The following is a 123,268-nucleotide window of genomic DNA, read 5'->3' as shown; positions in this document are numbered from 1 at the left end:
TGTCTTGTCTTTTCCAAATAAGGTAATTTCACAGGCTTTGGCTATTAAGAACATTGAACTTATCTTTCTTAGAGACTACCTTTCCGTTTGTTATAGTCAATTAAAGAATATGAAGTTTGAACCAGAGAGATGGCTCAGCAGTTAAGAGCATTCACTGCTCTTGGGGATGGAGTAGTTTCGGTTCCCAGCACCCATGCAGCAGCTAACTCTCGTGCACAGCCTAATTTCAGAGGATTTAACGATTTCTTTGCTGTGGAATAACCCTTCCATACACTGTGTGAACATATGCCACTATGGTTGGTTTAATAAACAAGCTGATTGGCCAACATCTGAACAGGATAAAGTTAGGTGGGGAAAGCCAAACTGAGAATGATGGGATGAGCAAGGGCGGAGCCAGAGAAGAGATGCCAGCTAGCTGCCAAGGAAGCAGGGCATGTAGAAAATGAGGTAACAAGACATGAGTCATGTGGCAAAGCATAGATAAGAAATATGGGTTAATGTAAATGTAGGAGTTAGGTAGTAATAAGCCTGAGCTTTCTCCTGAACACATATGAAAATAAATGAGTCTTTTAAAATACGGAGTTCTCCTTTGTTTTTTTATTAGAAGCTTTCTCACACTCTTGTTTTTTTCTTCCAGGTTAAAAGATTTCCTTTTAGAAGTTGTGTGTGTGTGTGTGTGTGTGAGAGAGAGAGAGAGAGAGAGAGAGAGAGAGAGAGGGAGGGAGGGAGGGAGAGAGAGAGAGAGAGAGAGAGAGAGAGAGAGAGAGAGAGAGAGAGAGAGAATTCAGGGTCTATATAGAACTAAAGTTACCTAAGGTAGAGATGTTCATGTAACCACAGCAATCATTTATTGTGGGATAATCTTTTTGCACACTGCGAAGATGTGTTTCTGTCATGGCATCTGATTCATTTAATATATAGCTGAATGGCCAATAGCTAGGCAGGAGAAAACAGGCAGGATTTCTGGGCAGAAATAAGCACTCTGGGAAGAATCTGACAGGAGGAGAATTCATCAGTGAGACATGGGGTGGGGGTTGGGGAGGTGGTCAGACATACGACACGGAGGAGAGGTAATGAGCCACGTGACAGAATGTAGATTAATATAAATGGGTTAGTTTAAGTTTTAAGAGCTAGTTGGGAACAAACTTAAGCTAATACCGAGCTTTCATACTTAATAAGAAGTCTCTATGCCATTATTTGGGAACTGATGGTCCAAAGAAAGTCTGACTATATTTATTAATATGATCCAAGGCCATGATTAGTTTAACATTTATTATGTAATTGCAATGACAAACTAGGTTAATTTTCAGAATAATTATTTTCTGTTGACCGTACATCAAATTGGCAAATGTAATCAATGCTAACACTGGAAAATTGGGAAATTTTTCCCACTTAGACCTTTTCCCATACAAATCATATATAGCTCTGTTGCACAACAAGGTTAAATGAGTAGTTGTTGGGTCAATGACTAGAAGAAATTTGATTCAGCATAAGTGTCATGATATTTTGTTTGTATTCTAACATAAATAAACAAAGCTTATCTGAAGATCAGAGTGCAGAACTAAGCCACTAGGTGCCAGGCAATGGTGGCACACACCTTTAATCTTAAGACTCAAGAGATGGAGACACACAGACCTCTGTTAGTTCAAGGCTACCCTGAGTTACATGAAATTGATTCAGTTTCAAAGAGAAACAGAACCAGGCAGTTTTGGCCCACACCTTTAATCCCAGTACATAGGAGTCAGATGCCTTTAATCCCAGCACTAAGGAAGACAAAAAGAGTTATGGGTGGGTAGAGAGAGAAATATAAAGCAGGGAGAGACAAGAGCTCAAGGGTAGTCTGGGGACAGGATTATCCTTTTGTTTTGAGAATTTGATAGAGGTAAAAGGTCTCTCTAGTGACTGGCTGCCCTGCTTCTCTGATCTCTAAGATTTCACCCCTTAATATCTGACTCTAGATTTTTATTAAGAACAATTAGAGGGGCTGGAGAGATGGCTCAGAGGTTAAGGGCACTGATTGTTCTTCCAGAAGTCCTGAGTTCAATTCCCAGCAGCCACATGGTGGCTAACAACCATCTGTAATGAGATCTGGTGCCCTCTTCTGGCCTGCAGGCATACATATAGACACAACATTGTAAACAAAACAAATAAATAAATAAAACTTAAAAAAAGAGAACAATTAGAATTCATGCTATACATAGGACCATAGGGAAAGAGCCAGAGTGTTCACATGTCATAGTTGCAAAAGGTGGGCAATCATTTGAGAGTACCAAAACAGAAATACTGATCTCCAATTCACATACCACTCGAAACTCAATTCTAGAGTGATCACGGATAGCAACAAAATGGATAAAATACCATTAGCAGGATAAAATGGAGGGGTTATAGTCATTACACTTGCAGTAGGCAGAGATTTCTTATATAGGAACAAAAACATTAATGATAAAAGAGTTGGATAAATTGGGATTAATTGAAATGAAGAGTTTATGTTTATAAAATACATTGAAGCTTGCCAAGTTATGAACCATCAGCCAAATTGAGCCTGCCGCATTCTATCCAGCAGCTTGGGAAGTAAGAATAGTTTTTTCTATTTTTATATAGATGAAAGAATTCACAAGATAAAATTTTGTAATATGTGAGATATATATGAAATTCAAATTTTAGTATCCATAAAAAAATTTGATTGAAACATAGCCAAGTTCACTCATCAGCCTTACTCACTGGTAGATTCTGTAGTTGCTGTAGTAGTACAATGGCAGGGTTGGTTAGTTGCCATGGAGACCACACACCCTGCAAAGCCTAAAGTAGCTACTTCTAAAATGTAGACTCAAGAAAGTATAAAGATAAGTTACAGATATGGGAAATATATTCTCTATAGAGAAGACAGATAATCCCGTAAAGACATTTAAGGATGGGACAAGCACCCTGAATATGTACCCCACTTAGTAAACACTGCAGGTGGAGTTTTCCTGTCCTGGGAACAGCTCCCAAATAACTGACATGGAGACTTAATACTAATTAGAAATGATTGGCCAGTTGCTCAGGCTTGTCACTAGCTAACTCCTACATTTAAGTAAACGCATATTTCTTATCTATGCTTTGTCACGTTCCTTGGTATCTTTTCTCAGTATGGCATGCCCATCTTGCTTCTCCCTGCTTCTGCTGACAACTCTTCTGACTCTTCTCTTCTTCCTCACAGTATTCTCTCTGTGTCAGGCTGTCTTGTCCAATCTCCTCCTGTCTGGCTATCGGCCAATCAGAGTAATACATATTTACAGCGTACAAAAATTGGTCAATAGCCATATACAAATGCCCAGTGAACACATTACACATTGCCCATTAAAGAAATGCTGATTAAATCCACAATGAAATACCCATGTATAACCACCAGAATGGCTAAACCCCAAAGGCTTGACAATATCAAGTGTTGAAGGCATGGCCAGTTAGAATGTAGCCTGGTGCGGCTATCCTGGAACACTCTTGAACAGTATTTACTACATGGAAACATAACCACTCTGGGAGGTATGCCTAACAAAATGAGAATATCCCACTGCAAGACCTGAGCAAGGAGCAGGCTCCCTAGCTTTATCCATAGCAGATCACAAACAGAAACAGCACAATTTAGAACAACTAAGTTATGACGTATCAGGAGGTGGCGTGACATAGGGTAAGTGAGAAAGAATGACATATAGCTACACAAAAGAACTTGGATGGACCCTTTCAGACATCATATTGACCGAGGAAACATATAGATGCTGGGGACTTAACCCAAGGCCCCATGCATGCTGGATACTGGTTGTATGAAGTTCAACGATGATTTGGATGTAGTTCATGGGCAAACACACATTTATATAAAAGTTAATAGTGTAAGGTTAACAAGTGAACCTGAAGGTTCACAGCTATTACTTGTGTAATATAGTGCACGTGCATTAGTCTGCAGCCAAAACCTTAAAAGCGGGAAAAGATGAGCAAGGATGTTTGTGAGGCAGAGACTGATGCCTTTGCTTCTGGGCACTTAAGTTGCCACACATTGTTTTAGCTGTGTTTACAGCCATGCCTTGTATGCTTGTAGGCCTTTCTCTGGGGCCCCTGGGGTGAATCAGAAATCTCTTCTAGTCATGGCTGCTGCTTGAAACCTTGTCCTGTAACATGGGAAGCACGCACTTGGATTGGTGTCTGAGATTATAGTCTTTCTGAAGAAAGCAACTAACGCTGCTGAAGGAAGTGATCCCAAGCTCTAATTTGGTCATCCCCCAGTCGTGGTGGGAATTCTAGCACGGCATGTGTGCTCAGAAAAACCAGGTGAGTGATTCAATGTCAAATAAATACATGTATGCATATAGCGAGTAATTTTGCACATGGAAATGAAGTGAATGAGTATACAGGACATGTATATTTATCAATTCATTGAACATATAGGCGTGTGCGCGCACACACACACACCCCGTCCATCGCTTCCTCTCAGACAAACACAATTAACCAGCTACTTCAGAAACACTTATCTTTTTCCTCATGTTAGACAGAGGGCAAAGTTTATTCATTGCTGATTAATGATTAAAGTCTTGATGTCTCCTTTCTTCCTGGGTTCAAGTCTGGAACTCAGCCCTTATCAGCCAGTCACCTTCAACCAGTTTCTTCACCTCCCTGTGCTTAGGAACCTCATCTTTAACATGGAAAAGACTGACTCCCGTGGTTGTTTAGAATTTAAGATGAGCTCATGGTTATAATAACTTAAAGACGCTTAAAGGCTTCTGGAGGAGAGGAGTTAGCTTGTTCGTTTGCTTGTTTAGTCTGTTTGTTTCTAGAAGTGTTAGGTGCATACATAGTAGACACTCACTAAAGAGTGGCCAGATAAATGACCGGTATCTTGATCTTCAAAAATCTACCTACTCTGCCTATTGTTTTATGCATCACTTAAGAGTTCCAGCCATTCCTGAGCCTCCAATGACTCCCTCCGATAGTCGGAGCATTTCTCTGCAGTGTCACACGGTGGCAGCATGAGTCTCCTTTTGAATGAGTGGAGGGCTGGTTTCCCTTGTCTAGAGTAGGCCCTGCAGCAGCTTCTCAAGCCCGCCCATCCCCGGGGCTTTTGGGTTTTGCCCCATCGACATTAACTGCACTCTTCGCAGCTCTACCATTGAGCTAAAGAGAAGAGTTCTGCTTAGAGAGAGGTAACAATGCTGGGTGACTGCGAGGTTGCCTCCCAGCAGCCCTGTTTAGGATTCCCGAAGCTCTCTTTCTCTAACAAGGCAATCTCTTGTCTCAGGGACATGATGTCAAAGGACATTGTCATCTTTCCATCCTGTAAGAAACAACAAACCAATTAAAACCTGGTCTCCTAAGAAAAAACAAAGCAAGGCCAGTTCTGTAAGGGAGCGGGCAAGACCTTCTGGGGGAACCGTGCAAGGCCTTTTGGGGAGCCACTGGGAGGACATGGATGTCTTTTGAGTATCTTCCAGAACAAGGCCTTGTGGGATGAAGACAGTCTTGATTTAGAAATGAACAAATCTGGCTTCTAGCAGGGCTTTGGGAATTTCCTTCCCTCCAACCTAAGCCAAGCCGTCGCCTTGGTTTGGGCCTTTATGAAGCGAGCATAACAATATATTTCCTGCGTACTGGGGGAAGGGGAGAATTGTTCTGGAAATTACACAGCAGGACAGACTTTGCAGGTGGGAGCCATCGTGAGAATCCCCTTCACCTTCTCTGTAAGAAACCTGTTCCATCCAGTTGAAGAGGCTTGCCTAGCCGGTCTCCTTGGTGAAATGGGACTAAGGAATACTAAAGCTGCCTGTGTTGTAGGAACAGTATTCATTAATGCATTCTTTCTTTTAATCTTTGCAGTTCTGGGGACCAAATTCAAGGCTTCTTAACATTCACCTGTCTATTGTGTCCCAGGTGATTCCAGGTGAACTTTCATTTTTCAAACCTTTTGAGTCATCCACAGAAGAAAATGCCGGCCTCATTCTACAGTTTTGAGGAGAGTGAAGGTCGGGCTGATTCCTCAGTTTGCCTCAGGCCAAACAGCAGAGAGCAGAGCTTCTGACCTAAATCCCTGCTTTGACAAAGGAGGATACCTGTGGCGTTACTCAAACTATCCCATTCAATGTCCACAGTAGCAAGCCAGCCAGCTTTGTGAAGTATGGACCAGAGGTGGAGTGTACCAGCTTTGAAGAACCTGGGCACTTTCTACCTAATTAGACGTCTTCTGAATTTTCACAACTTTTCACAACATGGGGCTCTGACTTTTTGTGTACGCAAGCTTATATAGAGGGACTCTGCCACATTTTTCCCTCAAATGCATACATGTTTTTCATAAATAAATAAATAAATAAATATGATTAATTAGCTATCCAGGGTTAAAAATGGTTAAGTAGATACTAGGGGTTAAAAGAGAAAGATAGACAGAAAGAAAGTTATGAGGTAAGGAGAGGTCCTAGAAATGAGGGCTATTAAACCTCTTGGGAGGGAGGTTATTTAAGAATGACGCTGTTGTTGCCACGCGTAGTAAGAAACTCTTAAAAAGGCATTCAGCCCTGCTGATGTGATAGCTTTTACACAGCCATGCTAGTGAACTGGCTGTCATTTTAATGCGTGAGTTTGGGCAAGCTATGTTTACCAGGAATTTTAATTACTTAATGACTTTGAAATGACACCACTGTAAGCTATCATCAAGTTGGTTTCACTGCATTTTATTTGGTGGCGAGATGGTTCAGCTGTCAGGTTTAAAGCTGCGGAGACAGAGGACAAGTGGGGGAAGGACGAAATAGAATGAGAAAAAAGTGAAGTCAAGAGGCCTTCAGATTTATATATCTGGCTAGGCATATTCGTATCGAATTACCTAAAGAATTAGATTGACACTATATTTTATGACTTGTTCAAGTCAATTTTAATGAGTGTTTCAAAGATTCTGTTCCCCCGAGAGCTATCCAAATATAAGCTTGTTTGCATAGAACTGCACGCATCAATTAGCACCACGATCTTTTCGTTAGGAAAAGTAATGGCCCACAAAGCCCTGTAAATGGAAGTAGAGAGCTTTTACTTAAACACCCACGTATCATCTTTTTAATCTGCTTTTGGGATAACAGATTTTTTATCTTTCTTAATAAGTCATTGAGCTTAAACCAGAGAACCTTACCATAAAATAGGTTCCTTGAACCGAAGCTGGTGTGGACTGAAGTTATCAGTCTGAGTAACTTGTAGAAATAGCAATGCTGTTCTAGCAATTATTCCACCGGACAATGAGAGAAGTTTGGCTTTGAAAAAGCATTTGTTCTCAATGCGACTTATCTTCCAGGTGGAGGAGCAGGTCGGGGGTATAAAGGAGGATAACCTGACTTCACTGAGCTCTTAGGAGCCGTGGCTGTCAACACTGCTTCTTCAGCTCTTCAAGACAGGCCTCGGGGTCCAGGCCGTGGAGAAGCAAACTGTGCCCCCCTCGTGAAATGTAAAATAAGATAAGACTGTGTCCTTTGGGGGCCCAGGTCCTTTGGGGGCCCAGGTCCTTTGGGGGCCCACGCAGGTGGGAAAGGTTAGAGAAGGCTGCAGAAGGTTTGCAGAAGAGGCCTTTCTTCTCAGACTGGAATTCCCAGGTGTGGTGACTTTGGGTTTCAAGGAGGGCTACGGCTGTGAGGAGGTTTGAGCGGGCAGGGAAAAGACGCTGGCGCCCCGGATTCCTTTTAGAAAGCTATAAATTATGAGAACGTCGTTGCCGCTGTTTTAGCAGGTTAGAGACTATGCTGCTCCTTCTGAAAGGGGAGTTAAAAGAACTTTTCTTCGCTGCCAGGGGCTTTTGCCTGCTCTCCTTTGAATGGGGATATGGCCTCTGATTGGCAGCAGACATGTCAGCTCCCAAGGTTCCTTGGTGCAGCTTGCTCTTGCCAGTCTCACTGTTAACCAGTTCCAATCTGAGGTTCATTCAGCATGCCTCAAACCTTGGCCGCTAAAAAGAGTCAGCGAGGATAATACCGTATGTAAAAGACTAGTTTTTGGTAACAGATGCCAAATGATACTGAGGGGAGTATCACAAGGTGACCTAAACAAAAGATTGATGGTGAAATTAATTCTGCGCAAGAATCAAGCCAGGGCACAGAGAGGAGGTGAAAGGTCAGGGTGCACAGCAGAGGGACAGTTTGTTCGTTAGGGGAAGGTCTGCAGTGTAGGCAGAGGCGTAGAACAGCAGGGCGGTGCATGGAAAGAAATATTCAAGATGGTTGGAGATGGTATATAGATAGGCTTATGGAATGATTCAGTAAGGTGGTCAACCAACAATTCATACCGTGTATCCAAAAGCTCGAACCCAGAGCTGGAGAGATGGTTCAGTGATTAAGAGTAATGAGTGTTCTTTTATTTATTTATTTATTTATTTATTTATTTATTTATTTATTTATTTATTTATTATGTATACAATATTCTTTCTGTGTGTATGCCTGCAGGCCAGAAGAGGGCACCAGATCTCATCACAGATGGTTGTGGAGCCACCATGTGGTTGCTGGGAATTGAACTCAGGAGCTTTGGAAGAGCAGGCAATGCTCTTAACCTCTGAGCCACATCTCCAGCCCATGAGTGTTCTTGTTGAGGACCCCAGTTGGGTTCCCAGCATCCACAGTGCTTCACATTCACCTGTAGCTCCAGTTCTAGAGGATCCGACACCTCTGATGCCATCTGTAGGTGCTGCGTGCACATGGTGCACACATGTGCATGCAGGGAAAACACTAATGCATACAGAATAAATAAACCTTCTTTAAAAGCTAGAACCAACTGCATATAGGTGCCTTTAATCCCAGCTCTCGGGAGGAAGATGCAGTTGAGTTCAAATGACTGGTTCCAGGATATGTGGGGAGACCCTATTTAAAAAAAAAAAAAAGCTAGAACCATTTCTATGTGTGTATTATAAAGGCCCCTGGAAGGAATGTACATTTGCACACTGTGTGCTATGGAAGATGTAAGGGAAGGCGAAACAACGCATAATCAACATTATGAGAGCATCCAAGGGAAAACATTAGATTCCTTGAAAGTCAAGGCCAAGAACACGCTTACTGCTCTGGAGTTCCCCAGGATGGGACAGGTACACTGAAGGCTAGCTGGACTAGCAAAGGGGTGCACCGATGGACCTGGATTTGCTATTCCCACATTCAGGGTTAAAAGTATCGGCTCAATTTATGGAGCTCTTCTGAGGTACAAGTGCTATTCTAGAAGCGTATGTGGATTAGTCAATTATATCCCCACCGTGGCTGCTTGGGGAGAGACACTTAGTGTCCGCAATTTACTCCTGGGGAAACTGAGGCACAGAGACAAAGCAGGGGTTCTAGAACAGGGGGTCTGACTCCGGAGTCTTTTACATCATATTATCTTATGAACCTAGCACAACTATCCAGTGCTGAGCGTTAAAACCAAAACAACAAACCCAGCTTTCCTTGAAAATTGTATTTTTGGGATAATCCCATTCAAGGCTGAAACTCGTAAATAAATAAAAATGCATTTTGGTATTACAGACCTCCCACTGCGCCCCCTACCTAATCCAAGGCCAGCAAGAAAATATTTCTTTTTATTTATATATATTTTCCTTTTGTGACACTTTGGAGTTTCTGAACGCTAGGGGCTCCCGGATTCTCTGGTTTGAGAGCAACTTTTTCTTTTGGTTTTTTTTTTTTTTTTTGGGAAGGGGGTGGGGGAAATGTGGCCTTAATTATCCTACGTTTTAGGCAGCTTAAGGAAGGGGCTGTGCTTTCAGAATCCTGTCGAAGCCAAGTAAGGAGGTCCTTCTCCTCCCCCCTCGCTTTTTAAAGGAGCTCGTGAAATATAAGCTCCGAAAACAAACCGAGCGATCACAGCGGCAGCCCGGGCGGCGGCGGCAGCAGCAGGAGGAGGAGCAGGAGGAGGAGGCAGAGTTGGAGTTGGGCAGACGCTGCCGAGAGCTGCAGGACGCGGCGAAGTTGCAGGACTCCGCGCCGTTCCATTCATTAAGTAGCTGCGGAGGACGGTGGCGGGACGCCGACGCTGCCCACTCGCAAACTTCAGCACGCAGACGCACGCCAGCCGTGCGCGTCCCGGGCAGCGCAGCGCTGCAAAAGTTCCTGTTCGGGATTTGGCTCTCTTCCCCTTGGACTAGCGAACAGTTTGGGCTTGAGAGGAAAGCAGAGGCGCCCAGAGGGGAAACCTATCCACGCCTGCAGTTGGAACTACTCGGCCGCGCGTCCCGAGCCCGCAGTTCCGCTCCTGTGCAGCGGCGGCCCGCAGCGTCCCGGGAGGCTCTCCGCTGCCAGCGCCATGCAAAACTACAAGTACGACAAGGCGATCGTCCCTGAGAGTAAGAACGGCGGCAGCCCCGCGCTCAACAACAACCCGAGGAAGGGCGGCAGCAAGCGGGTGTTGCTCATCTGCCTCGACCTCTTCTGCCTTTTCATGGGTGAGCGCAGCCCCACTAGTAGTCACCCCCATCCTGGCCCCGGGCCCCGCCGCGCTGTCAGCCCCTGAGGCCCCGCAGCCATCCTCCGGGCGCCGTGCTAGCCGCGAGCTACCCGCCCTCCCGGACCCCCAATCCCAGACCTGTGAATACAAGTTGGGGCGTGCTTGTGCATTCGCGGCAGCTGGAAAGTGCTCCTTAGAGGGTAATCTCCAGTTGGGAGCCGGACACAGTCCCTCGGAAGGTGTGAGCTCGAGCTCCACGATCTGGAGGCAGCCTGTGGCTCTCCTCCCTACATCCGAGTCTGTGCGAGACCTATGTAGGTCTCTGGGCGAGCCGGGCTCTTATGGTAGCTGGTCCCGGCTGCATGTAAACATCCACCCCTTCCGTCGCTCTGCCTTGCAGGGCCAGTCGCGCAAGCTGGCCGTGTCACTCGCTGCTCGCTAGACTGAAAGCCCCAGGGGAGGGAGGGCGACCGGACTGGGCTCTTTCCAGCCGGGTCTTGGACACCGAGGAGCGCATCACTTGTTGAGCGCCTACTGTATGCCAGGTGGTAGATAGCTTCGCGGGCATCAGTTTTAAACCAGCTCACTCCCTGATTTGTGCAAGCAGGGGCTAGGAGTCGGGTTCACCCAGGAGGCCACTGAGGGAAAGCTAGCCATGGTCTTGCTTGGGGATTAAAGTTGAACTGCACTCCCTCAAGTTGAGGCGCTAGCGCACGTCTGTTTCTGCAGAACAGATGTAAGCTCCAGCTGGAAGGGTGGTGGGATTCAAAGGAGGTGGGAGGGGGGGCAATTTATTGAACCTGGCTTGGGGAGAGAGAAACGACGCAAATCCACCGTAGTTCCAAGGTTGAAGTAAAAATAGGGCTTTTTTTCTTTTAAGCGAATTTTGATGTAAACCAAAGTGTGCAAAACTTGTCATCAAAGCCTTGCCCCTCTGCCTCCAGATGGATGTGCCACCTCAGTGCCCCCTTGGCCTCAGTTTCCTCCTCAGTTGAATGAGTGGGTTCAAGTAGATGGTCTGTGAGGCCCCTTCCCGCATTAAGAACTCGGATGCCGTCCAGGAGCTGTTCTGCCAACACTGCTAACTGAAGAAACATCTGTGTTCCCCGTCCAGTTCCCCACAAATAGAGCTCCTGCCCGGAGACTCCAGTCCCCTTGGAAGGGGTCATTCCGCAGATTGTGCCACCCTGGCTTTGCTGCCTTGTCTGGGACTCTTAGGCAGTGACCTCTTGCTCTTGCCCAACTACCCTCCGAGAATTTTCTGAGCCGGTGGCTTTCTTAGAATTTAAAATTAAGTATGGCCCTCTTCAGACTGAGGCGGTTGAAAGTAAGATTGCAGTCCGTGAAAGGGAAGGGAGTTTGTAGTTCCTGCGGATCCCATTCCCGTCTCAGTGATGCTAAGTAGAGCTGCCGTCACGGGGGGCGGGCCTACCTTCCTGGTGGCAGCAGGCTTATTAGCATGCAGAGAGAGAGAGAGAGAGAGAGAGAGAGAGAGAGAGAGAGAGAGAGAGAGAGAGAGAGAGATAGAGAGAGAGAGAGAGAGAGAGAGAGAGGAGAGAGAGAGAGAGAGAGAGAGAGAGAGAGAGAGAGAGAGAGAGAGAGAGAGAGAGAGAGAGAGAGAGAGTTGTTGATTTTTTTAAGGACCCTTCCAGGTGGGGGGGGTGCGGGAGAGAGGGGATAATACGGCCGAAGTACTAAAAAGGTTGAAGCTGTCTATGTGCAACAAACTTGTCTGAGTTCTCCCGGGGTTTGAGTGCATCCTTGGTAGGTGGGATTAGCGCTTTCTCTGTTGCAGGGGGAGGAAAGCCCCCTGTCTCCTGCTTTAGCATTAGGAAAGCTAGATCCCCTCCCCCCATGTGTTCCTTGCTCTAGCGTCTACACAGTCTTCTGGTTGGTGGGGAGGTGCGTGCTCTCAGAGATGTTGCATTCTTAGAAAAAGCACTGTTGGGCAATGTGCAGAGAGCAATACCTGTCAACTATAGTGTCAGCAGGGGCAATGACACCCCGATATGTTTTCCTGTGTATTCAGGGTGGAATGAAAGGGTGTGGTGTAGGTGCATATCTCTCCAGAGAGAAAAATCCCAAACCAGTTGTCCAATTTAGGCATACGCACCAACTGTATTACAGCATCACCGGTTAAATAGCTCCTAACACCTTTCATTGAAAAAACTATCTGAAGGATTACCATGTATCTTGAGGTGGTTATGCAACATAACTCTGGCTTCCAAAAGAAGACTTAATAATACGACATGTGATTTTAATATTCTACACACTGCAATCCTAAAAAAAAATGTTTCTACTTGGTTCAGTTTTTGCCCAGGACTGTCAGTATGATTTAATTTTTCTACAGTTTATTGATCATATGGTCTGCATTACAGGGTACTAATATATTAGGTAGAAAGACAGTTTTCTGTTTATTCTCTCATAGGAATATAGACCAAGCTTCATCTCCTAGTATCTGGAAAAACTAAAAGCTGATGTGCTCTATGCCTGTTGTACAAGTGGAAATATGCAAGGCGTTTAACTTGCTTCAGATACCTTTTCAGAATGTTAAATTCTGGGTGAAAACCAAAAGGTTCGCTCTTGTTTGAAGGTCAAAAGAATGTGATGGCAGAGAACCCCTGCAGGGAGCTTACGCCCATCAACAGTTACCTTTGTCCATTGATTGCTTTTAAATACAATCGCAAATCTTTGCATGGTAGATTTTCTGAAGTCCTTTTTGTTTTTGTTTCAATTAAGCACCCCCTTATCACCTTTTTTTTTTCTCCTTCACATTAGTTCTGGTGTATGGAGTTCCATGAGAACCACAGAGAAGATTTCCTATTGTCTAAGTTCTGTTAGTCTCTTTTAAAAACATAAATCATTTAATGTTTTTCACTGTACCACCTAGAAAACCATCTCCGTGGTATAGACCAGAAAAGGTTTCTATCACGGTAGGAAGAGCAGATTATCAAAGATTAGATTGTCCCCGATTCTCAGTTGGCGAAAGTGGAATCCTTTATCTCATTTGGAGATTGCTGAAATTCAGGCCCCATGAAAATCTTCTAGCTCGGTTGCAGAACAGCCTGCCTCTTATCCTCTTCGCGTTCCCCAGGTATCCTTTTGGACCAAAGCAGGAGGATAAATGATGTCTAACTCTTTGGTCAGCAATACAGAACGGGGTGGTCAACAACCACACCATTCAATCTGGCTATTCTAAAATGTTGACACTTTTGATTTGCAATAGCTGGGATAAGAACCTTAGAGCTGGTTCTGTACGTGGTATACATAGTGTCATTGTTACTGTTCGCATAGTATTCATGATTACTGTCACATTTTCCCCACCTGCAAAATGACTCATTAAGTGGGATTGTGTCTAAATTCCCAGGCCACCATTGAATACTCTGGGATCCAAATCTCACAGAGAGTAAGAACTCATTTATGCTTTTTTTTTTTTTTTGGTTTTTTGAGACAGGGTTTCTCTGTAGTTTTGGAGCCTGTCCTGGAACTATATGCTTTTTTTTTTTTGGTTTTTGAGACAGGGTTTCTCTGTAGTTTTGGAGCCTGTCCTGGAACTATCTCTTGTAGACCAGGCTGGCCTTGAACTCGCAGAGATCCTCCTGCCTCTGCCTCCTAAGTGCTGGGATTAAAGGCGTGCGCCACCACCGCCCAGCCCTCATTTCTGCTTTTTTGTTGTTGTTTGTTTTTTCGAGACAGGGTTTCTCTGTGTCGCTTTGTTGCTTGCCCTGGAACTAGCTCTTGTAGACTAGGCTGGCCTCAAACTCACAAAGGTCCTCCTGCCTTTGCCTCCCAAATGCTGGGATTAAAGGCATGTGCCGCCGCTGCCACCACCACCTGGCTTCACATTTCTGCATTTTCTAGGGACTGTTGCAATAATAATAATAATAATGAGTCTAGAGGTCTGAGTTCCAATCTTGTATTAACTTGTCACTGTGTGATTTGGGCAAATTCACTTGAACTTTCTGGGCATGGATTTCTTTATATGGCAGCAAAGGAGAGAGGCTAGGTCATCTTAAACTCTAATTCTTCACAGTTTTGTGAATATGCTGACAGATAGGCTGGGAGACCCTCAGATCTGACCGAAGAAATAATGAAGAAAATTAGCCTAACTTGGTGTTGACTGGAAAGTTCCCCACCTCTTGGCTGGATGGATCCTTTGACCTGCTTTCTGGAATTCATGGTCATCAAAAGCACACAAGTAAACAAGCCCAGCCCAGGCCTCTCGTGTTCTTGTGGCTCTGTTATTGTGTTTACTGCGTTTGAAATAACTCCATGAAGCAGTCAGTCTTGGTTTTGATAACTTAATGTACCATGGAGCCACAGAATATAGGAACAAATTTTCACGAATCCGCTGTTGAACCACCCAGCCAACTATCCTGCATGCATTGTAACAAACATGAGGGTAGCCTGAGCTTCGTTGGTGTCCAGACACTGCTGGCTTTTCCAGGCCGGTGGAAAACCTATGTCCTTATTGTCCAAAATTCCCGCCCCACTTATACTACCCATTTTCTTTTCCTTAAAGTTTTCTTAAGAGACACCTTGGAGGTAGCTGCCTGGGTGGGAGATCTCCAAAATGGGAGTTGGTGGCCCTTCTATTTATAGCCCTTTGCATGCCTGTCAGTTTGAGATTTGTTGTCCCTTCCTCTGCAGTTGTCTTGGTTGGCAAAGCCCAGTTGGTCACAGCGTGATGCTGCTGACACCGTAGTCAAAGGCTTCCTTTCTGTGTAGGTAGTAATATTTTGGGAGAGGCCCCACCTCTCTAGTCAGTTTGGTTCTGTACAGTATCAGAGGAATCTTTAATGTGGGTAGTGTCTATTACGTCCATTTTTAATGAGCTCACCTGATGCGTGTGAGATACAAATTCTACATTTCCCCAGGGGCGTTGGGCAGGCCCTGGGATCCTGTATTTTTATAAAAATCCTTGACTGATTTTTATCAGGCCACTTTTAGAATCACTGTGTTGTGTAGCAACTCGATGTCTTAAGGGCAATTGAATTATGCAGTGGGCTTTTTTTTTTTGTCCCTGCACTGAATGTTCTAGCACTTTCTGCATTGTTAGGCTGTGTTTTGGGTTTGTTGTTGACCATGCCACTGTCTCTTCCGAGATGTGGAGTCGGTGTGTGAGGGAAAGGTGAAACGGGCGTCCATGAGATTGCTAAGTAGAGGCTTAAGCAGAGCCAAGTTAATTTGAAAGTTTTGGGAAAACAGTGCAGGTTGCAGGGTCACTGGGATTTTGACTGCCAGGGGGCATAAAGCTCACACCCATAGGTGTGATTTGGACAAATGTCACTTGACCTCTGGGCTTCAGCTTCCTCCTGTGTAAAGTCGGCAAAGGGGGGGGGGGGGGGAGGGACAGGCCTGTGTCCTGAAGCTGAGGTGAGAGACGAGTGTGCAAAATTAGAAAGTGTGTTCTTAACGTCAGGGTCCCTGCTGGATGGTCCATGTTAGTAATGACAGCATTTTCAACTCCTCCTCTTTCCTTATCCCTCCAGGGTTCTGTGGCAAAGCACCCCCCCTTTTTTTCTTGTTTTTTGCAAAGTTTCCTGAAACTTATTAAAGGGAAAAGGTCTGAGGAAGAGAAGTTGGCAGAATGGACATGAATGGTTTCCATTAGCTGAAGAAACAGTGGCAGGTTTCTGACCTGTCTAGAAAGGTCAAAGGGCAGGTGCCCTGGTCACCTTTGGTGGCTGATGTTCTCTTCCTTTGTAAAAGAGATGGTCCTAACATCTGAGGGAAAAAAAAAAAAAAACAACTGTCTTAGGAAGGGTGGAGCGGGTGTGAGCAGATGACCCATTTGGGGTCTTTTACTTCTTTTTGTCTTGTGGCAGTGCAGGGGAAGCTGACTGGAAGTTCCAAGAACTCCAGTCTTTGGAAATGAATAAAATGCTTGCTCCCTGGGGTGCTCTTTGTTAAGGAAAGAGGTACCAGGCCACTTATCTGGGCCAGTCATGTGGTTAGATAGTGATGCTAAGCTGGGGAAGCCGCAGGCCAGAGCAGTGCTGCCGGTCACCATACCGTCTTGGGGCTTTGTGTCCTTCCTCACTGCCCACGTTTCAGGACAGCCCAAGGAAGATGTGCTCCAAAGTCCAAATATGTGTGGCCTGTTCTACAGGGCTCCGAACAGGCCGCAGGAACCTTAAAGACCACACTTGACAGTAGAGTTGGCACTCGTACCTAACCGACTGTGTATCCGTTTAAGGTGGACTCAGCCTCTCTATGGCCATGATAATAAACCATTGGGACAGTTCTCCATTTCCTAGATTCACGGAATCTTTAGAATTTTGTTGTCTTGTCAACAATACCAAGATTATTAGTATAGTTTTAATCTCAATCATGAAAACACAGGTCTTTCTGGAGGGATAAGTGAATGAATGGTGGAGAGCCTGAGAAGAGAAACCCAAGCTTTACAGTCAGAGCCCAGGTCTCTCTCTCTCTCTCTCTCTCTCTCTCTCTCTCTCTCTCTCTCTCTCTCTCTCTCTCTCTCTCTCTCTCAATGAGAGCTCCGTTATACTATGATCTAACCCCACTGAGGCCTCTTTGCTCATGGCAGCACAATGCCCTGCTCACCTGAGGCCTGGACTGGCTAGTAATTGCCATGGGGTTGTGAAGGAGTAGGAGGAGAAACAAGGTCTTGCCTTTCTGATACTCCGGTGTTTGAAATTGGATACCTTTCATGTGGCTCAGCTCTGAGAGTCTCCCATTATTTCCCTTGCTGTGTGTCAGTCAAAAGAGGAACGGGACAAACAGGTTTCACTTTTAGTCCACTTCGCTGTGTGAGGCCGGAGGCTCCTGGGGTGAGTTTGGAGGACTAGGCGTTTTTTAATATATTCCTTTTTTTCCCCAACTGGTACTTGTTCTAGAAGGTGCCTCAGCTCGCTGTTCACTGATTGGAGCCTGAACAGGCACTGCCTTTTACAATGTATCTCAGGAGAAAAGAAAAGAAACTCAATGTTTCCAAAGATTGGGCTTTTTAAAATACTCTTGAACAATTCTTGCGGTAGAACTTATTCTCATCTTCTCAAGGATGAAACGGAGTCTGGAACTAAACAATTTGTTGAAGATCATATGTTGACTGAACATGCTAACGTTCAAAGGCAAGGGCGGTCTTATCTTTGAATGCCTTCTTAGTACTCTTCTTTGCTTAGGTTCAGGTAAATTTTTAAGTTATGATCAGCATTAAAATCTCCAAGCATCCAACCTACCAAACAATGAGGGCAAGAGCCGTGCCCACGGCAAGCCTTTGTAAGATCCAGTTGATTTCTGTGTGCTTTCAAAGTCCATATTGTAATCAAGGTATTGATGGTTGTGTTTTTGAGGTTTGTCACAAATTAACAAAATTATATGCCTGGAGAGTTTTGCAGAGAAATGCAAATCAGGATAAGTGCCTCGTCATAATAAGCACTGTGTGCTGGTTCCTGTGTGTGTATCCCTGAAGTACATAATACACAATTACACTGACATGAAGGAGGCCATGCTTCTTGATGTCGCCTTTATACCTTCCCCCCACCTCCAATTAGTTTGCGGAGTCAATCTCTATAATTTCTAGAGAGGGATTTGACCAAGTCTGTGTTTGCACCTGCCTTTCAAGTCTTATCTTCTACGGATGTTCCCGGAGTACCTACTGTGGGCAAGGGGTCCTAGGTTACCCCAAAGGAATTTCCAAGCTCCGGGAGGGAAAACAGCCTTTGGTTGATAATGACAGGGAGCCTTAAAGGAGGGCCTGCGGAAACACAGTGGGGGATGATGGCGTTGATGGCACCAAACTGGGTGCTGGAGGAGAGGGGAGGGAGAAGCTGGGGATGTAATGTGGTCCATTTGCATAGGAGGACCAGGGAGAGAGTGGGCCAGTGGTGTGGCTAGAAAAGAGGTTAATGACAGACTGAAAAAGGGGGCTGGAAATGACCATCAGCTGGGGACATTATTTGAGAGGACCACTAGAATAACGGGAGCTTTATCTTTGCCATTTGTTTTTATTATGGGAATGTTCATACAGTTACCAATGGTAATCTTGCAGCTCTGCTATAGTAGCTCCACATTTGGGGGAGGAATTTCCACGCTGTTTTGAGGTGGCTACAGTGTTCCACAAATCTAAGGCTCCTTTACAGTGGGAGAGGAAGTTAGAACAGTTTTACAGAGGTCTTTGGAATTAGTATAATTGTGAAAAGTTCTGAAAAGAGGATTAACCTATTATAATCTAACTCAGGTTGGGGAGACAGATCTCTGGCTTGGAGAGTTGGGGGAACTTGAGTCAAGTGAGAGCTGAGCCTAGGGACGTGGTGACATAGGGAGAAGGACATGGCAAAGACAGCACAGGTACCCCCCCGGGGCTTCTGGTTGGGAGCCTGGGAACTGAGGTGAGGTCAGCCTATGGCACCTACAGAAGAAAGCCTTGTGATATGACTAGTGGATGTTTCTCTGTGTGTCACCCCACAGCAAAACTAAGACTGCAAGTCACCTACTTGTTCCGTCCTGGACATCAGATTTTCTCAAATGCCCCTTGACAGGAACAAACCGGAAACCCTCCTGGTTTTGTGTAAGGGTTTTTCTCATGTTATAATGATATTTAAGAAACAGTTTTGTTGAGATGTTATTCACAACATCACGTGATGCAGCCATTTAAAACTTAAGGCACACAATCCATTGGGTTTTATTGTCACCGAATTAGACAGTTATTACCATAACCAACTGCAGAGTTTATCTCTGTAGAAAGAGATTGATTGATCTTTACTAATCCTTCCCCATTCCTGTGCACCTCTCCCAGGTCTTAACAACCACTCATCACTTTTTTTTTTCTCCCATAGATTTGTTTATTCTGGATAGCTCACATAAATCAACAGTATGCTATGAGGTCTTCTGTAATTGGCTTCTTTCACTTACTGTTTTAAAGTCCCATCCAAGCCGGGCAGTGGTGGCGCACGCCTTTAATCCCAGCACTCGGGAGGCAGAGGCAGGCGGATCTCTGAGTTTGAGGCCAGCCTGGTCTACAAGAGCTAGTTCCAGGACAGGCTCTAGAAACTACAGGGAAACCCTGTCTCGAAGAACAAACAAAAAAATAAATAAATAAATAAAGTCCCATCCATGCCATAGCATGTATCAGTAAGTACTTCGTTTGCTTTTATTGCCAGATAATAACCCATTTATGGATATATCATGGTTCGTTTATATACTTCCCATTTGGGGTTTTTTATGAATAAAAGGAGCAGCCTGATGTTTTCAGTTCTCATAGGTCTATAGGTTGAAGAGTGGGATTGCTTGATCATATTATCAGATGTTTAACTGTTTGAGGAACTGCCAAATTACTTCCATCATGTCCGCACTCTTGTTCTTAAAGACTTAGTAGCTGGGCAGCTGCGCGGAGCTGCGCCGAGACTCGCGGAACACGTGTGACCAGGGCGGCAGGTGAACTGACGGTGCGGCGGTGGGTTAACAGCGCAGACACAAAAATAGGCATAAAGCTTTATTAAAGGAGAGGGAGGGGGAGAGAGGGGGGGGGAGCAGAGAAGTGGGGAGAGAGGGAGGCAGAAGCAAAGCTGCCTCTCCGAGAGGAAGATGGAAAAGAGAGCTAGCTCAGGCCGGAAGCTGAAGATCAGCCTGCTTCAGCGGATGGGGGAGGGAGTGGGCGTGGCTTGTCTCTTAAAGGGACAGGGACCAAAACCATAACACGCACCACTTTCGATTAATTAACATTTGTAAAAAAAGAAAAAAAAAAGAGTTTTACTAGAGATCTTGGGGATTAGGATAGTTGCGAAATCACACCTCAGCTTCGTTTTTGTTCTTAAGGGCATTTTCCCACGAAGAAACAGACTTCTTAATCCTTTAAGCCTTGCTGGGTTTAAGGCCAGTGAGCAGAGAACGGTATCCTGACTGAGATGTAGAGGATGGGTGGTCCGACCCACCCTCCTGCTGAGTAACACCTCGGAGTTCAGTGTAGGGACTGAACTTTCCAAGTGAAACACAAAACAAAGCAATAACAACAACGACAGAAGGACCCACTCCAGAGTTTCTTGAAAACTGTGTGGAAGTTCAAATATTAAAACTTTTCTATTCCTAGAACGCGGTTGATACAGTCTTCAGGCCACACAGTACAAATCCGTCTGTTTGGCCTAGTTCCTCCCCTCCTCCACTGGATAGACCTGTAATCACCATCTCAGAACTGGGTGGCTTCCTATCACTGACGCTCACGTGCTGGATATCAGGCGATATTGAAGAAGATAAGGGTAATCACAAGACCTCAGGAATCCGATGACATCACGTCACGGTAAAAAGTGCCTTAAGCATCAAGTGTTAATGTGTGGCACGTGAAAGAGCAGATATTTAAAGAGGGCGAAGGAGAGATAATCTTCGTGACTGTTAGCTGCTTCCCATGATGGCTCCGTGTTTCCAGAATCAGAATGAACCAAATGCTGACCATTGGCTCTTCCTCCCAGAGAGGGCAAGGGACTTGCTCAGGCTCACTCGGCTTGTGTTTACGGGGACTTGAACTGAAGTCTGACTAAATTATAACAGTTGCTTACATGTATTGGGTATTAGCTGTGGGCTTCTTACCAGGTCAAGTGTTGTGCGTACATCCTGATTTAGTTCTCCAAGGAGCCTATAAACTGCCGATCACATTTAGCTTCCTTTTATAGAAGTTCAGAGAGGTTGAACTAACTCCCCTCTGATGGTGCAGTCCGAGTGTTTCAGGACCAGGCTGATAAGTCTGACTGGCGAGGCTGTTTCTCACCACTAGGCTCTCCTGCTTATGTTTTCAGTGTGTGTGAAGCCCTGGCTTCCCACTTCTACCCGCAACCTGCTTTTCTATCAGTCGGTGGAGGCCAAATTGTCCAAAAGTGAGTTAGATTTGTGATTCTCACCCTGAGGTTTTTGGACCCATGAAGGTCAAGTTAAGGCAACCATGGGACATCCTGTGACTGGAATACCTCAGAATAGCTAATGTATACTGTATTTTACTAACAACCAACTTGCAAAGACTGACTTGGAGAGAGAGTGCTTTGCTTAAGAGCACTGGCAGCTCTTGCAGAGAACCTAGGTTCAATGTCTAGCACCCACATAATGGCTCGCTGACCTCTAGTCTTGGGCAGTGGCAGCAGGGGTGGTGGTGGGGTGTTCCAATGCCCTCTTCTGGCCTCTGTGGGCACTTCACACACGTGGTACACAGATATAAGATAAAATAATATAAAGTAAGTGTTTTTTAAAGGCCCTAGCAGCTGCCTAGACTAGTCCATGCATCAGCGTTCTAAACGTGATTTGAGTGAGACCTGCCAGTTTACTATGGGTCTGCTCCTTATTTTGGTCCATCAGGAGATGCAGTTGGTTCCCTTAACAAAAGTGGAGAATGATTGACAATATTTCTAGACGGAATGGGGGAGAGTGCAAGAAGAAACTTCCAGGGATCTTCAACTGCAGGAAATGCTGGTACCTTGAAAGAAGTAAAAGCTCTGAACTAAGAAGGAGAGAGTACTGGCTCCTGGAGCCCTATGGGAAGGCTTTCTGAGGGGTGGGAGGGCCTTGAACTAGAGCCTCTTTGGAGCTCACAGCAGGCAGCAGTGATGGGTCACTCTACTAGTGACCCTTTTTGTGCTGCGGGTTCAGTCGTGGTAAGTTTTGAGCTTCTCTGGTTAGTGTCTGCGGATGCAGCTCGCTCATTAAACGGAGTAAATAGAACTTCTCCTCTTGGCCTCTTCCCCACAAATGACCCACATTGTTATAAAGTTAGCAACCACCAACAGGAAGTGGCAGAAATGTTTCTCAGCCGCACAGCCCATTTCATTAGACAGTTGCCCAAAGGGGCTGTTTTGGTCAATTTGGCCTCCGTAGGCTTCTAGGGAGGAACAGCCTAACACATCGTTCCTCATCTTCCCATTTTGCTGACATCCTGCCCTCTGAGGCGGTTTTGATTAAACGCCTAGTGCTTTGTTCTGCAGCAACTGTATAGTCTGTGCTCATGAGGGGGAACTTCTAGAAAGCTGAGATTTTAACAATGTTTCCCGAGGTGTTACCAACTTACCAGAGAGTCTTTTGTTCAGGGGCTTCTCATTGAAATCTATTCAGAGAGCAGTTCCACTGGCCTGGCAGGAGGGCTAGTGGGCTCCTCACTCCTTTGTGACGGATTGCTTGGAAAGGCCTGAACTTGAGGCATTGTCTGAGTGCAGAGCTCCTCCGGACTGACTGAGAAAATAAAATATACATCTTGGGTCAAAGCATTCACAGTCCACGGCTTTCCACCCCTGGGGGAAATGCGCTGTCATGAATATTAGATGTAATTTTCCCAAGTCCGTGGCTGGCGTTGAGTAACTCCGCTGTGAGTTTGCCTTAAGCTGATCGTTCGCAGTTGTGCTTGCCCCCACTGTGAAACTGAGGATTTATTATCAATTAATAATCTCTCGCTGAAGAATTCTTCCAAATGACGGGCTATACGTCTGAGAGTTTGTTTGGGTTTAGGTATTCTGTCTTGCTTCAATTAGTTTTTCTCACTGTAGATCCCTCTAGCTCCCCACCACCACCCCCCAGAGCTAACAAACACACACACTCCTCCCCCATCCCCGTCATGACACATGACACCTGGGGTAGCATTGTCTTCAGTCAGCTGGAAAAGGCCGGGAAGTGGATGTTTGAACACTTCCCTGTAGTCAGGCGCCTCATCCTCTCATCAGCTCTCACAGCCCTGAAGGACCCACAGTGCTCTAATTGATGCTATGGATAAGACTGAGTGACAGGTCTCGGGACAGAAAATGGCGGCACTCTCGGCCCTGAACCAGCCAACCAATACCTACATTCTTTTCTCCAGCAGTAAAGAGTGGCATTTGGACTGGCGTTGTCACTAACAAGCATGTGACTAAAACGAACGAGTCAGAATGTCTTGAAAGGCCCTGTAACGTATCTAAGTTTGACTAGGGGTTTAAAGCCCTCTGTCCACGTTAGTATTTCCTGTTCCTGTGTAGATTCTCAAGAGAATAGAGGCGAGACTCTGAACTTCAGGCTGGAAGGGCACGGGCTTCACTGAGTCCTCATTATGTGGCAAGCTGTGCACCAAGGCACTTCATGCATTATTAACTGACTTGAACTTCACAACAGCCCTGTGCTGGAGGAGACCAGCATTCGTTTCAGTTCTTTCTCTTTTTCTTTTCTTTTTTTTTTTCCCAGAAAGCTAGTCAACAGGGTGGGTCTCAGCTCATATTGGTGTCTGGTGACACACTGCATTAATAATTCAACTAGTTAATCTCTCGCAGAGGTGATTTACTGAGATTCCCAGGAAAGTGCAGTTTTCAGACCTCCCTTGAGCTGGTCACTGAACCCTATGTCCACTTCCGTTACACGTATACTGAAGAGAACTGGAGCTTCTGATAGATCTGTTTAGAAGAAATGGTGAGAGAGCCCCACAAGTTTTGTGCAGAAGTGGGGTGACTTTCCTGCCGAGGAATAACAGTTTCTGATTCCAGTGTTGATGCCCTTCTTATCCATCTTCTCCAAAGGAGTTAAAAAGCCAGGGAGTGAAATGCTTTGACTGAAGCAGCCTGCGCTTTGGAAAAGACCACCGAGTGTTTCCCAGGCTATTGTGGGGCTCCTATTCAGCGGGGATTTCAATGGTGCTCTGATTAGCATGAGACCAAGTATATAAAGTAGGCCTTTTTACCCTCCTAAAAGAAGTTCTGTGGTATTTCTTTCCGAGGGGGTTGGCAGAGAGCTTTGACAAACACAGACCCATGGAGAAGCTAAATAGGGCCGAGAGCAGTCCCATTTTGCACACATCCCTCACACTTAGAATGCAGAGCAGAATCACTACGGATGCGCATCTTAGGAACCATAGCGAGGCTCTTCCTGCCCTGCTCATGGATGAACAGGAAATACCCATAAGGCACCTGAGAAAGGGGATCCCTGGCTGTCTCTGTGTCCGAAAGCCACCGTAGAGAACATTCCTGAGTATGGCTGGCTAGCTTCTCTTTTCCCTTTGTTTAGTATGCAGTGCCTTGGGGGAAGATGCAGAGAAATCCACTAAGGGTGGAGCCCCCTCTGAAGGAGCAAGGGAGAAGACGAGAAGACAGTTACACAACAGTTGGTGAACCTAGCCAGGTGTTTGGATCTGATACTTTAATGAAATGATAAAAAAAAAAAAAAGGCCTATGCAGCAGCCCGTTGCTGCCCAGGCTCGATATTTGAGGTCTTCGCTGGGGATCTCGGGCAAATTGCTGCCATTTGGTGAGCGGTAAAATGAGGAGGAGCTGTTGAGACAGATAGTGTGCCATGGGAACAGGAAGTGCTTTGAAACTCTAAATTCATATTGGTGACGTGAATGCAGTTCTATCTGAAACACACTCTCTTCTCTCTGTTGTCCCCGTTCCTGAAAAATGTCCTTGCAGATTGTATTTCTCGGTGGCAATCCACAGTCATCCATGGACGGCCATTCTGAACACCCAGGCACCTTTCCTCAGAACAGAGTTCCGTGGCTGGAAAGTGCATCTGTCAGTACGCTTGAGAACCTTCAGAACTGGTCTCCACCTTGCCCTCTGTCTGCCACCACTCCTGCTCCTCCCTTCCTTCTTATCTCTGCCCTCCTTCACTGGGCGCTTGTGCTTCAGGTGTGTGCACTGGATGGCTTTCCCAGCCTTCCCCGTATCTCCTCATTCTTCGTCCCTATGAGGAATGTACTACCCAGTTCTTGGTAGTTAAGTTCACAACTGTTTCCTTTGGGCAAACTTCACCTTATTGTGGGTCTTATGCCACTTTGTGTTGATCTTTCTTTTCTTTTTTTTTGTGTGTGTGTTGATCTTTCTAATGTAAAAAAAAATTTAAAGAATGGGTTTGCCTTGTACTTTGGTGCCGTCTTTCTAAATTTGAAGTTTCTTTTACTAAACAGCTCTCAAATTTTATTGAAAAAATAGATAACGAAAAATGGCATTCTAGACAGTAAGGACATAAAGCCAGAGAGGACAATACACTTTTTGTTTTTGTATAATTTACAATCTCAAGGTAGCCACTGACACAATACCTGTTTTTTTTCCTATAAAGAGCTACACTATTAAGTGCAATTATAAAGCTAAGTACTGCTTAATACCTGCTTCCTGTAAGTCATCCTGATGAAGTGGAAAGAAACGTCACTGGCTGGAGCTGGTGACAGCCTATACTAGCCTAAGGAACTTGAGAGACTGCGAGTGTGCACCTAACTTAAGAGGACTTAGGCTTTTAAATTTAGCTTTTATATTATGATGATATATATTATGTATGATGTGGTAAACTCGGTCAGCTAAAATGAATTTGTGCTAGCCATGATGGCTTTTTTTTTTTTTTAAGAAAAAGAAAGTTTAACCTACTTCCCTCTAGCCTTACCTTGTAGCAGGTTTTGAACAGGAAAAAAAAAAATGAGAGAGAATGAATGAATGAGTGAGTGATTGACTTTATTGCGCTGACGGGAATGGAACCCAGGTCCTCGAACATAATGGGCCAGCCCTCTACCCTTGAGTTACATTACCGGTTGCCAAAACCACTACGAGAGAAATGATGCCCAAGCTGGAAGAACAAAAATTTTCTCCACTTATGTCCTAACTTTGGCTAACACACTGACTGGGCTGCACTCGCCCAATAACTTGCCCTTGCTGTGTGGTGACCCCTTGTTCTGTTACGTCAATCAGTGTCTACTTCCTTGCTTTGTTACCTACTGGAAAGCCATTAAAATGACGGAGAGTGAGCTACACACTGAGAGACCCTGGATCAAAGAACAGAGGCCCCACCACTGGCCCCACAGTGACCCTGGAGGGTGGATCTTCGTCACTTTTGCCTTTTAGCTACTTATCTGCGTCAGTCTTGTGTCTCATGGTTCTGAGGGGACCGAGATCAAAGAAAGAAGAAGGGCCGGCACTGTCGAGCCCACATTGCCTTCCAGGGTTTGTCTCTTTCATTCGGGTACGTGGTATCCACGTGGAAATAGCGTGTCACTCCAGCTTTACAGATGCTAAGACCGAGGGAAAGATGGCACAAGAGGTCAGGTGTTAGGAATTAACCTCGGCTCTGTGTTTCTTATTTCAAAGGTATTATTCGGTTAGTCCTCCCTCTCCTCGGTCACCAGGTACACAACCCGTCCAGTGAATTCCCCCGTTAATCTCAAACTTTCTGTTCAAAAGATCGTGTTAATATAAAATCAGTCTTCTTATCGTTTTAACCCAGTACTGTTTGGTACACTGTAGGCAAGTAATGGTTACCGTAATAGTTATCATAGTATCAATTTGTTTATAATTTTAAGAATCTGTGTGAATTGTGGTGACTATTCAGGGAGTATGCCTGGACCTACACTAGCTTTGCAGATTTAACGATCTAATGAAGAACGAGATGTGGTCCCTGCCCTGGGTAGGTTTGGTGGCATGAATGTGCCATCTACTCCGTGCAGAAGTAGCAGGCTCAAGGGGTTATTAACCATATGCTGGGAAGGGGGTTGAAGGAAGAATGCTGAAGGCAGTAAGTAATAGTGCCACTGTTTGTCGAGGAAGGGGCGCACCGACGAAGCCAGCTTGGCAGAGTGCTGCCTCTCATAGCAGTATCAATGGCCGCTCTTTAGCGTAACCTTCGAATGCCTGACAGAGGACACAAGCATCAAGAAGTCTCCCATTCCACCCTTATTTTATAGGTGGGAAAACGATACTTGGAGAAGTTAGATGTCCCAGAAAATGGGTAGACTCCAGAGGGAAGAAGGTCAAATCCATAGAGGAGACATGTTTAAGCATCTCTGTAACTGCTAGATTTGGTTATTCTGTTAAATTAGCTGTTAATCTCAGGTGTCAGTGGTCTACAAAGCCCTGGAAACCTTAATGGCGTCCCAAAGCACAGTAATATTGTTGAAGAGAGGAGTGACCCTCATTCACCTTCTCTGCCTGTCATCGGCACCACCGCCCCACCCCCACCAGACACGGCTACATCAAGAGTCTGCCTCTTGTGACTCCAGGTTGCCGTCTACCTGCGCTGTCAGTCTTAGCTTTTCTAGAGAAACGACACGCACGTCTCTACCTCTAGCTTCTGTCCACACGCTTCTTCCTCCCCAGCGGGCTGCAGGAGAACCCATTCTGAAAGCCGGTTGTTAACCACACCTGTTACCCCATCACTACGCAACCTGAGCACTTAAACATCATAACATCAAAGCCACGGCAGCCCTGGTGCCAGTTAGTGCCCTTAAACCAATCATCCGCAATCGTGTCTAGATTTCTCGGCCCAATGGCATCTAGTATCTTCAGAAGTCCTCAGGAATAGATTAAAAGGCGTGTGTCCACAAGACAATGTCTGTTCACTGGAGCTTTCGATAGTTAAATCGCTAGATGTTGTCACTGAGCGGACAGATGACACAATTTCCCATCATAATTCCCATAGTCAGGAAGTTCTAAACTTTAAGACGCAGTATGCTACAATAGCGTCAGGCTTGTCTGAGTTCAAATTTTGGGTCATTTGCTAGCTTTTTTTTTTTTGGTTTTTCAAGACGGGTTCTCGGTAGCTTTGGAGCCTATCACAGAACTCTCTCTGTAGACCAGGCTGGCTTTGAACTCACAGTGATCTGCCTGCCTCTGCCTCTCGAGTGCTGGGATTTGATAACTGAGCTCTCTGAACTTCTGTTTCTGTCTGTGAAGTGGGGATGGGAATTCCTACTTTGCAGGCTGTCAGGAGATTGGGAGGTGCCTAGATATTATTGTGCCCTGGCCCTGGAAGTGTTTGGGAACAGCTAGGTCTCCTAGATGATTGGCAAGCTTTAGAAGGAGGGTGCCCACTGAATTTGCAGCCGGTGCGCTCAAAGTGTGCTTTGGACCCGGCATATCTGACCTTTGAAAAGTGCCCTGGAGCCTCCCCGGGAGTGAACTGGGTCTGTGCAGATGGCGCTCTCCCCCAGCTGCTCTCCTGAAGGTGTGTTCCAGGTGGGGAGGCCATGCGTCTCTGATGCATTCCAGTGTTCTGATGCAAAACCTGCCTGAGAGATTGAGCAGAGCATATTAACCAATATCATTTGAAGTTGATTAAAACTATCTCCTTAATTAACTATGGGAGAACAAGAAGTTCTCAGTCCTCTGGTAGCAATTAAAGACTGAAGCGTCGATTTGAAGTTGTTTTTGCAGCCCTTAAAATAATACCCCCTCCTCTCCCTCCCCTGAAAAGCGTTTCTTAGCTAGAGACATTCCCTCACATTGAGGTTTGTGAAAGCTGTTAAGGACCACAAACCTGCTGGCAAGTTCTCTACCGCCAAGGCTTCGGAGTTCTCAAAAGCTAGGGGTTCAAGCTCAGGATACGCTGATTGGGAAAGAGAGCCTAAACAAAGGGCCCTTTGAGGCAGGAAGCTGAGCTTTGGCTTCAGCACAGAGCACTGTGGGATTGGAATGGTGCCCCGGGACTTGCCGAGAAGAGGGATTCGGGCGATCGAAGGAGGAAGTATAAAGTTTCCCCATACAGAGAGGGGTTCTGCTGGAACCCTGGAAAGTTGGTCTCAGAGGCTACCTGTCATCTGCCAGCCCAGTTGGCACACTCTATAAAACCTGGACTTGACAGCACTCTCTGTCTTTGCCCAGAAAGGGGAGCCATCCGTAAAGGTCCGTGGATATTGGCTTTTTAGTAAGGGTATCTCACCAGGAGATCAGAGGTTTCCTTACAAGGCCCAAAGCCATCGCTGCAATGATGCATTCGTCCCGCCACGCCACTGGATCACTCAGTATTTATTGACTGCCCGCTTTATACTAAATAGGCTGCCGTGGCTGCAAAACTTACAAGACACAATTCCTACTCAGGGGCTCAGGATCTCTGTGACTGGGAGGTGAGGACCGGAAGGAATAGAGACAGATTTCTTGAAAAACAGTTCCTACTGCACGTATTCCCAGCCACCCACCAGGCTCCAGCCTCCTAGCTGGGTTTTGTATTGGATCTTCCTGCAAAGAAGACTTGCAATGCTCATCACTGCACACATCCCAAAGGACAACAAGCCAACTATCAGAGAATAACAGGAACATTGATATAAGGGCCGTTGACATGGGAGATGATCCGCCCCCTGCCCACCGTGTGTGTGTGTGTGTGTGTGTGTGTGTGTGTGTGTGAACTTTACTTATGCAGCAGAATCTTCCTTGACCAGAAAGGATCCACTTCCTGTCAACTCTGGTAAGATGTTGGTGAAGGGAGCAAACAATAGGAATAACTAAGGAAACGGATGGGTTTGTCAGAAGCATTGGCAGCAGGATGAGCGTACTCTGGGAGGGCCTGGGTCAGCGACACCAGTGCCCCCAAGAGGAGCAGTGGCTGTCTTCATGTACACATTTGAGAACTGATTCTGCCGAACAGATCAAGTTCAATCAGGCAAGATGGTACAAACTTTTGTAAATTAGGAATATCTATCGTGTGTTTCCTCCATCCCCCAAAACATGTATCCTTGATCTGAGCAAATGTGTATCAGTGATCCGAGAATGGAAACCTGAGTCTGGAGGTACAGGTGCCTAGAATCTGCAAACAGATGCCCAACATAATCTAGAAGTCGCTGTGGGACGCGGGAGTGGATTGGTCCCCAGTGTGGATTGACACCCCGTGGAGCCTTTTGATAGCTGGATCTGGCTAGAGCTACCGCAGCCTTCTGGTTAACTGAAGGATGTTTAGCGGAGAATTTTCGGCTGTTGTGTTTAGAGGTTATGCACAGAACTTGACTACAATGTTTGTGTGTCAGTAAAACTGAGAGAAAATGCTATATTTCTATGTATGAGTGGAGAGGCATTCATGAGAAGCCAGGTGTCTGTAGAATCTCGGCAGGAAACTCTGAGGGAGGCAGCCCGTCTACTTACTAAGTCCCTAATACAGTACTTTAGTTGCTCAATAAAAATTGAACAAAATAGAAACTGTCCATTTTTTTTTCCTGGCACTAACATGTACTTTTAGCCTTTCGTCTAAAGTTAATTTCCATTATTGATGCTTTAAGTTATATCAACCAAAATTTGGAAAAGAAAAAAATCACACATAATCTGCCATTTAGTCCATTACTGGGAAGTCTATTCCATGGTCTTGTCAATAGCCATTTCCGTTTCGCTGGACCCCTTCTTATATGCCCTGTAATCTTGTTCCGGTGTGCCGAGTTCTCATTTCTAAGGACGCCAATTTGACTGGATTAGGACTCACTGCAGTGATCGTCTAGATTGTCTAGAGAGGCTGTCTGAGTTAGTTCGCACTAAGGACTTCCACGGGAATTCTGGGTGGGGGTATGCTTCAACCCGGAACCTCCCCTCGTATGCATGGAAGGAAGCTGGGGCCCGAGATGTAGCGTGCAATTTGACTTTAGACAATGGTATGTTTTCATCCTATCCTGTCTCCCACTCAGGGGTTGGAAAGGCCACGAACAGGGGAAAACTGTCTCTTTTGATTCTACTTTGATTGGCAGGAGACGGCGTTTGATGGTCATTAGCTTTACATGCAACTGATTTGGACCTGCGCTGTGATGCTGCTTAAAAACCAGGTTAAATACAGCATGCCAGGCGTAGCCGAGACTTAAATTACAGTTGTGCACTTGTGAAGCCTGTTGGCGAGCTAGGCCAAGTCCTTTGAAAAAGCCAACGAACACAGTGACCGGTAGACTCCTTGGCATCCTAATAAATTCCCTGGTGATTGGACCACATTCCAAGGAAAAACCGGTATTAGATATTGGTCCTTGTTTTTCCACCCTTCTTCCCCTCCTCTTCCCCCTCCTCTCCTTCCTGTCCTCAATCTCCTCCCCCTTTCTGCATCCCCTCCCCCCCCCGCCCAGATTTTGGTTTCTTTCTCTTGCATAAATGACTTCAATAGACCATATATCTACATACTGTGTGTACACACAGATATGCTTCAGGAGTCTGAGGGAAGGCTAGGAAACAAGATGGCAACAAGCAATGACTGTTCCCAGCCACCCCTGGTCTTCAGGGTGTCGGGTTCACAGGGAGGTGGAAACTCCTGCCAGAGCTGTTGGGCAGAAAGCTGCTGATGGTGCCTTCTCAGTCAGCGCCCTCCTGGGGGAGCCGGCAACCACACCTATCTTAGCTTCAGCCCGACTAAAAAGACTTTTTCCATCGACAGCTCTCCCGCAAATGAACTAAGATTCCTGTGATTTCCCCCTCTGTGCTTTGTTCATTGCAAATGCTTGATATTTATTAGAAATAAGCCCAGGAAGAGAGAATGAACAAATTATGGGACAGAGATGGGGCTGGCAGTGTGGAGTAATCTGGGGAACTTCCAAGGACATTCCATTCAAAACTGCATGGAGCAAGTGTTAGAAAACATCCCCTCTTCTTAGCATTGAGATGAGCATTGGAAACCTGTCTCTTTTGTTTTATAGGAATTTGTTTATATGATATTGCATATGCTATCGCTTGCTTTAAAGGGACACAGGACCCCCTTGGTCGTCCTCGTCCTCTTTAATGTATTACGAAGTCAAAACCGTGAGAAACAAAACAGCTGTTGCCATGGATCAGTGCTGTTCACGTTCACGTACACACACACCTTACTTCCCAGGAATCCATGCTAGCCTTGGGCAACTTTTGAGGATTACTCATCCTGGCCCCATTTTACAGATGGTCTAGAAGTTTGTGTAGCTCCCTTAATGGCAGATCAGAACACCAAACTCAAATTGATTTTGCCCCCAAACCTGTACTCTGTTTGGATATTTGCCGACACTCAAATTTCATAAAAACAGGAAAAATGGCCAAAATGCTGCGTGTTTCATGTTTAGTTTCTACATGTGTCACAATGGACCCCCTTTTACAAACGCTTGTTTGTCTCCTTTTATGGAGGACTCCCCGCGTTCTCAGATTTACATAACAGTTCCTGAGCCATCTGTATACTGGGGGTTCTCAGAGCATCCCCACATTCTCTCTTCTCCCGTGTCACTGGGAGGCCAAGGGACCTGTTAAAGGTGAAGGCCAGACCCCAGGTGCATGACCCCAGAATCCACTTGTTCATGTGGGGGACACTACCAGTGTTCTCTTCTCTGGATCCCTTGCCGACAAATAGGTTTGTCTGTTGACTCTTCAGTTCTAATCTAGACCCAGGTGGACTGTGGAGGGATTTATCCTTTGTGCTAAGGTCACCTGAAGGTGTCTGTGTAAGAGGACATGAGCTGTCTGCTTAGAGAGGTGTGTGGGGCTAAGATGGAGCCAGCTCCCTATGCTCTTGGAGAGTAGGTGGTGTTTATTTGAGTTGTGCTGTCTAGGCTCTGGAGTGGCCTTAGCTCAGCTCATTCCCGGTGGAAGGGGATGGGTGTGGAATGCTCATGCTACCCATGGAAGGTGATTAGTCACACAGCTTGGTTGCCTGGAGCCAGCTGACTCTACCTCCCTTGCTACATACCATTGCCCATACAGCCACCAGAGTGGCCTTTCTCAACCCTGCCTGCTGAGTATCCAGCATCGGAGAGGGGACGCATATTGAACACTGGGCCTGCAGGTGAAAAGCTCAGTCTTGTTTGAAAAACTGCAATGGATCAATCCGCTTAGAATGATTAGAGATGACCGTGGCCAGCATTTCTTAGAGAACCTTCAACTAGTCCCATATCCTTGTGGGTTGTATAATGTAACCGTGAACTTTACTGAAGGCTCTGGGTGGCATGCTCCTGTTGAACTCGAGTGGGAATGACCCACAAGTTCATCCTTTCTCTCCACTCTATAAAGAGGCTCAAAGAGGAAAGGGACTTTTTTTTAAATCACCAAAGACCTTGGGCCGCCAAGCCCTGGCTCTGGCCCTTTTTGCCACAGAGACCTTCTGCTTCATTCCTGGCCCTCTGTCTGGAGACCAGGCCATCAGAAGTCATGAACTTTCTCAAACTTTCCCTCCTAAAAAGACTCTGGTGTCTGGCTTCCAGAATCATCCTTTGTCTTTCTGGATGATATTTTGGCAAAGTGTTTGAAAATTTCGCTCCTACCCAGGCAAAAGAGAGAGGGTAGGGAGACGGTGGGTTTGAGTCCTCACGGGGCCTTGGCAGGTGATCTACTGGGGAAGGTTAGCTCTTGGAGGCTACAGCCCTGTTTTAAGTCCTCTCAGTATTTCCCAGCTCCAGTAGCCAACAGCGGCTCAGGAAATATTTGCTATTCTTTGCAGTTTAAAATTGTGTCTAGCGTATGTATTGGTGAATCACATTATATGTAAATACATATCCATACATATTTTTTATAGTTTTCTAGCTCAGGGTGGCATTTTTGAAACAGCTGCTAAATCACCTTGGTACAATCAATCACCTTAAAAATAACAATTCTTGGTCTGGGAATGTAGTTCAGTGGTAGAGCACTTGATTACCTCTTTTTATTCCCAAACACTAAGAGAGCTGACGGAAGAGGAGAGGGAGGCTATTCATTCACTCCCATCTCCTTGTTGCTATTTTGATTGAGTGCTTGAGGAGATCTAGGCAGAGCTCAGATTCTCACCATTCTTTTTTTTTTTTTTTAAATGAGTGCCCCTGGTAGTGATTGTCTGACTTTGAGAATCACTGCCCAGTTAGAGCCCTGTTCAGTCCCACCTTTGCCGTCTAGTGCAGACAGGAGCGTGAGCACTAGTTTTCAGGTCTGGCCTCGTAACAGAAACAGAGCCGGGTGTGCACAGGGCTATAGCAAGGTTCTATCTAGAACAATGGCCTAGTATACCTTGTGTCAGATTGAGAGAGGCAATGGAGAGAAACGACTTGCAAGCCTAATTAGGCCCACTCCCCAGTTCTCAAACCTACAACTCTAAGCCCCCTGCTAATTGGCAGTCCCTTAATAGATTAGGGCTTGGCAACAGGCTTGCGTGTTATTATAAAACCACACACAGAAAAACCCAGTGGCTGAGGAACTCCTGCCAAGGCCAGCCCTGGGTTTTTGTGAGGCTTTTGAAGTGTACTGGACTTTCAGTATTTTGTATAGTCAGTGTACTGAAAGGAATCAAACCGTTCCTTTGGACGGGATTTGTGAAGGGCGAGCTGGGTGAATAATTAATTCCCGGAGACCCATTCTGTCATTTTGATGGACAAGCCGCAGCCCACATATGCAGCCTGTTCTCAGCACCAGCAGCCCCAGGCTTATTTCTCACCAACCTGCCCCTTTCCTAGCAATAGCTCCCCTCCCCTCTGTGCTTCCAAAGGAGGAGAAGGAAGATGTCTCAGCAATGCACCTGCTCCAGGACTGGCTGCTCAGTGCCATCAGGAAATCCCCTCTATAGCCTTTCAAGACTGCAGGACCTGTTACGTTGCCTTGACTTGGCCAAGGTGCGAAGGATTATACCTAAGCCTTCTAGTTCCACCAGCACAGAAATAAATCAACACCCCCGCTCCAGATCATTTATTTATTTTTATTTATTTATTTGTGACTTCTTGTGGCTCCCAGATGCACAATCCCATACCCCCCATCCCTCCCTGATCCTATAACCTCGCGCTTTTCTCTTGTCTTACCAATTAGATTCTGCTTGGGGATCCTTCCCTTTCTTTTCAGGTCCATTTCCACAAAGGGAGGAGCAGTAGTGGAGGATGATGTGATCGTCACAAATCCTCCCGTGTCTCTGGCAAACATACCAGGCGTCTCTCGTGGCAATGCTATGGTGAGGGGGAATAATGTTGTTTGGCATTTTGCCCTCCAAAAAGAAGTGTATGTGTGTGTTTGGGGAAGGGGGTTTGGTGGGAGGGGAAAGATAGGCAGAAAGAACAGTGGGGACTTTGTAACTTACTTCAGCCCAGGGTCAGGTGGGTAGGGTCATAAGGAAGGAGGGGGTTAGAGAGGCCTGGAACCTCCCCTCCCCTCCCCTGGGCTTCACTGTCCCCTTCCCTCTCTGCTTGAGAGAAGTTGTAAAGGAAAAAAATAAGGGAGTTTTTCTGTTTGGATTTGTAAGAAGGATTCTAGACATTGTGTTCCTCCGAGGGATTCTGGCTCCATGCTGCTTTGCAAGGATTAAGGACCTGGCTTCCAGAACCACTGAAGAAACACCCCAAGAAGAACCCTTTCTCTCCACAGCTGAAAAATGCATCCCAGGGCTTTGGCTTCCTGGAGAGTCTTGGCTAGAGATGCTTGCCTGGAACAATGGGGTTCCTATAGCAAGCCACCTAGGAGTTAGTGACTACAGCCAGCTCTCTCCAGGGTATGGAAATGCCTGCATTTTGTTGTCCCCATACTGGAGGGGGTAGGGAGACACCCCCACCCCCCCGACTAAGGGCAGCCCCAGAGCACCTGGATTTCTATTTATGTGAGAGGCACCCCTCACAGCTCCCTAAGACAGACAAGCTTGACAGCTAGCTGCCCAGTTCTGCAGAAAGTCAGGTGACCCCTGCTGTCCCCTGTTGTGCTGCTTGGGGACCTTGCCTCTGAGCTTCGTTTCCAGCCCTTGTGAGAATTATTTGAAGAGAGAAAGGGGCCCAGCCAAAAAGTACTCCCATCTGGCTGCATAAGTAAGTACCCTTGCCTCCTGAAACCTGCCTGTCTTCTACCTTCACACACTGGAGAGCAGCAGGAATGCCAGTTTCCTCAGCTGAGGTTAGTCGTTGGGGAAGCCCGTGTGTCATGTCAAGAGACCCCGGATGCAAAGCTTTCTCATTTGGAGAATACTCCATATTCTTTGGGCAAAGCCCTTAATCCCTAAATTTAGAGAAGTGCTGAGACCCTTCAGGCAACCCCCCCACCCCCTCAGGCTGCACTTGAGGAAAGGGATGGGAGTGAAAGCGAGGTCCAGTGGCCGCACCCTCAAGTTCCCTGAAGAGCCAAGACTGAGAAACACAGGTGTCAACGACTGTTGTCCACTGGGGATTTCCAAAAATCGTATTGGCAACAGAAGCTTAGCTAATCCTTCCAAATTCACTTGCAGCATCTTGTGAATTCCAGGTGTTTCTGAACCAAACATGAGTAGTGAAATATTTTGCCCTCTAGGTTGGCTGATCTGATTGGTTCGGACTCCCAAAGCAGGCAAAACACTAATTTGCTAGATCAGCTGCAGAGCCGAATGAATGTCTTAAATGGTTCTATTGGATTTCAGTTTATTTCACTGGGTGTTAATCCCAGGGATGATTCAGCTAGAAACCTTTCCCCCAAATAGGATAATTCTCCTGGGGTTAAGACATTTTAAGTGGCTGGTTGATCCCCTTACCAGAAGCATCTTTCAGCACCCAGGTTTTAGGAATAGCTAGGCTCCCCCTTGAACTTCTTTTCTCGTGTTTTCTTTGGACGAAAGTTGGGAAGGGGCGGGGTGTGCAAAGGCAGTCCGGATTTAGTCTTTTGTGTTTTGTTTTTGTTTTAATGCAGCCTTGAATACATTGTGGGTATTTAAATGACAGCAAGGAGTCTTTGATGTACTTTTCGAGGTGCTAGTTGGTAAACAGGAATTGCATGTCCCCCTTCTGCAGGCATGGGCTGGCAGGTGTCCTCATCCCTCCATTTCAGCAATGCCACCATTAATGTTGCTGTCCCTGGTTACAAATGCATTTGTACAGGGCAGGGACCACATCTTACTAATTTCTGTGACCCATAATTTTCTCTTTAAGAGTTTTCTTTTTCAAAATAGGACCCCCCCCACCCCCCAGTTTTCTGTCTTCCTAGTGTCATTCTGCAGACTGAAGCATGGGCCAAGCCTTAGATGCCCGGGAAAGAAGCTGGGGTTGTATTTTAATCAGGTGTTTTGTGATGCACTTGACCTCCCCCACCCCATGCTTCTAAGGTGACTGTGTACCTGTAAAGACAGCACCCAGAGAGGAAATCAACTGCAAATTAAAACGCGATTAGTGAGTGTCTAGGCAGAAGGTCAGAGTCATTATTTTGGACTTCAAACTTTTCACTTTTCGGGCCCTGTATTCGGTTACAAAATTACATCCCTGAATTATTTGTGCAGGTGGCAGCTGCCAGAGTCGAAGGTTTCTGTGTTTTACAAAAGGAACATTGACAGGCCTGGGAATGGGGAGTGTGCTCCTGGGGAGAGAGGTGTCTTTTCCACAGCACCCTGGAACCTCTCCAGTCTTGCTCAGTGCACATGGTAGTCCAAGAAGGGGGTGACAGAACCCCTGTCCAGATTTGCACAGCTAACTTAGGACACCATTCAATCTAGTTGAGTGGCATCTGTGAACAGGGCTGGGGTAATTGGGGAGAGCTAATATTTAATGCCTACTATACTGCCTTTCCTCCTCGGGGCTCTTGAGACTGCTATTGGCATCCTCCTTTTATTGGGGAAGCTGGGAGAAGTTAAGCAACTTGCTAGATATCACATAGATTGTTAACTGGCAAAACTAGTTTCAAGCCCAGGTCTGAGCTGCCCTTCTGGGGATCCGTGAGCTTCCTCTCACTTGATTCTCCAAGAGGATCTTAGGGGTACGCTGAAATTGATCCCTCAGCTCTGAGGATAGCAGCAGTGGGATGGGGGGCATAATAGCACAATCGGTGGGACTCCTCAGCCTTCCCATAAGAGCTCAAAATGTATTTACAGCAATTTCACTTTGTGGAAAAGCCCGAGGAACCAAAGATCAAGGAGGCTTAGAACGCAGCTGCCTTTAACCACTCATACGATTCAAGTTCACCAAGGAAGTAGGGGACCCCCAAGTCAGAGAATGTATTTCCTGAGGAGTTGGTGCTCCCAAATTTTGGTTAGCTTCCATTAAATGCTGGGGATTGTTCTCTGTTCCAAGGGAGACGGAAATGGGTTGTTTTCTGAAGCGATCCTTGGCTAGTACAGGAGAGGAGTTACAATGTTGGCATGGTGAGCCTTAGTCTTCCCACCTGGTAAATGGAATAATGCTACGTAAGGTCTCTGTGGTGTGAGAATGCTATTGTGTTACTGGTATGTGCCTAACCCCATTTTGAGCATGATCGGTGATACCACCATATCTGGTAGGCTTTTATTTTCTAAGTCTCTTCTCGTCTGGCATTTACTCTTTAGGATTGGTGAGCTTGTAGCATACGAAGGTTGTTTTTGTTTTTATTTCGGATAACTACTGCCTTTAAAAATAGAACTCTATGATGACACCATTTAGGATCACCTAGATAGGGTAGGTTGGCTCGTATCTTCTGCTTCATAGCCATGTAATTTATTATGACACACCTTGTTTACCTGCCTAATAAGAGAGGTACTCCTACATGCTACACCACCAGACTTATGGGGGAGACTTGCTGGTGGCTTCAGAGTTCAAGAAGGGTGGCCTTTCACTGGTACTCCACTTTCCTGCGTCAAAAATCCACAACTACCTGCCGTGTGCTGGGCTCACATGAAAACGTAGGGGGCTCACCTTGTTTCAATTAAGATTGGGGCGTATACCTATGTAACAGACAGTACACACCTTCGCATGGCTGCTGTGGCCAGTGCTTACTCTGGAAGACGTTGTGGAGCCAGAGCGGTTTCTGTTTGTGTGGGTTCAAGATTATAGGAACACCTTCATTCTGTAATGCAGAGATAGGAGAGCCAGGCAGGTAACTTAAATCACTAAAGAGAGCAGGTAAGCATAAGGAAATCAGCAGCTCAGCTGGGGTGAGTTACGGCAGTGGATTCACGGCCTGGTCTTAGTGTTAGGGACATGGGGTGGACCAGTGTTCCCCTGGAGGGTTCGTTCACACAGGCTTCATCTGAAGAGATACAGACTATACGCCGTGCCACGTGCTGCAGCACTGGCTTGAGAAGCTGGGAGTCTGGATGTTACGCGAGACTGCCTGTTACTAACCTTGAACACTAATTTCAAAATATTTTAACCACAGGGTGGGCCAAATAGAACATCCCTGCCAGGTAGCTTTGGTGTGGGCTGCCCAAGTGTGGCCTTGACCTTAACCTTAGACCTTCTCCCTTGAAGTGCCTGGGAGTCCACCGATGCCTTGAATTGCCAACCAGCACAGCCTTGCTCCTACAGGTATCCAGGGGTGCTTTGACCCTAACCTCCTATCGCCACATTCGCTTGCGGGCTTGCCTTTGGACTATCGAGCTGCCTCCCAGGTGTGTCTGATGTCCTGCCAGTCCATGCTGTTTATTTTGCGCCACGTGAACGTGGTGTTCTTGTACACCTGGACAGCGGTGCTTGAATGCACGCGCACATGCTGACCAGTGCATATTTCGCCACCGGATAAACGGGAAAGCGTGTTATCTCTTCACTTTATTTTGGACTTGCTGCCCTTGAGCCTTGAGGGATCTTCTGAGAAGGTTTGACGTTGCTCCAGCAGTGGCATTTCTTGCTGGCATCAGGGGAGCAGGTCCTGCTAACGGCTGTCAAAGACTGTTTGTCCACTTTTGAGAAGTCCCTAGAATTTTAGGGTGTTACAGACACGTCTTTCTTTTTCTTGGGGTCAGATGGCTGAATGAGCTCATGGCTGCTTCAGTAGAATCTGGACAGAACTCTGATCACATCTTATCCTCCTTAGATGGGTTCCCGACACTAAGGCTTTCTATTGGTTGGCTCCCTGGCACACACAGGACTAAGAACTAATATTCCCCGAGCTGGGCAATTATACTTTGTATGAGGTGCGTCCTAGCCCTTGCAGTTCTGTATATTGAGAACCGTTGTACACAGTCCTGTTGTATGATGTTTAACATGGAGAGAGGTAGAGTGACCTAGCCAGGGTCATACACAGTCCTGACAGGTGCTGAGGGATGGAATCCCATGTGCCAGAGTTCCTGAAGCTTCCTTCTGGAGAGATGGCTCAGCTGTTAAGAGTACTGGCTACTCTTCCCAAGGACTGGAGCTCTATCCCCAGTGCCCACATGCTGCCTCCAAACAGACTGCAACTACAGTTCCAGGGAATCGTGTGCCCTCTTCTGACCTCTATAGGCACCAGGGCCACATGTACATAGACATACCGGCTGGCAAAACACATAAGTACAAGAAATGACTCCCACAAATAAAAACAAACACATTTATGAATTGACTGGAAAAAGAAAAGAACTAACTGATCTCCAATGGGGCTTTAATACAGGAGCTTAAAACATGGCTCCTCTGTGGCCAGAGAGATAAGGTGTGGTTGCCAGAGTTCTAAACCACAGTACCTTAGCTCCAGTAGCCAAACCACTGATCCTACTGGAGGCTTAGCCAGAGAGGCTGGGTCTGTGTAGTGCTGGGAGGGGTCCTGGTTTCTGACCTTGGTCAGGTCAAGTGTACTGTCAACAGTTTTGTAACTGTAGTTGACTTTGGAGTGCATGAATGCCTACCTAGACCTTGCTCGTGTATTTAGCAAGAGAGTCTATGTGGCCCCATCTTCAGTGAACTTTGGGTTGGATGATTCTATTATGTGTCCTGGTTATTCCTCTCCTCGGCCAGTGGACACAGACAAATTATAGCCTCTCTGAGCCTTGACTATGGCTATATACTAACGATCAAAAGGATTGTTTTGAAACACAAATCTGTTAATATATGTGAAGCTCCTGGCACATCATAGACACCCAGTGAATGCAGGTTTATTGTCACCCATATTTAAAAGAGGGCCTAAAAGAGAAGAAAGAAGTCTTCAAGTGACTCTGTTTCACCTAAGGCGAGCAGATGCTAAGACCTGTAGGCTCTGTTGCCTGCATTTTACTGGAGAGAAAGATCCGTTTGTGGACTGTGTAAAGTTGGCAGAAGAGCTCCTGTTCTCAGTGAAAGGTGCAAACTGTGACCTGCTGGTTTGTTTTATTTCTAAGTGAATGTGGCAACTGTTTCTGAAGGGTCTGGTGAAATGGCTCCCTGGGTCACATCACTTGGCCTCGTAAGCCTGATGACTTGAGTTCTTTCTGTCCGCAGAACCTTCAGTGAAAGGAGAGAACGGACTCATGAAATTTGTCGCATGTGCTGTGGCACAGGGATACCTGCTTATGCAACAGACACATTAAATAATAATAATAATAATAATAATAATAATAATAAATTTTGCAAATAGAAAGGCCAAAACAACCAGAGTTGAAGACTGATATTAATTATTCTATGGTGCTAGGCTTATAGCTTAGTAGTGAGTACTTGCTTAGCTTGTCCAAGGCCTTGAATTCCATCTGGAGTACTAAAAACTAGTAATGTCTTCGCTGACAGCACTTCCAAGTAAGGGCACCCAGAGGTCTTTATAATACCCAGGATTAGGCCACAGACAGGTTTCTCTTTGCCATGGAACCCCCAGACTTCCTGAGGCTGAGAAGCCGAAACACAGCAAGCCCTTACTCACCGCTGAGGCCCCGGCACCTAACAGTGCCCAATTCTCGGGGAACTGTCCGTCCTTGTTTGCTTACCTACGCAAGAGACCTCGGCCTTGGGCTCAGGAAACGCAAGCAGCAGGACTCTCTCTACGCTGAGTTTCTCCATTTAGGCCTGAACTTTCTAGCCCTGAAAACTGAGCTTTTGTCAAGGAAAGCCTCAGTCCGAATACTGCCCGTTCCCGCCCGCCAACGGCAAGTTGTTTTCCGTGGAGACTGTTTCAAAGCTGAAGAAACGCCTTCATAGTAAACTTAGATCCTGCTCCTCTGGATTCTGTCCAGTCTAAAAATCTGGACAAATATTATAAACTAAAGAAAGTTTGCACACGTCTAAGACCAGTGGCAATTAATTACTTTAAATAGAAATACTGTCACTTACTGGCAACATAAATATTTGTATTTTGAACCTCTAAGTAGTTGTTGGGTTGACCATTCTGACCTTAAGTGATTTGACTTAGTCATATTTTAACAGGGAATGCATTTATAAAGAAGGGTCAGGTCAGGGAGGAAGAAAATATGAACCAAAAGAAAGACAGCCGGGTTCTAGTCCCAGTGACCTGTGGATGCACTTGGAGACCTTGAAGAATAGAAAACTTTTGTTGTCAATGACCTGTTGAGTACAATGAAAATAACAACACACACACACACATTTTCATAGTTATTGTAGACACTAAATAAACTGCAAAACAGACTTCAAACCCTTCAGAGGGAACTCAGTGCCTTCCAGCTGCGGTTCTGATATCTCGTGCAAATGAGTGTCTTTTGCTTTGCACTTGGGTGAGCTTGTTTGACTTTTCTGATCCTCGGTGTTTTTGTTTGTAAACATTTTGAACAGCACTCACTCATAACTCTGTCCTATCGATAAGGCTCACAAAGCTCCTGCCAAGTGAGTTCCGGTAACTGCCTGGCCTCAGCAGCTAGGCTGTGCCTGTGCCTATTCGGGTATTGCGTGTCCTGTGTCATTTTGCCGGTAAGCATGTAGGCGCTCTGCGGATGTCGCTTTAATTATTACTCTCACAGATCTTAGATGCTGTTTATTTGAAGATACCTCCAACAGCTTCTCACCCAGTTTGACTGAGATCAAGTGAAGATAAGAACAGATGTTTCAAGTGGAAAATTGGGCGAGTCTCGGGAGAGGCATCGTGAGGATTTGGTTTACAGGACAGAGGAGAAGTGCCCTCTCCGACAGTCTGGGTTTTGGCCATGCAGAGAAGTGCAGGCACTTCTGGTTTACCCTCCTGCTCCGCTCACCCTACCTCATCAAGGGCTTCTAAAAGGCACTTTGAGAGAAGAGGCTGTGTTTAATTTTGTGCAGATATGAAGCCATGGCTGCGGGGAGTTGGCTTTGGGGCTAGGTCACTCTGGTAACACTTCCCACATGACTTGATCAATGGGTGGGCCATGAAAACTTATCCTGTGTTTTTTTTACACCCCACCCCCAAACCACCCAACCTGCCCAAGTGTTAGTTTTTCAAAGCCAGCAAAGTTTCAAAGGCCTGAACCCAACACAGCGGCCTTTCTTCGTGCTTTGATTTTCTGCCCATTAAGTGTTTGTCACTGCGTTCAAATTTCGCCTCCTCTGCAGCCTACATATCCCACGAAGCCCCTAGAGGTATAGGAAGTTAATTGATCCTTGATTAAAAGGAGGAGAGAGGCTTGAGCCAGAGTCTAGACACTTTAGATTATTCTCTCTCTTCTGGCTCTGCTCATAATACACATTTTATTATCAATAAATCTAAATTCTATGATACTGGCTTTCATTAGACACGTGTGTATCTAATTAGTATGTGTGTGGCATGTAGTAGATTTTCAGTGAACTTTAGTTAGGAGGGCTGTCTTGACTGTTCAAAAGCCCCCCCCCCCAACCCCTCTGCAGAGGCATGAGTGTTACTGGGGGACCTTCAGCGCGTTTATCCATACTCATGGGTGCTTCTGTTTCAAGTGACTCACTCTAGAAAGCACCCAAGATTTAGTCAGGTCATTTGAACGCCGTCCAGCTTCACCATTAGCTGACAGAGTGACTTTGCTAAATTGCCTTAATCTCTTTGAAACATGGGGTGGCTTCCCATGCTAGCTCTCTGTGATTGGCCTTTGGACCCCTTGGAGATTGGGGCTTAGCCTCTTTTCATCTCCATAGCTCAATCAGTAAGTAACTAGGCTGTTGGACCACAGGAGTGTGTGTGGGATCCTCAAGTGCGGGCACATCATGCTTGCTCAGGAAATGTTCACCACCATTGTTAGTCTTTGTGCTGTGTTTCTCTTTCTTCTGTTCACTATTTAGTTGTGTGCCCTTCCTGACTGCAGCAAAGTTTGAAACTGTATTCTGTAACGGTTGTCCTTTTGTGATTGCCAGGACTAGAATCTTGATTTGCATTGCATCTTCCTTGGGTGCACATTACATGGTCCCTGGGGCCCAGAAATTTCTTCTACTCATTCAAGCAAGGGTCAGCTCAAGTCTCCATCCCCTGTAAGCTCCCTATAGTGTCCCGGTAGAGGAGTTTTGTTCTCTCAGTGCCTTTCTATGCACGCATCGGTCCTTGCATTGGCAGTGCTTGACACTCTGGGGTTAGTGCTTTGTTGTTGTTTTTTGAGACACATTGTCTCTGTGTAGCTCTGGCTGTCCTGGAACTCCATCTGTAGACCAGGCTGGCCTCAAACTCAGAGATCCACCTGCCTCTGCCTCCTGTTTGCTGGGATTAAAGATATGTGTCACCGCTGCCAGGCCCTTGGTTTGTGACTTCTTAACAAGCACATGAACTACTCTAGGGCCGAAGCTATGTCAAGCATCTCACCCTAGGATGCTGTGAAGTTTGTTTGTTTGAAGCCAAATAAAGACAATAGAAGACAATAAAAGTGCCGGCAGTGATGATGGGAACAGACACCCTGCTTTGGAAAGGACCCCTCCTTCCCTTCCTCTGTTGCTCTCCTGAAGCAAAGCCTGCTCTTCTGTCTCGAGAACTAGCTGTCCAGTTGGGGGAGTGTTCATTCAGTTTCCATCAACTCTTTCTGGAGGAAAGTCAAGATTTGACTGGCATCACCCTCAGTAAATACCACAAGTTTGTAAAGGAGATAGAAAAGTCCATTGGGTTTTCTAAATGATATCTCCACGCCTTTCAAGAAAATAAACAGAAACTTTTGAGATCCAACCTCTTGTCTGTTTGTAGTCATCATCCGTATAATCAGAAGCGGAAGCCCTCCCCAAGCCACAGGCAAAGAAAGCATCTGTGTTGTTCCCAGCCAGAGAGGGCAAAGGAACAAACCAGATGGTTTTCCTTTCCGAGCCTTCTTCTTGGGTCCCTCTTGCCTCCTGTTGACATTGATCAAGTGTCCTCAGTGTGTCTTAGACCCTGTGTTATTACTGTCCGTGTCTTGTTTTGGATTTCTTTCAGCCAAGGCTTCCTAGAAAGATGTGCACTCCCCCGCCCCCCACCTCGTGTGTTCCCTGACTGGACTGGAAACTCCCTGAGGGCAGTGTCTGGGTAGATTTGTATTTCCGCACAGAACAAACATAGTTAAAAAGTCAGTACAAACCTGCTGAGTGAACAGCTGAACGCACCAGTTTATCCTGTCATCCCAGGAAAACTGAACTTAGGTTTTAATCTTTTCATTTAGCAGATGGAGAAAGGGAATTGTTGAAGACGTGAAATGACCTGCTCAAGTAGAACAGCAACCCTGAGATCGTTAGCCTAGCTCTGTCCTAACTCCAGAGTTCTTTTATGCATGCTTTATTGTCCTCAGAAACATGGTTTGCAGGCTGATCATGTGAAACTATTGTATATAGACGCTGGAGGTCTAAGTGTGAGCCTTGAACGGCAGGCACCGGCAGTCTGTTCCTATCCTGAGGCTTTTCTCTTAGCTCCTAAGCACCTCAGAGGCCGCAGCTCAGCTAAGCCTCTATCACTGCAATGCGCAGAGCTCTGAAAGTATGCTGTAATATCAGTTTCTGCCTTCCCAGTCCCTCTTCAGAGCCAACTTGGTCCCATTTCAAAATCTCTAGGCCATGGAGTAAAGAAGGGCTGAGCCCGTGTGCTATCCCTTCCAGGCCCCCAACCCCAGACCATCAGCCGACTTCTGTTACGGCGACACCAACATATTTATCCACTGCCTCCCCACCCCCCTACTGCAGGGCAGAGAGAGTTTCTAAAGTTAATGGTTATTGCTTTTCAGGGCCCCTCTGTGTTTACTTTGAGAAGGTCAGGCCCGATACTGCGGTGTGTTGCTTGTGCTCCTTTTCAAAGCGCCAGTATGAATTTGATAAAGTAAATTGTTGTTCTAGCAGGAAGCAGTTAGGGGGTCACAAAATAAATAGCCGTAGAATTCAAATAAATCCAAAGAATAAAACCAAATAAATCCATGTGTGTATGCACTGCGATACATAAATACACTCTTTGGAAAGCCGGTGTTTTTATCGCTGCTGGTCTGGACCAGAGTAATTGAAAAATTGTGGAGTTCGTGGTACTCTTTTTCAGAGGCAGTCTGGGACTTTGAGTAACGTGACATGAATTGAATTTTTAAGAAAAAATGAAAAGGGAACTTTATCTTTTAAACAATTGCTTATCTTGGGATTTTTCTCCCCACTAATGAATTTCACATTTGAATGAAAGCAATTTGCTGAGTTAACTTAGGGATTTAGGCACTTGGAGGGGTAGGCTTCAAGCCCTACGTGAGCTAAAGATTCTGAGTCTCTTGTTTTCCCCCTAGAAGGCAAGAGTAGTGCTGAAATGACACCCTAAGGTGACCTCTGGGTCCCTCTGCTGTTCAGTGCATTAACGTGATAAAGTCCTTGACAGTTGTTAGCCATGGGAACAATGAGAGCCAGACCCTGTGCCTGTTTCCTTGGTGTCCAGAGGAGGACTGGAAGACTGGAGGCTGAAGGAGGGAGGTTCTTTCCTTGGATGGGGTTAAAGATTTTGTGTTACTCATGCCATGGCAAACCATGGCGCTTTAGCAAGGCACTAACACGTTCATGGTGAGAGCCTTCCAAGTCTTTCAGCCAGCCAGGAGTAATGGCACTCACCTTTAATCTCAGCACTTAGGAGGCAGAGGCAGGTGGATCTCTGAGTTCCAGGCCAACCAGAGCTACATAATGATACCCTGTCTCAAAACAACAACCACAACAAAGAGAAGTGAATGTGTGCAGGAGGCCTTGTGGGCCAGGCACCCTGGTAGGAGGTGACTGTAGTACTCGTGTGAGACTTAATAGGTGAACTTAAAAGCTTTATGCTTCTGGGCTTTGAGGAACTTCTGGGCCGGTGGTAAAATCTATGCATCGTGACTTTTGAGAGACTGGAACTCCGTGGCCACCGAGAACCAGTCACCTTTAAGAATGACCTGGTACTCCCTGTGCCCTGGGGGTGGGGGACTGCTATCTGGGATATCAGTGGAAGGGTTGAACTCAACTCTAGTGTACCTCTCTGAACAGTGAGGGAAAAGACTTGAAACCAGTGACTGCTAAGCCAGACCCTTTGCCAGAGGCTTTATGTACAGGAAAGGACTGCTCAGGATGCACGTTTACTGGGAGGTAACTGAGCTGTGGAAGACGGACTGAGGTCAGGAGCCACGTGGCTAGGAAATGGTGAATCTAGGATTCAGCTCCAAGTTCTCTGACTCTGGTGCCTGCAAAACTGTGTGGAACGTGGTTGGCCTTCAGATGAGCTTCTCAGGGTAGAGGTGGGTAGGGCCCAGGAGACGTCGCCCTGAACACCTAACCAAACACAACAGTCTTGGGTTGCATTGCTCCTTCTTAAAAACCTGGCTTTAACTTTTTAGCAGGATGCGGAAGACTCCTTTCCCAACTCCTCCACTACCACAGGGAACAAAAAAAAAAAAGGAGAAGGAAGCCATTTTCCCTGGGGTGATGAATGGGGAGACAGGTCACGAAAGTCACGAAAGCTTCTCAGAGGCCGCAGAATCCCACAGATGTAGGAATTGCTGCAGCATTTCTGTCTGACATTCAGGGTAGTCTCTGCCGTAGGATGTTCCCCTTCGACTCCTTGCACTGATCTTCTCTCTTTTCTCTCCCCTTCCCCTCGTGTGTGTTCCCCCAGCGGCTCTGCCCTTCCTCATCATCGAGACAAGCACCATTAAGCCTTACCGCCGAGGGTTTTACTGCCACGATGAGAGCATCAAGTACCCCCTGAAAGTCAGTGAGACCATAAACGACGCTGTGCTCTGTGCCGTGGGGATCGTCATCGCCATCCTGGCGGTAAGTGTCCTGCCTCCTGCGTCACACTGCAGCCTATCTGAGCCCTTGGAGGCTGCGACCAGCCAAAAGAGACTTCCACCAAAGAAAACTTCATCCAGTGTTGTTTTGCCTCGGGCAGCTAATACTGTTTCTAAATACGAACGTTTGCGGGGAGATAAACATGTAAACATTTAGAAACACCTTCTGAAAAAGTATATAACGTTCTCTAGCCTCATGATGATCTCATGGAGTTTAAATATTGGTTTTTCTTCTCTAATGTCCATAGAGTAAGACTCAGTTGAGATCGGGTCTGAGACATCTCTTCCACTCTGAGCCACTGTGTTAAGAGGCTGAGTCCCACCCTTGTCAGCTAGCCAAGGTGTTTTCTGTGCTCTTGCCTCCCCCTTTGCTGAGCTGTGGTGGTGGTGGTGGTGCAGTTTGTCAGCCTACTGATTAGTTTTCTTGCCCTGTGGCTATGGTGGTAAAATAAATAAAGCCTTGGAATTCAGAGCACTTGATCCAGACCCCACCCTCGACTAGGAAGCCTGAGGAGGAGGCGGCGTCACAATAACCGAGAGTGTCTTAGAACTTTTACCGCTGTGGCGACCCCATGGCCAGAAGCAACTTGGGGGCGTAAAGGGTGTATTTCCGTTTAGCTTTCCAGGTAGCAGTCCAACACTGCGGGAAGTCAGGGCAGGAACTGGAGACGGAAACTGAAGCAGGGGCCATGGAGGAGTGCTGCTTGTTGACTTGCTCTCCATGGCTTGCTCAGCTTGCTTTCTTATAGCGCCCAGGACCCACAGCCCAGGGGTGGTCCTGCCTACGGTGACCCCAGCCCTCCCGCATCTCTCACCAATCAGAGACGCCCCACAATAGGCCAGTCTGGTGGGAACATTCTCTCAGTAGAGATTTCCTTTTCCCAAATGATTCTAGCTGGTGTCAGGTTAACACAAAACTATCAGCACAATGAGTATTAAGATACTTTGCAAACTCTTAATTGCTGAACAGGTTACTGGGGTGTCCATATAAAGTCCAGCCTGACATGTGCTTCCCTTAGAGGACACAGCCCTCGTGAACAATGCTGCTGAAATGTGCCACACAGGGGCTGTGACAAGGTCCAGGATTCTTCGGAGCAGTGCTAGCTTGTAGGCATTTGGGTGTGGTCCACCTGGGCCCTACCTTCTTTTACTGTGTCCATTTGAGACAGGAGAAGGGGAGGGTCATCCTTTGAAAGCCTGTGTTACGATTTGTGAGTTTACGATGTCTGTCTACCCCTCCAGCATTTTCTAAGTTTGTACCTCTGCCCTTGAACTCCTGCCAGGAGTTGGAAAAGGAGAGGCAATGCAGCCACTAGGCCCATAAATCCTGTAGATCCTTGAACTGCTCTTCTGTGGAACTTAGCTTGGAGGTGGAACTTTGGCCTGTTATCCCCATTATGCAGATGGAAACTCTACAGAGGGATTAGATAAAGGAGTAGCCAGAGCCTCTAGCTAAACCTGGGCTTTCAAAGCCTACGCCTGGATTGCAGAGCCCCCTTCCCAGCTTTCAGATATGCATTTCAGGATGGCTAGCCTCTCCTGATGCTTCAGGGGGTAGATGGTTAGCTTAATTGGCCTGGTCTGGCTTGTGACACATAAGCTGCTGATTAGCACAAGTTTTTCTTGTGACTTGCCTACTCTGGGGCTTGGTTGTGAACTCCGAAACCCCCTCTTTGTTTTTAAATCAACGGTTTGAATTTGAGCAATGGCAGTGGGGGGGGGGGGGCTTGCAGAATTCTTTCCAATCTTTAAAAGAAAAACAGCCTACTTGACAGCCATAGTCACTTGGGAAGGTCCACTAAGGATCTCGGTTCCAAAGCTGAGAAATGAAAGGTTCTATTTACTATTGCTCCCAATTGATGGTTGTGGGAATGAGTTCTCCGGGAAGAATGGCTTTTCCTGAAAGGGGCATTTGTTGTGGAAGGCAGATAATTGTAGAGTATGCCTTGCGGAGGGTTGAACAGGTGTTCTTGATAGACAGGGGATTGGCTAATTGAATACTTTAAGAGAGCGCGTTATAATCTCGGAGTCTTGTGCTAAGAACAGGTCCTGGACAGGTACGTCACGTGCTGTTCAGACGCTCTACCAGGTGTTATTCCCAGCGTGTGCTGAGGGCTGCTCTCAAGCACACAGGAGAAAGCAAATTAGACACCTTTCCCAATGGGAATCCAGTGAAATGATGTTCACTGTTCCTCAAGAGGACTGCCGTTGAACCCAAACACTATGGCCCCACAAACACCCCCATACAGTGCGCTAGATGAAGTGTCCACAGTCTTGTACATGGGAGCAGCCCCTGGTCTCTCTCAGGCCCCAGGATGGGCAAAGGAAGTGTTAAAGTGGCTTCTCCAGAGGCTGTGCTCTCTTTCCTGTCTTTTCTTTTCCCAAACAGAAGTCCTGGTCAGCAGGTCTTCTCCCGCGGCCTGCCTCCTGCACAGGTCCCAACATTCCTAATTCCTCTTCACGCCTATTCCCAGGTGCTTCATGTTCTTGTCCCTTTACCATTGTCACCTTGACGTTTTCACCGAAATGTTCCCTGGGTTCCCAGGGTTCCTTGACACACCCTTATGCCGGACCATTCGTTATAGGATAAGCAATGATGTTGATAAAATAGGTTCCAATCAAACCATGGTATAGTTCAGAGAAACAACAGGCAAAGTACACAGCACACAGCAGGGTTGGTGAGATGGCCCAGTGGGAAGAGGACTTGCTGTGCAAATGAATTCGACTTCTGGGGCCCACCTAAAAGGGGGAAGAGAGAATCAACCCCCAAAAGTTTTCCTCTGGTTTGACCTCCACATGGTCAATAGGGCACGTGTGTCAGCCCCCTATGCCAATAGTAAAAATTTTTTAAAAATAATCTAGAAAAAATACATACCAATAACTGGTATGCTGGTCAAGAGCTACTGTGTACCAGGGAAACATGGAGACTGTGTTGATAAAGTTGGCCCTCAAAGAAACACCAAGAGCTAGATAGTGGTATGTGCTCTGGTTCATACCTGAAGTCTTCTGTGGTGGGGAATGTTGCAAGTTAGCTAAGCTTGATGAGCCTCGGTAGAGTCCTGCGTTATGTGGAATGAGTATGTAAGTAGATATGTTTTGCTAAAGTTTGGAAATGAGATCAGCACACACACATACAGACACACACACACACCCACACACACAGAGAGTAATTCAGTGCCAGGCACAATGAAGTTTACTCAATGTTAACTGCCTTCGTTGCAAATGAAGATACAATGTCAAAATATGGTGATGCAATGTAGCGAAGACGATGTATGTCTAATTAAAATGGAGTCTGGAGAATTCCCCACTTTTGACCAGGGGTCTGCTACTCTTTTATGTCATTAATTAGTTAGATCCGAGGTCTCTTGCCTATCATTCCTCTTTGCAATCGGACTTCTATCTCCTGCTCTCGCTGCCAAGGCATTTCAGCTAGAGGCACACGTGATACGTGTGCTCCTATCGCCTTTAGAGGTCTACTAGCCTGCTTGCTTGCCGTCATGCGAAGAGCGCTCCTGGAGAAAAGTTCAGCGAAGACCTCAGAGGCAGATGAATCACTTGCTTTGGTGTGCTCAGTTCTGGAAAAGCTATCCAAGCTATAGACGACAGCAGCAGCAGCAGCAGCAGCAGCAGCAGGGCCTGTTTCCCACTCTCCCAGCTTGACTCTCCATGAGCCTGGCTGCCCTTACCCAGAATCGACTTCTGACTAGAGAGCCTGAGGGACGGTCAGGCAAGGGAGCAGGTTGCAGAACTGGAAATCTAATCAGCTTGCTATGGACTGCCCTGGACCTGCTCAATGTCAGGTTTGTTCCAAAACAGCCAGAGGAGCCGTGACTGATTCGGATGCCCTTGATCCAGTTTGCCCAGCCACCACAACAAAGGCCTGGAATGGTGCTGGAGGAGATCAGGGCGGCTTCAAGACGCAAATCATCAGAAGTTATAGAGAAAGCAGACACCTTTCGGAGCAGAACCCATGGAAAAAAGTCGTCATTTTGACCTCTTCTGATGTGTATCAGATTCTAGAACTATAGCATAAGAATTCCTTCCAAGTGCACACAGCAGTAGCCCCTACCCTGCCTTGAAAAGCCTTAATGATTCTAGCAGCAGCCAAGCTGGGAGCAGCCCATAGTAAAATCCCACGTCCTGTGTAGCCTTCCGTCAGCGGGACCTCGCGCTGCCCCATCAAGACTATTATGGTACAAGGTCTTAACATGGCCCCCAAATGGTCATTGTCCTGTTCGATAAACACGGGCTCAGTGCTTGCCGTGATCAGACCCCAAGATGGACTCACGTAGACTCTTTAGATCTAGGAAATGATGTGTGGGTATGCCATAGGTCAGTCTTCCTCCCTGCTGGCCATGGCCATGGCATGCTACTTCCCTTGGAAGATCCAGCTGTGCAAAAATATTCCTAACTTAGCAACAACAACAAACAAACAAACCCAAAAATAACACCTCAGACTTTGGCACTCTCTGTCTTAGGCTTATGTCCCATTGTGTCTGCTGTTCTTCCTTGTCTTCACTGTGCGACCATTGAGCAAGCCACTGGACCTCTCTGAACGACACTTGCTTTTCTGTGAAAACAGGCTGACCGGTCATTAACTCCCTGGCCTGATTTTGGCCTTCAAATCAAGTGCTCTTCTGTGTGCGATCAGTGAGGTCCATGCTTGCTTTTTCTGTAGTCTTGCATAGTTCGAGGAGCAGCACACTTTTCCATGCGCACTCTTGGTTGGCCCCTGGTGGTCATCCTGGGAGAAGGAATGTCAAGAACTGGGGCTCAAGCATAGTCAGTGACTTTCCTAGTCTGGCAAGGTCAGAGCAACAGTCTTGATCCCGCGGAGTTGAGGCTTTTCAAGTCATGACACCTGTTGTCCTCGCCAGCCTGCATCCCTTCCATAGCTACTTCTCAGGCCTCTGATGTACCAGGGTGTGGGGCACATGGTGGTCAGGTGCACACTGTTTTTATGGCACAGCCAGCAAGTGCCCCCTCTCCAGGAAGCCAACAGTGCAGTTAATACTCACTGCCTTGTCCTGGGATCTTGTCTATGTTTGGTCCCTCCTGCTGGATGACAGGTTCCAGAGGGGGAGGGGGGCAGGTCTTCTCCTCTGATAGTCACTGAATAAATACCAAGAAGGCATCTCCAGGAAGCATTCCTTGGATACCTCCTCCCCCACCTTCCTCAAATCCCAGATAGTTCTGGGCCTACCTCTGGCCCTGTAGTTGGGGTGCTGACCTCTCATGTCTGCTTCCAAGATTGTGTCCTGTTAGCTGCACAGGGTGGGGACCATCCAATGTGATCCACTACTGTTTTCAGAATGCAGGCGATGGTGTTTTATGTAAGTGCATAAAAATCACCAAGGATGCTTTCAGTCATGGGCAGAAAAATCAAAAGCGTTGGGCCTGCAATACCAGAGGATCCTGTTTGTTTCCCAGGAGCCTTAAATATGCTGTGTGTGGAACATGGGGGCGTGGTCGGTGCCACATGCAAATTTCTTACTGAAGAGACAAGAAGAGCTCCAGGGCTTGTTTATTCAGGATCGGACTTCAGTTGGCCCACATCTGGACTTCATTAGTTCCCCCACCCCCAGCCCCATCTCCCTTTATCTGCAAGAGTTCTGCCAAGAAAACAAGGTTCCCCAACATTGCTCCTCATTAAAGGTTAGTTGAGTTCTCAACTGGAAAAAAAGGTGAAGCCGTGCTGCAGGCCCAGCGGTGAGTTAGTGGGACACCCAGTCCCCCAGTTTACAATCCGCTCCATCTGTGCAATTACCCAGACCACCAACAGAGAGAGGTCACATTAATCCTTCGGCTATGCTGTCCCCTGATCAGATGGCTGCAGAGACCCTCTTATCCCCCGGGGGCTTGTGGGAGGGGGCATCTATCTGTGATTTAACAGATGTAGGCATTGCCCAGCTCTGTCTAGGGTCTCGTTTATTCTCTCCAGCACCCGTGCTCACTGAGAGGCCTGGAAAGAAATGAGGCCCTCCGCGGTTCCTGCCTAGTTACGCACGACCCTTAGCGTTCACCACTGTTTGCAAACAGTATCTAATACGAAGGTGACAGTTGTCTCTGCCTTAAGTCACAGTGCTTATGAGTCCGAGAGGGATCGAATCTGTGGGAGTCAGAGCATAGTGGGATACTCAGATCCTTGTATGAGCTATCTGGGGGACTAGAAACTAATTTGCCTTATCTTAAATGCTCGTCAGCAGCTGTATGAGGTAGGTGTTATTTTCCCCATTTCATGAGTGAGCAAGGACATTGAAGCCTACAGAGGAAAGTGCTTCCATCCAAAGCTACTATGCTGGACCCAAGTGAAGGCAAGAATCAAAGCTCAGGTCTGACTTGCTTAAAGTCCAAGTATTCTAATGAACAGTCTTTGGTGGTTGTTGTTTGGAGTTTTGTTTGGTTTTTAATCTACAATACATTTGGTGCTATGTATGTAGAGTGTTCTTTGTCTTTTCTTAGTCAGCTGTAAAAGCTTTTAGTTCTTGGTCTTGGAGGGCTACGTGTACAGAGACAAAACATCCAGGCCGCTGGGCGAGTGACCGCTGGTGAGAGTATGCAGCGGTGATTTGTGGGAAATGATTTGAGCGGAGGAGACAAAAGCTAAGTACATGGCCCTAGACTCAGCTCCCAGTATAGGAGAAGAGGAGGAGGGAGGAGGAGGACAACGACTGTGATGTCTGCCACCTACTGTGTGTAGGTAGATACTCTTTCCTTCACACCACACAGTCCTGGTGGTGACACCGGCCCATCAGCTGATGGATAAGATGTGATTTTGCTGTGGTCAAAAGGACATGTGAGGCAGGTGTGAGGCCAGCTGTGCTGTTAAAGCGTCAAGGAGGGAAACAAATTGGGGAGGGGGAAATCAAGGTCGTAGGCCCTAGGGACGTGGGTGCTTTAAGGATGATACGTGTCAAAATTTCCTTTTACTTGGGACTAAGAGATAAACAGAAAATTTATTATTCTCTCCTGCTTTGAGGTCGCCAAGTGTAGATTGGTGTGAGGTGTGAAGGGCCTGGGAGTTCAGGGGAAGAGGACTTTGGGCTCTTCACACTCACACACCGACTTGATCATCAGTTTTAATGAGCACGTGTCCTATCTAATTATCAGAAAACGCTCAAGCTGCTGATACCAGCACCACCCTCACGTGGATAAGGAGCCAGGTTTAGCGCATCTGGTTACTCCAGGTGCAGAGGTGAAAAAACCCAAACGTGGTGCCAAGACTCGCTGGCACTCGAGCAGTACTTTGGAGGGGAAGGGTGGGATTTTCATCAGAGACCTTGACTTGCAGGGAGAAGGGGATTTCTGTAACAATGGAGGCGATTTTGCAACTCCAGCGCCCTTGCAGGAACTGCAGAGCAGACCTGTTTGGCTGGAGAAACGGGGCCAAGGGTGCTGATGGAGTTCAGGTAGACAAAGACTGGAGAGAGATTGTCGAGGTCTCTGACTCTCAGGAATTTTCACTCCAGTTAATTGATAGAAATTGACGAGAATATTGTTTGAAGTTAGCTTGGTCAGTTTTTTAACCATGGTCAGAATGAAGCCTGAACTGCCATGGTGGCAATTCAGGGGGAACAGGAGAAAAAAGCCACATGAGGGACTTTGTAATGGCGGGGCAAATAGAAGTTGATGGCAATGGAATAAGGAGAAGGGAGAGGGCCTAAGAATCTGGGTCTTTACAGTTAGGTTTAGGGACACACGGACCAGAAATACAGGGGTGAGGGAAGTAGTTTGGTGGTGAAGGGCAGGGCTGGGTTTAATCTTGAGCTTGGTTAGTTTGACCGACTGGCATCATGCCCACTTGGATGAATTGCAGAAGGTGGGAACAGGATTGATGGGGAGCATTTGCCCTGTAGGAGATCATCTTCACAGAGCCATGGAAGCAGCTGAAATCACAGCAGAGGGCTGGGGCTACAACTCACCGAAGACTCGAGTTTATTGAGTAAAAGCCCATTATGGAAACATTGGAAATGGAGGGAGCAGCTTCGGAACAGAAAGAAACACACAGTGCTACAATGTTACGGAATCCTGATAGATTCAACACAGAAAAGGGGTGTGCGTTTGGTAGTGTGCGTCACTCTACAGAGAGCTGCCAGCAGACTCTGGCGTGGACTGGCAGAGGATCTCTTCAAGGAGGCCTTTGGATGCAAGATCCTGCCATTTTGGGAAAATAATGGCACTTGAAGCTATGTTCTTCATGAGGCCTTTGGGGACATGGCGGCCATGCTGATGGCAGCCAGATGGGTTCTGAGGTCTCTTCTAGCCTCTTTGTCATCCATGTCTTAGAGGTCAGAGTTGTCATACCCATAGAGCCCAGAATCACCACTGGTGGCCTTCGGAATGCCTGTGTCCTCACCGTCTTTCTCAGCCAGCATGCCCCTGTACTACCGATGGGCTGAAGATAGTGGGAATTTTCCAGTCACTTACTTATACTTTAGTAAAGACATGGCAGTTCCCTTTAGTGGATGGAACATTTGGCTTCAGGGGAAGTACAGCTTCGTTCCTGCTCCATCTTGAGAGTCAGAACCCAACTTTATTATATTTTTTTCCTTGCCTCCAGACAGAAAGAACTGAGAAAAAATGATTTTCCATCATCAAATATTAGTTGAGTGAATCTTTAATGGGGCACAAAGAAATTTGTTAACCCACAAACATGAGCTGTAGGGATTGGAGTAGGGCAAAACAACCAACCAACTCGGGCTGGTGGCTAACAAGGACTTAAACATATGAGCCGTTACTACAAGAGTAGAAGATCTTACTGTATGCCTCTGTCTTTGGGACATAAGGACCAGCTACTTGCTGGGGCTTTTAAAGAAACAGCTTCCTTGGCACCATCAGGAAGAACACAGAACACAGGAGTGAGAGGGAGGAGGCCAGGTGTCAGGGATGGGTCTGTGTCCCCTTTTCATTTAGGGTGACTCACTGTCCTCCCTGGCCTTCACCACTCTCTCTTAGAAAGCCGGGTGCCCTGAGAGGCAGACAACAGGGCCGAGGGAAGAGCGCCTTGTGAGCTGTAAAATGCTATGTAAAATGTAAAATATTATTAAAGCAGAACAGAATATAGGGGCGTTAGCCCTTCAGAGTCAACAGGGGAAGGGTTCTCAGTCTCTAGAAGAAGAATTGTTAGGACATAATGTGCAAAAATATTACTTTTGGGGGGTAATTTATAAATAGAGCAGAGTGTTTAAAATAACACAGAGCAGCTGAGTGGGGGCCGAGGGGTTTCTTCTGCAATGGGTTTCTTGTCTTCTGCTTTGTTGCCTGGGGATCAAAACCAATATCACCACACACGCGTTTCCTGCCTCTCCCCTGGCAAGTTATGCTCCCTACATCCAGTCTGAAATGTTCTTTTCCAAAGAACTCTTGGAAATGATATTCTTAAATAGTGCTTTGATTTTTTAAAAAAATTTTATTGTGTTGCCCAACCCTTCCTAATCATGGAAGGAGGAGGAGGAAGAGGAAGAAGAGAAAGAAGGAGCAGGAGGAGGGAGAGGAGGAAAATGAAGCTTTGGAGGTGCCAGGCATGTGGCATACTACCTATTGAATCCCCTACAGTCTCACAGGGTGGATGTTAATGCTGTTTTCTGTAAGGGGGATACCTAAGGCCAGATAGTTGAAGTCATCTGGCCGGAAAGTAATAGATGGGATCACACTGAGTCTTACTGGCTCCCGGTTTGTTCTCCACACCATACCCTGGCCTTCCCACTATGGCTGGCCTAATGTCCCCCTCCGTTTCCTCTCCAGAAATCTGAAAAGACGTGGGTGTCTGGGCTCTTCTTCCCCACAGAAGGCAGGAAGAGGCTCTCTCTTACCTTTGGGGACAACTTCCCAAGCACTGGCTTGCTGGCCAGGACCGGTCCCTTTCTGTCCCCTCGTAGCTTAATTGCCCTGCTTTCCTCTGTATGAGTTTCCAGACTCCGGGCCAACGGCCTTAAAAGGCAGGTAGGGGAGAGCGCTCTGCCGGGCTGGCAGCCAGCCATCAACCCCAGCTCTGCTGCTAGCCGCTTCAGAAAGAGATCAACATGGAAGGAAGGTGGGTTTTTTTTTTTTCCTCCAAAGTGAAATTTACATATCAGAACCTTGCTGACTGAGGCAGAAATGAGGGCCTGGGGGTGGGGACCAAGCCTTTGGAGGGGAGGGGGTGCTCATTTTATGACCCAGGAATGAAAACATTGTGAATAATGAATAAAGTCCGAAAGCAGTAAATCTGGGGCTCCAGAGGAGGTGAGTAACGTGTCAGGGACCGGTTTAAGTCCTCGCCTCTCCTGCAGAGGTGCAGCCCGAGTTTCATTAAATAGCTTTTAAAGGTTAGGATTACAAGAAGCTGAGTCCCCCTGGTTCATAATGATGATTTATGACTGTGTTGTCGACTCCTCGACCCTTCTGTATGAGGGGATGGAGAAAAATACATAATTTGCTGCTCATTAACTGTGCAATCTGTCAGGGCGGCTCCAGGAGCCATGTGGTCCCGGAGCCTTGTGTCTGCTAAGTGGCTTCAGCCCGGCTATCCTGGGGACACACGCCGGCTTCTCCACCATAGAAAATGGTTTTGATAACAATAGAACTAACAAGCTAATCTCTGGGCAGCCCACACCGTATCTTTGAACTGAGAGGCCACGGGCTTTCCTCCTCTGTCACTTACCAGCATCCATCCTTCAGAGCCCCAGAATCCCCATCTGTGTAGCCAACCGGCTTGCCTTCTGGATAGGGTGTGGGCCAAATGAAACAATAGTTTAAAGGAACTGAAAAACGGCTGCTGGAACCAACACTGTCAGGAGTGTGAGGTAGCATACGGTCTATTATTTTCCCCTCTTGATCTTCCCTTCCTGCCAGGATCTTCACTTGTAGCTCTCTGAGATGGCCACATCACAGGGATTTTAGAATGTTGAGAGGTAGGGGCTGAAGACAGTCCCGGAACTGTAGTAAAAGCCTTTCTCTAGAAGTGTCCTGAATAGGAGCGACTCTTGCCTAAAACTAACCAGTTAGTCCTGTAAACGAAGCTTATCTGCATTAGAAACCCACGTGTTCCTTCTTACCATGGAATGGTGCTTGAGCCAGGATTTCCTTGTCTATGTCAGTGGCCTGGTCCTGGAAACGTGGAGCAATCCACGGGCAGGCGTTGTAGTGCCCAGGGCCTTGGTTCTGCACCTTGCTTGTAGGTGTGTTTCACAAGTAACCTTCTACTGTTGTCTCTTACCTGTTGCCTCTGCTTGGTTAGGAAGCTAATTTGAAAGCTAGCACAGCGAGAGGAGGGTGAGTGGCATTAACTCTCCTGAAGTTCTAAACCATGATACTGAAAGTAGAGAACGTGCTCCAGATTCCCTCGGCAGGCGAGGGCTCCAGCCATGGCTACTTGATCCTTGTTCAGTGTCCGTCCCCCTCCAGGTAAACACACCTGAGTGTGATTTGTGAGTGAAGACTCAGAAGTCAGCCAGCGAGGCTGTGGTCACGGACATCTGGAACGTGTTAGCCTGTGAGATTCCATAGGGTAGAAGTCTGAACAGGTTGGAAAAGGGAATTAGATCAGGAGCGGTAGGAAAGAACATTGGGCAGAGGGGGGGAGTACGTCTGGGTCCAATCTTTGGGCACCAGTTAATTTGGGCTGCTTTCACATGTGACTTGCCATACCGCTCCGACTTTTAATCCCTGTGGTGTGTTATGAGAGGGACACTGATTGACAAGGATCAGGGGACATTTCCAGTTGGGCAGCTCTGAGGATTGACTCTTCTCCTGCCCCCTGACATCTTGTCTGTTCCTCCAGTGACTGTTCCTGAGCACCTCTAGGGAGTTAAATATTAATTCTGCTTTCTCGGGGAATAGCTAGGCAAGTGTGCTGACTGGGCCAGCCTGGAACCACCCCCTCTCCGGGAGAATCATCCTCAGTGTGCTCTGGGGAAAGTGTGGCACCGACGGATACAATGCATTTGTCAACCAGGGCTCTTGTGTCAGCATTGTTCCCACTCCTGCGCCTGCTTGTCCCTGGGCCCAGCTGGTGTGTCTGTTCTATACACCCTCCTTCCTATACTTGGAGACCTTTGAGGACCTGGATTAAACTCAGCCCGTGATGCTTTACCCCACTATAAAGGAATAACGGAACCTCTGCAAAGGAGTGCCCCGGATGTGCCCATCTATTGCTTCCCTTGTGGTTGTGAGCGTATCTGCTCTCTGAAAGGACAAGTGTGGTTCATCCTGCTCCGTGGGAGGAAGTGTGAAAGGGAATGTTGTGGTGAGTGATGAGCTGACCTTCACCGTCCCTGGCCTGGGCTTGCAACCAGGAAGTGGCCACAGCTGTGCTGTGAAGTTAAGACAAGCGCCGCGGGCTGCACGGTTGTTCATCACCCAAGGCAGTTTGGTCCAGGGAGGAAGAGACACCGTCCACGTGTGCATTGCCACAGGCAATTTGGCCAAATGACAGAGAGACGCCGTCCACTATCACCTTATAGAGGGACAGCTGGCTCATGCTTAGGGGGATAGAGCACATGAGGAAGAGCGTGTGCGCTTGCCTCTCTTCGTCTTTCAAACCTAAGGTGACAATAAAGCCTGACTGAGGAATTCAGACACCTAAACGCACCGTATTGAATGTTGACTTTCACTTCAGTGTTATTTTTGCTTTTGCTTGTTTCTGAGACAGTCTCCATGTGGAGCCCAGGCTGGCCGTGATCATCCTGCCTGACCTTCCCAGTGCTGGCATTGTAGGTGTGTGCCACTGTGACCAGGTTAGACCAGTGGTTTGGCTGTTGTTGTTTTCCTAATACTATATGTGTAAAAAGTAAAATAAGGGCTGGAGATGCCACTCAGTGCTGGGGCCTTGGGTTCAGTTCTCAGTATAGAAAATTAAATAGGTAGCTGTTGTTAAATAATGAAAGTAAATTAAGTCTCTCTTCCCATGTGACTCAGCACATTCCCCGCCAGTGCTATCTCATATACACCAGTGAGTCCGCATAGGCCGGCAACCTCCTTCTATGGGGAAGCAAGTGAAGCCTGAGAGGTTTAGTCCTGAAGTGCGTGGGGAAGGGGGCAGAGCCTGGATTCACTCAGGAGCTGACTGCTGTATTCACTGTGGACTGTGGAAATGCCCACTAACGCTAGTACCAGGGCCAGACTATTATTAATAATGCTTCCCACATCCCAGAACCCTAAGATTCACTCACATGGGTCCCTGACATGTAGCAACTCTTTTTTTATTTGTTTGTTTGTTTGTTTTCAAGACAGGGTTTCTCTGTGTAACAGTCCTGCCTGTCCTGGAACTAGCTCTTTTAGACCAGGCTAGCCTCAAAATCACAAAGATCTGCCTGTCTCTGCCTCCCAGTGCTGGCTTTAAAAGTGTGCACCACCACCACCCAGTATGTAGCCACTCTAAGCAGTGCCTTTGAGTCTTTATTTTCTTTAGTTTTCTATAGATGAGTCTTTTTTTAATGTACACATATACACATACACATTAGTCTCAAACACACATGTATATACATGTATTTATACTTGGTGAATTTTACTATTGTTACAGAGATACTATAACAATGTAAGAATCTTTAAAGAAGGAAATAACAGCCATGTCATTCACACTTTGGTTGTTCCTCTTGTGTTTATTTAAGTATACATATTTAAGTAGGACATTAAGATTCTGTACCTTTTAGTTAAATACTGACTATATTCCCCTATTGTCACCAAATGTGGTCTGCAATGTCACTTTAAGGATGTCTCAGCTCTCCCTAACTTCCTTCCTTATTGGTTTCTTTTCAGATCATCACAGGGGAATTCTACCGGATCTATTACCTCAAGGAGAAGTCCCGATCCACCATTCAGAACCCTTATGTGGCCGCTCTGTATAAGCAAGTGGGCTGCTTCCTCTTTGGCTGCGCCATTAGCCAGTCCTTCACAGACATCGCCAAAGTGTCCATCGGGCGCCTGCGGCCTCACTTCCTGAGCGTCTGTAACCCCGATTTCAGTCAGATCAACTGCTCCGAGGGCTACATTCAGAACTACAGGTGCAGAGGAGAAGACAGCAAAGTACAGGAGGCGAGGTAGGATGCCACCGCTACACAGACGCAGCAAGTGCCCTTCTCGACACAGGGTCCTTTAGAGAGCATCTACTGAACACCCCCGGGGCCGGGCTCTGATTTAGATGAGGGAGAAGAACTCATAGCCTAGTGATTGAGACAGATGTGTAAATACATCGATGTGATACAGCATCAGTAAATCCATTCATTCATTTATTCCCTCTCTTGCTTGTTTATGCATGCCTGCTAAGTTCCAGGCATGTTTCCAAAGCACTACCAAGGATGCAGAAATGAACAAGATGGGTGTCTGCTGTCAAGGTCAGAGGCTAGGAAGGGAAGACAGGAGAGCGGGCGGACATTGGGGATGTGACTATGGTCCTTTCATGGCCGGCCCCCTCTTGTTCTTGCAGGAAGTCCTTCTTCTCGGGACACGCCTCCTTCTCCATGTTTACTATGCTGTATCTGGTGGTAAGTTTCTGTTCTCTAACGGGAGCAGACCCAACCGTAGCTTACCCCCTTGGCATCCCTGTGAACATAGTACATGTGAAATCCTTGGAAAAAAGACCCGGGCCACATTAAATCTCATTGGAGCGCAACACTGCCGTAGCATTAATTTCTAGACTTTTTCTAGATAAAAGTCTGTTTACCCTGCTGCTAGATGGAGACTCTGTGTCCATTTTGAAATTATAGAGTGATAGAAAGTACTTTTTAAGTAGTTTATGGTACAGTCGCTGCTTGTACAATCATAACCTTGTTACAGACATTGCTCTGGAGTAGGAAATGATGGTTGGTTAGACCCAGAGAATCCAAGTGAACTGTCAAATCTGCAAAAGCACCAGCAGTGACTTTCAGATCCAAGGCTCTGCTCTGGTTCTTCACATCACACACCGTCTGGGTTTGTTCCCGTAGTGTACCCATTGAAGGACTTCAGGGAGCTTCACTGGGTCACTCAAACGTTTCAAATCATTGATATGGGAGGAGGCACACACACGCTCTGTGTGACAGTCAGATTCGATTCTGTCTTCCACCCTCCCCTGGCTCCCAGGGACTGAACTTGGGTAATCAGGCTCCCTGGCACTGTCAGTAGCAAGTGCCTTTACCCTCTTAGCTGCCTCTCTGGCCTTCGCTATCTCAGTTGTTGAGAGTGATCTTGGCTGTTACAAAGTACTTCTTTATTTTTTTAAAGATTTGTTTATGTATTTAATGTACACTGGTGTTTTGCCTGCATATATCTGTGTGAGGGTGTCATAATTTCTGGAGCTGGAGTTACAGACAGTGGTAAGCTGTCATGTGTGTGTGGGAATTGAACCCCGGTCCTCTGGAAGGACAGCCAGTGCTCTTGATCAGTGAGCCGTCTCTCCAGCTCCTACAAAGTACTTCTAGTACATATTCCTGTTTCCTGGATCCAGGAACAGTAAGAAGTGTGTCTGAGTTCATTTGCCTTGGAGGGTGGAGATGTGATTTGGATTTGCACGTCCTTCCCCAGTTGACTTCCTCGGACATGCTCAGACTGTGCAGGTGGACAGGCTCCCAACACTCTAGCTGCCTGGTGGCCAGCAGGCCGCTCTGCTTCCCTTTGCCAGTCTCCTCCCCCCCCCCCCCTTTTCCTCCTGCCTTGAGTGAGGTCCCCAGCCAAGGCACTTCCTGCTTTCTTCAGCTGCTCCAGTGGAGTTCAGAGCGAGTAGGTGCAGGGAGGTCAGACATAGCCCCAAAAGTGGAAGCCGTTTGGAAAAAGAACATTTTGATTTCAACTTACTTTAAAAAACATAATTAGGAATTGGAAAAAAACAGAGTTTGTTTTTGTTTTGCTTTTTCCCCCACTGCTTTCCAAGTTCAGAGGCCTCTGGCTTCCCATTACCCAGGATGCAATGCTGAAAGGTAGGCCCCAACCTATAAAAACATTCGAATCTGGGCCTTATTTATTCACGAATGGCACCCCCCCTCCATTCTTCATTTGCTTGTTTTTGTTTTGCTCTTAAAAAGGATAATTTAGCAGATATTTAGGTTTCTGTTCCATGTGTGTATTTTACCAGGGCTGGAAGCAATTTCGCAAACGTAATTTCAGTATTTTGTCAAAGTGCTTAGGAGAATTGTATGTGTTCATCCCCTCCACCCCCACCCCACGTCCCTTCCATTCTATTCCAAGAGAAAAATACTGAATTCTTTTGAAGTCAGCACTGGGCAGGATGGCCTTTGCAGCTGCCTAGGTGTGTGTTGACATGTTTGGGGTGCAGGTTTGGGGGTTCTGCTGTGTGCCAGGCACTATGCTATAGGTCATGACAAAGCATTTGCTTCTCTGTAGCTTGTGGGCTTGGCTTTGATTATCTTGTTTGTGGAAATAGACTTGAGTCTGAGAAGTTAGTACTGACATCACAGAGCCAGGAGAACAGAAGGACACTTGAAGGGTGGTCTTCCCCAAGGGGCACTGTTGCCTCTTCTCTTCATATTGGCTACGGAAAAAAAAAAAAAACTTGCAAAAAACCCGAAAGGAATGTGAGCTCTTGACCTAATTTCAGCCACACCTGAAGGAGAAGAGATCTGACCTGCGCATCTGCTTTCACAGTTGAGGTGGTGCCACACCCTCGCCTGGCCTGGCTCACTCCACTCCAGCCTTTCATTGGCTGTGGTCACAGAAGGGAGTTTGTACAAAGGATGACTGAGCGAGGCGTGCATTGTCATCGGAGATTTATTTGTATCCCTTTGAGGGAGGGAAAAAATGTAGTGCTTTCTTCCTGCTGGAAGAAAGGAGGGAGAGAGAGAGAGGAGGGGAGAGGGAGCATGCATAGCCCTTGTCTCTTGGTATATTCTCTCTCTCTCTCTCTCTCTCTCTCTCTCTCTCTCTCTCTCTCTCTCTCTCTCTCACACACACACACACACACACACACACACACACACACGCACACCCTCTGATTACACACAACTGCGGGATCTTGGGAACTTGTGCAGAGATGCCTTAAAGTAATCTCAAAAGGCTAGCAATTCCAGCAATGCTCCTTCCTAGCCCTTGGCTTTGTATGATATTCCACACAAATCCCAGTCCTTCCCAGGTCCCACTCGCAAAACTTCCCTCAAGGAAGTTTGAAGCTCACTGCCTGGGAGTGGAAATCTTGCCATCAGTGAGACAAGCCCTTTATCCCACTCCCAGGGCTTTTATGTTGGACCCTAGGAAGTGCTATAGCTGGACCTGGATCCTGGCCTACCCTCCATGTACCCTGAGCTTTCTCTAACAGCCTGAGATCCACGGCTTCCCTGGAGCATTGGAGAGGATCATATGGGAACCAGCTGAGCACAGTGCACCCGGGTTGCTTTTTTCCCTAGAATCAGACAGCTACTCTGCTATTAGCTAGCTGTGAGATGTGAGTGAGACGTGGCAGCCTCTGTCTACTCATCTGTAAAATGGACACTGTCACATCTATCTGAGAGAGTGGTTACCACTAATCCGGCCCTACGTTCTCCATCTGTCAAATGAATGAAAAAGGAGTGGGGGTTGGTGCTGTTTATCACGCAGTCTGCGTGTTTCTATTTGGAAGAAGTTTAAAGTCCTTTGTGTGATGAAAGAGGAAGGGAAGTCATGAGGGCCAAACTTCTGGCCATGTAAGCCTGGAGTTCAAAGACGGGCTGACTGAAAACACCAGGCATCCCCACGGCAGGCCTGTCAGCTTTAGCCATCAGCAGCAACAGCAGCTTCCAGAGCTTTGAAAGGCACTCCAGATTGGGTTTGGATTTGCAAAATGGGTGGCTTGGAAAAACCATGGACGAAACACCAAATTATCTCTGGGCATGGGAGCTTAAGGATGAGGTTAAGGTTTGTTAGAGATTGCTACAGCACAGAGAAGCGTACACCATGCCTCCCACCTCGGGGCCTTGGCCTACATCCCTGGGGACCACATATGGATTGGTCCTTTGCCACCACAGTCAGGGTGTGAGGACAGTGTAGTTAGCCGGATAAACACCAACACTAGGGCAGACACCCATTTATGTCACACACCTGGTGTCTCCACTGGGTACCAGATTCTCAGATACCATCTCCTGGGATGCCTCGGACCTGGGATCATCCACAAGAAAACCACCCATTCAGCATTTGGCAACTATTTAGTGAACAGCTGATAGGTACCAAGTGCCATGATAGGAGTGGGAAGGTAGAGTTTGGTAAGGCATGGTCACGGTGCTTCAAGCGCTCAGCCAGAGGCCCTAGGAAGACAATGACGATAGTGTGGCACCTTGTGCCCAAGCCATCAGGAGATGAGTAGGTTATTATGGCTATTTGGAACTGTGGTCTGCTGAAGCAGATACATGAAGACAAGTCTTGTGAAAACGGGAGGGAGCAACAGCACGTAGAAGCACACTCTGTGCCTCCCACCTCCAGAGTGTCAGCTGTCCCGTTCCGTACTGCTTGGCAGCCAGAAGGCAGCAGGAAATGCTATTGATCACTAACCTCCGCTATGGGGGAGCTCCACCTTTTCCTTCTGTGTTGCACATTAGGTGCAGCGGGTTTACGTCCAGGCTTCTCCTTGGAAGGCAGCACCTTGCCCAAGTTTGACTTTTTTCAGGTCTCCCTCTCAGAGAAGCCCTCCCCAACTGCCCTGTATAAAATAGATAGCCTCATCCTTCATCATTGGTCCTTCCTTCTCTCCTCACACCCTTCACACCCTTAACGAGTGAGTGTTCAACGGGTGAAATGAGTGTTGGGTGAGCCTCGGGTCACTAGACGGTCATAGGTCAATGGTCATTTTTAGTCCAATAAGTTTCTTTTCATTCCGCTCACGGACTTGCTAGATTACTAAGAGCCCTGCGGTCTAGGAGCAAGGCTTTTGCCTCTTCGCTGAACCCTTTCCCCATTGGCTTCTGTTGTGTTGTCCTGTGTCACAGGATGTGCTGGGTACCAAGGAAACAGGGAAGTGGCTGACCTCCGACGACCACATTCTCCAGGCTGTGGTTGTTAGTCATTGAGGTTTTGTTCAATAAGTTTGAAACCCCAGAGCATAGGATCTGGGGTGCCCATGAGGCATTCCCACAGATCCTGGAAGAACGTGTTCCAACCTCTCATAGGGATATGATTGCTGTCTCTAGAGGGAGAGAAGCATAAACCACTGTACCAGATGTTTTTCTGTTTCATTCTGTCTGTCTATCCATCTACCCATTTGTAGGCACTTGTTGTGAGCCAGGACCTATGTTAGCACCTGAAAACCCCCAAAGATACTCTCAAAATTTGTGGAGAAACCCATAAAAGCATATAGTTGTGACTGAGTCCGAGACTCTCCCTGATTCAGTATGGAAGTAGTGGAGCCTAGAGGAAGGGCTGCTAGCTCTACCAACTAAGTCAGCTCAGAGACTCCCAGGCCAGTGCCTTCTACTCAACTTATACTAGCTGGATGTCTGCCGTTGAGATGTGGGTGTTTAAGTATGTCAGACGGGTGCGCTAGAGGAGCCTGATGCTCCAGATGTTCCAGAGCTTGTCCCAGATGACAGCTACATAGCTCCCTGGGATGACTTCTTTTCTCCCAAGACTGGGGAGAGAAGTTCTGAAAACCAGGACTCAGTGTAAAGCAGTAATTTCCTACTGAGACCAACAGCCCTTGAGTTAGACCGTAGACTCAGAAAGACAGTTCTTCCATGTAATCCGGAGCTCCCTGTTGCCTTGAGCAACACAGCCTCTTCTGACTGGATCTCTTCTTCATCTGTGCCATGGGTACCCTAGCGTGATGATGGTGGCACTTGCCAGTAACTAAGCTTCTAGCCCAGTGTCTAGCTCAGTGCTCGACAGAGTCGTCATTTCCTTTCCTTCTCTTGATAGTGATGGAAAAATAAAGTTTGATTTTTTTTTTCTGGAAAGGAAGAGAGTGTCAGATTAAAAAAAAAAATCTTTTGTCTTCAAAGCGGTTCAATAACTCTACAGAGGGAAACTGGTTTACATCATGTGGCCTTCTGCCAAGAACATGAATCCGGGTCAGGTAGGGAGCCAAGGAGGAGACTGGAGAGCGAGAAAGTGTCTCGCTCTGGGTGTGGGTGACCTATGCTGCCTCTCAGAAAGCTTCCTTTCCACTCTCAACCCAGCTGTCCCAAGAGCAGTGGCAGCAAGGGAGAAGACTGTGCGGGCCTGTTTCTCCAGTATGCAAATCACAGCATGAAACACAAATGACTTAGCAAGAATTAGGGAGCCTTGGAGCATGGCTCACACACCAGGCTCAGCCCCGGGTAGACAGCACCAGGCCGGAACTCAGTATAAGGAGATCTAACTAGAAGTCCCATTCCGTAGAACCCCAGATTTGAAGCTAGGGCCAGGGAGGAAGTTCCATTTGTGGATGCATCGTGGGTGCCAAGGTCCCATGTGCATTCCTCTGGGGAGGGGAGGCAGATGCGCACCTTTGAGTGTAATCCTCCTCACACCCCAACCAGCAGGTCTGTGTTAGCAGCTGGAAGCACAGCCTGAGCACCAGCGAGGCAAACTGTCGGGACACAGGAGCACCATTGCCATACTTTTTAGCAGCAGAGCACTTTTCTACTGCTAAAAATGTGTGTGTCCTTCCAGTTTTTGAACACAGTACTCGCTTGCAACATTTTTAAAAATGAGTACATCTTGGGGGCTGGAGAGATGGCTCAAGTGGTTAGAAGCACTGCCTGCTCTTCCAGAGGACCCGGGTTCAATTCCCAGCACCCACATTGGCAGTTCACTAATGTCTGTAATGCCAGCTCCAGGAATTCTGACAACTTCACATAGATACACATGCGAGCAAAAACACCTCTGCACTGTGAGTTCGAGACCAGCCTGGTCTACAAGAGCTAGTTCCAGGACAGGCTCCAAAGCCACAGAGAAACCCTGTCTCAAAAAACCAAAAAAATAAAAATTTAAAAAAAAAAAAAATAAGTAAATTTTTGAGAGTGAGCATATCAAGGGCTATCTACGAGAACAGAGAACTTCAGCAAAGTAGAATGGCTTAGCTGGGGGTCCTCATGTGCAATCAAGTAGCGAGTGAGTTCCTCAGCCCAGAGCCCTTCACAGAGAGCAACAGACACGGGCAGGACAGGACTTCCGGAGCAGCCCTAATGTGGTCAGACTAACTCACTCTGAGGACCTCACTGAAGCTCCTGCAGGCCCTCTCTGATACAGGGAAAGTCTGTTTTGGTTTCAGTGTCCTCTCCTTAAGTGACCTGAACTAGTACCATGAACTGGGAATGAGTGGAGCCTCCAGAGTTGCGGCCCAGAGCTCCAGAATATATGTAGAGAACCTCTTGAGGCCTGAACCACAGTCTTGAGTTGGCTCTTGGGAACTGGGCTGGGCACCAGAAGATCCCATCCATTTGGTGGTGGCATTCGTAGGTTGTGGGATTCTACTGTCAGCCACAAAGCCTATTGCCTAACTAACTTCAAATCAAACGCATCCATTAAGTGGAAGATCCTTGCACAATGTCTTCCTTTAGTAATTTGTTTGCTTTGGGAAGACTGTCACGGTCACTGAGTAACTCTTATGTCAAGGCAAAGGGGTGTCTCCATCGTAAACATCAGGGTTATCCCTGACCGTGAGGCTGTGCTCTGCGGTGTTCTAATTCCTGATGGATACAGAGGCACTAGTGGCATCTGCTGGCTGTCACTCCCAGTCCGTGTGAGGAATTCCTTTCCCATGGCCCTTACTCTGTTCTCATTCACGAGCACTCCCTTCCTCTCTTCCTGGAGCTATTCTGATGCCTGTCTCCTCCCCAGTTCCGCTCCTGTAGGAGATTTTTCTCTTCTGGAGCCCCAGCCTGAAGCCTCTGAGTCAGTGGCAGGGGAGATGTAGCCTTGTCCGGTGGGGAGTCCGCCCTTCCTCTACCCCACCCTGGCTTCCAAGACCTGTGACCTAAGTCTGCAGGCGGCGAGCAAGGGAAGGGTGGGATTCTGCATGAGCGCTCTCTGAGACCTATGGCTTTTCAGTGAAGGAAACAGAAAACCCTTAGAGATGCTTAAAGAAAGTGATTAAAGATTAAGATCTGGTACTAATTGGGTTGTGTGTGCTGTGCTTCGCCCTCTGTCTCTGTGGCCCACCAATCCATACCACGGCCTCTGAGACACCGGTTATTGCTCTCCTTCACCTGAAAGAAAGCTGAGGCACGAGGGCGTTCTGATTAAAACCTGTGCTCTTTCTGTTGTCCACCCGTCTGTCTGTCTGTCCACTGCCAAGAGTAGCTGGAGGAAGGCAAGCCTAAGTGGGCACTTAGAATGTCAACTTGTTTTGGCTCATAGCGAGGTCAACATAATTTCCATCCCTGCTCCCATAGTGAGACACTATGTAATCCAAGCGGGTCTCAAACTCACTACCTGCTCACCTATGCTTCCTGTTTGGAGTATAGGCACCATGCGAGGCTAAAGGTTCATGATTCATCAGAGTATTGCACAGTGAAGGAGGAAGAGGTCAATGGCCTGATGCCTTAGAATTACTGTGATTATTTACCCTGCCTATGGTAACTCATTGTTGCCTATACTCCTTCCAAAGCATCTAGATTTTCAACCTTGGTATCTTGCTTAGAGCCAATTTTCAAATTTCCAATGCCTTTCCCCCCCAATAGGTAGATATTCTCTAAAATAAGTAATTCCCAACTAATGGGTCTTTTCTCCTGAAGGATTCAACACCTTTAATAATGTTATAAGCATTGTGACAGAATTAAGGACTTAGTATAGAGCATTCACCAGTCTGTGTTTTCAGATTCTTAGTATTTCGTGGAAAATAGTTTGAGAGAAATTGGTCTGCCCAACAAAGGGCAGATTTCCTGGCTTGGTGCCCAAGGCCCTCTGCAACGCAACCTTATTTCTCCCTATACCTCATCCACTCTCCTCTCCAGCTAGGCTGGACTATTGGAAGTACCGCACTCAACAGCCTCCCAGTTACCTTCCATCAAAGTAGTCTTCCATCTTGATGGTTCAAGTCCATCATCCTTTGCACTTGGCAATGACACTAGCTACCTTCCACCTTTCGTGGTGTCTCTAAGACACATTAGTACCCTTACTGAACCCATCACTGCATACCGAGTGGAGTTAATGTCTCAGCTCTTTGTCCTTAGCATTTACCGAAGCATCTACCAGTGTATGGTTCCGTCCTGCGGGGTTTTTTTCCTTGAGAATGAACTTCCCAGTTTTATTCTCCAGGTGTTCTAGAATGTGCATCATGTTCTAATTAAATGTATACATTCATTGTTCTTATAAATGAAGATTCTAGATCTCTATTGAAAGTGGCCTTATGTCCCTTACTTCACAAAGGAAGCTTTGGATACATTAAATTTGTATTCATTGTCTTTACCTTTGGGATGATAATTTTGCTGCTGCTTCTTGGTTTTAACTGATTATTCCTAATATATGAGAAACCCATTGATTTTCCTTAAATTTGCTTAGCAGCCAACATTATAGCATCTTAGCAACAGTATACCCTCATTAGTTTTCCACCCCGTGCTTTTAGATTTTCTAACATTAGAGTCACTGTGTCATGGTGATGGTAGGGCCACCTGTTTTCTATGGGTGGCTTTGTATTTTCCGAATAGGTGAGAATTCCGTCCTAGACAAGGCTCCTGCACAGCCCAAGTGTCTCTGGGATCTTCCATTCTCTCTCTGTCCCCTAGGCTTGGCCTCCTGGCCCTTGGCATGCTCCTTCCTGGCCACCAAAAGGAAAGTGCCCCATTGTCTCTGGAAGGGAGGTCTGGCCTTTGCCTCTGCCTCAGGTCTGTCATGTGGCTAGTAGCTCCTCCCTCTGCTCTTCCCTTCTCTTGGCCTCTCCCCTGCTTTGATTTGTAGTCGGAAGTTCCCCCTTGTTCCTCTTGCTTCTTCCCCCTCATTTCCCAAGTTCCCACAGGAACCTGGGAAGTAGGTTGTGCCCAGAGGTTAAAGCGGAAACTCTAGCAAGATAACTCCAGAGGGGGACAATACCCAGTTGACGTCATTTCAACTTTCCTTGGGCCAGAGGTAGTATTTGGGGTGGGTTTTTTTTCTTCCTCTTTTCTTGTCTTTTTCTTACGTTTTTCTTCAGGTTACTCTTCTACCCCACCCAGCACAGTATCTGTCAACGTCCCCTTGAAAGTTCTCTGGCGTTGTCTGGCTGGTTTATGTTTCCTCGAACTTTGCTGATTCAGAATCCAGGTTCCTTCTGGTGACTTGGAAACTTCTCTTGGATGGAGCTGCTTTCTTTCAAAGCAGAAACATCCCCTTGCTGGGCCTGTCAAAGCAACTCACTCAAAGCTTCATGGCTGTTCCATTGCTGTGGCAGGGGTTTGCTGGTCTCCCTAGGGACTATGCAGCTGTAATCCCTGAAAAAAACTCCCAGATGTGTTGTTAATAAATCGTTATCAGTCCTGCAACAAAACCTTTGCAGGCCTTGGTTACTCTTCTCTAAGTAGTGTAGATCCAGAGAATAAGAGGAAAGTCATGTTTATTAAATGCTTGCTGTGTGCGTAGCAGTACGAAAAAACCATTCATTTGCACTATCTTACTCAGGTCTCTTTAACTGATCCCTCTAAATAAACTCAGCATTTTTTTAAGCTATAAAAATAAAGATCAGTGATCGACATGGCATCATGTCGAAATTAAATACTCTATTGGCAGCATATCACGTCAAGTCTAGCTGGCTCCATTTAACATAAATGTAGAGCATGCTGGTCTGGTGTTCTAGTGCCTATGAATGAGAAGTCATTGAGCATCTCTTGTCTCTTTCCTTCAGCTCTACCTTCAGGCCCGCTTCACCTGGCGAGGGGCCCGCCTGCTGCGGCCCCTCCTGCAGTTTACTCTGCTCATGATGGCCTTCTACACAGGATTGTCACGTGTATCTGACCACAAACACCATCCCAGCGACGTCCTGGCAGGATTTGCCCAAGGAGCTCTGGTGGCCTGCTGCATAGTAAGTAACCCTTTGTTCTTCGCATGCAAACAGAAGCCCCAAACGGGTGCTTGTTAAATGTTTCCAGCTCAGTGATTAAAACTGTGGAGACTTCATTCCTGTTCCCTTCTTAGTGTCCCAAGAGCGGCTGGCTCCAGCACCCCATCGGTAGGTGAGACTCGATTGATAGGGTCTGTGAATATTATCCAACCACAGTAAGCTGAAGTTGCCCAAGCACACACGTGAGGAACGGACAGAATGGCAGTCTCCTGACACAGCCTATTCATACACAGCTTTGGTGGAGGCTAGTTAGTCAGTGGCTCTTCTCGGCTTCTTGGGAAATCCTTACACTCTACTATGAATGATCTCCAGGGTCCTTGGTCTGTGTTGGCTAGAGAACCAGAGGTTTGCTGAAGGAGAAACCCCTCCCTTGGCCAAGGGACCTTGCATATCATCAGAACAACATCCAGACTGAACTTGGGGTTGGCCACATGTTGGTTCCCCTAATACAGATGGATTACTTCTTATTTTTTTTCCCCATGTTTCATCCTGACTCCTGCATCCCAGATGCTGGGGGTGCACAAACTTTGGTATTAAGGTTTCTGGGGCCCTTCTTAGAGGTGCTTACCCTGGTCCCATAGGAAGCCCTGAGTTCTTCAGTAGGACTGCAATAGGCACGTGGATGGGGCCTCAGCAGGCTGGCAAAAATCCCCCGCACAGTGTGGTCAACCCACAGTGTCAGTGTTAGGGTGCTCAAATTAGACCCAATAGACATGATGACCCACCTGCCAGCTTAGATGTAGGAGGCCCGACTAGGAGACTAGTGTCTTTAGTGTGCGTGCTTTCTCTCAGTCTGTGTGTGTGTGTGTGTGTGTGTGTGTGTGTGTGTGTGTGTCTTTCTCTCCAGAAGAGAGTAAATTAGGGGAGCCAATTGTTTCCTGGAGCAGCTGTCACCCTCTAGCTTGTCCCCTGGTGCCTGGCCCTTTAATATGTGATGACAGTGGGGGATGGGTAACTCTTTGCTGCCTGCACCCTCCTGAGCTTTGCTCTGAGCGGGAGGGCAGCCCATGGAGCCTGCTGTGCTGCTTCTTTCTGCCTGGACCTGCTGCCCTAATTGGAGTCTCCCTTACCCCCAATTAAAAAAAAATTAAAAGGTGTGGGGATCATTCCTAACCTTCCTCTCTTCTATACTGCAACTCCAGAGTGCAGACCATGAACAATTAGACAAAACTCGGGAGAAGGAGGGCTTATTTTCCAGAAGGAAACCCGGGAGTTTGACTTTTATCCTGTTTGGCCCTGAGTGACTGTAACGTGGGTTGAGAGTTTGAACCCGGGGTTTGTAAAACCACCTACTATTGGTTGGGCACCTCTCTGGATACTTTGCCCTGTGACTTCCTTGAGGCCCATGTGGCCACTGCACTGATGGGGCAACTCAGACTTGGCCAAGTGACTTAGGTCACCCAAGGCCAAAGAGCTGCTCCAAGAATGACTCAAAGCCTTGCCCTCTGTGCTCAGCAGTGGGGGAGGGGCGCCAGACACCTGGCCAGCCAGAGCTACCCTGGGCAGAAATCGTGGAGACAACTGTCTAAAGAGGGTCATCGAAGTGTGTCGTAGGGACCTTCCCAAGCCTTGGGCTGATCCGGTTTCTTTTCACCTAGATAGATTGAAAAGAGGTGACACATCTTCTTCACCTTTTGCCCTTTTACCTGTCTGCCTGGTGTGGCAGGGACTAGGTCTCGTTGATCATTTTTCTTTCAATTCCTAACTCCACCTGGCACGTAGCCAGGACCTCCTGGTCCCACTAGCTTGGAAGCACAGCACCGAGAGATTTGATTTGCTTAAATCATCTGACAGGCCAGGCAGGGCAGAGGAGTCTCTGGAAGATGTGGCTGGTTGCTTAGTGGAAGAGTTTGGGAAAACTCAGCAGGGAAAAAAGAAGCCAGCGTGTCCTTTCCCACAGAGAGCCGCGGGATGGTGTGGCCCTGGTTTGGATTACAAGGAAAGACAGACACAAAACTCCCCAGCTGCTGCACTGAGTCAGAGATGCTGGCCCTCTGGGTACCTATCTAGCCTGAGGCCCGCTAGAGAATGGAGGACATTGATTTGCCTTTGTAGGGTCTCAGCTCCATCAGCTCCCATGTGCAAGGGAGCCCTAGTGTTGTAGGTCGTAGTCTCTGACCTCCACTCAGCTTACACCGTGTGACAGAAGTGTCCCTTAAGATCAGAGAATTCTGGGGCAAACAAGTGCTCTTCTTATATAGACAGGATAGACCGTAGCAGGCTTTCTTCTCGGACTATTTTTGGATCACTAGACCTCAAAAACTGACACGAAGACTTATTAATTGTGAAAGCTTGGCTTTAGTTTAGGCTTGTTTCCAACCAGTTCTTATAACTTAATTAACCCATATTTTTTAATCTGCGTCCTGGCACATGGCTCATTGCCTTTCCTTAGTATGGACGCCCAACTTGCTCTGAGTCTGCTGGTATCTCTCCAATTCTCTTCTTCCCAGAGTTCGCTCCCCCCCCCCACACACACACCCAGAAATCCTGCCTAACGATTGGCCATTCAACTCTTTATTAAACCAATCAGAAGGGGCCTTGGCAAAGACACATCTTCACAGTGTTACAAATATTCCACAGCAGTGTATCGGTGATATTTGTTGTTATTGTTGTTAAGACAGGATCTCACTATGTAATTCTGGTTGGCCTGGAACTCGTTATGTAGACCAGGCTGGCCTCAAACTCATGGAGATCTGCCGGCCCCTGTCTTCCTAGTGCTGAGTATAAAGGTGTGTCCCAACATGGATTCAAGTTTCTTGACCTACTGAGACATCTCCCAGAGTCAGAAGGTTCCAGCACTGCACAAACCACAGGGTGCCGTGCTGCTCAGCATCTACTCTCTCCTCTGCCGGAAAACCTCTACTGCCCAGCCTCTGGGGCCTCTTGGTGCCTGGGCAGAGGTATGGGTTTGCTGGTGCTTGTGGCCAGCTCACTGTTTGTGGCAACTGTTTTCATTTAAAATGAAAACGCAGGAGTCAAGAAGGATTAAGGCGCACAGAGAAAATGTAGAGAAACCAGAGCTGACACACTCCTGCAGTTTGACACAAGGCCAGTTCTCTAAGACCTCCCTCGTCCCCTATATTCCCTCACCTGCCGGCAAGCCACACTTCTTGAGCTCTCACCCTTGATAGCTGCCCACTCCTTTTGATAGAGCACAGTCCACTTCCGCTTCATCTCTGGTAGAACCTCTTGTATGAGCCCTCCACAGCTGCTGTTACAAGTAAGCCCAATCTCAATCCAGCTGTTACAACAGCACAGCTGTTTTCTTAAGCCCCCGAGAACCACAGGAACCAAAAATGAGTCTCGCTGAGCTATAATCAAGGTGTGGGAAGGACGAAGGGAGAAGTCAGTTTTCCTTGCCTTTTATAGCTACCTGTGTTCCTTGATGTATGGCCACTTCCCCTGCCTGCCCATCCTCAGGGATGCTGGTACATCGATAGCCCAGGGTCGGGTGTCCATTTCCATGGCCTTACCTTAATCTCATCTGCTCAGTCTTCTTAGGCATATGTGAGGTAGTATCATTACAGGTCTGGAAAGTGGGTTCTGGATATCTCCGAGGAACCAGTGTTCAGCTCTCCACACCTTCCCCAATCCCTGAAGCTAGAACTGCCCAACTTTCTTTTAGTGTTCCCCCCGGACCCTAGTGCTTTGCTCTGCCATGACTTTGGCCTCTTCTGTCAGTTACCTGCTCATATGTCTGTCTCCTCAACTAGATTGTGTTTTAATAGCAGAATCCATGGCTTAATGGTGTGGTTATTCTGGATGCCTGTTGTGGTAGCTGACATAGATCAGTTGTTTGATCAGCATTGCAGAAATCATGATTGATGAATGAACTATGGCCTTAGATAAGATTTCCCCTCTGATACTAGTTTCTTTATCTGTGAATTAAGCTTTGAGGTCTTAGCCAGATGGTTGTGGCACATGCTTTTAATTCCAGCACTTGAGAAACAGAGGCAGGTGGATCTCCGTGAGTTTGAGACCAGCCTGGTCTACAATGTGAGTTCCAGGACAGCCAGGACTGTTACACAGAGAAACCCTGTCTTGAAAAAACAAACCAACAAACACTTTGAGGCCTGTAGCTCTCCATCATTCAGTGGGACAGTGTCTATATAACTAAGCTGAGCCTGCTCTTTCAGGTGGAGAAATCTCCATGACCATGCCCTGAATTTGGTGATCACCCTTAAGCCTCCCAGTGGCTTAGCATGTTGCCCTAGTCATGGTTCAGAGTCATGGTTCAGTTCCCACAGAGCCTTGGGCAGCAGTCTAGCAGTTCAAGTCTTTGGAGGCCAGTTTTGCCACAGCAAGCGGATTTATCTAGACAAAAACGATGTGCCCACAGAGAGTGGGTTTAGTTTGCTCGCCAACTGAATGCTTTGCAGAAAGAGAAGGCTATGGAACCTGATGAGACAGAGCCTTCACAGTGGCTGGAATTCAGTCAGAAAGGACAGCACACCAAGGCACACCTTTGCCAGATGGGGACAGGGAACAAGGCAGAAGGCCACAGAAGAGGAGACATTCCCTGACAAATAGACATGCATTTTATTTTTCTTTTCATTTGGCTAGCCCTACAGGTGCACAAAAGAGATGGACAAACAGAACCAAAGGCTGCTCCACTGATTCCCTCTGCTCTTCCTACCTGCACACCTCTGCAGCTCCCCCTTCCAAAGATTCAGATACCTGGATTCAACCAGGCAGTGGGACAGAGGGGCGGACGTCAGTTCATTTCCTGTCTAGTGACAACTTGCATATCTGGTCACCTCCTTACTGACCCTCTAACAGATGGTAAATTAGGGGGGCACTGGGAGAGGGGTCAGAAGAGGGCAAGCCTCCATGGCTGTGGGTTCAATAGAGGAAGCAGCTGCTCCCAAGTTTAATAAACACACAGCGGTCTTTCCTGGTTTTCTCTTCCTGGGGGTGTGGCCCCCACCAGCAGTTGCTCTTTTGTGCCTGCTATCTTCCTCCAGGATGCAGGGAAGGGCAGGGCATTCTTTGTCTCTGCCCCAGAGCAGTGACCTTGGGAAGAGCGAGGGCAAGAATGCTCCTGTGGGGAAGAGTTCAGCTGTGGTAGCCTAGTGAGAGGAAGCTCCGTGCAGAGAACCCAGCACACGCCCAAGTCCACACAGCATCAGAATTCATCCCAGGGGCTCACATAGCAGCACCAAGCATGCTTTCTACCCCGGGAGTTTGTAAGTCTTCCTCCTCTAGTAGGAGATGCTCACCTGTTCCCCCATGGATGTAGTCCAGTGTTGCCTGGATCCAGAGAAGCGGAAGAAATAATGCCTGCGTCCTCTTAGCTAATGTCTCACACTCTGCAAAAGTCTGACCGTGGTGCCCAAAGTTCACCTTGCTTCCTAGTCCCCCACTGTCAGGTAGGCAGGAATGTGGATGTGGCTGAGAAAGGAAGCGAGAGCATAACTCATTTTGAGCCTTCAGGAGATGATCAGAGTATCTTTACGGCACTCGACAGTTTCCAAAGTACATCAAGAATCTCTTCTTTGTCCCTTTGCTGAGAGGAATGAAGCAGAAGCCCAGAACTGCTGTCTTGCCACTTGCTAGTTGGCCTGTTGGCAGGTCATATCTAACATTTTCTATTGGACATTTACTGTAAGACACGGCAGGGAAGGGTGTGAAGCATATGCAGAAGGAATATGAGTACGGCTAAGGCAAGGAGCTAAATGAGACAGCACAGGGTGGCTTCTGACCCTGGAAACTTACGGGATGGTGGGTCTGCCGAGCTTGGTGATCACTCCTGCTTCCTCTTGTTTCAGAATCAGGGCCATTCTTCTAGACAGGGAAGACTGGCCCCTGACTTTGTCAGATCTCTGTCACCCAGTGTGGCCTGTTCCTGGGCCCCAACTCTGGTTAGATCCAGCATCCACTGTCCATCAGTAGCCTTCTGGGTTGGCCCTTACAGACTCTGGCTTCATGATAACCTGAGGACTCTTCCTAGATTTCTCAGCAAAGCAGAGACTTGTTCTCCTTCAGAAGGGTCCCCTGGCTGTCCACACCTTCATTCCTTTTGTAGGGCTAATTTCCTTCATGGTCTTGGTCCATAATCACAGTAACTTGAGAAGGGTTTGAAGAGCCCATCACAGCCACCAAGTGTTTTCTCCTTTCTTATTCCATTATAGGCTTGGGGGATTCTAGGAAGGCAGTTTGGTTTTGAGGGTTTTTTTTTTTTTTTAGATTTATTTTTATTACTTTTGGCTAGGAGTATGTGCAGGGTAAGAGGGACTATACATGGGATGCCAGTGCTAGAGCTGTTGGGTCCCCCTGGAGCTGGAGTTACATTAAGTTGTGACCATCCCACCTCCACCTCCACTCCCGCCATGTGGGTGCCAAGAACCCAACCTCTGGTCCTTTGCATGAACAGCAAATACTCTTTATTTTTTTTCTTAATTTTTAAATTTTAATGTCTGTGTATGTGTATATTGCCTGCATATATTTTTTTTCTTAATTTTTAAATTTTAATGTCTATGTATGTGTATATTGCCTGCATATACATGTGTGTGTTGCTTGGGTGTCTCGTGCCCTTAGAGGCCAGAAGAAGGTGTCAGATCCCCTGGAACTGGAGGGCATTGGTAAGCTGCCCTGTGGGTGCTGAGCACTGTACCTGGGGCCTCAGAAAAACAGCACGTGCTCTTAATTGCTGAGCCATCTTTCCAGCCCTAGTGTTTGTAATTTTTTTATTTAAGTAACAGTTGTACATAAATACAAGGCAAGTAGATGATCAGATAAGATCTTCACACTCAGTTCTGGACCGCACAGGAAGGTGACATAGTCTCAGTCATTGGTGCAACAAGAGAAACACAGTGGCAAGAACCCTGCTGCGTGACATTCTCCCCCCACCCCCATCACGTCCCCTCTCTGATGCATCAGGGTAACACTCAACACAGACGCTGGCAAATTCCCGGTGCCAGCAGCCACTGAAAGCCTTTTATTGAGGTTAAAAGGCAATGACTACAGTTGAGTAACTCCCCTGTAGTCAAAAGACTCGGCTGCCAACGATAATTTTTCCTTAGACAGCGTTACTGTACCAGGCCATGGGGGTGAGTCAGTTCCCAGGGCTTGCTTCTCCAAAGGAGCTTCTCCTCTTAAGCTATGGTATGCTAGAACCCTGGAGGGAAACCTCCAGGCCAAGCCTACTTCTCAAAGTGTACTTGGAGAGGCAGCCGTGGTGTCTGTACTTACGTGGGAGGTGGCTAGCTTCTCTCGAGGGCTGCAACTTCTGGGCTCTGATGACTCAACATAATCCTTGCCCCGGAGGAGCTCGCAGTCTGGAAGGAGAAGCATGATGCAGCATTTAAAAGATCACACACATCAAAGCCTGTGTTGTAACAGCGAAATGGAAGGTTATTAGCAGTGCAGTAGGAGAAACAAATGGAAGGTAAGGGCAGCTCTGGCGGGAGAGCTTGTGGTTTTCAGGACGCAGATCAGGAGCTTCTGTCAAGGATACAAGCTGTGAGGCACCGGGCAGTGTGATGGCCTGCAGAGGGTTCGATTCCCTCCATTCCCCTCTTGCAACTTCCACCACTGTTCTCTTAGCTTTCAGTCTATTCCACCGATTCCCACAACATTTGGTAAAGTGCACTGTCCAGGCCACGCCTAGATAAGCGCTCTTGAGAAGCTTCCAGGTGATTCTGAACCAGGTGGTTGCAGGACTACGCTTGGCGAAATACCAGACCAGACAGACAGCTCTTGTTTTCATCTGCATCTGAGATCCTAAAATTCTCTTGATTTTTGTGTTATCTGTTCCGTGCTGGTATGGACATTCGGCGGGGGCTCCTGAAAGTCCCAGCGTGTGTTGGTGTGATTCCTATCTTCAAGGGGCTTCCTTGCATAGTTTCAGGGGTGGAAACCCTAGAGGATCTCTGAACAGGGCCAGCCGAGTCCGCTGTCACCATGTGCTCTGAGCCCAATGCCTTGGCACTGCTTGCTGACTCAGCCACCCGCTGCCGCAGGGGCAGAAGCCGGGCTGCTGACTGACTTCCCGTTTCTGGTCTTCGCTGGTCTCCGTGGTCTTGTGCTGGGCAGCATCCCAGCAGGATGGGGCTGTGTGCCCTAGGGGTGGCTGGCCTCTCCACAGCAGGTGAAGCTTGGTGATGAGACATCAAAAAACAGCCTTCTGCCAGTGTGCTGACTCACCCGTCTAAGCAGCCTTAGAAATTGTAGGCCTTTGCAAGTAGATTCTATCTGCCGTAGGGAAAACTCCCTTCCACTTACTTGGTAATGAGTCTGGCTTACACGTTTTCTCTCTCTCTCTCTCTCTCTCTCTCTCTCTCTCTCTCTCTCTCTCTCTCTCTCTCTCTCTCTCTCTCTCTCTCTCTCATTGTTTTATTACATACATAGCCGAAAATGGATCCTCCCGCGTCAAACTTCTGAGTGCTGGAATTATAGACATTCACCTGCGACCACCATTCTTCTTTTTCTAGTTCTTTCCTGTCCTTCCATGTTAGGAACGGAGAAAACATATAATATTTATATAACTAGGCATTGAATACATCAGCCAGTAATGATGTCTGCCGCTTACTAGTTTCTCTCTGGGTATCAGAGACTATCCCGTGAGGTAGGTATTGTGTCCCAAGTAATGGCAAGACTTGGATTTGAGAAATAAGTCTGCCTACTTTGAAAAGCCAAGCCCTTTACCAGCCCCCTGGTTGGATGGGGGAGCAGTCCCTTGAGCAGGGGCCTCACACTGTGAGCTTCTTATCTCTTCATCGAGTGCCAGGGGTTTCTAGAGCTACCTTGTTTGTGTGTAGTCTTGCTGCTGGAGGAAGAGTGACATTGTCCAGAGTGTTTGGGTAAAGGGGATCATCTTCCGCCCTTGCATCCGATCACAGACTGGCCAAACGTTCAAACTCGGCAGGAGGTCAGAATCACTTCCCCAAGACAATACCTTAGGGCAGCAAGTGTTAGAAGGCTGAAGAAAGCAGTCTACCGGAATCACTGAGATTTTTCAGAAATTTTGTTGTAACCAGTGCCAAGGTTTATGGAGTTGAAAACAGAACTAAAAGAAAACGGCTGCCTCCCCCTGTGCCCCGTCCCCATCTCTGTGAGCTGTAGACCCTCTGACATCTCAGAATCCATCTCCTTCTTCATGTCCTCACTGCCTCTCCTCCACACTGCAGGACCTCCTTCAGTCACACTGTGCCCTCTGGCTCCTTCTCCAGTTTAAGTGCCCATCCTTCCAATGGGATGCTCCCCCTTCACAGTGATTTCCAGAGTCAAAAGATATCTCACCATGACCAAAGATGGGGCTCTCTTCTCTCCAGCATCACCGACCTCTCTGTCCCTAGCCCTACTGAGCTTCCTTCAATTCCTGAACGTGCTGGGTTTTCACTCCTGAGTCTTTGCTGGCTGTGATTTCTGCCATTCACCACCTGGCCAACTCTTCTTGGGTCCTTGGGGCCAGCCTTCTAAGGCCCATTCTTAGCCCTTCAGTCCAGGTTAAATGTGTCGTTCTCTGTGCTTCCTTCTATCATGGTCCTTAAAACAGAGCAGGATCAGAGCCCATGAGGTCGTCAGCTGATAAAGGCACCTGCCACCTAGCCGAAAGGCTGAGCTTGGTACCCAGGACCCACGAGTAGGAGAGAACCGACTCTTGCAAGTTGTGTCGTTCATTGGCCTCAACATGTATGCTGTAGTATGCACATGTTCACACACGTGGACACAAAATAAATAAATAAACTGGAATTTAATCTTTCTAAACCACAGTATTATGGTTGACTGCTTACCTGGCTCTCTCCTGCATTACTCCTAAGCTCCTGCTGAGCAAAGATCTTTGTCTTATGTACTGGGGCTTAGCGTACACTAAGAGCTTAATAGGTGTTTATTGTTGGCGTTCATTCTTTTTTCTCAAAATTGGTAGTTTATAAAATTCCAAGAATCAGAATGGAATTGAAGGCGAGTGTTCTGGGCAGTGTCACTAGGGCGGTGTTGGGAACTGGCTATTTGGGGGATGGTCTTTATTTACTCACTTGTTGAGAGGTTATTTCTCATTTATTCTTTCAGGCAGCACAGAGGGCTGTGGAACAGGGCTGTGGGTTGGAAGTGGGTGTTTCTTGTGGTCCAGCCACAGCTCTGAATCTGGGCAGAGCCTTCCCAAGCTGGACCTTTGACTGCCCTGTCTGGGTAGGGAATCATCTCCTGTAAGAAATAAGACATCTCCAAGCCAAGGCCTTTTTACATCTAATGGCTCTCTTTGGTTCTGCTGTTCAAGCATCAGGAAGACTGAACCCTGTTTGAGTCTTGACAGGATCGAGTTTCCTGATTCCCAATTAGTGTTTGTGTGACCTCAAGCCACGCCGAAGGCAAAGTGCAGCTGGAGGCAGGATGCTGCTGGGCTGGCTCAAGCTTGTCCCTTGTCCCTTGGCTGTGTACAGGTGGCACAGGAGTGTGCACCCCTGCCTCCAACTCCCTCAGGGTTCAGTTGTGTGTGCACTTGTGGTCCGAAGCCACAGTGCTTGTTTCCCAGAAAGTAGAGGGCGTTTGATAAATTCAGCAGCCAACACATCGAGTGCCTGATGTATACACAGACGGACTACATGCTGTAGGTAATGCAAGGAGCTGAACTAATCTCATGAAGCGCATCTTTGCAGACATGGGAACGGGTGGCTTAGTCTAGGTCCAGTAACCATGCTCCAGTCCAGAGCACTGAGAAAAGACACATCTTAATGAACTTAATTGCAAACAGGATAGGTCTTCTTGAGCCCATTCAGGAAACAGAAATGCTCATGTGTAGTGCACATGAGCCTGTCGTAGGAGACCGGGAGGTGAGTGTTTGTGGGAGTTGGAGGAGCTGTTCTTGTCTGTATTTGCCCACGGTAGGTGGAAGGAGTCTCGGTGAAGGTCTCTCAGGCAGGGCTTTGAGAATAATCTCACCGTGAAGCTCAGTAAGTGGAGGTGAGAGCCAGTGGCAGAGACATTGTTCTCTCTTCCGGGGCTACAAAGCTAAGATGAAAGGAGCCTAATTTTCAGGTAGAGGATTGTCTACTGTTTCTGCACTTGCCAGGAGATAGCATCATCCTAGGGCAGCATGAGATATGGAGAGGAGTGGGGAGGGCTTTGAGGTAAGGGAGGAATGAAAAGCTTAGGCACTGAACAGACTGACCTTTAGCCCTGTCTGTTAATGTCTGCTGGGGACACTTGTTCCTTTCCCACATGTGTAGAGGGCCCCCAGGAGGGGAGCCTCAAGCCTCCAGCAGGTGGTAAACAGGTGGGTCTCAGTACCCACCCCACACATCCCAGCTTGATTCTGTCTAGAAGACAAACTTTTCTTCCTACCGCAGTTTGGAAAAGAAAGGGGGTAAGGTTTAGCTTTTGCCTTGGCTCGTTCAATGACACTCAAGCTGTAAGTTTATTAAGGGGTTCACATTTGGGGGGGATAATACTTCATTTTCTTCTAGTATCATAGATACAGCCTGGCTTTCTACCCCTTCCCTCAACAACAAAACAAACAAAACAACAACAGCAAAAAACAATAGAAATGGGTGAATTGCTAAAATGTGCAAAATTAAATGGTACGCAGGACTTGGCCGTGACAAGCAGGACCTGTGCACATTTATCTCATAGCCGCTCCTTCTTCCCTGCAAGTGGCTAGCACACCCGCTTCTTCTTAGGATTTTTACAGCTCCTTGGTGATTTCTGTGCTATCGCAGAATGGACACTGGAAATCAGTTCAGCAGATAGTCCGAGGCCTGAGTAGCCAGAGCCTGGCTGCTAGAGACTGTTGGTTGAATTCTAATTAAGAACTTCATCTTCATACTAAGTGATCAGAATGACGTCACAGTGCTATGTAGGCATCAAAACTGTCTCAGTTCTGAAAGCTGAGGGACACAGAAAACTCTCTCTGTGTGTGTATGTCTGTATGTGTGTCTGCCTGTCTGTGCGTTTGGCTGTGTGTGCATATGTGTGTTCATGTATCCGTGTGTGTGTGTGTGTGTATGCTACAGATCAGACCTATAAGGCTTTGTGTCTGCTGGATAAGCACCACGGAGCTATGTCCCCATCCAGGATCTTTATGTATTTCATTCCCAGTATGAACTCAGTTGTGTACTTCCTACTGAATTACGTGGCTGACAGCTGACACTTGTATTGGATGGTTTAATACAAACTCCTGTTGCTGAATATCTCAGGCTGATTCTGTGTGTTTACTTTTGCTCCCTGGGAAGCAACTTTGCTCCCTCCCGTAGGCTCGTCAGGTTCCTGACTCTTTCATCGGGAGCTCACTCAGACAGCAACCGTGTCTGAGCCATCTTGCAAGTGGGCGTTTTGTAAATGTTTCCCAATCATTATGAGAAAGATTCAGGAAGGTCACGTGCTGGGGAGGAGGAAGAATGCTGGGAATGAGAGCAGGAGGTTTGTCCCCTGACCTTTCTTCCCAGTGACTTGCTGACTCTCAGTGTCAAGACCTGGGTCTCTTGGCCTCTCCCCGCTCAGATGGTTGGCGTCGTGGGGCTTTCAGGAAAATGTGGTCGCCACTGTTTTCTCGCTACAGCACCTGCTGGTCAGAGTTTGTATTGGCTGATGTCTTTTGGTCCCCGTCTGGATTCCTTTGTAAGAAAGAGGAGAGTAGCATGGATGAATAACTGAAGAATTATGAGCGCTCCCCTCGTTGGGAACGTAACCTTTCATAACACATTTGCCTTGACGAGTCCGAAGTGTTAAGTTCCAGATTCAAAGCACTGACTCCAAAGTCCATATAAGTAGGGCTTTCTCACAGCCAAGGTAGTCATTGCCTCAGTTTCCTGTCTGCATAGTGATTGCTGGAAGGTGGGACCTCTCCTCCCCCTCCCCGGATTAAAGAGTTATGATTTGGGCCCTCTTTTCCAACTGCCTGTGTCTCCCCAAATCCCCGTTTGGCCTGTTCCCAGCCCGCACTAGGCGTTTGCTGATTCGCACCTCTGATTTGTGTCCTAGGTGTTCTTCGTGTCCGATCTCTTCAAGACTAAGGCGACCCTCTCGCTGCCGGCCCCCGCTCTCAGGAAGGAGATCCTGTCACCTGTGGACATTATCGACAGGAACAACCACCACAACATGGTGTAGGTGCTGCGGCTGCAGAGCGCTTGGTTTCTCTGAAGTGACTGCTGACAGCATGTTCCTGCTGCTCTCCCATCTCATCTGACAGTAGAATGTAGGGAAAAGCTTTTTGCCCGATGGATTTTGAAAACATTTAAAGAAAAGGAAAAAAAAAAAAAAAAACGCCTTATCTGTGGCCTTCCCGAATAGGTTGTTTGCCTGTGTGGAGACAACAGGGCCGGCGTCCTGAGTCCTGGCTGTGCAGCTGGCTAAGTGTTCATGTTCTAGTGAGCACAGGCCTGTCAGGAGCAAAACACTAGAATGATTGAGCAGAGGCTGTGGTCACCTTTGGTGACCCGAGAAATCCCAGGCCAGTGAGAACAGCTCGAGTGCCTGTGTTGCACACAAGGCTCAGACCAGCACCAGACCAGCCCCTCTGCCTGCCCCACTTCTGCTGTGACTTTGGTTCAAGGAAGTTTTGCGTTTTGAAATACCAGGAATGAATGCATTGGCTCAGAGTGGTCAGAACCCTAATCTAAATTCCTGGCGCTGAGGCCTCTGTCGTCTCCCCCATCCCCAGGCTAACAACCACAGGCCCTCACTTTTAGAGATTAGGAGACCCTTTGTGGAAGAGCGAACTTCACAAATAGCACAAGTTCAGAAGACCCAGAGGGTGTCTTCTGAGGCACCGTACTGTGACGCGGAACTGCCACTGCAGGATCAATCACCGGGCACTTGCACATGTAGAAACAGTTAGACTTCGGTTACTGCCGTCCCCTTGAGGTCCTTGCTGGGTGCCTACCGGGATCTCAGGTGGGGGCCAAGGATGAGCACAGGTGTGGTTGGCCTCTGGCTAACCAAAGGAGCCTCGGTAAAGAGTCAGGAAGGGGGAGGGAAAGGGCAGAATGAAAAAAAAAAAAAATGAACCAACTTTTTGGCTCCTTGGGATCAGAGCGAGCCAGAGTAGCAGACAGTCTCACGCCCAAAAGGTTACCCTTCACCATAAGGGAGCCCAGAGGGTTTTTGCAGGAGCTGGTCTTGCTGTGTAAAGCACTAATGTCTCTGGGTTGATCCCTGGGACAGTCCTTTGGTGGGTTCTGCTGGGCAGAACACATGGGTTAAATCTGCATAGAGAGTTTTTCCTTATCCTCTATCCACAAGTGTCCTTCCTTCCAAGCAAGGTCCCGTTCTAGACAGTAGACAGAGACCCTTCTACTGAACCTCCAAGGAAAGGAAGAAGGAAAAAACAAAAAAGTGCTTTTCAAATCTTTCAAAGGGCTACACGTAACCATATGGATCAACCACATGCACATCCCTTCCACGGACTCCGTCCTTTCATTTCAACATATAGCAAGCTATGATTTTATATATAAATATTATATAAATAATGTATAAAACATTAAAAGTTAACTATGTAAGATATTATTTCTGAAACAACTTTAGCTATATCCACTATGATTACAAACTGTGTCTCGACCTGTGTTATTTACTTTAGCTGCTTAAAGGAGCATTGAGTTTTTTTTTTTTTTAAATCTCAACTAAAACTATCATAGTTCTGTGGTAGCCATTGTTCTACAGTGAGAGAAATAACTGCAACTAGAGAAAAAAAACTGTATAAAAACATTAAATCGTCAGTATTTTTGTAAGGTTCCGTTTTGTAAAGAGAATAATATTCAAAGATTTTTTTTTTTTTTGTGGCATACAAAGTGAAAACGTGTATCTGCGAAACTAAACGTGTATTAAATGTGCTTTTTAAATAAAAGCTCATAACATGACTAACCAAGGCTCTGCTGCCTGGACTGTTTGAGGGGTGTCTCTTCGGGAGGGAGGAGGAGGTATTGCAGGCTGGCCTCTGGGTGGGCTGGCCTCTGATTGTCTCAGTGGGAAACAGTCATGGCCACTACAGAGGCAGGATGCAGAAGCTGTTCTTTCATCTCTGAAGCCTGTTTGCAGAGGGAGGCTGGGGGCTGGCTCTCATCTCCAGCCTCTTAAAAGGGCTTTTGTGCTCTAAAGGGTTTTCATGTGGGAGGTGGGAGCTGTGGGTCCCCCAAAGATAGATATGGAGACTTCCCTAGATAACGTGGGCTTGGGGCGCTTAAGGAAAAGTCTTTCCCACAGCCCCTATCAAAGGAAGAAGGTGTTCTATTGACAAGGGCACTGGGTTCCCATTCTCCTGCCTTGTGCGCCCCCCCCCCCCAACCCAGAAGGAAAAAGGTGTGTTGTGCACCTGTGTGCCAGCCAGTTCTACCTGGTTGTCCCTTTACACCTCAAAGCCTTTCTTAGCTTGAGAAAGGAAGAACGAACACTGTGGAATGCAGATGATATAAGTTGCCTAAGAGCCTGCCAGCACTTCGTAGGACAGGCCTTAGGTTAGTTTGTTTTTGCTCCTGTAAAAAATAATTACAAATTACACAACAGCGTGGTGAGTTGAAATAACACAAATTTGTTACCTTCCTGGGCAGGAGGCTTTAGAGAAGCTCCTGCCTTTTGTAGCTTCCTGAGTCTTCCTGCGTTCCTTTACTGTGGGCCTCGTCTTCCTACTCACTTTGCCTTCTTGTTTTCTTTTGTTCCTCTTCCATATTCAGCATCCTGGTGATTGCCTGGACCCTTGGATGATCTAAAACCATCTCCCTTTGTTAACGTCTACTAATTCAAAAACTTAATTCCATCTGCTACTATATTCCCCATGCTGTGCAATAAATACAACCTTCAGATTCTAGGGACCTGAGCAATCTGTGACCTGATAGACTCAAGCTATGTGTTCCCCCAAACTCCACAATGGGACCATGCACAGTATAACAGTACATTTATATTCAAGGGAGAGAGAGGGCTAAGGATGACTCAGGGGTACAGTACTTATCTAGCAAAATGAATGAAGCCTTGGGTTCAATCCATGGTGACACTCACTCACACACACACACACACACACACACACCCCATGCTGCTCTTAACTTCCTTTGCCTCTGAAATCAGCTTGCCACTTGCTGCTCTCAGACCCCACCCACCACCGCCCCGCTCCAGCCAGCAATATTTTGACATTTTTGTGGCCTTATATCCAGGCTCAGCTGTTGAGAGCACAGCCTGCTCTTTCTTCCAAAGGTCCTGAGCTCAATTCCCAGCAACCACATGGTGGCTCATAACCGTCTGTAATGAGATCTGGCACCCTCTAGAGGAAGAGACCTGGTCAGTGGTCCTCATCAACTTAGATCATGAAACCCAATATTTTGGACACTATCCAGGATGCAGTGCAAACAAGGGTTCAGAGAGACAAGAGGACTTCCTGGCGTCAGGAGGGGAGAGCTGGTGCTTCTAGAATCTAAGGCACCTCATCCATCTCCTCCAAAAGTGCTGAACTGTCCTCAAGAAGTAACCTCACTCCAAGGTCTTTGATGCTGGTTCTAACAATATGGTCCACAGAGCAACCAGTCATATCTACATCCCTGAGGAACGTGGTAGAAACACTGAAGCAGAAGACCCTCCTCCACCTGAGCCTACAGAATAGGACCCTTCCTATTGGTAAAATCCCCAGGGGACTCTTCTGTGTAATAAGCTTTGTACCATAAACCTTCAGATTCTGTTGAGGTGTGCACTGTCTCCACCGTGTCTTCATGGGGCTCACTTCAGTATATACTGGGTCAGACATTAGTAACCTCAAAGCTTTATGAACCAGAATTACACGAAGAACTCTCTGTAACAAGTCTGAGACGCTCTCTGGGTCAAAAGCATACCTCACCCTGCCTGCATCCTACCTTTCTGGACAGGACAGCATAGTCCCCATTGGACCAGTTAGACAGCAGCCAGGTAACAAAGCCCTGTGACCATCGGTAACATAAAAGCTCAAAATGCTGTCCTTCACTTCAGGGATGACTAAAGATACCATGTTGTTCTGAAGTGGGGGCAAACAGACTCAGTAAAGAATCTTTTCTTAATTGACACCTCTAACACTGGGTATTCAGTCTTAAACAATTTCAGTTATTCATTGACTAAGTGTTTACTAATTACTTCCTAAGTCCTAGATAAATACATCAGTATGACCGAGCAGCAATAAAGACCCCCTCAGGAAAAATTAGTTCCTTTCAAGAGGATAAACTTCTGGTCTGAGTGGAGAATTTACACTCCAAGCTACTCAAAAACAGAAAAGAGTTAATCCAGTAGGGCTGGTCAATTACCTGGCTAAGGGATCACCCCTAGGAAGGCCGGCTTACCTTAAGCCTTGCTAAAGAGATGGGTGGAATGGTTATCCCCAGAATAAGATACTGTAGTTTTCCCAAACTCAAGCTTCCAAGTTCCCTACCTAGCACCATCCCAACAAGCTGTCCTGAGGCTCAGCTTGTTCTGTCTGCCTTTCTGAGTCCTAGTCCTAACTCAGACACATATTCTTCCTCCTCCTTCTCCTTTTCCTTTTTTTTTTTTTTTTTTTGGTTTGGTCTTTTATGTCTCTTTCTTTTAGGTACTAGTGGAACTGAAGTATGATTTTTCTCATATTTCAGGCTTCCTTATTCTTCCTCTAAAGCCCCCTCCATTACTATGTGGCAGCTTGTACTCGTGTGGCTGGGTTCTATGCTGGCTTACCTTAAACTGCATGCCTTTCACCTTTTCTTCTCCATTCTTTTTCTGCAGACAGGTGCTAAGATTCACCTATCTTGAGGAGAAGAAGGTTAGGTGGCTTCTCTGCCTCCTTTGTCTCTAGCTGACTACTAACCTGTCTATCATCTCATCTATTGGTGGTAAACTTCCTAGAGAGTGATGCCAATTCTTTTTCTTCAGATAGAGCCACAGTTGTTATTTGATGAACACTGATTAAATGGAGAACAAGGACACCGCTAGTCTAGTTGGTACATTAATGCATGTATGTCCACATATATATGTATATAGGTTTATGTATTTTCACATATATGATTGAATGTGTGGTTGGAGATGTGGGTGCCATCTGTAAGGATGCTGCAGTGTTTGAAGTGAGTCAGGAGAAAGAAAGGACAAACAACTGGTGCTTTGGTGACCAAATTGTGGAACACGTGGTCCAGGCAGCTCTCTGTCAAGCACTTGCTAGGGAAGGTGCCGGTTTTAGGGAGTGGAATCCATTGCATTTAAACAGTAAATGGTAAGCTTCTTATGGGTTCAGAGTATTAGGAGGAGGTGGATGTGTCTCATATTACAAGGGCAGCCTCAGTGGACACTGGTTCCCATAGATAGGGCTTGCATGCCAAGGGTCATGCTCCCTTTTCTTTGTCCTTCTTTGAGGATGGTTCTTAACATGCGCAGTGGCCTCTTTCCATCCACCAGGCATCAGTCCTGCGCCTGAGCTGTCATCCCACTCGTTCTCCAGCCCACGTGTGCAAGCCGAGGCTTCCTGTTGGCACTCTCAGTCCTCTCAGTCTTGTTCTCTCCGTGCTTGCTCAAGGGGACGCTGTCTGGGGCCTATATTTATTGGCAGAGGAGTTTCAGGACCATGATATCACCTGCCCAGTTGGGAAACCCCAGCATGAACCGAGACATCAGAGGAAATGAGTGGCAGTCCCCAAGGAGATTGGCTCGTGAAGTCAGCGCCAGCCGCGGGAGAGGAAATGAGGGGAAACTGAGGTCAGAATTGTGAAAGCGCTACCAGTGTTTGCTTCGTCATTCACCGTCCAGTCAGCAGGCTAAGTTCTCCCCTACGCTGAGAGTTCAGCGGAGTTCCAGCAGCCAGGGAACTGCAGTTCAAACAGCAGACAAAGAAAAAGCCAAAGGCCAGGATGTTTCAGAAAACCCAAAGGGGAGGAATCCAAAGGAAAGGAAGATTATATGGGAAGCAGATAATACGAATAAAGAATGTGGACTTAGAGTTAAAACAAAACAAGACAAAAATTCCTTTTCCTTAAATCTCCACTTGGCCATGCATCATGGAAGCTACTCATTAATTGTGTTTATTTCTTCAGTTGGGTATCAAATATGGCATGCCTTATGTAGCAATTCTGATTAAAGTGACATGATTTTTTTTAAGCCAAGTCTGACTCCCAACTGACACTTAAATGGAAGACATATTGTATGTTTTACATAAATGAGGCTTACTGTTAAGTTTCAAAGCAAATAAAGTCAACCAGATTGTGGAAAAGGAAGCACAGCTTTCTAGGCAAACAACTGGGCCCAAAGCTCTGGCTCAGCCTATGGGCTTTTCATTTGACGTGGTTGAGGAAGAGGCTCATATGCAGGAACAGGAGCCAAAGTCAGAGAGGTAAACTGAGGATAGGTCTGCAGAATACCCCACCTCAGGAGTCTGAACTATTGTCCACAATTCATCTTTAGGGATTTTTTTAAAAAGGAGAATAATATGATTTGATTTGTATCTTGGCAAGTACATCAAGAATCCTATATAGCATGAAGTAATAATTTTAAGTGTAGAAAATTTTAAAAGGGATAATCAGAGACAAAAGTATATATATATAAGGATGTACATTGAAATCTACTCATAATAACAAAACCGCATGCTAAGTAATTGAAAGGATCAGATAAACTATGATTATGCTCAGCTGATATATTTTAAAATAATAGATGTATTCAATATTTAAAGATATAGGACAGGGCTGCGAAGAGGGCTCAGCCCTAAAAGTGCTTGTCGTGCAAGTCTGACTACCCAAGTTCAATCCTAGAGCCAGAAGGTGCAGTGGTCCTTTCCTGGACCCCAGCACTCTTATAGTGAGATGAGGGACAGAAGCAGAATTGCCCAGAAGTTCATGGGCCGGCTAACCTGGAGCCCATAGCACTGCAGTAGAAATGAAAAAGACCCTGCTGCCTCAACCAAGTGGAAGAACCAACTCTCAAAAGCTGTCCTCAGACCTTCACACACACACTGTGGTTCCCCCCACTCTGCCCCAATAAATATGTTTTTTTTTTCAAAGTGTCTTTAAAGATACACAACAGCATACATGATAAAGTTCAACTACAAAAGAATTCAAACTTTAAATACAGTAATTTTCCTGGACATGGTGGTGCGTGCCTGTAATTCCAGGACTTGGGAGATATTGGCAAGATGATCAGGAGATCAAGGCCAGCCTTAACCATATACTTGGAGGCCAGCATGAGCTATATGAGATTCTGTCTCAACATTTAAAAAAGGGAAAAAAAAACCATAAATAACAACACAGTGAATTGATTTTATTTTAAAAGCAAGAGGGAGATGTTCAGATTCATAGTAGCAGAAATTGAACCCCGAGCTCCCGAATTCGGACAGTACTGACTTTTACATATTGGGCATTAGTAATTCCAGTTTTGTCAAGTTCTTTATTTCTCAATGATACAGTAGCTTGTTTGTAAAATCTTACCAAATTTCTGGATGTGTGCTTTATCGAGTCTAATTTACCAAGTCATAGAAAAGACATAAGACGAAGCCTACAAGTGTGTCAGAGTGTGTCTTAACAGCTTTTCTGTTGTTTGTTTTAGATTTGTTTTTTTTATTTTTATTTTATTTTATTTTTATTTTTATTTTATTTTTTATTTTTATTTTTTTTATTTTATTTTATTTTTGAGTTCAGTGTCTCACATAGCCCAACCCAGCTTCAAATTTACCGTACAGCTGGGGCAGGCTGTGCTCATTTTTTTTAGATTTATTTTTTATAGTCTCTATAATTGTAGAATGAACCATAGCTGTGCTGGTTAGTTTTGTCAACTTGACACAAGCTCGAGTCATCTGAAAAGAGGGAACAGCAATTTAGAAAAATACCCCCATAAGATCCAGCTGTAGGACATTTTCTTAGTTCGTGATTGATGGGGGAGGGCCCAGCCCACTGTGGGTGGGGCCATCCCTGGGCTAGTGGTCCTGAGTTTTATAAGAAAGCAGTCTGAGCAAGCCGTGAGGAGGAAGCCAGTGAGCAGTGCCCTTCCATGGCCTCTGCATCAGCTCCTGCCTTTAGGTTCCAGCCCTGCTTGAGTTCCTGTTTTGACTCCCTTCAGTGATGACTACCACATAAAAATATAAGCCAAATAAACCCTTTCCTCTCCAATTTGTTTGGATCATGGTGTTTTATTGCAGCAATAGTAACCCCAACTAGGACAATAGCTTTGATAGTTTAGAAATTATTTTTAAATGATCACTCTGGGAAGCATCATGAAAAATAGATCATAAAGAGTCTTAGGTGAGAGGCAGAGAAATAAGTGAGATGATTATATGACCATTGCCCCAATGAAAGGTGGGTGACTTCAAACACGACAAAGGACTACAGAGCAGTTACAGATTGGAGAAATGGGGCAGAGTAGAACTGGACCTCTTCCTCTGTGGGTGTGGGGGAACCCAGAGGCAAGCACGGTGCCCACTCTTCGGACCTTATCAGTCTTCAAGAATGTGTCCCACTCTCAGTCGGAGGGAACACAGGGTCAGGGCAGTTTGGAGGAAAGCGAGGGCTTAAGTTCTGCTTTGGGCAGGAATTTGAGCTACTCGTGGGGCATGAAGGTAGACAAGTCCAGTAAATGAAAAGTTGCGTGCGCAGTTGTATAATTCACTGATTCAATGCCTATTTATTGCACATCTATAGTGTTCTCCCAAAATATCTGGCCTGGACACAGTCACGCATACTGAAGAGCAGAATTTTTGTTCTAGCAGGTGGTTAGATGCTCTCGCTCCGCATAGACATCTGGACTGGAGGCAGACTTCCAGAGTCAACAGGCAGGAGAGGGTTACAATAGACATCTGTGCCGGAGATAAACTTCAGGGCTCAACACCTGGAGATGGTGGGCGGAAACCCACGTGATGTGGGAGAGACACACAGTTGAGGCAGGCAGTGAAGGGTGAGGCGGGTGGGCTTGTTTAGGGGTCGTGTTCAGTAAGGTCATTGCTTTTCTGTAGGTCAGAGGACCTTACTGCTCTGTTATGTGTTAGAAAATGCCCTATACACGTTAACTTCTTTCTTACTCTGTTCAACCCCAACCTAACTCCCTGCCTGGGAGACTTGACAAATCCCTGCATCTCTCCTGGACTTGGTTTGCCAAGGTAGTAATGATGAAACCTTAAGCTGCTTTGATCTACCGTCCCTTCCTCAGGGCTTGGAGCGTTACTCTACTAGGAATGCTCTTCCCGGTATCCTTCCAGCCTTTGCTCCTTCTTATCACGAAGCTCCCTGCTTACCTCACCCTTCTGCCACAGTGATTCTTTGACCCTCTGGTATAAAGCAGTGTTAGTTTTCCGTCAGCTTGACACAAGGTAGGGTCACCTAAGAAGTAGGAACTTCATTCAATTAAGAAAATACCTCCATCAGATTACTCTGTAGCCAAGTCTGTGATAACATTATCTTGATTAATGATTGATGTGCGTGGCGGGGGAGGGGGGGGCGTGCAGCTCACTGTGGGCAGTGCTACCCCTGGGCAAGTGATACTAGGTTGTGTAAGAAACACAGCAAGAAGCTGAGCAAGCCACGGAGAGCAAGCCAATAGGCATGGTTCTTCCTCCATGATATTTGCTTCAGTCCTTCCTCCAAGTTCCTAGCCTGCTTGAGTTTCTGATGGTGTCCTCTGATGGTAGACTAAAAAAAAAAAAAAAAAAAAAAAAAAAAAAAAAAAAAAAAAAAAAAAAAAAAAAAAATGGAAGATGAAATAAACCCTGTCCTCCCCAAGTTGCTTTTGTTTATTTGTTTGTTTTCCACAGCAACAGGAAGCAAACTAGATAAGGCCCTAAGTTCAAATCTCCAATATTGACGTGAAAAGCCAGGTACAGCGGTGTCTGTAGCCCCAGTGCTGGCGTGCGGAGACAGGATACCTGGAGCTCTCTGGCCATCCAGCCTAGTCAATCACTCACCTTGAGTGAGAGACTCTGCATCAAAAAATACAGTGGAGGGGCTGGAGAAATGGCTCAGCGGTTAAGAGCACTGACTGCTCATCCAGAGGACCCGGGTTCAATTCCCAGCACCCACATGGCAGCTCACAACTGTCTGAAAATCCAGTTCCAGGGGATCTGACACCTTCACACCAATGCACATAAAATAAAGATAAATAAATCATAAAAATTAAAAAAATACAGTGGAAAGCTGGGTGGTGGTGGCATATGCCTTTAATCTCAGCACTCGGGCACTCGGGAGGCAGCGGCAGGCGGATCTCTGTGAGTTCGAGGCCAGCCTGGTCTACAAGAGCTCATTCCAGGACAGACTCCAAAACTACAGAGAAACCCTGTCTTGAAAAAAAAAAATACAGTGGACTACCACCAAAGATTGTGATGGAGAAAAATACTGAATGTCTGAATCTGATCTCCACATGTATGAGGGCATATATGCACCCCAAACTAATCTGACATTAGCCTATAAGACCTTTCCTCCTCAATCTAGATGGGTCTTATGCCATACTGTGAAAGGAGAAATGTTGCACGAAGCCAAGAGGATTGTTCAAGGTCTTGCTTGATCTACCTGCTCTGCTTTTGCTTTTTTTTTTTTTTTTTTTTTTCCGAGACAGGGTTTCCCTAGAGCCTGTCCTGGAACTAGCTCTTGTAGACCAGGCTGGCCTGGAACTCAGAGATCCGCCTGCCTCTGCCTCCCGAGTGCTGGGATTAAAGGCGTGCACCACCACCGCCCAGCCCTGCTCTGCTTTTGAATGTAAGATGGTGTCCTTCATGTCCAGTCACGTTTGGACTGAGCTGTCTGTTTCTGTCCCACAGTGCCATATGGCCTCCATAAAATATCAAAGGACGTGCCTTGAGGGCCTTCAGATTGCTGAACACCGGAGGCTCGTGGAGGGCAGCATGCCCAAAGAAGGCCGCAAGTATTCCAAGCTCTGTGAGCCACCTGACAAGTTAATCAACTAGAGGAAGTAGCTGTGGGAACTGTGATCATACATAACTTGTCCATCAGGAGGTCTGGAAGGCCAGAGCTGGGCCTGGGGCTTCAGGCAGACAATCTTGGGTCCTGAACCCTCCACCTGTGGGATGTGGCCCTGTGCGCTGGAAGACAGTAGTCACACTGAATTCTGTTAGAGGACCCCCAATGGTACCTCAGAGCTGCTTGCTCTGAGGAACTCCTGCAGAGTTCTCTAGTCACCCCTCCATATCTCTAGCCACCCCTCCATCTCTCTAGCCACCCCTCCATCTCTCTAGTTACCCCTCCATCTCTCTAGTCACCCCTCCACCTCTCTAGTCACCCCTCCATCTCTCCTACCGGTCTTTATTTACTGTTGTTTCTCTTACTCCCTAGATAAGTCACTCAGAAACACAGACCAAGTTTCTTTCATTATTTGTTACTGCCTCAGATCCTAGAATGGAGCTAGCCACGTTGGGTGCAAGCAATGTTTTGAAATTCTAATGTTCACAGTTTGTGTTAACTGCATTCTTTGCAGCAATTAATCTAATAGTGAAGGTTTTAGACAATTTAAGAATGTGTTGAGTACACCATTTTTGCAGATTTTTTTTTCCCCTCTGCAGGTAGATGGGTATCATTGGCATGGACAGTTCTGTGTGGTTGTGGTTGTTAGGAACAAGGAAATTGAGAACGTGGGGGTGGGGGTCACTGAACCAGAGCTCAAGAGCCAAAAGAGGTGTTTGGGTTTGGTTTTGTTGTTTTCATTTACTTTTAAAGAGTGAAGAAAAGAGAGAATATCTGCTTGTTGAGCAAAAGAACCCAGAGATACTTAAGAACCAACCCTATGATATCCCAGCCATGAAAATAATGCCGAGATTTCTCTAGAGGAAGGGGGAGTGGTTGCTGGAGTCTAGGTGGGGTGTGGGGTGGGAGGGCAGGTGTAGGCTGAGTGGAGAAGATGTTTGAAACTTCTGGCCTAATTGCATCTATTCTGCAGAAAAACAGGAGCAAGATGAGCAATGGGGATGAGGATTTGGAGGTTGAGAATAAAGAGGATCGTGTAATGCAGTAGAGCAAAAGAGAACTCACTGGAAAGTTGCACTATTAGGCAGGTTAGGACCCACTCCTCTGTGGGGTGGAGAATGTATTGGTAATAATCAGCACATCTGTGTCATGTCACCTTTCAGGTTCAGGTGTGTGGCACCTGCACTACCTGTCTGTACGCGAGCCGGGAAAGGGGCTGGAGATTTAAACATATATGCACACAGAGACATGGGGACAGGGGTCATCCTTGATACAAGAATGCCAACTTTATTGTGCTCCAGGGGAGTTTATATAGGGATCCTTAACTGATAGCCACGCCTCAGCCCCTGGGATTTTCAGCTGTAAAACCCATCAGGAACCATTTCCCTCCCATCAGGAACTCATGAGGGTCTCGTGCTCAGAGCAGCTGCAGGCGCAGGAAAACAAATTGTTTTCTCCGTTCACTCGAGCAGGCAAAAGGGTCTGAGGCCGGCAAAGAATGTCAAGGGGCCAGGGGTCTGCAGCCCCCAACACAGGTGAGGGTGGACAGAGGAACTGGACTGACTAGCTTTGCCTGTGACAGGTACCTATACCCATTGGATTGTGAGCGAGGGTGGACCTAAAGCTGCAAAAGAAGAAAGAAGAAATGGGGCAGAGACAGGGCCGTTTCTCAGACCCTGGAGAAAGCACTAATTTCTCTAGTGTCAATTCCAACAAATACATAGTCCCCCAAGAACATCGTCTGACTTTTCCTTTTCTCCTGTAACAGCCTAGGGTGGCGCTTATTGTGCAAAAGACCCCATGCGGTGGGTAGCTCCAGACGCCTTGGCTTTCTTAATGCTTCCACTGGGGTTAACAGGCGGGATACCCCCCACCCCGCCAGGAGAGCCGCTGGGATCCCTGGGCGGCGGGGCTCCTTCCCTGACCCAGACCTCTCTGTCCTAAGCCTGCTTCCCGCCAAACTGCCTAGGAGGGAGGGTGAGGGGAGGAAGCCAAGAAGCTTTAGTTGTCCTCAACAGCTTTGACTTCATTCTGGGTTTCTCAGTCCGGGCTACGTGACTTTAGAAGGGACATGGAGACTGCTTTTGTAGCCGTGTCTTTATCCGGGGTGCGATCACAGCTGAGGGAGTTTGGCACCGAATTCCCAGCTCCTCCTTTTCTGCGGGTTGAGGAAGGCTGGTCGTAGAGACCGCCCCGTTTGTGGGCGGAACAGGCTCCGCCCAACGCAATGGGAACAACTAGAGGCTCCCATCAGTCCTGGCTTCCAGGGAGGTGGCGCGACCTTTAGTACCTTTGTGTTTATCCATAGAGCAGGTTTGGTCCATGGAGTTTGGCATTTCCAGGCGGATCGCCCCCATCGCAGGCACTCCACCAACATTGAATTTCCTTCTTCCTTTCGGTCACACCTTACGTTTCCGGAAAGACAGGCAAACTTCCAGCCCTTTCCTGTTTCTGTTCCAGCAACTGGATGAATATTCATCTTCACAGCCATGTGATTCAGATGCTGCTGTCTCTTTTTGGAGTAAACAATCGAGACTTAGAGGCTCCTTTTCCAACATCACCAAAATAGTAGGGGCCAGAGTTCAAAATGGATCCCCCATCTGCCTTCCTAACTCTTAACATTTTATATCAATCCTTCCATGCCGTGCCCTCTAGAAATGGCCCAGTGTGATGGGTAGGGAGGCAGCAAGACAAACTAAGGATAGCTCAGAGTAGGAAGGCGTGTGTCTATATGATTCAGAGAAATACCCTATGGAAATAAAATTTCCCTGGTCATAAAGAATGGCTGAGACAGAGTGGTTCAGCCCCGGAAGGAACAGGTGCAAAGGGCAGACGTCCTGGGACCTGCAGAATGTAAGAACTAGAAGGCCCGTGGGGAGTGCGCACCCCTTCATTTCACTAAGAAATAAGTGGGGACACAGTAAGGGTAGCTAATTATTTAGGACCACCGAAGAAGAGAGTCAAGAGGCAAGGCTGGAGCTCGGGTCTCAAGTACACTGCCCTTTTACCCGAGGTCAGTTTGATTTTTGAGTGCTTCGTTAAGACTTTACTTTCAGTATTTTTTTTAAAGCTGCCTTCGCTTAATAATCCCCTTCCACTCATGCTGAAAACCGTAATTAAACACCACTGCAGTCTCTCTCTCTCTCTCTCTCTCTCTCTCTCTCTCTCTCTCTCTCTCTCTCTCTCTCTCTCACATACACACACACACACTCACACACACACACACACACACACACAACTTGTGGAGGATTTGGAAAAGGGCAAGAGAGGAAAATCTGGATGAATATAACCAAACTCCATTCTATGTACACACACGTGAAACTGAAAGAATAAGGAATACAGTTTCTTTTTTCTTTTTCTTTTTTCTTTTTTTTTTTTCCCACAAAGGTCACTCCTATGAAAGCAAGCCCAATTTTTTTTTTCCTACTTAACAATGGGCCTTGCTAGTACTTTAGATTCCTTTGCGGTATCGAGTCATCTAAACAGACACTCTTTACAGAGGAGAAATAGAGACACGGAGAAGCAACTTTCCCAGGATCAAGCGGCATGTTCGGTCTTGTGCTTTCCTGCTCGCTAGAGTGCTAAGGACACAGTGAAGAAAGGAGGGGCCCCAGAGAGTGTTTAGGATGTAAGATCGCAGAGCACGGGATTGCTAAACGCTCAGTGCAGAAACCTGGATTCTCATATTCACTTGAGGAACTGGGGAGTAGATGCCCAGTGATTTGCTGACGTCAAAGTAAGAGAATGGTAGGATTGACACTGAAGACCGTGTTTCTCTGCTGAACATAGCTCCTATTTTAGGTGAATAAGCAAATATACACAGAGAGAGACACATACAGACTATACACATACAGAGACCACATACACCCCCCACCCCTTCATAGACATCACACACACACACACACACACACACACACACCACCAAGTACATATCACACCCCATCACACACACACCTCACACCACACATACAACACACCACACATAACACTGAGCACATATCACACCCCAACATATATACACACTCCCATACCACACATACACACAGACAGCCCCCTATATTGTACACACAACACATACCACACACACACACACAAAACACATACACACGTATGTATGTACACACACTCCTTGACGGCCTTTCAAATATTCCAAACACGGGTAGGCCTACCTTTAGAGTCTTGGCCTGCGCAGGTTAAGTCCAGTGTTGATCAGACCTCATTTCTTCAATAACAATTGCCTGCTACATGCCTGCCTGAGTGTGTGGCAAGGCAGGGGCCAGAACATGGGTCTCCTCTTTGCCCATGTGGTCATTTCCTACTCCTCGTCATTTTCTCCTGGGGAGCACGTCACAAGGGGCTCTGGATGTCATCTCAACAGGTCACAGTGTAAATGGCTTTAAAGAGAAGCTGCTTGTGTAAAGTTACTGCAGGTTTGCAGGGGCAGAGTGGAAGGGGTGACCCTGGGTCGGGAGCTTCTGTGAGGACCTGGGGCTTTGTGAGTTTGGTTAACACCTCTTAAATCTCATGAAGAGTGGTGAGCAGGCAGAATTAGGAATCAGAGGGGCAAAAATGAATCTCCCCAAATATTTCTGTGTACCAGAAACCCTCAGTTTCCTGGCAGATAAGACACAAGAGAGTAATAAAAATGAATGAGATTCATCTGACTTGTTGTCTTCACCACGGACAAGGTGTTTCTGAGGACTTGGCTTCTAGAAGGAACATTTTGGAGGAGACCTACCGCTGAGGATGGGTGACATTCATGAGTTCAGGGGTTCGAGCCAGGCTTGTTGTTTACTGGCTGTGTGACTCTGGGGAAGTTAGTTTTCTCTGGGCTTCAGCCTTCATCTGTTCACTGTGTCACCCAAGAAATATTTTTTTAACTCTTATGAGCCTGTGGGATGAGACACTTCTTACAGCAGGGCCCCTACTGTGGAAGAACTCAGCCTTCACAGGGAAGCAGTCAGACCAAAGGATTGGGTGTAGACATCAGACTATGCTGGGCTCCGAACAAAGGTCCCCCCCCCCCCACGCCATAGCCTTTAGAGAATTCTTACAAACCACTTCAAAAGGTACTCGTAGGTTGAGCATGGGGATGTCCAACTTTAATCCCAGCACTCAGAAGTCAGAGGCAGGTGGATCCCTGTGAGTTTGAGGACAACCAGGGCTACACGACAACTTTCAGGCCAACCAAGGTGATTCTGGCTGGAAGACCCTGTTTAGGAAAAACAAACCAATTACTGCTTTTTCTGTACCAACTGCAGCCACAGAGACTTCACTTGATAAGCTGAGCACAGGTGAATTCCTTTCACCTTTAGCTCTCCCCTGAGCTAAATTATACCTGTCTACGGCATAGGCTGTAGCCCTGAATGTCAAGACTGAGATAGGAAGGGCCAGCAGAAGACCAAAGGGGAAGAATACACCCCTGGCTACAGGAAGAGGATGTACAGGCTTCACAGGGTTAGGTAAAGTTTCCTACACATGCGCACTTGTGCTTGCTCCAACATGACCAGAATGCAGACTGAGAAGTACACTAAGGTTAACTTGAATACAGATGATCTCTGGTTTCAGTGTATCCCGTAAAGGTTCCCAGGCTGTGAAAACAACTCCCAGGTTTATGTTCGTGTCATTAGAAGGTGGAGCCTTTGAGGGCTTGATGAAGTCTTGAAGGAGGAACCACTATGGTGGTATTGACGGTTTTGAAGTAAAGGAACAGAGCCTTGAGCTGACAGGCTCACCCTGTCTCACCATGCGATGGCCTCCTTCATGTGAGCATGCAGCCTGGGACCCTCACCGCGTGCCAGGTGGAAGCTGCACCATCACCGTGAACTTCCTAGTCACCACCAAAGGAGCCAAATACACTTTTGTTCTTTAGAAAGTACCCCAGTCTGAGATATTTTGCTGAGAGCAATCAAAACCAGGCTAAGACAGGCAAGGTTAGGAAAATTGGTAGATACTATTTCTTAGTCATTCATTAAGCAGGAATTTATTGGGCACCATTCCAAGCAAAGTCCAAGAAATACCATGGGGTCCTAGGGAATGAAGCTAGTAAAATTTCCTTTGCTTGAGGAGGTCCACATCTCCTGTGATCCCGATGTACCTCCAGTCTCGTGTTAATCTAGCAGAGAAGTGTGAGTTTCTGTTCCGCTTTCTTTCTAACGCTGTGAGTCTCTGAATGAGAGCATCCACACAACAGCACTGTGGGCAACACTCTTTTATTTTGACGATCACCTTAATCTGAGTAAGCAACCTACTCCAGTGCCTTGGAGTTTGGGTCGCATTCCTGCGGCCCTTCTTGTTGGTGCTCAGGAGATGATGGGTTAGCTGAAAGGCTGTTGGGCTGTGACTTCCTGGGGCCTGATTGGGAGCTGATGGCGTCATCCCCAGGCAATGGTGCTGCTGTGGCCCACGACTTCTCTAGGTGAAATGAGTATACAGGACCTGGAGTCATGAACAAAGGGCGAGCTCCATCTACAGAACAGGATCTCCTGCAGTCCCAGGAGGACCTCTCACGTAGATCCCAGGCAGATCAGTAGGTCAGATGTGGTTGACAGAAGCCTGGGTGCTAGGCTTGGGGAAATCGCTACTCCTGGCTGTGGGACTTTGGGCAAATCCTTTCTAGATTGGAGTCTTTTCCTCTGTTAATCTGGAGATTGGTGTTAGTATTCAGGCATCTGTACTGGTCTGCTCTTGAGGTTCTGATAGGATACATCCTCAGCTGGAGCCACTAAGAGCATCTCCTGTGCACATTCACTACGTTCCCTTTTAAAAGGCCCTGCCCACCTCACATCTCTCTGTGTCTCTGTCTCTCTCTCTCCTTCTCTGCTGCTCCTGTCTCCAGAGGCTGGCCTCCTCTCCTCTTCCCTCTTTTTACATTCCCTTTCTCCTAATAAAAGCCCCTCCATGTGAATTCTGTTGCATAGTGTCTTTCTCTTGTGCACAGCTTTTTTTTTTTTAATTTACAACAATCAAAACTGATAAACTACAACAGCCGAGTTCTTTTTGTTCTTCAGCCTAATCTGTAAACTAGATCAAAATGGGCACTATGGTGGAGACAGGACTGGGAACATGGGGTGTGGCTCATTCCATCTCTTTGTCCTTCCTCATTCTCTCTAGGCTTCTGACACTGCCAGTACCGCTCCAGAGGTATTGAGGAATTCAGTTTGAAATGGATGTAATTTTTTTTTTTCTACAGCACAGCTCTTCTGGCACAAGGTTCAGAAGTGGGCAAGGAAAAACAAAAAGGTTGGTGACATTTTAAAGTTTATGTTTATGGCGAAGTGATTGCCTGTCCCCTCCCCATTCAACGTGAACATAATCTGTATTATCTATCTAGTCAACCCTTACCCCCTCACCCCACCGTGAAGTTTCTGCAGTCCCATTTGAACCCACATATAGCAATTCCTGTAGCAGCACTGGGAAAACATGGAGAAAATTAGCACGAAAGTTTCCATGTTGCATGTTTTCCAAACTGGAAAATCTGTGAATTATTTTTTTTTCCTTAAAAGAGCTGTGTTTTTTTTTTTTTTTTTAGCAGACAGTGACATGAAAAAAATGGGATTTTGCTCCTTCTTAATTCAGGTGGATCATAGCTGAAATGACAGCTCTCCATTTACCTACAGCTATGTCCTTTTCGGCTGTTCTGCATTTTTAAGAGCCAAGAAGTCACTCCTGCCATTGAGTCTATAGTCTATCCACCAGGAAGAGAGAAAGAACTCACCATTTTCTTTTAGGTTTAGGGACAGGTGGCACACATTATGTTTAAATCCCATAAGCTGGTCCTATGGGCCACACCTATCTATCGCTAAGGGAAGCCTCCAGCCCCCTGCCAATCTTTTAGTAGGGATAGTCTTGTGACCAATTAAAAATTTTAGTTACATATAGAAAAGGGAGTCCACAGATCTTCCGCCACTGACACCAAGCTTTCTCTTAAGCTTGGGAAACCTGTTTTCCTAGAGTGCATTCCAGGTAGGAAGTTGTGTGATGTGTGTAGAATCCAATGACTTGAAGCTGAACAGCAGCTCAAAGGTCTAGATAATTCAGCCTCCTTTGTTTGGTAAAGATATGATGGGCCCATTTGTCTGAAAAAGCTACTCTAGACCCAGAGACAGCGGGTGATTTGCCCACGGTAACAAGGTCAATAGGAGAGGGTAATCTTGTGCAGATAAACCCCCAGACTGCTGGGACTCTCCCATGACACCCTGCTGGTGATGAGGATATCATGAAGGGATGGTGTCACAATCAGACAGCTGCCCATAGATCCTGGTTTTGCACTCTATTCTGTTCCGTTTCGCAGACATTCCTTCTTCTGGGTAACTGCCATGCTCAAGAATATTTTCCCTCCTTCTCTCTCCCCTTTACTTCTCTCTTTTTAAATTTATTTATTCTGACTTTATATACATTGGTGTTTTGCTGTGGGTGTTGGGTCCCCTGGAACTGAAGTTACAGGCAGTTGTGAGCTGCCATGTGGGTGCTGGGAATTGAAACCAAGTCCTTTGGAAGAGCAGTCAGTGCTCTTAACCACTGGGCCATCTCTCCAGCCATTCCCCTTTACTTCTTCCCCTGCTCCAACTCTCCTTGCCTGCCTCTCCTCTCCTCCCTTCTCTCTACATGCTGCCCCCTTCCTCTCCTCTCCCCTCTCTTCTTGTCTTCATTCATGGAGCATTCTAAGTGAAGGAGCCTAGGATAGGATTTAGAAATGTAAGCTGGAGGCTGTTTCCTCCAGTTCCTCCCATTTATTTCTCCCTCTCCATTCCTTTCTTCTCCATATTTCCTCTTCCCTCCTTGTTCCCTCCCCCTCTCCACCCTCCAATGTCATACTATATTTTCCCAAACAAGCTTACTGATTCCAACATACAGAGTAAATCAATAGTTGTTACACAAGAGAGTCTTCAGAGGGCGTAATCCCTAGAAATGTTTTGCCCTAACCAAAATTCGCCTTTTTTTTTTTTTTTTTAACATTTTTTGCTTGTTTTAGTCAAGAACTACAGAATGCCTTGGGTTTCCCCCTCTGGTTCTCTGGTTGCCGGCCCCTGATGTGGCCACATTCCCCTTCTCTATCTGACTTCTGAATGCTTTAATTATTTACATACATTTCATGCTTGCTGTGGGTGTTTCCCCCTCCTTGCCTTTACTGCAAATTTCTTTAGGTCTCTTGGGGATGGAACAGAACATCTGTGCATCAGGCAGGGTAGCTGATAACCTGGTGGGGATGGGGTGCCTAGTAATCTCTGTTGGGTATTACCAAGATCTGTGCATGCAGAGAAATGGATGGATTGCGGTACAACTGGAGAAATCGCCTGTTCCCTCCTTGATTCCTGGACAAGAAAACTGAAGTGTATTTGGAGATTAACTTCCTTTGGGGCAAGATTCATCCCTTTGCCATGCATGTTTCTTTGCATTGTAAGAATTTCCTGCTCAGTATTTAGGAGGAAGTGGGCAAGGAAGAAGGCAGGCAGGCTTATTAAATATTGAAAGTGGCAACTTTTAAGTCATCAACACCTCACTTTCTCTTGGAGACACACAGAGACGTGGGTGCCACCATTGCATCACCTGAAGGGTAGGATCGGGGCTCAGGAAGACGAAGTCACTAGTTACACAGCAGATAGGAAGTGAAATTGAAACTGGCCATTCAAATTCAAACTGCTGAAGCCCATCTGTCAACCACCAACACCGTCAAGGGGAAGAGTACGGTGCACTGTGTAGGAAGTCAGACCAGAGTAAGGGATTCTTTTAAACAGTATAATAACAAGGTTAGGATCTTGAGAAAAATGCCTCTGAACCTTGATTTGCTCATCAGTAACAAAGGATGGGCTCTCCGTTCTGAACGCCTTCTGACTTCCCAGGGCTCTGATACAGCCCAACTCTGAATTCCTCCACCCCGGTGTGAGCCATTAAAACATGATAGATCCTTTCACGAGAAGTGGCGTTTCTTTAACTAAGTTGCCAAGGTCAGGCCAAGCAAACTGATTTGGGGTTTGTGGTGGGATTGCTCTTAATTGATAGGGGTGAACAGTTCAAGCTACATTGGAGGACTGGTTTTTTTGGCCTTAAACTGGAAGGGACGGAAGCCTGACATGATTTGAGGTTGTTTGGTGACAGCACTGCTCTCAAACAGTTGACCAGGGGCCCTCAGAGTCCAGCAGCTCCCCAGTCCTTGGAGAAGAAGAAGGGGGTGTCGAGAAGTAGATGAATATGCTGCCTGGGTCATTGGGAAGTCCTCCCAAATGTCTGGGGCTTTCCTGTGTTTTACTCTTCCGACTGCCAGAAGGAGTTTCAGTGTGTGTGTGTGTGTGTGTGTGTGTGTGTGTTTATTTCTTTTTCTCTTTTTTCCTCTAAAGAATTTTGTTATTCTTTCCTTAAAAACATTTAGGACCATTCAATATTTTGAATTGCTTTCCAATAGAGAGTCTAGCCAATAATATTTTTTACTTCTAAGCTTTGCATTTCCTTGAACTACCAGAGATTCAACTGTTTCTGTTTTCTGAGTACTGAGAATGAAGGTGTGCACCACAATCAGGGCCCACGGTGGGGCATTTGTATAGTTAAATAAAATCATGTGCTTTGTTGAACTAATGTTCAAAAAAGAGAGAGAGAGCTAGTTGATAATAAGCTTGAGCTAATAGACCAAACAGTTTATAATTGTTATACGCTTTTGTGTGTTTCTTTGGGACTGAATGGCTGTGGGACACGGTGGGACAGAAACTTTGTCTACATGTAAGTGTCCATGAATCATTGGTCTGGCTAGAGGCTTCTGGCTTCTGCTACACCGTGAATAATGGGCTCTTACTGGGGCCCCTCATGGATATCCTGTGGTTATTCTGTATCATGGAGAGCCCACAGTTTTGGATCTGTAGGTCTGTGCCCTTCACATGCTCCAGCAGTTCATAGAGGAGGTGGATGTTGAGATGGGCCAACTCATAGCCCCCGTTCTAGGCCTGGTGGTAGCTGGGTTGGCATGTCTACCAGCTTTCCCTCATCATTACTACCAGGTGAGCTCTCCAACACCGCCTCATCTAGCTCACCCAATATAGCCTGTAGCAAGGAGCAGGACCAATTCTGCTCTCGGGTCCTCAGATCTGGGTCACCCACACTCACGACCAGGGCCAGCTCTACTGTTTCACGCAGGCAAGGTGCAGGGCACTCTCTCCCAATTGTTGCAGGGGACATATGGGGAAGGATGATGCCGGCTCTCCTACTCTCATACCCTCCGGATTTGCTCGTCTGTGTTGGCCACAGGATCAGCTCTAGTGTGCCTCCCAGGATCAGCTCTAGTGTGCTGTCCAGGTTAGGACCCAGTCCCCAACACCACTGGTACATGCCTGTGTTAAGAGACCATCTTTCCAGATTGGGGGGGGGGGGGGCTGAGGAGGTGGGGCGCACTCCCCTGAAGGGTGAAGCCAGTTCTCCTTCTGCAGTATCCATGGAGGAGCATGGCTAGTTATTCCAGGGCCAGGGAAGGGCGGGACTGCACAGCATGGTTCCAATGCTCCCCCCCACCCCCGCCATCCCTGTGCTAACCCAGGCCACAGATGTTGTCACAGACCTCAGCTGCAGTAGGACCATGGACCCAGATATGGCCCTTGCAGTGATTTGGGCCTGGACATCAGCATGGCCCTAGTGGCAGCCCAGGCTACCCAGATCAGTATGACTCTGGAGGCAGCATGGCCCTCAGGCACCAACATGGTCTCAAGTGGCTGACTAGAACCTGGGCATCTGTAGAGCCTTTAGTAATAGCAGGAGCCATGGACATCACCCCAGACCTTGGCCGCTGAAGGACCACAGACCCAGAAATGGCCCCCAGCAGCAGTTCTGGCCCCGATGACACCATGGCCCTGGGTGACAGTGCAGGCTACTCAGATCAGCGTGACCCTGGTGGCGGCATGACCCTTGGACACCCTTGTGGCCACAGGTTATGGCCCAGTCCCCGGGTATCTGTGTGACCTTTGGTGGCAACAGGGGCCAGGAACCGAGTGATGGATTCTTTTGATGTGGTTTTCATGTCACTGGGCACAGGAGGTCCTGGATGATCTTGACTCCTGTAAACCTATGGAAAGATGGTCAATTAGCAGGGACCACGGCTAGTAATTGTTTCGAAAGGTTTACTCTCATTCTTCTTCTCAGGCACGACTGATGTCATTCATTAATTACTTGGGGAGTGAGAAAAACAGAAATAATGGAAAACGGGCTGCTGGTCTTAGGGAATGTTAATTGTTCATCAGCTTGAAGCCAAGAGGGAGACTCGTGAGGCCCTGAAACTAGAACTCCAGGCCCCCTTTCACACTACATTTTTCCACTATTATCCATTTCATATTTCAATTTTAATTGTCTTCTTAATGAGGGTCCGCCGTTGCAACTTCAGGGTCTCACAACAAAAGTTGGCACAGCTCTCAGTGAACTTTAGGGTCAGAGACAGCTCAGGACCTTCGGAAACCAGTGGAGAAACCAGATGGGAAAATACATAGTCTTAACTCATCGAGTGAAGGCCTGCAGCAGAGGAGCGCTGCCTGAAGATTCCCTCCCCCCACACACCTCTGCCCCAGTTCCCAGTGTAACCGTATTTGCCAATAGAGGCTTTAGATAGTTAAAGTTAAATGATAATTTGAAGTGTGAGCCTTAATCACATGGAAAGTAGAGGAAGAAGCCCCAGATATGTCATCCTAGAGAGGGAAGAGCGTGGGAGGGTACAGAGGAGGCAGTTGCTGCAAGCCAGCAGAGAATGCTGACAAGGAAATAATTTTTTTTTTTCAGACGGTGATCACGGATTTTTAGAGCAAATAAATGCCTGGGCTTTTTTGCTCGTTTGTTTTTTTGTTTCAAGACAGGGTCTCTCTGTACATCTTTGGCTGTCCTGAAACTCATTCTGTAGACAGGGCTGACCTCAAACTCATAGAGTTTGTGAGGGGTCTAAGCTGTCTCTGTGGAAAAGTGCTCAGACTGTCATATTTCAGAGAAGTACCAGTCCTTCATCCCCAGGCTCGCAAACTGCACACACTGGTTTGGAAGTCAGTCACTGGGAAACAGGACGGTCGTAGTCAGGGAAACACTGTTGAAGGCTCCATCAGCATCATACGCCACGTGAGGATGCTGACTCTGCCTCCTGCTTGACTTTGTTCATACGCTTGAATCTTAGGCTGCTGGGGCGACAATGCTTCAGAGGAAGACACTGCCAAATTTGGTAATCACTCGCTTGGGGGAAAGAATACCTTTTTAAATTTTTGGATAAAAGCTATTGTGCTCCTGTCTCGAAAAACCAAAAAAAAAAAAAAAAAAAAAAAAAAAAAAAAAAGCTATTGTGCTACAACCAGGCTAGAATTTGCTATGTAGACCACGCTGGTTTTGAACTCACAAAGATCCACTTGTCCTTGCTTCCCAAGTGCTGACATTAAAAAAACCATTTGGTCTTGACCCTAGTCTGGGTCCTCAGGCTCTTTGACTAAATTGTTTATTCTCACTGGGCCTCAGCTTGTTTCAGAAAAATGAATCACTTGAATTATACAGTCCTTTTTCTTTTTTTTGGTTTTTTTGGACAGGTTTTTTCTTGGTATAGCCTTGGCTGTCCTGGGACTTGCTCTCTAGACCAGGCTAGCCTTGAACTCACAGAGATCCCCTCTGCCTCTGCCTCCCAGGTACTGGGATTAAAGACATGTGCCACCACCACTGGGCTTAAACAGTCCTTTTAATTGTAATGTTCGATGCATCAATAATTAACTATCTTGCATAAGAAAAGTATGAAAATCAAGAATGGAGGCACATTTAAGGTCTCATTTCTAAGTCAGTTGGAACACTTGGCTTTTCCCACAAGTCGTCCATCTCATCCTAGCCTCACGGACTCACAGATGACTCAGAGGGAAGCCTGTATCTGGAAAATATCCAGCCCAGCTTCCTGATTCTTCACTTGAGGAAACTGAGAAATGAGAAGAGTGTGGTCCAAGGCCATATAGCTAGTTAGTAAGCACAACCAGGAATAAAACCCAGGACTCTCAAAGAGGGCTATCAGGAACACATGGTCCCAACGTGTGCCATTGCGAACTTCCAAAGACACTCATGAGCAGAGCCCCTCAAGTTGTACACACAGACTTTGAACAAGCCTCACACTCTGTGTCAGGCGGGCTCCCCCACCCTCTCATACCTGGCATGGGTTTCTTTCCTCCTCTTGTACCTGCCTGATTCTACTGATTTTTCAAAAAACTGTGTAACTGTCATGCCTCTGGTCCCCTGCTCTTCCTTTCCTGTACACCTCTAAAGCTATATATTATATGTTTCTATTACACACACACACACACACACACACACACAGAGAGAGAGAGAGAGAGAGAGAGAGAGAGAGAGAGAGAATATCACAAGTCTTGGTTATCTCTCTATTATTGATCCAGCAAAAGTGGGATTCATTTCTTACTGACATTTATACGCCTAGCATCCAGCACAGGTGTTCAATTAGTGGCCACAGAATGAATAAATGCAATGGGTAAGTGGCAGACGGAATTATACATCCAGGTCCCAGAGAACAGACTCAGATGCAAAGGGCCTGGGAAGCCACATCCGGAGAGGTAAATGAGATGAGGCCCTTTCTCTCATTTGGCTGTTCCTTGGATCTAGAGGTCAATATCCTCACTCAGGACAACTCCCCTAAGCTGTGAGCAGGAAATGCCTCAATATCAGGCCCAATGGCCCAGATTGAAGACATAATCCTTTGGCCCATGACTCACCAATAGATTCCAGAAGGCACAGTGCGGGTGGCCTTCCACTATCAATCAATGGTTGGGCGTTCCTGCTTGTGATTGGAGTGCCTTCTTGCCACCCAAGCTTATAGATCTCTCAGATGCAGCCTGTATGGAGACCTCTGGCCATCGGGCCTACGCAGTTTCTAACCACCCACCAGGAGACTCAGGAAGCATCCATAAAAACTTGCTTTTATGGCCACTGACATCCCCTTGAGTATGGTCATTATGATTATTTAGCATTTATGAGACACCTTCATGTAGTGAGGGCAAGGGGAAGGCAATTTGGCAGGCTCAACACAAACGGATGTTTCTGTATAAGCCACCTCGGAAGATGATCCTTCCCGCTGAAAGTAGGTTCATTTCAGCCTCAGCGAGGAGCTCACACAGGCTAGGACCTTATCCGGAACAATGCGAAGCCAGGCATCTCCAAAACCTAGTGGAGGAGAAACATGCACTAACCTTGGTAGGTTTTATGCTCGGATTGACTCATGCCGAGAGATGTGCAAAGTCCTTCTTTCATCTTTTCCTTGCCACTAAGTAACCTATACTTTTTGACTTGATGCCAGACCATGTGTCTGGTCTTGACATTGTAGAAGTCAGGAAGTTCACCTGTGCCCATAGAGCTCAGATTTGATAGGGAGATAAGACATGGGAAGAAAAATACAAAACAGAGATGATGTATAAGAAGCAAGTTCATGTTCATGAAAGGGTCGAGGCCAAGCAGGCAAGGCGGGGTAGGACGGTTTTCCGGGGGCATAAGCTCGACGTCACTGAAGGGATCGTGAGAATTCGCCGATGCCTGCCCGTATGTGGACCTTGAAAGCAGGTGGAGTGGCCGAGCCAAGGTGTGAGGAGGTGAAACGGTGCAGGATGCAGGGGAGCTGAGCTCTGGAGACAGACTTGCCTCTTCCCGGGGTAGTCAGGGGCTAGGAGACAAGCGGCCTTGTCTACTCTCTCACGGGTGGCTGTGCCTGTCAGTGTGGGAGAAAACAGTAGTTCTCAGAAGGGCTTTCCTCTGGTATGAGTGACAGTGCCAGGGGCACCTCCACTGCTCCTCTCTGTCTTTCACAGGGATTTGTCCTCTCTGGCCAACCTTTAATGCCAGTGTTCCCCAGCTGCCCTGAACTGTTGCCCTCATTCTAGACCCTGTGTCTGAAGTTTCCTCCTTTTGGTGATCTCAAGTGACCGCCCATCCAAGGCTCTGTTTCAAACTGCAGGTTTCAGTCTCGGGACTCAGGGCTTACTGAATGTCTCCTCTTCAAAGCAGCCACCTGCTCCCCAAACCTTTGCTTCCCACGTATTTTATAGGCTTACAAAAGGCATCTGCCGCCAGCCACTCACCATGTCCCCAAACCCAAAGTCCTCCAGGCTCCTCAGTCTCCTCAAAAGTCCATCAGGCACACCAAGTATTCCTTCCTTCCTTCTTTCCTCCCTTCATTTAATATTTATCCAGTTCTTCCTCTCCCACTGGGCCTGAGCTTTGGCTAATAGTGGGTGTTGCAGAGACGGAGCAGTCTTAGTCCTCGAGACAAGAACCAAATGAGAAGGATGCCACACACACAGGTGACTGCCACTCTGGCTACCCAGTGCAGCCACAGATGACTTTGGATGGGAGCTTGGGGAAGGGTGCGAGGTCAAACAAAACCTCAAGAAGATGATGGGAGATGGTGAGGGAAGGAGAGTTTCAGGACTAGAGACGAATGTGAAGAAGTGACTGATGGGTGATGGCCCTGTATAGTTTAGGTATCAGCTTTCAGAGGTGCTGGCGAGAAAAATAGGAGGCAGACAGGCTGGCTATTTAGGGTCTCATGCTCCCCAGTAAGGTGTACAGACAGGTCTGACGCAAAAGGCAGTGAACATGCCGGGTGGTGGTGGCACACGCCTTTAATACCAGCATTTGGCAGGCAGAAACAGGCAGATCTCTGTGAGTTCGAGGCCAGCCTGGTCTACAAGAGCTACTTCCAGGACAGGCTCCAAAGCTATAGAGAAACCCTGTCTCAAAAAAACCATAACAAACAAACAAACAAACAAACCAAAGGCAGTGAAGAGAGTAGTGGGCTACTTAAGTGGGTTAGTTTGCAGGAAGATCCTGTCCATAGGTAGAGTAGGTAGGTGGGCAGGGGAGAGCAGGGCACAGCAATAAGAAGGCCAAGGAAGAGGTGAAGCGGTCTGAGCATGTGCTCCTCGTCTGGATGTGATGCTGGACAGACATTTCTCAGCACAGTCAGCTGCCTTTGCTTATTATTTGCATAAGGAAATGACAGAGATAGAATGAAGACCCTGACTTCTTTTTTTTTTCCTAGCTGAATGGTGGGAAATTATCATCGTCCTTTTCTGAGAACACAGAAGTGGAAGCAGGCTTAGGGAGTTAAGCAAGTACCGTCAGCTTTAGATCAGTTCTGTCTGTTGGTTTTAAAGCAGGGGCCCCTGTATTTCAGGTTGACCTTGAACTCAGTATGAAGCCAAGAATGACCTTGTACTTCTGACCTTTCTGCCTCCACCTCCTAAATGCTGGGATTCCAGGTGGGTGCCACACCTGGTTTCTGCGCTGTGCTGGATGAACTCAAGGCTTCGTGAGTTCAAAGTAAGCGCTTTGCCAAGGGAACTATAGGTCCAGCCCTGAGATCCATGTTGAGATACTGTACCCTCATGTGATTTGTAATCTTGATAGGTCTTGTGGGCATAAAGATGGAACAATGGCTCATTACAAAATGCATGCTGTGGCATTGAAAGCAGGGCAATGCCAGCCCGTGGGCTTTTGTTGTTGTTGTTGTTTTCCGTATAGGAGGCTTTTATTATCTTTGCTGACCCGCATCAGCCAGCTGTAGTGGGACTTCTGCTATCTGTCACCTCCCCCTAGGAATGCCGGGATATTTGAAATATACCACAAATCCCCCATGCGCACCAGAAGTGGGTGGGGCTTCCTGAACTCTGCCCACCCCACCCTGAGGCCTCTCCACCTCCATGTGTTTCTCATTAAAGAGTTGACAGAAGAGGCTGCTGTGCTCGGTAGATTTATCATCATTCTGCCTTGCTCCAGCTCCGAAAACTTTGTGGTCTTAAAGGGAAAGCGGCTTTGACAGAGGAAGGGCAGTTCTCAGGGGAAAACGACATTTGAGGATATGTATCGATATGGGTTGCCGCTTGCCGTTGCTTTCATTTATTAATTCTGTTTTCAGTGGTAGGTGCATTCTGCTCCATGGGAACAGAGGGCAGCTAAGGCGTTTTCTTGGGGCCAATGAAATTGGGAAAATAGGGAGGGTTGGGGACAAGGATGAAGACCTGGAAGCCAGCCGCCGTGAACAGCTTCTTCCTTATCTGTGGAGAATGGTGGCTTCTGTAGCTTTAATTTTTGCCTCATTCCCTCTGTAGCAGTGCCTCTGGCTGTCAGCAGTTCGGACTGACCCCTCCTGTTTATGGTAGGCTGTGTGCATACCAGCTTACCCAGCAGGCCCTTGTGGCTCATGTCTTATAGGTCGTCTAACCTAGTCATTTTCCCTTTGTATTCCCACAATAGACTGCCTCCTGCCCCGTGATAAGCACTCTATCATTCACGATTCAAATAAGTCATGGGACAGGTTGGTGGAGGTTCCGGAATGTTCTGGAACATTTCCTTTAGGGTCATAACCACTGAGACATAATTTCTGATGAATCAACTCTGGTGATATGATATCAGCAAGGTAACAGAACATAAATAGCAGAAGGAAACGAAGATTAATATGGATATATCCCTGAGATATCGGGGTAGGAAGGAGCCAAGGGGGCTCCTTGGGGAAGGAGCTGGAAGACGGCAGTGATAAGCTCACAGTGGGTAAAAGGGAGGGCTATGACGTTGATGGCCTGCCACTAACCCAGCCGCTGTCACTAGCTAGCTGTGGAATTTGAGGCAATTCATCTTCTCTCTGTGAATCAACATTCTCCCAGCTTGGAGGATGGTGGCGATGGTAGAGAGAATGTTTGCCCTGTTCCGGAGAATGTGGGAGAGAACGCGGGAAGTTCATCATGGAGTTTGGCATTTAGAAAAGCCCATCTCATGCCAACGGATCAGTAATAGCCCACAGAAACTGCCTGCTCACAAGATCACAAGGGGCAAGGATTATTTTTAGGGACTTATCCCGTGAGCTCGGTATTTTGCTTGTTTGTGTATTTTTGAGACAAGGATTCTCTGTGTAACAGCCCTGGCTGTCCTGGAACTCTCTGGTCTCCAACTCACAGAGATCTGCCTGCCTCTGCCTTCTGAATGCTGGGATTAACAGTCTATGCCACCACTGCCTGGCCGCAATGTGACCTGGCTACTCAGTATGATTGTAAAATTTACTTTGAGTTGAAGAAACAATGCAAAGTTACATAGCATCAAGACAAAGAATACATAGAAGCAACACAAAGTTACATAGCATCAATACAAAGAATACATAGAAGAAATACAAAGTTACATAGCAACTATAAGCAGGGATGAAATTGTTCCAGAAGCTTGCAGAGTCCACTATTTCCATATGTAACTATAGGCATAATTATAATTACATAATTATTGTAATATATAATATAAAATACATAAAAATCAATCAATAAGTAAATAAATAGGGGGGCTGGAAGATGGCTCAGAGGTTAAGAGCATTGCCTGCTCTTCCAAAGGTCCTGAGTTCAATTCCCAGCAACCACATGGTGGCTCACAACCATCTGTAATGGGGTCTGGTACCCTCTTCTGGCCTGCAGGCATACACACAGACAGAATGTCGTATACATAATAAATAAATAAATAAATAAATAATAAATAAATAAATAAATAAAATTGAAAAAATAAGTAATTAAATAGAATATGTAACTATAATGACAGAAGAAGTTGCTTTGAAACTCTCAAGTACCGGCGCAGAACTTTTATATTGAGAATATTTCATTAAATCCTTATGTTTGACTTGGAAAAAAAAGTATTCCCTATCACCTATAGGTAGAAGAAGGAAGCAACAGCTATCTGCAATGACGCACACCACAGTTCATCCTGTCTCCGCAGCTCTTTGCCTTCAAGAAATTTGCTCAAGGCAAGGTCCTACCGGCCTCAAGAAATCCCGGAGCCCAAGCATCAGGGATGACTAAAACCCTGGGGGCTTCTCCTCATTTGCATCAGGGAGGAAGGACACACGCGTCTACAGGACCGTGAGTCCAAAATGAGTAACAAGTAAGATTCTCAAAGGAAGTCAAGAGGGCAATGGGAAAAGTACTGTTGGATGTGACAGCCCGCGAAGTGCCGAGGAAATCCGAGAACACGGAAGATGGATAGGAGGGCCTATATTTAAAACTGGCTCAAGGTAGGGAAGGAAGCGAGCAGCTTAATTTTAGAAAGTCCCAGACACGCAGGCTCCTGGGATAAGAAACGTGGAAACTTGGGTGAGGATTATTTATCATTTGTCACCCCCTCTTTTCCAGAGAAGGAGCTGGGGCTGAGTCAGCTGCAAGGCTTCCCCAGTAGAGAAAGGGTGAACTTTGAAGTCAGAAATGGAGGGCCCAGTGACCTAGCCCATCACCCTTAGTCACGATTTCCTCACATGTAAGAGGAAACCATACCCTCTACCCACAGAGGTTTCTGTTAAAGTGTAAAGGAGAAAAGATGAAGCTAACGCAATGAATGGGGTGGCCTGTGTAGGCGTGCGTCTAACATTCATTGAATGAATCTCCAGGACAGGGGGATAACATGCTTATAAAAGAAAGTTCTCATCAAGTCAGGGTGAGAGCACTTCAGTTCCCTCTCATTTCGTTAGCTCAAGCAGGGTTCTCGTGTCTGTGAGGCTGGCTTTCCTTAGCCAGTGCTTGTCACACTCTGGAGACTCGAAGCAAGTTTGCTATAGGTGTGTCTACATTTGTACACTCAGACCCTGGCATCAAACACTGTGGAGAATTAAGTAAAGGACTCTGAGGTTTACCATCCCAAGACGTTAGTGCCACCCTTTCCCTGCTCCTTAAAATTAAGAGAGCTTTTGCCCTCATTTTCTTAATAATACAAGTTGGTTGAAAATAACTTTCTGATTTTCTCTTTGTTTCTCTCTTCTTTCTTTTTCTCTCTCTTGCCCCCCTTTAGGTCCCTTGCTCCTCCTCCTCAAATCCCCTCTCACTTCTTTCCAGACAGGCTTTTCTTTGATAGTAAGCCTGGCCACAAAGGCTGGATGGCTTCTCCGGCCGCATGCTCCCTAGTTCCGGGATTACGGACCACCATACCCAGGTGGAATAACTTTATTAGTTCACCACAATCTGAAGTAGAAAGCGAAAGAACATGCTCTAGTGCCACTTTCTAGACATAATTACTTTTACACTAATGATTCTAGACTTGATTCTGCCTCATAAGAACAGATCTGTTGCACACTTTAGGCTGTATTCACAAATAGGTGAGCCATTTCGGGACATAGGGAGTAGCGTCAGATATGTCTCGATATCCATCGTCTGGATAAAGACATGGAAGCTTGCATTGCCCCTGCTTGAGTGCTCCGTGTGTTTCCACTCGGTGCATCCTTCTGCCCTCATGACCAGATTCCAGTTTCACTTCTGCCCTTTCAACAATGAGTACCTGGATTCCTTCACTAACTAGTGACAGACAGCTAGATAGACCACACTCTCAGAAGGAATGAATCCATTCACACCGTTTCAATGCCCTGGGGTAATGCCCTGGCGGGGGCAAGTATATCCTGCCTCTCTGATCCAGGCCCCTTTCCCTTACTCTGATTTCCTTCCCAGTATCCATGTTGTAGGAAGACGATGCTCACTACGTTCTTGCAGCTCACAGCCAAGAGAAACAAACCATCCTGTCTCCAGCAGACCCTCAGATCTTTGATTAGACTAGCCAGTGGCATGCCAACCCCAAGACACCTAACTTCTGCCATGCATTTGTCATCTGGAATCTATCAAATACCCTTTGGGCACAGTGGTCGCCTGGATTAGGATAACAGACCCCAGGGGTGAAGTCCGTTTTTCTAATGTAGTCCCTGACAGGAGCCAGTACAAGGAGAACTTCCGGTTACACATACTAAGAGCTGTAGTGTGCTGGACTCCTTAGTTCTGGGTCATCCATGTTATGGCCAAGGAAACAGAGGCTTGGGGAAGGTATGGGCTATCATGTCCATTTTACACATACCGTGGTGAGGGGCACCATGATCTGGTCACTGTGACAAGGGGTCACCATGATCTAGTCACTGTGGTGAGGGGTTCACCATAATCTGGTCACTGTGGTGAGGGGTCACCATGATCTGGTCACTGTGACGAGGGGCACCATGATCTGGTCACTGTGATGAGGGGTTCACTATGATTTGGTCACTGTGATAAGGGGTCACCATGATCTGGTCACTGTGACGAGGGGTCACCATGATCTACTCTGGGAACATCACAACCAGGCTACGTGGCTCCTTTCACTGATGTGATTTACCTCACAGTGTTGTTTTTCAAATGTGACTGAAAACTCTCTGAGGATGGACACAGTTCAAACATCAGCTCACCGAACCCACGGGCTCACCGAACCCACGGGCTCACCGAACCCACGGGCTCACCGAACCCACCAGCTCACCGAACCTATGGGCTCACCGAACCCACCGGCTCACCGAACCCACTGTTGTGTCCTAAATTTGCCTCTGTCAAGCCCCCACGAGAAAGGAGAAGGCTGGATTTGGCCAGGCCACTCTGAGGAAGACAGAGTAAGCAATAAAACAGATTAAGGAATGAGAGAAAGGGGCGTGCAATGCTCAGCTCTAGTTGTTTTTTATTTCTACAGATGTGTTTTTGAGGAGACATCTATAGTTATTCAGAATGTGTGTAAACTTTGTTATTATGCCTGTGCACATGTGTGTGTTCAGGCACGTGTGTGTCACAGCACATGTGTGCTGGTCAGAGGACAACTCCACAGAGTTGATTTTCTTCTTCCTACCTTACGTGGGTCTCAGGGTTTGAGCTCAAGTCCTCAGGTTTGTGCACCAAATCTCTCCCTGGTCCCTGTTGTTCCGAATGTTAAAAATGATAGGAAGCGCTTTGGGAAAGATATTTAGTCAGTACTAATAAAGTGCAAAGCATGTTGCAAAGAGCCAGAGCTCGCTGGCTTCCAGCTTGCCTCTGGTGACCTCTGACCTTCCCTACTGTGCAGCTTGGAGCTGGCTTGCTTTGCTCCCAAGCCTCCATGTCCCCAGTGATTCAAGGAACAGTTTCCCCTCTGGGATGCAGACATAACTCTGCTAGTAGAGTTCCTTGCATAGCACGGACTAGTGTAACATGAGGGGCTGCTTGTTGGTTGGGGTTTCTGTCCTGCCCAGTTCCCCACAGCTGGCAAGTACCAAAGAAAATCACACAGAGAGTTGACATTAGGTTATAAACTGATTGGCCCATTAGCTCAGGCTTCTTATTAGCTCTTGTAGCTTATATTAACCCAAAATTCTTATCTATGTTAGCCACATGGCTCGGTACCATTCTCAGCGGGGTAGGTCACATCTTGCTTCTTCTGTGATCTGGACAGAACTGCAGAAAAGGAGCTTCTTGCTTCCCAGAATTCTCCTGTTCTCATCACCTGCCTCTACTTCCTGTCTGGTTGATCCACCTATACTTCCTGCTTGGCCAATCAGCAATTATTTAAAACATGATCGACAGAATACAGGCAATTCTCCCACACCAGACAAGACCCCAGACTTGATCTCCAGCATGTGTAACCTGGATATGGTGGCCTGCACCTGCCACCCAGCACTCAGGCGGTAGAAGCCAGAGGATCAGAAGTTTGAGGTCACTCTTGCCTATTTAATTAGTTCCACACTGCCTCCCACATACTAAATTTCTCATCCCAAACCAATTTTAATCTGTAAAATAGATAAATAAATAAATTTAGGTAGGGTTGTTTGGGAGGCACAGTGACCCTAGGCTAGCAGGGGTCACTTGTGAAGGCCTCAGGGAGGAAAAACAAGAGTTTTCATTGGCTTCAGAGCAAACTCCTTGTGGGTTGAAAGGGGCTGGGGAATGGGACCCTTGGGGGCTTTCCTGCTTCTGGAAATGGAGTTGGCTTTGCTTGTCTCCTAGCCAAAGCTTTGAGACTCAGATGAGAAGTTGCTTGCAATGTGGCTGAGCTCCAGTTTGGATTAGAATATAGGTCAACAGCAAGAACCATTAAGGCCCTGCATATTGGCTTCCTTGGAGGGGAGTGCTTACCCCAGCACTCTGGAGCTATGAGTGAGAAGCTCAGTCTGTGGGCAGAGTTTGGTGGGTGAGAGGTGTGCTTGGGCTGGCAGGAGGTGCTTCTTCAGCCCCGCAGGCTCTAGCTTTTCCTCTGTTTCTGACAGGCCACCTCTCCCTCAAGTTTAGAATGAGAGTAGTATTGGATCTATTTGGGGGGCTTTCCAGGACAGACAAAGAGCATCTGAGGAGGTTAAATCCACTGGGATTGCGGTCCAGCCCTAAGCTTGCTGTCTTTGTGTCCTTTGATTATGTCGAGCCCAGTGCAAGGTGATTTGGTTCTTAGCTTTAAAATGTACTTTTAAAAAGTTTAATTATAATTAGTTGTTGCTATTGCTGTGTGTGTGCGTGTGCATGCTGTGTGAGTGGGTGCACTCTAAACATGGGGATGTGTGTGGAGTTTGTTCTCTCCATCCACATTTGCATAGGTTCTGGGCGTTGAGCTCATGTTGTCAGGTTCACGGCAAGAGTCTTTACCTGCTGAGCTGGCTCACCAGAACCACCTTCTTAGTTCTGGACATGAAGGAAAAGGCTGGTAGTTAATGAACGACTTCTGTTACGTAGGTAAGGGTTGTACAAAGTTGCGCTTCACTTTTCCGGTGTTTATGGTAGCTTTGGCAGGGAGCAAGGCGAGGAATTCTGCCCACACCGCAAGCATGAGACCAACAATGTTGAAGGGACTTGCCCCAAGACCTCTCCTCTGCTAACAGGGTCAAACAGCACTGAGAGCTGAGACTCCCTCACAGGGTTCCCTGGGATTCAATCCTGGCTCTTGTTGAGGGAAGGCTACAGTGTACAGACCCCAGAGGCTCAGTGGCCTCAGTGTTGGTCACTTTCCCTGACAATCTGAGTCACCTTAGGGATTTTCCAGGCCCAACACTCCTGCAGGATTGAAAGAAATAAAAAAGTCCAATGTGTTGCAAGTTCTGAAATCAATTGTATGTACAGTTCCAGTTGGGTCAAACATCCTTCTGAGGAATGAGGGAGCTGAGGGGGGACGTCAGGAAGTCGGTGTCCCACGGTTAATGAGTCCTTCGTGTTATCCACAGCAGCCCTAAAAATCATTTCCACAAGGCTTATAAAGAGCACCAGGGCTTTTGGACTTGCCCTGGTGGCCTCTGATGTGGCATCCTTGACTTTTGTCCTGGTCAGTGCAGAGTCTCACTCAGCTCTGGGCATGACATATCAAAAGACCCACAAAAAAGATATGCCATGACTGCCTAGTGCCAAGAGTGGATCTGGCGTCTGCTGTGGTCCTCACAGAGCTCTGCTCTACGGGGATCCCCACCCGGGCTATGACGTGACTGTCCACTGCTAACAGGGGATCTAGCGTTTGCTTTGGTCCTCACACAACTCTATGGAAGCAGAAGAGAAGCTTCAGAGAGTTGAATACCTTGACCGAGATGACATTCGAGAATCCAGTCCTCCCCCAGGCATCCTGCTTTAAAGACAAAGTGCCAAACTGTTCCAGCCAAACAGACCCAGGTTCATATGGCCAATCTCCCTGCAGCGTTCTGAGGGGTTTCCTGTGAGTTCCTCGCCTCTCTGTGCCTGAGGAACTGTTATCATTGTAGCCTTATGAGGCTGCAATAATAGCAACTGTCTAATTTAGTTGTTACAGTTACTGTAATGAAGGTCAAGACACCAGGGCACTGACAAAAAAGCTTCATATGTGCAGCTACTTTGATCTGTGTCTAGATTTTTTTTTATTATGTACAAAAGAAGACTGCAGCCTGTTTCTTTGTTGCATATATGCCTGGCATATCGTGGACCAACCGCACGGCAGTTCCTTTGCTCCTGGTGGTTAGTCTAGTCTGACTCAGCTCTAACAGGTGCCCCAGGACTGAGTTCTGCAAAGCGGTCACAGAGTCTGGACTCTCACCAATATGGGAGGTCTGGAAGAAAGGAAAAGGGGAGCTGGAGGATATAACTCTGCAGTAGAAATGATTGCCCACACGTACACAACCTTGGGTCCCAACGCTGAGTGTGAAGAGAAAGAAAAGAGAAAACCAGGAGGGCAAAGGTAATGGGAGCGAGGATTGGGGGAACGTTTTTTTCTAGGCAGAGGAGAGAAATGGCCACCGTGTCCTGTGAGCAAGCCCAGAGCCAAGGTCATGCCCACATCCCTGCACTCCGGTTGCTCTCTTGCTGCACTCCCTGGTTCAAGGGTTTCTTCAGACTTCTTGTCCCTCCTCATACCCCCATTCCTCCCTCAACTGTTCTTAATTCTCTGGTATCTCTTAATATATCTGCAGTCAGCTCAAAGGCCAGCCACAGACTAGTTACTTCAAACTGAGCAGGAGAAAGACTGGGTTCTAGAGGTCACGTGAGACCTTTGATACTATAAATGAAGAAATGGATTGATAGAGACAACTAATTTGCTCCACATCACACACTGGGTAGCTAGCTGCACAGAAAGGGAAAAACTCAAGTTTTGGGGTACAGTATTCGAGAGGCAGCCTGCAGGAGTGGCACCCTCATACTAGACTGGGCTACAGCCCGATTCTGCTACTTGCCACCACAAATAATGCTAGGAAAGCAAGCCCTCATGACCTGGACCTCAATTTTCTTACCTGTGCAATGGGTGTAATGATACATTCTCTATAGGAAGCAAAACAAATAAAGATATTGGAGAAGGAAGAGCCTAGACCAGTTCTGAGTCAAATGTAGGTCCCCTTACTTTGTCTCCCACCTTTTGTGAAATCAACTCTGGAACTTTAGAATGAGAGACTTGGGCTCAAATCCTCAAAGAACTTTGGGGGTGGGGTATTTACTTTGTCCTGGCTTTTGAGCTTATAAAGCCATGGCAGCTGGACAGGGTAGCAGATATCTATAATCCCAGCATTCAGACTAAGGCAGGAGGGTCATAAGGCCAGTTCAGGATACAGAGTAATAATATATTTTAGACAAAAAAGAAAACTCATGGTCTCTATAGAAGGAGGCGCACACCAAGGGTGCCTTGGGGAGTCAGAGAGATC

General features: G+C 46.9%; 1 protein-coding gene across 2 annotated transcripts; it reads left to right on the top strand.

Moving 5' to 3' along the window:
- The first annotated feature begins 9,797 nt into the window (after positions 1-9,797).
- Plpp3 (phospholipid phosphatase 3) lies at positions 9,798-87,397 on the top strand. 2 transcript variants are annotated; one of them, XM_038334175.2, is made up of 7 exons: positions 27,323-27,327; positions 36,932-36,936; positions 47,541-47,698; positions 61,453-61,733; positions 62,120-62,177; positions 72,386-72,562; positions 85,520-87,397. In XM_038334175.2, the coding sequence occupies exons 2-7, from the start codon at positions 36,933-36,935 to the stop codon at positions 85,643-85,645; spliced, it is 804 nt and encodes a 267-aa protein (XP_038190103.1). In that variant the 5' UTR covers positions 27,323-27,327; position 36,932; the 3' UTR covers positions 85,646-87,397. The 2 variants fall into 2 exon arrangements, with proteins under 2 accessions (XP_038190102.1, XP_038190103.1); XM_038334174.1 differs by lacking the exons at positions 27,323-27,327; positions 36,932-36,936 and adding an exon at positions 9,798-10,405.
- The last annotated feature ends 35,871 nt before the right edge of the window (positions 87,398-123,268 follow it).

The sequence above is a fragment of the Arvicola amphibius genome, chromosome 6 (assembly GCF_903992535.2).
Source record: "Arvicola amphibius chromosome 6, mArvAmp1.2, whole genome shotgun sequence".
Classification (NCBI taxonomy): domain Eukaryota; kingdom Metazoa; phylum Chordata; class Mammalia; order Rodentia; family Cricetidae; genus Arvicola; species Arvicola amphibius.
The sequence above is the reverse complement of the archived record's forward strand: the minus strand, read 5'-3'. Positions and strand labels throughout refer to the sequence as shown.

What these genes read in the sequence shown, in the direction of transcription:
- Plpp3 (XM_038334174.1), top strand. Translation starts at nt 10,267, where the DNA reads ATGCAAAACTACAAGTACGACAAGGCGATCGTCCCTGAGAGTAAGAAC. An exon ending in AGCAAAGTACAGGAGGCGAG is followed by an intron (nt 61,734 to 62,119) that starts GTAGGATGCCAC and finishes TTGTTCTTGCAG; the next exon opens with GAAGTCCTTCTTCTCGGGAC. An exon ending in CTCTGGTGGCCTGCTGCATA is followed by an intron (nt 72,563 to 85,519) that starts GTAAGTAACCCT and finishes TTTGTGTCCTAG; the next exon opens with GTGTTCTTCGTGTCCGATCT.